This window comes from Vombatus ursinus, unplaced genomic scaffold (genome assembly GCF_900497805.2).
Source record: "Vombatus ursinus unplaced genomic scaffold, bare-nosed wombat genome assembly UNPS02014791.1, whole genome shotgun sequence".
Taxonomy (NCBI): domain Eukaryota; kingdom Metazoa; phylum Chordata; class Mammalia; order Diprotodontia; family Vombatidae; genus Vombatus; species Vombatus ursinus.
Genome location: NW_020954569.1, coordinates 657453 through 789153, shown reverse-complemented (window position 1 = coordinate 789153; position 131701 = coordinate 657453). Strand labels below are relative to the sequence as shown.

Genomic DNA, 131701 nt, shown 5'->3' with positions numbered 1-131701 from the left:
ATCTATCTATCTATCTATCTATCTATCTATCTATCTATCTATCTATCTATCTATCTTTCTATCTATCATCTAACTAAACACATGTATGTATTTGCATGTATATATGTAGCTATGCATATGTATGTAGATACATAAGTGTGTACATGTATATGTGCGTCAACAAGCATTTGGCACCTCTCAGGCACTAACCAAAACAATAGGGATACAAAGAAAGGCAAAAAAAATACTCCATGTCCTCAAAATGCTCACAGTCTAACAGGAGAGGCAAACAATTATGTACAAACAGAATACACACAGGATTAATTGGAAATAACCTAGAGGGAAGACATTAAGGAGTACTAGGAAAGTCTTCTTGCAGAAGGTTGGACTTTAGTTGAGATTTGAAAGAAGCCAGGGAAGTTGGGCAGCAGAGATGAGAAAGAAATGAGTTCTAGGCACAAGGGACAGCCAGTGAACATGCTTAGAGTCTGGAGATGGAATATCTTGTGAGAAGAATAGCAATAAAGTCAGCATTCCTGGATCAAAAAGGATGTAGTGGGGAGTAAGGTGTAAGAAATGTAGGAGGAAGCCAAGTTATAAAGGGCTATAAGAGCTAAACAGAGGATTTTATATTTGATCCTAGAGGTAATAGGGAGCCATTGGAGTTTAGTGAACAGGGGAGTGACATGGTCAGACCTGTGCTTTAGGAAGAGCAGTTTGACTACTGAGTAGAAGATGGACTGAAGTGGGGAAAAGACTTGTGGCAGCAGAAAGACCAATCAGAAGGATATTACAATAGTCCAGCTGTGAGGTGATGATGACCAGCACTGAGGAGGTGACAGTGTCAGAGGAGAGAAAGGAGTGTATATGAGAGCTGCCTTTTTTTTTTTAGGGTAATTGGGGTTGACTTGCCCAAGGCCACACAACTAGTAAGTGTCTGAGGCCAGATTTGAACTGATTCCAGGGCTGGTGCTCCACTACGCCACCTAGCTGCCCCTATGAGAACTTTTACAAAGGTAGAAACAAAAAGACTTGACAACTAGTTGGATATGTTAGGTGAGATATTAGGGAGGCATGGAGGACACCTAGGTTTCCAGCCTGGGTGACTGGGAGGACGGTGGTGCCCTTGACGATAATAGGAAAATTAGGAAGAGGGAAGGGTTTTGGGAGGGAAAAAGTTTTGTTTTGAACATGTTAAGTTCAAGATGTTCATGAGACATGTAGTTCAAGATGTCACATAGGCAGTGAGAGATGCAAGACTGGAGGTTAGGGCTAGATAAATAAGCCTGTTATCTCTGCACAGAGATGGTAATTGAATCCATGGGAGCTGATAAGATCATCAAGTGAAACAGTAGAAGAAAACCCAGGACAGAGCTTTGGGGTGTACCTACAGTTAGCATATAGGACCTGGCAAAGGTGACTGAAAAGGAGGGGTCAGACAGGTAGGAGGTGAACCAGGGGAACACATGTGTATTTTGTGTATGTATGGAGATGGGGATGGGGATGGTTATCATGTTACCTATCTATATATGTGTGTGTACATACATATATATGTGTGTGTGTGTATACATATATATATATATATGCATGTGTATGTGTGTGTGTGTGTGTGTGTGTATGTGGTGTTCCAAAAGTTTTAGTGCCCTTTTTAATCTCTTAAAGTTTAAAATTTCACTAAGACTTTTAGGACACCTTGTAGATAATAACATGATAAAACATATAACTATACCAAAATGTATACATGACATCTAATGTTTCCCATGTGATAGCTGTATCTTTAATACTTAATGTGTATACTTATGCATATATATATGAAATATGTATGTTTAAGGCTGTCACATATTTGATGTTTGATGACTGATAAATGTTGGCAATGAGGGCCATTGCCTGGGCTCAATGTAACAGGCAATCCTCAGTTTGAGGTAAAGAGGGACAAGGTCCTAATCAGGATGAAATCAAGCTGAAGCCTGAGGCCATGCCAGGTTTCAAATCCGTATTTCTCCATAGCACCAAAAACCATGGTATTGAAAGGGAAACCAGGCACAGGAGTGAAGATTCCAAACTTGGGAAGTCAATACAGCATCAGGATATGCCAATCTCCAGGCAGGTGCTCAGAGGATTGTCTGATATAATCTGCTTGCCCAAAGTTTCAACTTTTTATGGTGGCAATGTACATTTCTCATCCCTATGCTGTTGGCATTACTCATGGGCTAGATCACCCCATTGCTGACTCAGCATGATGATGGGGCTCAGATGTCATTCCTCTTACCAAAACAGCACTCCAGACTTGAAAGTCATAGTTTGGTAGAAGAAATTTAATAATTCTAGGGCACAGTACCTGGCACACAATAGGTGCTATATAAATGCTTTTCCCTCCCTCTCTCCCACCAATCTAGACCAGCAAGCTAATGAGAGACTAGTTTCCAAATTTAGATGCCTTATATCTCATAACATTTAATGAACAGTACTTTACTTGGACCATGTACAGTACTTGACTCACTTGATTTTAAGATTTCATCTGTGACTTAAATACACATTGGGTGAATAAAGATAAACAATCTATATTGTTTCAGAATCACTTGTATTTCAGAATATGCTGTTGCATAAAAACTCTTTATTCTTTTTGCAACATTTCTTGCCAGAAACAGAAAACTTTTCTTAAGCCTAAATAAACAAACCTTGATTAGTTCATAGTTCCTACTGAGTTAATTTATAGTAGAAACTGAACTTTACAAAATAGTTAATTTAGTGAAATATACAAATTGAATCACAAACCAAAAATTGAAGAGTTGTTAAGATTTATTTTGCTGTGAGAGTTCACCATTTAGGAGATTCACCTATTAATTTTTGATTTGCTAAAATAGAGAGGAAATCTATAAGAACCTATTTTCTTCTCTCGTTTTTCTCCATAAGTAATAATTTTCCATTGAGAGGATTGTTGTTGTTTGTCCTTCATTCTTGAAGAGGACCATGGCATCAGGAAGATGATGCCATGACTTGCAAGTGAATTGGATTTAACTGAAAGAAGGCTGTGCAAAATCACCAGCCTTTCTCCTCCGCAGTCATCTCGGTCCAGTGGCAAGATATAAATCAGTCTAACTAAATATGATTCAAAGGGGCAAGGTCCATGTCTGAAACTTCTATTGTAACTTTCACAAGCCTAACACAGATCTGGCCACACTATGGGTGCTCAATAAATGCTTAATTTATTGATTGAACTGCAATAAAGGGAGGAAGTGCCTTGTGACGCCATAGTATTAAAATGGTGTAGGTAAAGAATTTATATTCTCTGTGTTGTCAGCTTTGTTCAATCACACAATACATATTGCATGTTGTAGACATTCAAAAATTAATTCTCAGTAAAGGCAATTAGAATGACCATTTCAGGATTTATATGGCATCTTCCAAATTATATGGGGATTCTCAAACTGTTACTCAGAAGCACCGGGGTGCTCACAATTTTGAATAAGAGGCTATTATGCTTTTATTTCTTTTTTTCCTCCCCAATAGGAGGGTAAAGACATACTCAGAAGTCCAGCCAAGGAAGTCAAAGTTTCTTTTTCTGAGAAGACTTTTGTGAGAATGTGACAGGGACTGGGGAAGAAGACAAAGGAAGAAGAAAAAAGAAAAAGTAAAAAAGCAAGGGTAGTTGGGAATAATGAGAATTAATTTTGGCTGTGGCATCTTCAAAGTCCAAGCTCATTATTTTAGACAATATATGACATGTAGGTTCACAAGTGATTATTAAAATGAAACTCCCTTTCTTTGCATAGGTAGGGGAATATGGACATGGAAAATAGTACTGCCATTAGAATTGATGGATGAGTTGGGGCGGGGGGGGGGTTGGCTGAATTTTTTCCTGTCTTCCTTTTTTATTCTTTGTTAGGGATGGATCTCTCATGGGACAACATGGAGGGGCATGTTGGGAAAGGAAGGTAATGTAAAAACAAAAACTATTGACAAAGCTGTTAAAGAGAAATAATTATTAAAATGAAAAGGAGAGGAAGCAGTGCTTATGAAGAAAAATGCTCTTATAGTTTGTGTGTTTTATATTTTTGAAGGTATTCCTCTATTTCTTTTGTTTTCTCAGTTTCTTTAGCATATAACTGTGCAAAATATGTTTTTATTATTTTTATTTCTTCTGGTTTTGTTATGGTTTCACCTTGCTCACTTGCTATTTTACTGATTGATTTTCTGCTCTCTTCTTTTTAATAAAATTAGCTAAAGGCTTATCAATTTTATTAGTCTTTTCAGAAAACCAGTTTTTAGTTTTATTTATCATTTCTATAGGGTTTTTTTGTTTCTAATTTGTTTCCCTTCTAACTTTTATTACCTCCTCTTTTGTACATATTTTAGGTTTATTTGTTGATTTTCTAATTTCTAAATTCATATTCATTTCATTAATCTTCATTTTCTATGCTGTTAAATGTGATTCTAAGGAGATGATTTTTTTCCCTGACAACTGTTTTAGCTCCAGTGCAGAAATTTTGGTATTTTTTTCATCATTATTATTTCTTTTACATAGTTATTGTTTTTATGATTTGTTCTTTGATCCACTCATTGTTTCAGATTTTATTGTTGTCTCCATCTGTGTCTGTACCTTTTGTTTTTAGTCCCTGAACCAATTTCTATTTTTATTGCATTATGGTCTATAAAAGATATATTCATTATTTCTGCCTCTTTACATTTGTCTGTAATATCTCTGCACCCTAGTACATAGTCAAATTTTGTAAAAGTTCCACGTGGTGCAATTAAGTATGCATATTCTTTTGCTGTCACATTTAGAAGATGCCATATATTTTTTTTAACTCATTTCTGCAGAAATTTGTTCAGTTTCATATTTTCTCTACTATTTTTATTTCTGTTAGTTTTATCCAAAACTGATAGAGGAATATTGAAGTCTCCTATCACTATTGTGTTTGTCTATATCTTCTTGAAGCTCAGATGTTTCCTTTAAGAATTTGCATGCTAAGGTATTTTGAGCATGTAAGTTTATTTCTGATATTGGTTTGTGGTTTGTTTCCTTTCAGCATAATATAATATCCTGGTTTATCTCTTTTTAGTTGTTTAATGTTTATTTTTGCTTTATTTGACAGCACCTGCTTTTTTTTTTTTTTAGGTAATTGGGGTTAAGTGGCTTGCCCAGGGTCACACAGCTAGTAAGTGTCATATGTTTGGTCTGAGGCCAGATTTGAACTCAGGTTCTCCTGACTTCAGGTCAGGACTGGTGCTCTATCCACTGCAACCTAGTTGTCCCTAGCACCTGCTTTTTTAACTTCACTTGATACATAGTAAATTTTTTCCGTCCTCTCAGTTTCATTTTGTGTCTTTTATTTTTTTGTAATGTGTTTCTTGTAAGCAACAGATTGTAGAATTTTGTTTTCTTGTACAATTTGTTATTCTTTTTCACTTTATTGGATTATTTAATTCATTTACATTTAAAGTTATAAAAGGTAGGTTTACATTTTCCTCCATCTGTTTCTAAAATTGGCATTTTTCAAGTTGCAATTTTTTCTCTTTCTGCTATAAAAACAGTATTATTTTCCTTCAGTTTCTTTACTATAATCTTTTTTTTTTCTTTAAGGTGGCCTTGTTTTCACTGGGTCTCTTCCCTTTACCCCTGGTCCCCCACCCTTTCCCTTTAGGATTTCATTTACTCATTCCTTTTTCTCTACTGTTTTAATCTGGTTATGTATTTCTTCCCCCTCTTTTTTCCTTTCTGTTAGTCAAATATATACCCTCATAGTTTCTTCCCCTTTAGCTAGTTTTGTTCATAGTTTTTAAATTTTATTTTTGTGCCCCTTTCCAAAAAGGATTTCTCTTACTCTCTTCATTATCCACTTTCTTTTTCTGTTTACTTTAGCCCCTCATTTTCTGATTCATGCCCCCTATAATTATCTGGTCTCCCTCTTTGTCTATATTCTTCATGCAATCAAGGCTGCTAAGGTATCCATTCTAGGCTGTCCCCTCTGTGGCAGGTGAAAGATGAAATGAATGTGGAAACAAAGGTTCAAACTTCTATGCATTTCAATTTATAAAGCAATGCATGCCAATTGCTCAACAAACCAGGACCAGGCCTCCTTGGCTTGGGCTGGACCCCAAATATAGGGGGAGACAGACTTTTATCCATTAAAAAAATTATTCAGATAAGGCTAATTAATTAAAAGGAACCACTACACCATTAGGTAATCTGATTTCTAATTGGAGGAAAGATTAGGGACTTTCCAAGTTGGGAGGTGTGTGGGTACAGAGACCCCTATCAATGAATCGGAGACTCAGAGATATTAGCAAAAAGAAAAATTCATTTATTAGCTTTCTCGAGAAAGGGCTCCCTCAGAACACTAAAAAATTGGCGCTGACTGAAGAGAGCAGAGGTGTGTTCAGATCAACAGGTTATATAGGTCCTAGTGCAATCCCCTTCCCCCCCTTCCTCAGGGCTCATTAATGCAAGCTCTGAGGGTACAATCTATTCGAGGCAATCTACCCCAGCAACAAAGAACAAGGACACTTTTTACAACTTGCCTGGAGACAGGAGGTTTTCTTTTTCTTTTTAGAGTAAATAGTTTTAGAGAGGGAGGAGGAGGTCTGAGAAAGTTGAAAAGCATGTTTCTTTACAAGGTCAACCAGCTGCAAGTGTTTCAACAGAACAGATTCTCAGAGATCATCTCTCACAGAGGGGAAGAGTGAACATCTGCAATTCCCTGAATTCAGAAAAAATGTCCCACTCCCCCATGTCTGTAAACAATGTCTGTAAACAATCAAAGGAATACAGAAACAATACCTGATTGATCAGTAGGAGACCAGTTTTCAGATAAGACACATGGGTTGTTCATCAATCTTTGGATCTGAGTTTCTGGTCAGCATAACCTAGGTCCTTAGTTAAAGGTCTCTAAACAGCAGATAGAGGTGGTCCAGTTTCCCAGACACACAGGGCTAGATGCAAACAATACAACAAGGTTTTCTCCAATTCCCACACTTGAATGATTTTTTCCTCACAAGACATAAATTGGACTAGACCCATAATTGAATAGAAAGGAAACTAACTTGCTCTAGAACTGAGTCACAAGATGGAGTCATTGTGGCTCACTCAGTTCCCACAATTAACCACTTGCTGTCCCAATCCCCTCCATTTCCTCACCTCTAGGCAATTTCTTCCATTACTTGTAGGGTTTACTCCATGGATTCCCTTTTTCCATTGTGCCTTACTCCCAAAACAATGCCAAGTATTGCAGGTATCAAAGAGGACACTGCCCCATGGCAGGGCCCCTTCTTCCCTACTGATCTATACCTCTCTTATTGATCCTTTTTTTTTCTTCTAAATTTGCCTGAAAATTTCCTCCCTGTGTCCATGCTCTTCCACATCTCCAGGTGTCAGTTGTCCCCAAGGGTTCCAACTTCCTCACTCCCAGGACAAGTAAACTTTAAGCCCAAATCCTCCAGGCTTCATTCAGTGTAAGAGACTCATCTCCTTCACCAATTATCTCTCTTCACCCAAAGGAACATTTATCGTGAAGCCCCTTCCCACCTCCAAAGTCAAGCTTCCTTTCTTTCCCCTTCTTTTCAATCTTTGCACCCTACTCCTTACCTACTCCCTTGTAGGCTTTTCTCTGAGAACAGAAAGGTCACCTTCCCCTCATTACTAGCCCTTGATTAGACTGTAGTCCATCACACACTCTTCTCTATCCCCCTGCTCCTCTCCCTCTTTTTTATGTACCCTCCCATGTTGTAATGTAGTCCCACAAAAGAAGTATTCACCTGTAAGCAGAGTGTTGTGAACATCTGTCCACTATGCCCCATCTGCTTCTTCACTGTTGTTACTTCTACCAGATTTCTGCTTTTACAGTCTCCTTGTGTACATCTAAAGAGAAATCTCTTATTTGTCTCCCTGTTATCACTCTGTTGCTGTTAATTAATGTCCTTGCCTGCTACATTTATTCACTTCTTTTGCATTTCTGTTGTTTGGAGTGTTTGAGAAAAAAATAATCTTTTCAGTTCTGATTTTCATTTTTTAAATGCTTCAAAATATTTTTATTATTGAACATCCATCTTCTGTCTTGTATGGTTAAGCTCAAATTTGCAGGATGGGTGACTCTGGACTACTCCTTGAGCTCCCTTGCTCTTCAGAACACATTATTCCATTCCCTCCTACTTTTTCTAGTGGGAGCAGAATAGTTTTGTTATTCAAATGTCCTCTCCTTTTTGAATTTACAGGTCTTTCTCTGGATGGCTCGCAGAATTTGTTGTTTCTAAAATGAATTGTTACATTTAACCACTATGCATTTTGGAGTTTCTGACCTAAAGTTGTTTCTTTTCTAGAGGTGATCTGTGAATTCTTTCAATTGGAATTTCACTTTCTATGTTCAGAAGTTCTAGGCAGTTCTTCTATTATTTCCTTCATTATGGTGTTAAGGGTTTTTTGCCTGTCACATTCTTCTGGAAGACCTATGATCCTTGGGTTGATTCTATACATCCTGTCTTTGAGATCAGCATGTTTTGCTTGCATATGGAGCACATTCTCTCTTAACATTCTTGCTTTTTGCTCCTCTTCTTCTAGGTTGTCTTTCACTTCTGTGTATTTGCATTTCCAATCTTTTTGTTCCTTCTTTTGTTTCTTTGCTGAGGCTTGCCATTGCAGATGCGTTTTCCTATTCTGCTCCTTGTTTTTGTGGAGTAGGGTATAAATTCTGCTCATAACTCTCTTTTAAACCACTCAGGAACAGCATGTTGTACTTCTATGTTCTCCTCACACTCAACAGGGTCCTGTGTCTCTTTAAGTGTTGCATCATTTTCCTTTGTTTTGTAGTATTATCCATTGATGCCTGAACTTGTTTATTATATCTGGAGGCCATGTTTCCTTCTGTTGTTACTGCTTTTTTCTGTTGATTTATTTCCTTATGTTCGGGTCTTTGAGATTCCTTCTTCCTGAAATCTTTGGTAGCTTCAGTTCTTTCCCCCCTCATTTTCATTACTACTCATTTCCTGATGCCCTTCCTTCTAATTGTGGTTTCATAGAGGGCTTGAATTCACTGGCCTAGGTCTCCGCCCCAAATGACTTTTGGCTGGTCAGAAATAGCCCCAGCTTACGGGCAGCTAGGTGGCGCAATGGATAAAGCACTGGCCCTGAAGAGGACTTGAGTTCAAATCTGGCCTCAGACCAAGCACTTGACACTTACTAGCTGTGTGACCCTGGGCAAGTCACTTAACCCCAATTGCCTAAAAAAAATTTAAAAAAAAATAGCCCCAGCTGGATGCTGGGCTCTTCCCTCAAGCTTGGTAGACAGCTGCACAGTTCCCCAAATACATGGTGTCCTATTTTGGTGAACTATCTCACCACCTCAGTTCCCCAGTGCTCTGGCCTGGCACCACCACTCCAGAGCTTTGCAGTGCTAGTGCTTCTAGGCTGTGGGCCTCAGGAAGCTTTTGCTCCAGAAGAGCTGCAGCCAAACTGCCTGTCAAGCCGCAAGCAAACTTCTGCAGCCTGGAGCTGGGGTCTCTCCAGCCTTGGTAAAATGGAGGGGAGCATGGGGTACAGGGATGGGTTTTGATGTAAGCCTCTGTCATGTCTTGGGTCTGCTAGTGTATTCTTAGTGCTGGTACCATGGGAGGTAGGGAAGGGGTGCTGAGTGAACTCAAGAGTCAGTGAATGTGATGTCCCTTAAGCTTTCTGTTGGATTCTGAGTGTCCTAGCCCTTGGATTCAGCTGAAGTTGCTTTATTTTTGGTGCATAATTTCTGTTTTATAGAGACCCGAGAGGTTGTGGGGATTAGACAAAATATCTAATCTGCCATCTTGGTATTCACATGACCCAGAGGGAAAAATGCTCTTAAATGATCAATTCTAACTTTATAAGTGGCCATCACTGAAAAAAAAAAAATCTAAAAATTCTGAGGTAAAGATTGGGGAAGAAAATTAGTTGTTCTTAAAGAGCTGTATTTATATATTGTGTATTTATAACCTGTTGCCATTTGTAGTCAAATAAGGATAGAACAACTTAGCAGTCAGAGGTTGAGTACTGTTTATGTATGGGCAGGATATTTCTTTGCATTTAAACTCCAAATCATTGGATTTTGAATTGAAATTGAAAAATTTCTTTCCTCTTTCTCCCTTGAATTTCCAATGAAAGGGATGTACAACACAGATCAAAAAATAATGCTACTACACATTCACCTCATGCTTTGCAGTTTCTTGTGTATCATTTGATCCTCACAACAATCCTGAGATATAGTTTTAGTAGAAGACTTAGGTTCAAGTCCTGGTTCTCTTCTCTTACCAGTTGTGTGACCCTCAGCAAGTCACTTAACTTCTGATTCTCAACTTCCCCCTCTATAAAATGGGCATAAATATCCTTTCCCTATCTTTCTTAGAGGGTTCCTCTAAGGAAAGCACTTCATAAACTCTAACACATTTTAGAAAAGTGAGCTCAAGTTATTATCCCCATTTCGTAAGAGGAAACAGTTTCTGAGTGATTATGATTTGCCTATGCAGCTAACAGACTTGAACTCAGATCTTCTAGGTTCTAGTCTCACATTCTACTTACTTGGGAGGAAAATGATAAATGTATGAAACATTTACTGCAACCATATTATGTGCTTTTAAAAAATGCTATACTAGGGCAGCTAGGTAGTGCAGTGGATAGAGCACCTGCCCTGAAGTCAGGAGGACCTGAGTTTAAATCCAGCCTCAGACCAAACACTTGACACTTACCTAGTTGTGTGACCCTGGGCAAGTCACTTAACCCCAACTGTCTAAAAAAAAAAATTCCATACTCTCCAAGTACTTGGAATGCAAAGGTTAAATAGCACAAACTCTTTTTTATTGTGCTCAGGTATCTAAAGAAAGCACCATTTGTGTAAAAATAAACCCTCAAATCTGTAAACCTCATTCCCCATTTATTTTTTGTTTCTGAGAAATACAAGATATGAAAATTAGTTTACATTTCTGGCACAAATGCTCACAAAGCAGCAAGCCCAAGCTCTGGTATGTATCAAAATAGACATATACACACATCCTTTTCAGTTTAAAAGTGTGTAGAATTTTCACATCAAGAAAAATATAACTAGCTATTTCCCTCTTTTTAGGCTTAATAAAATATCAAATCTATTGTTACTGCCCCACACCATGGTTATAAGCAGGGAGATTTAGGATAGTTGGAGTTACATCGTGATTAGTGTATACATTAAATGTAATGCCTCCTGGGAATGATAGAGAAACGAGAAAGATACAATGCATTAGACTATCAAAAAAAGTACAAATTTTGAAAGTTGGTCACAAATGGACATCCATTTTTTTATTGAGAACATGATGCAACAAATTGATTAAATCTGTGGTTCAGATAATGGTGGGGGAAAAAAGTTATTTTAGTATCCATTTTGCCTGGTAGAGACACACGATCTACTTTTTCTCTCTTTGTATCTTCACCAAAATAATACTTTTGCCATTTAACCTACTGAAAAATCCTCTTGAAAGGCTTATGCAGAAACTGTCAGTAATATACTAAACATAACCAAAGAAAGAATCTGCAGTAAACATGTAAAACTTAGTGTCATTAGGATGTCAACCTGCGAAGCTCACAATAATATAATATTTTAGCTTTTCTTCTATCAGCTGTGCAAATTATTAACCTGGACAAAAAAATGATCAATAGGGATTTTTCCTTTAAAAACTAGGATAACTGTTTTATAACTCTCTCCAAAATGAATGGTTCTCTAAACTTCTTATAGAACTTTTAAAACTAAATGCAATTAAAAGTTTTAAAAATAAATATACATATAATAAAACAATGCAACCCAAACCATTCAAAGCCAAGGACTCCAGAACTGAAATTCTTGTAATAAACTGTTGCAGATCACATAGAGAAGTAAGACCAACTTTTGAGTATAACTATAATTGAATATCTTTTACCACGGGCACAATTTACCCTGTTTGCAGGCATAAAATGAGATCTCTGAAGGAAGGGGGCCCTAAGAAGGGATGCTATCAAAATAATCTGGCTCAGGAAACTTTTGGAAGAAAAAGGCTAGTGCTATGAGAGTCATTTGCCTACCTGAGCCAGCTGGGAAAAAACTAGAGCTATAGCCTTTAAAACATTCTCGTGCTTTGGTTGAGGTCAGATCCTTTTAATGGTATAGCTGTATATTACAAGGAATACATATATAACAAAAAAGCCTGATATTTCCTTGAAATACCACTTCAGCAGATCTGCTGTCATATGCAACTTTGCTTGGTCTAAAAGTCATTTCTTTAGACTACCCTGGATGCCACAACTAAGAAAGTATTATTGTCACCTTGTCTAATGTTATGAAGTCACTGCAAGCAAATTACATCAAGCTATCATGGATTAAAGGCATACAATACCATTTTATTTTAAAATTAAACCAAGAAGTTCCAAAGATCAAGAGCAATATATTTACTCTCCTCCCCAGTTTTGCTACAAGTATATATGTATACCTATATGTATATATACACATACATATATGATTTTTTTAAACAAAATCCTTTCTGTGTGACCACCAGAAGAGGCCTGTTTCCATAAAAGTGAATCCAAATGGCCTCACTACACAAATGTACCTAGGAGAGGACTCTAGAATGGAAATGCAGACAACAGCCCTCCAACTGAGAAGAGCTAATAATGGCCAGTATGAAACAAGCAGCATTTGCTAAAGCTCATCATAGGCACTTACTATGGAAGTCCATTAAATGAACAATGGTCCTGCTCATTGGAAACAGCATTCCTGGGAGCAAGGGGGCTCTTAGAGATAACAGCTTATAAAAGCATTGCGAGGGTAGGTTATGTAGGCATCATTAACATATGGTGCAAAGGTAAGGCTCTCTCATAGCAAAGTGTGGGTTGTCCTAATAAATTTATAGAAAAGTGTGACATTGGTCTTGTGTGTTGTTTGGTTTGAACAGATGCATCACGGGACTTACCATCTCAATGAATGGTACCCTAGGGAACAAAATTTATCTATTCAATCTTCAGCCTTCATGAAAGTTAAGTATATGCCACTGCAAGAATTTCACAACTTGTGTTTTAATCGACACAAATTCTCTTATTAAATTTAATTTTTTATGTAAATATTACAGTAGTATTTTAGGTAAAAGTGAAGAGGGAAGGAAATGAATAGGATAAAAGGGAATATATGAATTTCAGGTTATGGCTATTTAAGATATTGTAAACAATGAAGTTTCTAAAATTTTATTTTTTCTTCAAAACATCATTTTAGAAGACTGCCTTTTCACCATAGGTTAGTAGAGGGAAATTTCCCCAAGCATTTTAACCTGGAGAGAAATTTTTTAAAACTCTCTTTAGGAAATATTCGTCTTTAAATTATGCCTTGTGTTACCACCCTGCTCTCTACCTCCCCCCACCTCCTCTTACCCCCAATTTGTAGCTGTAGTCATACAGCAGAATTTGTTTCCATTTGGGATTGTTGAGAGATAATGCTGCCATCTAACATTTTTCCACCAGGAGCATATAGAAGCGTGATGGCTATACTGTAAAAGGGTATCAGTTTAAACCTACTGACAATGGGAAAAAATTGTCATGAATCAAGTAAGCTGAGTTTTGAAAACCACCCTAAAAATTGGTTGAGACCTAAATAATTAAAAAAATCTTCATGACTTTATGTGCCACAAAATTCATTTTTGGTCTCTATCACCACCAGGGGTAGGGGGATGGGGAAAGAATAAGAGAAAAGAAATACAAGTCAGTGTTTAGAATTACCAACAAGTAACCCAGTCCAAAGTCATGTTTTCTCCCACTTCTTACAGTCCATCATTTCCCACACCATCTCTCTACCTCAGAACCCAGAGAATCAAAAAGTCTTCATCCTCATATTTGCATAGTATTAATATCTCCTGGAATTCTATTTTTGTCTTCTTGCTTTCATCCAGGTTCCCGAAGAAAAAACAGCTGTTCAAACTCCATGCATCCAAACCCCCTTGCACCAGTCTACAGGTCAGATCCCAGTTAGCAGCAAGCTGTCCAAATTGTTGAATAAACCATTCTTTGCTTTTTGGAATGACGATCAAGCTGTTTTGTCCACAGTTTCAGACTTTGCCTTCTGGATCATACATCGTCGGATGATGCTATCGAAACTTCCAAGGTAGAATAAAGCAATAGTTCGGAAAAGACCCATGGTGACTATCTGAAAGAGAAAGTGGAAGGATGGGGTGGAGATGGGATGCAGGGAAGTGACTGAGAGTCTTCAGCTCATTCAACAGATCATTTCAAAAGTACTTCCCCCATACACTTAACAGTATTTTATTTTTTTCCAATTACATGTAAAGATAGTTTTCAACATCACTTTTATAAAATTTTGGGTTCAAAATTTTCCCTCCCTCCTCTGCCCCTCCCAAGACAGCAAGCAATCTGATATAAGTTATACATGCACAATCATATTAATCATATTTCCACATTAGTCATGCCAGAAGTGCTTTTAAGGGCATCTTGACATTGGACTGGATGATTTTCTCAGACACATTCTAGTCTGCTTTAAATCAAAGAAAGCTCTACTAAGAACTTCAATTGTAAAAACAACATTCACGTAAACCACAAAAAGAAGAAACTCATTTGTGACCTCTGGTCCTCTGAGATTCACTCCATCTCCAGATTTATCACCCAATCCCAATGCTAGAGCCATGAGCCCACAGGTCATTCTACCTCCTTTCTCAAGGAATTCAGCCCCTCAATGTCTCTGTCTCTAGTGAAAGTCCTGCCTTTTCACCAGGAGATATCCACTCACACTCTCTAATTCCCCAAGTCCTTCATCTCTTCAACCTCTTTGCTCCCCTATTCCACTCTATCTCAGCTGTACAGAAGAATGGTCACAGCCTTCAGCCTTGTCATCACCCACTAGTGTTCCACTTGTATGAAGTAGCTAGGCAGCACAGGGCACTGAAACTGGAATCAGGATGACCTGAGTTCAAATCCTATCTCAGATACTAGCTGTGTGGTCCTGGCCAAGTCATTTAACCTCTCAAGCCATTATCTGTTTGTTTGTTGTTTGTCCTTTGCCCTCAAAGAAGACCAATGACATCAGGATATGATGGGTGATATCTTAACTTGTGAGTGAATTAGATTTAAGTGAGGCAAAGCTATGCAAAGTAATTAGCCTCACTCTCTCCTCCACAGTCATTGGAGTCCATTGGCAAGGCATAAGTCAAGATGACTGGCGATGGTCCAGCTCATGTTCAAGCATTAAATGCCTGATACATAAGCACGCGTATTTGACCAAAATTTCTATTTAAGTATTTTTAAAGGGTTGAAGCATTACAAAGGGCATCTAGGTGGTGCAGTGGATAGAGCACTGGCCCTGGAGTCAGGAGAACCTGAGTTCTAACCTGGCCTCAGACACTTACTAGCTGTGTGACCCTGGGCAAGCCACTTAACCCCAATTGCCTCCAAAAAACAAAACCAAAAACTTACAAGGAACCAAGGCCATCTTCTCATCATGTCCACCCTGCTTTGCAGCATCTCCCTTTACTATCTCCCTTCTCCCTGTTCCATTAGAATGTAGGCTACATGAAGGCAGGAACTTTCTTGCTTGATTATATTACGACCAGCAGCACTTAGCACATGGTGCCTGACACATGGTGAGAGCTTAATAAATGCTCTGTCTAGCTATCTACATTTCCAACCTGTACTCTGCAGCCCAGCCAGACCAGCCTGCTTGCTGTTCCTCACACACTATACACCATCTATGATTTCTATGCTTTTATGCTGGCTGGATGTTCTTCATGCCTAAACTGTACTCTTTCCTTATCTCCATCTATTAGAATCCTTTCTTTCGTTAAAAACTCTGTTCAAGGACCACCTTTTACATGAGGCCTTCCCTGACCTCCTCAAGCTGTTAGTGCTTTTCTTCCAAAATTACCTTGCATTTATTTTCTATATACTTATATATACATATGTATACATATATGTGTATATGTGTGTATATATATATATACACACACACACACACACATACATGTTGATGATAGAATATATGTTCCTGTAAGGTATCGCTAGAGCCTGGTACTTAACTTAGTAGGAGCTTAATAAATGCTTGTTGATTGTTAGACAGATTGAATGAAGTATTAGGGTATTAAAGGCTCATTCTTTTATTGCTATGCCCAACCTGTCATGAAGTCCTTCTGATTCCTCTTACAAAATACCACTTGGATTTAGGGGGGCAGCCAGGTGGCACAATGGATAGAGCACTGGGCCTATGTGTCCTAGAAGATCTGTGTTCAAATCTGGCCTCAGATTAGCTGTGTAACTACTGTTAAAATAGCACCTACCTGAAATAATATTTGTAAAGTGCTTAGCACAGTGCCTAACACATAGTAGGTGCTTAGTAAGTCTGTCCATCCATCCTTCCTTCCTTCCCTTCCTCTCCATCTTTAGTAATACCACTGTGGTCTAGCTCTCCTAACTGGTTTTCCTGTCCTGGATACTGTCCCCAACAATACATCATTCACGTTGCTGCCAAATCAACATTCCTAAAAATACTACATTCACCACAAATACATGATTTATAAGAACCTATGGCAACTTGCTGTTGCCTATGAGGATCAAGTCTCATCTCCTTCATCTGATTTTTAACAATAACAATGATAATACATATGGTTTACATATTTACATATGGTTTAGAATTTACAGCAATATATAAATTATAAAATTTATATGTACTCACTGTACATATATGTTATCTCATTTGATCCTCACAATACTCCTGGGAGGAAGGTACTATTATATTATTATCCCCATTTTACAGATGGAGGAAACTGAGGCACAGAGAAGTTAAGTGACTTGTCCAGGGTCACACAGTAAGTGTCTGATGCTGATTTGAACCCAGGTCTTCCTGACTCCTGAGTCCAATGCTCTTATTCACTGTGCCACCTAACTGCCAGATTTTCCAAGCACTTCATTATCAGCTCCCCATCAAAGTATTCAACCTAATTTTTTACTGTTCAAACTTAGCTACAGTTAAGCCAATCTCTTCTGAGCTCTCCCAAAACAAATTAAATTGTATTTTTATGTCTTCCTAATTCTAACCTCTTTGGTGTCCTCCGTCGTCCTCTACCTAGAACCAAATCTAAAAAGAAAACAGTCCCTGCCCTTAAGGAATTGAATCCCCCAGGGTACATAGCATGTAGCTGGATACGTGGAAGGTATTCCATACATTTTGTTGTTGTCCAATTGTTTTCAGGTGTGTCCGCCTCTTCGTGACCCCATTTGGGGTTTTCTTGACAGAGATACTGCAGTTGATTGACATTTCCTTCTCCAGCTCATTTTACAGATGAGGAAACCGAGCCAAACAGGGTGAAGTGACTTGCCCAGGGTCACACAGCTACTAAGTGTCTGAGGCCAGATTTGAACTCAGGAAGAGGAGTCTTCCTGACTCCAGGCCTGCACTGTATCCACTGTGCCACCAACCTGCAGCATTCCATACATACCTAATGAATAATCTAAAATCATCTAGTCTATCTTTTCCCCCACTCCTCCAGTCCCAAAGTAATCCCCTTTTGGACAGGACCACACCTCAGTCACTCCAAGTGTATAGAAACTCCCTTTCCCTTTTTAAGAGACCTTCAGAAAAGGGATTCCATGAGCACCCTCAGATAACTTATTCCACAGTATCTTATAATGTTTATTAGCAGTGAATTTTCCCTACTTAATGCTGTCACACTGTACTTTAAACCTATTTCCTTTTCACATTCCTGACAGAAACAGAAAAGAGCTAATCTTTCCAGTAAGAATCCTTTATATATTGAAAAGCTGCTGTGATTGATGCTTTCCTCACCCCTCGGTCTTCTAGGCTTAAAAATGAGATACTTTCTTTATATACTGACCCATCCCAAACTTACCTGCTGGAGACCTTCTGTAATAGAAGTTACTGGTGACATCCCACAGGTCAGTGAGGACAGCATGTATCCATCTGAGCCAATGGAACTATTAAAATTTCCTTGCTGGAAAATAAGAAAAGGAGAGGTTAATGTCATTAGCAAGAAGATACTCCCTACTCACTCCCTTGCTCAAATTAATGCTGACCTTGGCTAGAGACTGAATTCACAGTTATTGACTCCTACTTTGTTAGGCAAGCTAAGGTATGAACACATGCACCTTTATGCAGATAAGTCTTTGCCTGGCTCTGTGGACACTGGCCAAATGCAGAGAACCATTTAGGGTTACTTTAAAACATTGGGACCATTAACTCTGACCTTGAAATAAAGTAAGATAAACAACCTCTTTCCCTGCTAAGAAATAGTTCTACTTCTCCTTAGAAGTTTTAGCAGCAGTCAACCTTCTTGACCTCTACACAGTGTTGGCAAATCCCTCCTTCTCCTCAATATCCCCTTCCCTTACAGGTGTCACGACACTGCTCTCTCTGGTTCTCTCCTTTCTGACCAATTCTTCCTTTATAGGATTCATCATCCATGGCCTGCCTTCTCTGTGTGGTTGTACCCCAAGGCTCTCCTAGCTGGGCCTTCTCTTCTCTCTATAGCGATACTCTCTGTGACCTCATTAGCTGCCATGGGTTCCACTATCTATATCTACAAAGATGACTTCCAAATCTATATGTATAGTCCTTGCCTCTCTCCTATGCTCCGGTTCCATTTCACCAAGTGACTGTTAGACATATACTTGGATTGTCCCACAGGCATCTTGAACTTGCCATGTTCAAACAGAACTTTTGATCTTTCCTTCTAAACCCATCAATTCTACTGACTTTCCTCTTCAGCCAAGGGCATCTCTACCCTTCCAGGCACCTAAGTTTGCTTCGGCATCCTCCTCAACTCTTCACTTCCCCACCTCACTTGCCCAAACACCCTTCCCCTATTTCCAATCCACAAAATCTTGTTAGTTCTATCTTCCTAATATCTTTTATATCCAGCCCCATTTTTTTCCACTCACACAGCCTTTACCATAGTTCAAGCCCTCATCCACCTCTTACATGAATTATTGCAATAGTTTCCTAGTTTTTCTATTTGCCTCAGGTATTTCTCCCCCCTCTAATCTATTTTCCACACAACTGCCAATTTACTATTACTAGAGCTCATGTTGTACCTAGTCACTCCCTTGCTCAAGAAACATCAATGGTTCCCTATTGCCTCTAGAATAAAATAAAAACTCCTTTGTTTGGTATTTGTGGCCCCTGACAACTTGCTTCTAATGCACCTTTCTAGACTGATTTTTTTTTATTACTTCCCCTACATATTCCATATTCTAGTTAAACCAGCCTGTTTGTTGTCCTTCATTCATGGAATGCCATTTCCCGCCACCATATCTTTGCACAGGCTGGCTCTTATTTCTGAAATGCTATCCTTCCTCACCTCTACCTCTTGGGATTCCTAACATCCTTCAAGGTTCATCTCAAGGGCCACTCCTGCAAAAGGCTTTTCCTAATTATTTCAGTTGTTGGTGCTCTTCTGAAATTACTTTGAATTTTAAAAATTTGTATTTATTTGTGAATGGGCTACTTTCCCAAGTAGAATATAAGCTCCTTAAGGGCAGGGGTTATTTCATTTTTGATTATATATCTATCACCTACTATATTGCCTGGCATAGAGTAGATACTTAATAAATGCATATTGAATGGTACATTACAAAGAATTCTGGATTTGAAGTTAAAGGATGTGGGTTCAAGTCCCAACTGGCTTTGCCTCTTGGACAAATCACTTAGCCTCTTTAGGCCTCAGTTTCCTCTCTTGTGAAATGATGGATTAGATGGCCTCAAAGATTCTTTCAGCCTTAAATCTATGATCCTATGATTCCAAAATGCTGAATAACTCACAAATACTTTCTGATCAATTTCACTGTCTTGATTTTCTGATTAACTCAAGTCCAAGATAATCTGATAGCTATATTATTACAAACCCTCTCTTACAGTGAACTAACACCACTACTTCAGAAAACCCATTTGCCAAGAGGAAATGAGATACCCTGAAAATCAATTACATTTTATAATTACTAGTTAACATTCAGGAAAATAGTAATGGACAATAGGAGGAAGAAAGAGGCAGTAGGCTCCTGGTGAGTTAAATAGGACAGTAAACCTCTGAATAACAAAAAAAAATGGCTTTAAAAAGGAAGAAACAGATCTGTAACACGTGTCATCTATAGTGTGCACGATTTTTAATACCTCATAAGCTCCTCATGTTTGAGATTTCATGAGAGTCTTTTTAATGAACTTGGATTCTCTAAGAACTATACTGGTAAACTTGCTTTTGATGTTAAGAAATACTGTGTTCAGAATTCTGTTATTAGAGTGTTCAAGACAGAAAGAAAGAATGGCATCTGACATTAAGCATTATGAATTCTATTCCTTTAATAAGTTAATTCAGTTCTATTAAAAACTACATACAATTATTTATGTTTTGAAATAAGCTTGGGGCACATATCTTTCTAAGCATGTGGTGCTGCCAATCCAAGCAAAAGAAGAAAAAAATAGAGATTTTACTTACCGTGGCATCTTTGACAATTTGTTTTGCCACTTGTTCTGGTTTACAAAGTGATGAGGTCTCTGAAATAAGCTGAGTCTCTAAAGGCTTAGGAAGCAGAAAGTATATGTGTCAATATCATTACAATGCTAATTAAATTAAAGGCTGAGATTACTTTTTCTAGGGAAATATTTTTCTAGGTTTTTTAATGTTCTCCTTTTGATTAAGTTCTTATATTCAAGAAAAGGTCTGAAATTTATGAGTGCCTCCTCCTTCATAGTGACAGTAAAATTCTCCCAGGGGGAAGGGAGGTAGTAGAAGTAAAGTGATGCCCTGCTTTCTCTAGGACATGTGTTTTGTCACCCCAGTTGGAGAGGAAATACACTTGTGCATACATAGAAACCGTCCTTCTCTGGACACATTCCTCCAGGTTGCCAATTGACAGGCAGTACCTTGGACAGAGGGCAGACTGGACTTTGTGGCTTAGAAAAGTTTTGTCTGAAGATTAGCACTAAGGTTCTGATCATCCTCACTATGAATAGGCTTGGATTACAGCCTACCGAGCATTAACTATTAGCTAAAGACTTCAGCAAAGAGACAGTTCAGTATCAGTCCAAGGAATCTTATTAGGATTCTTAGGAAGTTGGGAAGGGGTCTTCTTATGAATCACTAAGAAACTATTCTTTATCCCTATTCCTATGGTAAATTGATGAATAGATAATAAAATTTCAGCTTTTGGGTCTGTCAACAATGAGACGACATATGTAAAAGCACTTTGCCAAACTTAAATTGCTATGTAAATACTATTTATCTGTAAGGGGTCCATTCTTCTAGTCAAGCACCTTGCTTTCTAGTACATTTAATAATTTAATATATTCAGTGGGTAAAGAGCTGGACTTGAAGTCAGAAAGATCTGAGTTCAGATTCGGCCTTATTGGTGTGTGACCCTGGGCAAGTCACTAGGTGGTGTAGAGTTTTGGACCTGGAGTCCCAAAGACTTTGTATGACTCTGGACAAGTCACTTAGCTGCTCTGTGCCTCAGTTTCCTAGTCTATAAAATGGGAATGATAGTAACACCTCTCTCAAAACTGTGAGGATCGAGTCCATGAGTTCTTTGCAAACCTTAAAATATTTTATAAACGTAAAATAGGGATAACAACAGTATCTACTCTACAGAAATGTTTTGAGGATCAAATGAGATAGCATATGTAAAAAAACTCTGCAAACCCTAAAGTTGTATGTATAGTACCCTCGTGCCTCAGAGCTCCCAGGTTCAGATATCCTTTTCCCAAGGACTATAAGCTCATCAGTATTGAAAAAGATCTCAGAGGTTATCTGGTCTGACCCACACCTGAACAGGTCACCTTGAAAGGCAGTGCTAAGTTGTTACCAAGGTCATTTACTGAGATAAGATGTTTGCATGAAACAAAACAAAACAGAACAGAACAAACCTAAGACTACGTATGCTTCAAATGGCATTATTTCTGGCATCAGAATCAATCTGATGAGAATACGAACAGGAACATTTGGAACAGAAATGCCCAACACAAGCACTATGGCACACATACCATTAAATCATGCTGTGCCAAACTCTCAAAAGCAGCTGCATTTTATAATTGAAGGTAACTGCACTATTTGAACAACAACAATGTCCTTTATGAAGTGTTTTATAAGAGAAAAGTCAAATCATAGGACTGAGGTAACAAGTCCTGAGGTATGGGAATCACACTAAGATTGAGATGCTGGCTCTTTGGAGGGTGTACCAATCCTTCTAGCTCACTGGCACTAGTTAGTTAACTAGCTGTCTAGCACACACTAGTGGTTATGGAGTTAGTTAACTAGTTCTCTAGCACACACTAGTGGTTATAGAGTTAACTAGTTCTCTAGCAAAACTAGTGACTATAGAGCTAGTTAACTAGTTCTCTAGTAGACTAGTAGCTGTGGATTGAGTTAACTAGTTTTCTAGCAAAACAAGTGACTATAGAGCTAGTTAACTAGTTCTCTAGCACACACTAGTGACTATAGAGCTAGTTAACTAGTTCTCTAGTAGACACTAGTGGCTGTGGATTGAGTTAACTAGTTCTCCAGTACACATGAGTGGCGATAACCCCCCAAGCACCCAAAGGACCAATGGAGAATTGTCCTCACCCATAGTAGCCAGTGTAGCATTTTGCTGGGGAAAAGAAACCCCATTTAAAGATTTATTCTGGAGGCTGAGTAAAAATGAAACCATCATGCACTGTTATCCCCACTCCAGGAACAAAAGTCTATTTACTCAATGTTATAAATCTGCTTTGCAGAGCTTCTCTAAAAACAGATTAATCTGTTCTACCCTAAGACAAGACATCTGGCTTAAATTTAAATGGTGGACGAAATGAGAGAAAGAGACAGGGACAAAGAGATCAAAAAGAGAGAGAGAGACATAGAGAAAGAGAAAGAGACAGAGAAAGAGAGAAACACAGGGAAAAAAAGCTTCTAAACTATAAATATATCTTACAAATGCTGAGGCCATGGCCTGTTAAGTGCCAATTTTCTTCTGAAGATCTTAAGACTTATTAAGCAGTCTTACAAAATAGCAAGGAAACTATCATAGATTCCAGAATTTAAGGTGCTAAGGGCTAATCAGTCCAGAAGTAACATGGTACATCAAAATATTTAAAAATAAATAAATAAGGTACAGCAAGGTGGCGCAGTGGATAGAGCACTGGCCCTGGAATCAAGAGGACCTGAGTTCAAATGTGGCCTCAGACACTTGACACTTAATAGCTGTGTGACCCTGGGCAAGTCACTTAACCCCGATTGCCTTGCCAAAAAAATAAATAAATAAATGAAATTATAAAAAAAATCAACAGAGTTGGAGTCTTGGTTCTACGTACTAGTATTTGATTGCAATCAGTTTTAACTCTCTGAACCCCAGTTTCCTCATCTATGAAACTGAAACGACAATACTTTCACTGCCAACTTCAATAGGATGCTGTAAGGACCTTTCTCACAAATTTCACTTTTTTAAACTACAAAACACAAAGTAAATGCAAATTATAATTAAACACTAAAACATTTTTTTCCTGAAAAAAAATAACACTGCAACTTTCTAATCTCCTCAGACACAAACAGACTGGATTTTTATAGTACTTTACAAAACTCTTTCATACAACCACCAGATTAAGTAGATATTAAATGTATTATTGTTTTGGGGTTTTTTTCCTGAGGCTCAGGAAGGCTAAATGGTTTAGTCACCTAATTAGTAAATGTTAAAGTATGAACTGGAGCCTAGGTCTTTTGACTCAAGTGTTGGTTTGTTTGTTTGGTTTTTTTCTTTCATCATAATACATAGGTTGGAAATGGGGGACAATTTAGAACCATCAAAAATAGCCTATTTGATAAGAGAAAAAGAGAATTCCTAAAAGAACAGGATATTTTTATCCTATGCATAAAAGAACTGTGGCATTTGAAGGAAAAATGGACTCTCTAGAATTCCTAATAGAAGTTCCAGGAATTCTAACGGGTTCTAGACTGTAAACTGAAGGGAAAGAATCCATTCAGGAAGTGGCCAGGCATATTAGCTAACCTTAAAGTGATGTATGAAACCTTACACAGTCAACCATGATCCTTTCTAATGATACATTACATTTATACTAGGTAAAAAGGTTATCAGAGATGTGGATGGCTAGCTGGCTTTTCCTCATGCATGACACTATTACACTGTCTCCATGTCCTTGCTCACATGGTCCCCCAGGCCTGGAAAGCAACTCTCATCTGTCCCTTGGGTTCCTTAGCCTTCTTTAAGACATAGTTCAGATTTCTCTTCTTATGTGAACCCTTCCCTGAGTCCCCTAGTCCTTACTGCTCTCTCCCTCTGGAAATCACTTTGTATTATTTTGTATTACTGGTGCTATCCATTCTAGAGAGATGACTGATTGAAGGCACCGAATGAGATATAAATATTTTTGTATACAACCATAGAAAGAATATGTCTTGCTTGATATTTTAAATATGCATGCTTTGCATATCTGTCATAAGAAATTTGTTTTTCTTTTCTTTTTTTTCAATGAGGTGGGGGTAAGAGGAAGAGACAGTATAGTTATTAATTTTTTTAAAAAAGAGATTAGGTGGTGCTACAGATGTGAAATGTTGCATGTACTTTCAGATGAGGTCTCCCCAATATTGGTTTAATTTAACTCTTTTACTTTGTTACAAAAGACCTCTCAGGAAGTGAGAGTAATCTGTACATGGTTGTAATGTAAAAATTAAACATCAATGAAATAGAGCAATAGCCTTTTAAAATTACAAACAAATAAATAAATATGTATTATTTTGATGGCTTTGAGGTCCATGTTAGAAGTTTGGAAATTCCCTGTGCAGTTGAGGCAAAGTGGTGGGGGCAGACTTTTTTTGTGGCCCTTCTTACGAAATACTAAGAATAAGCTGGAGCCGTCAGGTAGCGTGATGTCAGTTCTAGTCAAATGTGCCGTGTGTGTGTGTGTGTGTGTGTGTGTGTGTTGTTGTTGTTGTTGTTGTTATTGTTGAGTCATTTCAGTCATGTCTGATTCCTTGTTACCTCATTTCGGGTTTTCTTGGCAAAGATAACAGAGTGGTTTGCCATTTTCTTCTTCAGCTCATTTTATAGATGAGGAAACTGAGGCAAACAGGGTTAAGTGACCTGCCCAGGGTCATACAGCTAGTATCTGAGACCCAATCAGAACTTGGATGAGTCTTCCTGACTTCAGGCCTAGCACCCTATCCTGATGAATGGTAGTTATGGGTGAATTAATCAAACTTCAGATTCAGGAACACTCTAGGACAGGAGTTCTTAACCTAGGGTCCACCAGGTCCCAAGGGAGAGGGGAATCAATAGAAAGATTTAATGAAGTCTGTAAATTTAAAAAAAGGTTTTTTTATGGTAACTGGATTTCAATATAATTGGTTTCCTTTGTAATATTTTGTATTTTATTTTATGCATTTACAAACATTATTCAGAGAAGGGGTTCATAGGCTCCACCAGATTGCCAAAGGAGTACATGATGCAAAAATAGGTTAAGAATACCTGGCGTAAAGCATAGAGGGCCAATCAGCCTTGGAGTCAGGATGAGTTATGTTTCAAGTCATGCCTCTGATGACACTCCTGGCAATGTGACAGCGGCCAAGTCTCTTCACTTCTCAGCAACCCAGGCAACTCTCCATGATGAAGTTACAAAGCTAGTTCTTAACTGTATATACTATATACTATACAGGTATAGTATATACTACATATAGTATAGCTAGTACTGACCTGTATCTACTATACAGGTATAGTATATACACTCTCCAATATTCAGGGCCATAATGGCAATATATTCATTCATTCAACAAATATGTGAGTATATAATATAGTAATAACATATTTATAAAGAAATTTACAATTTCCAAAGTGCTTCTCTCACAACAAACCTGTGAGGAAGGCAGTGTATTATTATCTCCATTTTACAGATGGGGAAACTGAGGTCCAGAGAAGTTAAGTAACTGGCTTAGGGTCACAAAGCTAGTGAGTGTAGGCCAGATTTAAACTTAGATCCTCCCGATTGCAAGCCTGGTGCTCTGCACCACCCAACTGCCCACGAAAGGACATTCTAGCCTGAAACAACAGCATTAGCAAAAGCACAGAAATAGGAAAATTAGAAGTGCATTCAGAGACAGCAATAATAGTATAGTTGAAGTTTAGATGGCACAAAGAGGAGGAGAAATGATGCTGAAGAGGAAGGATTGGGCCAAATCATGACAATCCTGGGCAGGTTTTATCTCTTTTAGGACTTTATTCTACAGGCAGTGAGGAGTCACTGAAGGCTTATGATTTCAAGAAGGATTTAACAGGATTGGGATGAAAAAGATTAGAATTAAGTTAAAAAGAATAATCTGACTAAAATGTGTAGGATGGGATGTCCTGGGGGAGATAGGTTAGGAAGTTATTACAGTGATCCAGATGAGGTGACAGGAGCCTAAACCTATGTACATGGCAGGAGGGAGAATGAAAAGGCCCATGGTGGAGCACAGGTTCTGATCAGACATTCACTAGCTTTGTGATCCCGGGCAGCTTCCGTACTCTCTCTCAGAGCTTCAGTTTCTTTGTCTACAAGATGGGGATAATAACACTGGAACCACCTCGGCACAGAGCGGTTGTGAGGATAGTGCTTTGCAAACCTCTGAGTGCTACAAAAATGTGAGTCTGGGAGTTGTAATGGGCAGGACTTGGTCACTGATAGGCTAGAGGAGGGGCAAGGGGGAGGGTGGAGCCAATGACATTAGGGAGCCCAGGTGACCAGCACAAACAGGGAAGGCAAAAGGAGGGGCAGGTGAAAGGACAGAACCGAAATACAGGCGTGGGAGCCATCTGTCTGCAGAAGGGCAGCAGAGGAAGCCACAGGAGCAAATAAAATTACCAAACGAGAGACTGGAGAGAGAGAAGAGAATAGGGCAGAGATCTGAAACCTGGGGAGCAAAGACATTTTGAGGGTGGGAAGAGGAAGAGGAGACATTGGAGGGGACAGTGAAGGAGCACCTCAAATGAGAGAAGAAAACCTCGAGAATTCAGTATCACTCAAGCCAAGGGAAGAGCTTCAAGGACCAGACGGGTCAACAGAGTGTCAAAGGTAGCAAAGATGGAAGAATGAGAAGCAGATCCTCCCTTGTGAAGGTTCTCAGCAAATGAATATTTGATTTGATTGAACAAGCATTTGTTGTGTACACACACACACACACACACACACACACACACATTGCAACATAACTCTGTTTGTACAAGGTACTTTGCTAAGTGCAAAAGATAAAAAATCAGAACCAAAACAGTTCCCGCCCTCACAGACCATATATTATAAGAGTAATGTAACATATACCCAGATGACTAAATACAAGGTAATTCAAGAAGGAGAATTGTGTTAAGATTGGAGGAGATCAGGGAAGTAGTCAGGAAGGAGGTGACACCTGAGCTGAGCCTGAAAGACAAGGATGCCAAGAGGCCCAGAAGGAGAGGCTGCATTCCAGGGAGGTAGGAGCTAGGACTGCTTGTACAAATGCATGAAAGCAGGAGAGGAACGGCTGACTTCCTGTCTGGCAGAAAAGGAGGGTGCATGAAGGGGAACAGTGTGAAATAATCTAGAAAAATGTGGGGAGGGCAGCTAGGTGGCACAGTGGACAGAGCCCCGGCCCTGAAGTCAGGAGGACCTGAGTTCAAATCTGGCCTCAGATCAAACACTTGACACTTACTAGCTGTGTGACCCTGGGCAAGTCACTTAACCCCAATTGCCTAAAAAAAAGAAAGAAAAAAAGAAAAATATGGAGGGCCTGAAATATCAGCCTGAGGAGTCTGTAGTTTATCCTGAAAACTTTTAAGTATAGGAATGACAAGGTCAGGCCTGTACCTTAGGAAGATTCTTTTAGCAGCTGTGTGGATGACACATCGCAGAGAGGAAAAACTGGAAGTGGGGAGAATGTTATAGAAGAATTGACAAGATGTGGCAGCTGGCTGGATTTTGGTGGGAGGGGAATGGGAGGGGCCAAAGACAATTCAGAGGTGATTATGAGAATTGTAGTGCCCTTATCAGAAACAGAAACCTTTAGAGAAAGGACAGATTTTTCAACAAACACAAACATTTCAATATATAAAGAACAAAAAAAGAAGAATATATATGAAATTGTGAACTTCTGTTACAGTTTGAGGGTCTTGGGGGTTTTTTTTTGGAAAATAATAATTAAAATTGACAAGGTAGTACCAAATGGCTCTCTGTGTCCCTTCCTGAATTTTTTTTTCTTTTCTGCTGTGTTTTTAATGTGACTGATTTTTTAAAATGATACATGATTTTTTTTGCATCTCTACTACCACCAATTAAAACAAGATGACATCTAATGCAGTAAGGTTTTTATTTTTAAAATCAACCATGTAAATATAGGATTATAGGAAGATAGATCAAAAGCAGTTCATGTGACTTGCCCAGGGTTACACAGCTAGGAAGTATCTGAGGCTGCATTTGAACTCAGGTCTTTCTGACTCTAGACCCAGAACTCTATCCATTGTGCCACCTACCTGTCAGAAAAACATGGAGTCTGCAGCATTATAAAACAACATCAAAAGGCACATACTAAAGCAAATACATTATTACCTTTGTTTTCTTTTCTTCTGCAAAACCTGGGGTGTCTGTATCTGGTGGATAGGCAATTGTTATATAGATGTTATATGGCTTCACCTGCATTTTAAAAGACAACATTCATCAGTAAACAGAATATAGTTTTCCAAATTACATGTCGATTTTCATATGTCATACCTAAATATAATAAATAAATATGATGATTCTCAAATGATATTTAAGGTTTATAATTTAAGAACTTGGCACTGCTGAACCAAGGTGCCATCTTCTCTGTGAGGTTCATTATAGGCAAGACCATAGAGATGGTCATCATTTGGTACCCTCACTCTAACCTTTTTTACAGAAAACAGTAGCCCCAAAGAATAGAACAATCACCTTTTGCCAAAACCTTCCTGAAATCCATTGATTCCTCCCCACTCAAGGAGTAATCCAAAGATGGAGAAAAAGGTGATTCAACCATCAGGGGTTTTGAAAGAAAACACATGCACAAAATATAAGGCTCGCATACAGACATAAAACCATATTCCTTCAAACCTCACCTCTCCCTTCCCTGAGACCAGATAGTAATACTGCCCACTGACCCTTCCCACCCTCAGGCAAAATGCTGGTTTCTGTGACTAGTTTTTCCCTACAAAGCTGCTACTAATTATCATTTTAACTTCATTTTACCTATATAAAAAAAATTGGAGGAGGAAGTAATTATGTTGCAGCCTTCATTGCCCAGGGAATAAGCCCTTGTACAAAAACAAAAGCCAAGCTAGGTGGTACACACTGTAATTTCTACTACTAGGGAGGCCTTGAACTAGTGAATTGCTCCAGCTGGGGGGTTCTGAGCTACAGTGGATTAAACTAATTAGCTGTCCAAACTAAGTCCAGCAGCAATGTGGTGAGCCCCAGAAGCAAGGAGCCACCAGGCTGCTTAAGGAGGGCAAACTACCCCAAGGCATAACTGGAATAGGTTAAAATTTCTTCGACAGTCAGCAGTAGGAGTTTGCCTGTGAGTGGCTTCTGTGCTTCCAGGCTAGGCAAGGCAGGGAGACCTAATCCCCCAAGCACCCCTTCCCCATAAAAAAAGAAAAGAAAGAGAAAATCTGATATAGCTTCTTTTGATCAGCATACTACTGATCAAAGGAAGAGGAAGCAAGGTATAATGAAAAGCACTAAATGTAGAATCAGCAAAAACCTGGGTTTGAATCCCACTAGCTACATTAAGATTTTTTTTTTGAAAAATCAACCACGGAAGTATAATGTTATGGAAACGTAGCTTGAATATGGTTCGTAGACAAGTCCCTGAAGCTTCATTTTTCTCATCTGTAAAATGGGCATACTAATAGCAACTACTTCATAGGGTTGTAGTTAGAATCAAGTGAGATAACATAGCTAAAGCTGTTTTGCAGATCTTAAATCATTATGTAATTGCCATGTATTGTTAATGTTGATGTTTTTATTATTGTTATCATTATAGGCCAGATACACATTTCCCATATGCCCCTTGTTAATGCAGAGACACTCACTGGGACACTTCCATCTCTGAACAAATATTCCCAGGGCCATATAATCATCCTCCAATACCTCTTCCTCAAAGTAAAACCCTAGACCTCAAAGCCACCTTCTTCCACACATTCCTGAGGCAAACCTACAGAACAGAAAAGCATATACTATTGTTTCCTGAGCTATTTCCTGACCATAAGGTCTCCTACTTGTTCTCCTTCCTTCCCTGAATCCTATCAATCCAGGGGAGATTATTCCTTCATGTAGGAAGAATTTTCATACTCTGGATATTCCCTGGATAGGACATTAGACTACCCTTCTCCAGAACACCCACCTAGAAAGTTCTTTTACACACTATGGAATATGTTACTTAAAATACCTCAATTCAATAAGATACTCCTTTTTTTAAGAATTTTCACTACCGACGGTCTCTCGACATTTTGCACATCTGAATGGATGTATGACAAAGCATTTATTAAGTGCTTAAAATATGCCAAGCTAAGGGATGAAAATACAAAGACAAAATTGAGAAGTTCCCTACCTTCAGGAAGCTTACACTCTAATAGGAGAAGGCAAGACGTAAAGGGAACTGGTGGCAAGGAAAGAAGGGGAGGGTATTTGTAAGGGAAGAGGGCAGGGCATGAAGATGTCCAGGGCGAAGATGAGAAGGCATGATCCTAGGGAGTACAGAACTGAGTGGCTTAGGTCCTCTTAGGCAGGCTTTCCAATGGTCCAGCTTGAAGGGTGGAACATGGCCAGAAACAGAAAAGCATTCAAGCTATATTAGTCCTCGAGCTAGTTTCTTTCTTGATTTGTTTAACCTGAACCTAATGAGGAATTTTAAAGAATCAGCCCGGCCCTAAAGAAGAGGGTTTTTAAAAATGTTATTAATTAATTTTGCTGAAATTTTTTTCTCTTCTTTCTTTGTCTTTTTAATTTTATTTCTTTATTATAAAGAATGGTTCTCTAGGAGAGGGAAAGGAAAGAAATACAAGGGGAAATCCAGATGATGTAAGGACGAAAGATATCAATAAAAATCTATTTTTAAAAAGAACCGAGCATAAGCCAGAAAGCAAAAGAAAATTTTGTATATTTCCTAAGAAATGAGCTAAGAATTAAGAAGGCAGGGCTAGAGACTCCAGAAAGAAAAGATAAAGGACCAAGGAGAGGTCAGGCCAAAAAGACACTCCTTACTCTGGGCCTGAGTTAATTTGTTTAAAAAGATGGTGGTAGTTGGGGGAGGGGAGCCAAGTCTGAAAGTATGTAAAGTTCTCTCTAGCTCTAAAATTTTCAAGTTCATTCTGCTTCCCAGAGACAATCTCCTACTTGGGCATTTCCTTCAGAACCTCATGCACCCTGGTATCTTTGCTCTACCGGTGACTTGCTCCCTCAGGTCACAATATGCTAGGTCACCACACTGATCTCTTCATTATGAGCACCAAGACAGATCAAAATCCCTTATTGCTTTTTCAATCTGTGGGATTCTTGCCCATGTCCTTCCATAAAGCCAATGCAGAAGAACTACCCAACATACTAGAGACTTTCCTCTGGTTCTTTTACTGTTTCGAAGTTACCAAATGTGGCGCTTATACTGCCCACTTATTGTCTTTCATTTTCTCTATATGATCAGTCCATTTTCCTCACCATCCTATATGTCCTTGATGATATGTTTTACACCATTCTTTATGACAACATAACAGAAACACAAAAACTCAGAGGGGGAAGGGGCCTCAGAAATCATCTAGTCCAAGATTTACATAGAAAAATACCCTCATTTACAACATACTTAGGGGCAGTTAGGTGGCACAGTGGATGGAGCACTGGCCCTGGAGTCAGGAGGACCTGAGTTCAAATCCAGTCTCAGACCAGACACTTGACACTTACTAGCTGTGTGACCCTGGGCAAGTCACTTAACCCCACTGCCTAGCCAAAAAACAAAAAATAAAACAAAAAATAAAACCAACATAGTTGACAAGTTTCATCACTGGCAATGTTTGTGGCCTATTTATATCCATCATGCATCTTTCCATTCTCTTCTGGGGCACCGGAATATTTTATTTGTTTGAGAGAATGCTATTCCATGATTCACAGCTATATAAAGCCACATCAGTGGAGTGCTTCAGTTCTACTAGAGTCTGTGATTCATCGGTGTGGGTACTCCTTCTACCAGCACAGATTAACACCCCTTTCAGTGAATGATCTTTAAAGAGCAGCTATGGCCAATACAGTCATGCCTTGTAGCCAGCCTGATAGTTAACCTCTTCAAATTAAGGTAGGCTGGTGCCTGGATAACAAGATTTAGAGTTTGATGCTGGGCCCAAATGGTAAGACCTCACAGAGTTTGTAATCCACTGTTGTATCTTTCAAGAATTCAGGGTCAGGGTCACATGAAAACGAAAGCATCAAAGATACACATTAGGGGCAATAGGAATATTGGTGTTAAAGAGAAGGGCTTTTGAAGCAGAGCTGTTGTCTAGATGTCAACTGGCCTGATCTCTTCTTTCTACTCAACTCTGGGCCTAACACATGGTTTAGCTGGAATTCCTGTCCAAGTGATGCATATGGATGGACTCACTAATTCCACTGTCTGATCAGTTGCATCTCATAATCTGAGCAATATGCATTGGTCATCAACTTTGTCTTCCCCTTGTAGATAGTTAAATCAATCTTCTTAAATAATTACAGATTTCATTGATGAGGCATTGGGGTGTTCTGTGGTTTGATGCAATTAGACAACTATCATCTGTGAATAAAAACAAAGGAGGGAGTTCTTCTATTTAGATTCTAAGCACAGATCCATCCATGACATGGATAAACACCTTAGGTGTTTTCCTGTTTTTTGCTTCAAATGATGATCATACTCAGTGGGTCATTAAATAAAGTCACATCCATTGTCATAGGTGATAGAATCTTGCCTTATTTTGTGCATGGGAGACAGCTTTGTTTGAGGGAGATCATTTGAAGGAGATCATTTAAAAGCAGTATTTTCTTCTGCGGAATCAAATCATAATGAGAAATAAAGCAGAGTTGTATATTTCACGGGCCTTTTGGTGAATTATATGATTGTAAAGATGTGGTCTGCTATAAAAAATCATCTGCAAAAGTCTGCTTGTTCCCTTCTAATGTTCTCAACAGAGATAGCCTCGATGTATGCATAGTTCTTTCTCAACCATTTTACAGAGATAAGGAAGCAGGCATATGCAGTGGCAGTTGCTGATACATTCTCAATGACCTTTTATTTATTTAGTGAAAGCATCTTCATGCTGTTTTTTATTCTCTTAGAGTCTCTGAGACATATTTAAATCTATTCCCAAGTGCCTTTAAAAGTGTGTCACTTTCAGCATGCATTATTAAGTCATGTCTGGGCAATCCCCCCGACTTCATCATGAAGCGTCACTGTCATCTGCTTACACAATGTGTTGGGTACTGTGGTGGTTCCACTCCTATCACCAATGAGAAGAGATTACAACAGGAATCCTGGCAGACCCGTTCTCTCACATCAGTCTGTTGCTTTCCCTCAAGTTTCATCTACAAATGTTCTAGAGATATTCTGGCTTACCGGAGGCTCATACCATTCTCTCGGCAGCCTTGCCTCTTCTTCAATTACTTTTCAGTGTTTTGTAAAATGATAACATTTAGCATCTTCCACCATTCTCTTCTGTAATGCTTAGCCTAAGCCACCATAGACGCTCAACTCATCCCTGCCAGTCCTTTTTTTCCTTTTCCTCGGAACGAATACTACTCCAAGAACCTCTTCCACTTTGGGTATAGCTCTCATTCTAGGCCATCCTCCCTCATCTCTATCTTAAAGTATCCAGAGCCCTTGCAAATAGCGATTCCTAACCTGGGACATTTCTCTGAACAGACTCCCAGATATGAACAAGAATAGGGCATGTCATCTTCCATTGTAGCTCCCTTCTTTATTTCTTATCCTGAGGCAAAACCCTTTTTCCTAGTACTATGCCTCTCATATCTGGATACTATCTCCTATCTTGGAAGCCAAACCCTTGCTCTTGCTACCCTCAATCCCTACTTCATATCACCCATTCCAAGGCACTTCTCAGCATTCTACTCTAAAGTCTTAAAAGACAGTGGGAAAACAAGATACTTCCTTCATAAAATAGCAATCAACCAAGGAGCATTTATTCAAGCGCCTGTTATGAGCCAGGCACTGGCGACACAGAGACAAAAATGAAACAGTCCCTGTCCTAAAGTACGATATTCTGTCAAGAGAGGCAGAATGTACTCATACAAATATATGCAAGATAAGTGGGAAGGGAGGTGGAGAGGATTAGTTAGACACTAGAACTCAGTTTAACTCATGAATGCCCTCTCTATCTCCCTGATCCTGAGCTCACTTTTAACGCGCCATGATGAGTTTCACCTAAGTCAATCTGCAAGAATTTTAATTTCCTGGAATTGGCAGGTTTATATTTCAAAAACCTAAGAGGTCAGGAAGCAGTTGAGCTGTCTCTCAATGGGATGATACCCTTTATCTCATGGTAGGCTAAAAACTCAAAGCTAAAAATTAAAATTTACACTCAATAGCCTCAGAGAATATCCCAGGGCTTGCTCTTATCACCCAGGCCTCCTTTCTCCCACAGATCACATGCTAAAAGCCTCTGGAAGAAAATGCAGGAGTCACCTGTGGGTAGAAGGTCCTGTATAACAAGTTTGAATTCTGCAACAGCTAGCTGCCCAGGGGAGGGGAAAGATAAGAAAAAGCAGTCTCTTCAGTTTGGTTCCAGCCGAGGCAGGGCCAATATGACATTAATCATCACAGAAGAAAACACAACACTACCATGAAATCTTAGCGAAAAAAATTCACCCATAAATTTTCCCTTGATGGGGGGAGCTCATGCTCTCAACATCAATAGGACCTGCCATTTTAAGGCCCAGTTTACAGTCATAAGTACTTCTGGATTTGGGCCAAGTAGAGAGAGTGATGAAAAAGTACCCCACTCATTTCTACTTCTTTCCAGGGGGATGATCTATGGTGGTTCTACTTACTGCTCCTTTTCTTTCATACCTGCCCAAATGATCAAGACAAGTCCAACTGAAAGGAGCCTCCATCCTGGAGTAGTCTCCGAGGACATAGATCATTCTGGTCCTTTTGAACTTAGTTCTTCTTTTCAAGCCATAACCTTGAACAATGTATCATAACATCTAAAGCTAAACCATGTCATAACTATGCTCTCATACCAGGGAAGTTAGCAAATGAAATACAAACAAGGTTGAGATTATCATCAAAAGCAACATTTCTCAAAATGGAGGTCATTGAGGAGTTCCAAATGGGTTAGACTATCAAAAGTATCAGAAGTGCAAGAAATACCGTCAGGCTTCATTTATTTGAAACAGAACTCCAGACAAAACAGACAATTTAAATAATTCAATCAGGGTTTGGAGATAATCTGACATTTCAAGTTAGCTGGGAAATGGCAATTGTTTGGAATCACTTGCTATTCTGAATTAACTAATATTGGAAACAGTATTTAAATTGTATTCATAAGGTTTTGTTTTTGTTTTTATTAGTACTTAGGGGTAGAATACTTGAAGAACTGATTTTTTTTAGTATTCCTTAATTTTATTTTTTATATTGTATTTTATTTTTTCCCAATTACATATAAAGACAATTTTTAACAATCATTTTTAAAAATTTTGAGTTCCAAATTTTCTCCTTATCTTTCTCACCTCTCCACTCCCTAAGGTGGTAAGCAATATGATATAGGTTACATATGTGCAATTATGTAAAACAAATTTCCATATTAGTCACGTTGTAAAAGAAAAAAAACAGACCAAAAGGAAAAAAACTATGAAAAAAAAATAAAGTGAAAAATAGTATGCCTAGATTTGCATTCAAACTCCATTAATTCTTCCTCTGAAGGTGGGTAGCATTTTTCATCATGAGACCTTTGGAATTGTCTTGTTTCGTTGACCTGCTAAGAATAGCTATGTCATTTATGGTCAATCATCACACAATGTTGCTGTTACTGTGTACAATGCTCTCCTGGTTCTGCTCACTCCATTTTGCAAGAATTGATTATTTAAAATGTGGTATGGAATCCAAGCATGGGTAGAATAGATCCAGGATGCTCTCTGGGCCTCCTTTAGCTAAATGACTAATGAGTCCTCTGTTACAGAAAGGGTAGGATAAGGTTTTTGATGACATTTCATTGAGTTTTTTTTCTTTGCTTATCAACATACTTTGGGGGCCCACATGAACTAAAATGAAGCTATCAGAGTACATAATTTTCCTTACCCCAGAAGCATTCCTCTCATTGTCATAGTCCCTACTTAATTCAGCTAAGCCCTGCCCCTTCCTGGTCCCTTGTCTTTTTCTATTCTCCTTTTCTACTATATCTTTTGAAACCTTCCCTTTATTTTTAACAAACTCTTTCATCCTAGGTCTATCCACCTCATATTCTTTCTATAATAATCATTATTATAATAATAGCAAGCATTTCATAGTGACTTAAGGTTTGCAAAGTGCTTTACAAATATTATCTCATTTGATCCTTACAAAAACCCTGGCAGGTAGGTGCTATTATTATTATTCCCATTTTACAGATGTGGAAACTGAAGACAGAAGTTAAATAACTTGCCCTGGGAAACATAACTAATAAGTGTCTGAGACTGGATTTGAACTCAATTCTTCTTGATTCTACATCTAGCACTCTATCCACTGCATCATTGCTGCCTCCTTCTATCTTCTGGTTATCGAGGAAATCTGGCCCTCTTAGAGAGCCATCCCTGACCACCTTCTCTACAGTGTGGATGTCTGCTTTTTTCAATGAGGCTGAATCGGGGTTAAGTGACTTGCCCAAGATCACACAGCTAGTACGTGTCAAGTGTTTGGTCTGAGGCCGGATTTGAACTCAGGTCCTTCTGACTTCAGGGCCAGCGCTCTATCCACCTACCTGCCTCGGATGTCTGCTTTTCTCATGCTCCTCGGCCCCATACTGCAACTTCCAGATCTTCCTTCTCTTGCAATCATTCTGCTACCTCTTCTCCTCTTCTCTCTCTCCATTCATCTATCTCACCCAGATCTTTTTCGCTATAATCTACTGGATCCTAGAGTTACTCTTCCTGTTTTCTTAAATTTACAGACTTCCTGGCCCACCTCCAACTTCCTCTTTCCCTAGCTGCTGAATAATAATGAGAGAACGTCACACAATAGAGATGAAATGGGTCTACTGTACTCAAATTATCTAATCTCAAATGAGTCTTCATTCCTACATGTTAATCCTTCTATTCTTTCCGGACTACCTCCACTAGTATTTCAAAAGTTCTCTTTTCTCAAGTTGCCCATATTAGCCTCACCCCACTCTCTCTTAGAAGGTGACTGCCCTTTCTATTTTCCTAAGGAAAAAAAAATCAAGGCCATCCATTCATCTATCATGAGCTCTGTCAGCTCCTCTCTTTCTACATCTCATAGTTCTCTGCAGCACCACCTGCCCTCTATGCTTCTGAGAAAGAGGTAGGCTTTTCCTTTGATAAAACTATATATACCCTGTACAGGTATCCTGGATCCTTGTCTCAGCAATCATTTCTGGTTATCATCAATTTCTCCCTTTCTTTAGGTCCCTTTTCTGATGACTACAAATATGTCTTGCTCTCTTTATCTTTAAAAAATCCAGGGATGATTTAACATAAGGAAAATTATTAAAATGTAATTGATTATATCACAGCAAAATTAACAAAAATCATATGATTATGTCAGTAGATGCAGAAAAATATAATACTCATTCCTTATTGATAAAATACAATACTCATTTCTATTAAAAACACTTGAAAGCAGAAGCATGTACCTAAAACCATCAGCAAGCATTATTTGTAATGGGGATAAGCTGGAGAAGCCTTCCCAATAAGATCAGGGGTGAAGCAAGAACGCCCATTATCACCAATATTATTCAATAGCGTATTAGAAAGGTTAACAATAGCAATAAGAGAAACAAGTAAGTCATTTTAAGTATTATAAATGTTCAAATCAGCTACAAAGGACCTACAAAAGAAGATGCTATCCACATCCAGAGAAAGAACTAATACAAACATATATAGTACGGTTTTATATGTATATGTGTGTGTGTGTGTGTGTGTGTGTGTGTGTGCATATATTAGTGTCTAATGATAGCATTCTCTAGGGTAGGGTGGAGAGGGAGGGAGAAAAAGAATTAAAAGTGCACAACAGAACAAAAGAAAACTTAAAGCACAGAAAAGCAGTGTAGCTTTGAAAACAATGTCTAGTATTTATTACATAGTTTTTTTTAAAAAGTAGGCAGTAAAAAAATGAAATGAAAATTCATGGTTTTATATTGAATCTTTGTTTTATGTTGTGTTGCATACATGGAAATATCCTTTTTCAGTCTTTTTGTATTTAAGTTAAAATGAATAAATGTAAATTTTTAAAAAATCCTTCATTTGAACCCTCCTCTTCTCATACTATTGTCCTAGCTCCTTCTGCCAGCCAAACTCCTAGAAACACTCACTGCATCCACTACCTCACCACTCAGTCATTTCTTTTGTGTGTATTTATGAGTGTTCTTGTTTCTTTTTTAGAAGTTTTTTCATTTAACAATAAATTATTTTCTTTATTTCCCATCTAGCTCTCCCAACCACCAATTGAAAAAAGAAAAAAATTAAACCCTTATAACAAATATTCATAAGCAAACAAGACAAATTTATAAATTGGCCATTTCCAAAATTGTATGTCTGTCACAGAGAGGCTATGATAAGGTTTTTGCATGTTCTTTTTGCCTCCTTCACTTGTTAATATATTCTTTGGCCCACAGGAGCCCAAACATCTTGAGTCCATTATCTCTCTATGACTCATGACTCTAATGGTTCATGCATCAATCATCATAGGCCCTCTGGAATCATGGATACCCACTCATTTTTCAACCCCATAAAATCTAGCTTCTGGCCTTACCACTCTACTGAAACAACTTTCTCAAAGGTAACCATAATATTTCCAGTTGTCATTTCCTTGACTTCTCTTTTGGTTCCATTACCCAACACTCCCCCCACCCAAACCTGTATATTATCTCCTCCCTCAGCCTCTGGGACACTGCTTTCCCCGGTTTTCCTCATACCTCTCTGACTACGCCTTTGACTTCCCTGTAATTTAACCTAACACCAACTAGAAAGAAGCATAAAATAAGGATTTTAGAGTAGGAAGAGCACTTAGAAATCACCTAGTTTCTCCCTCCTCATCTCCACCTCTTGGAATCCCTGCTACCCTTCAAGATGAGGCTCTGGAGCTACCTCCTACAGGAGACCTCTTCTGGTCCCCCCAGCTGCTAATGGCTTCCCCTCTCAAGTTATCTTGTCTCTACTTTGTATGTCTCTTGTACAGACCTAGAGATAGGTGAGTCTATTGCCTCCCCTTGTTAGAACATAAGCACCTTGAGAGCAAGGATTTGTTTCACTACTGCCTCTTATCTCCAGCATCTAGAACAATGTATGGCACTCAGTAAGTATGTGGAAACACTGTCCTATTGCACATCAGTGACTCTTATGTAACTTATAGTTGTAGCCAATATGTGTTGAAAGTAAGGCTTGAACCCAGATTTTCTTGACACCAAAGGCAGTCCCATAGCCACTCTGCCATGGTGCCTCTCAGCCCTACACTATGAACCTTAGAAGTCCCATAAACTGTTGGATTATTCAAGACAATACTAAAGGACTAATGATGAAGCATACTGCCTCCAGAGAAAGAACTGATATTGTTTGAATACAGACTGAAGCATGCTATTTTTTACTTTCTTTCATCCTTTTTTTCTTTCATTAGAGTCTTCTTGTACAAAATGACTAATATGGAAATGTTTTACATGATTGCACGTGCATAACCTATTTACTGTCTCAGGGAGGGAGGAGGGGAGGAAGGAAGAGAGGAATAGAATGTGGAACTCAAAACTTTAAAAAAAAGTAAAAAAATTGTTTTAATAGGTAATTGGGGAAAATTTTATATACATATATATATATATATGTATGTATATATGTATGTTCAGAGTAAAGATTAAAAAAAGTAAAGTAAAAAAAATTTTTTTACCTCCATCTGCAGAGCTTCAGCCAATCCTCTAAGGGCAAACTTGGATGATGAGTATGCAGTAAAGCCAAATAACCCTAATTGTCCTGCCTGGGAGGACACAAAGACAATTCTGCCCATCCTTCTTTCTTTCATGGTAGTTATCACTGCACGGCTGGGGTACACACTGCCCAAATAATTTATATTCATTAATCTCTATGGGGAAAAAAGGTCATAAGGATTATTTGAAAATTTTCAACCCTCAAGCACTTAACACATTCAATTCAATTAGTATTCATTAAACACCTACCATATGCAAGGTACTGCACTAGGTGCTGGGGATCCAATAACAAAAATGAAGGAATCCCTGCCCTCAACTTATATTCTACTGGAAGATATAACACGTAGATAGATAGGTAAATGCAAAACAGCTTTAAGACAGTGGCTTTACTTTAGAGATGAGAAATCTGCCACTCAGAAGTTAAGCAACTCATCCAGGGTCACACAGCTGGTAAATGGCAGAGGCCAGATTTGAACTTGAGTGTCTCTGACCCCAGACACTGTGCTCTAACCACTGCACCATCTAGCTGCCCTAGTAAATGGGATGTTCAGGGAAGGCTCTGCACAGGAACTTGCTGCATCAGAGTTGAGACTTGAAGTAAGCTAAGGATTCAAAGTAGCAGAGGTAAGGAGGAAAACCATTCCATCACTGGGGGACAGTTTGTGTAAAGGCATGGTGATGGAAACTACAGATACTGAGTTCAAGGCCAATTTACCAGGAGGGTAGAGTACTTGAGATAAAGTAATACAGAATCAGTCTAGAAAAGATAGATTAAAGCCAGATTGTAGAAGGCTTTGAAAGCCAAAGAGAGAATTTATACTTTATCCTTGAAGTGGGAGCCATTGAAGCTTCTTGAGTAGGAGAAAGGCATGTGTCAGATCTATGCTTTAGGAAAATCAATTTGGCCACTGAGGATGACTGTGGTAGAAAGGGGAGAAACTTGAAGAAGACAGCACAAGTAGAAGACTACTGCAAGCATAAACATTAGTTGCCTCTCAATAAGAAACTCAAATGTGGAAAAAAAGGACCCTGGAAATTAAACATCATGTCAGTATTCTACCACCTAATACAACGCTACAATCTATTCCACTGGCCTAGAGTCATACACTGGCAACTGAAGCTATTTATGCCCTCAGTAAAAACTGGCCAAACAAGCTTTCTTCGGACAATCTTAGGTGTGTTGCAAACAAAGGTGGGTGGTGATTCTCTTTTTAAAAAGAGAAGTGCTTTGACAAGAAAAAAAAATTCATCGAAAATCCCAACAACACTCGATCTTGCTCAAAGAAAGATAGCTAAGATTCTGCATGTGAATTGGGAATATAGTTTACTTTTAGATAAATCCCATCAACCTAGCTAAACTTAAGAAATAATCTCTAGTCTGAATTTAAAAATCAATCAAGGAATATTATCCCATATATGCAATTTACTATGTAAAAACAGTTGGAATGGAATTCCTTAAATTAAAATAGAAAGAAACCATTTAATTTAGAGAATGAATCTAATATGATATTTGTACCTTCCACATTCATAATAAATCCACATTTGAAGTTCATTATGCCAGAGAATGGCATATTCCCCTACAGGGAATGCCTGGAGGGGAGTGGAAAAGGTTCAAGCTAAGCAAGAAACAGAGGCTCTAGAATATCAGCCTCTTTTCTGCATTATGGCCATGATCTTTTGGGGGAAAAGGCCTGTTTATAAGAAGATGCAAGAGCTAAAAAGCCAATAGGCCCAGAAGAGGAAATTGGGCTCCAAGGGTCAGCTCTAAGTGAGCTTTCTCACTGGACTTGGAAACCAGGATAGAAGTACTACACATCTAGGCCCATCTTCTTCTTAACCTATAAAGAACAAAAAGGAGTTGATGAAAATTAATTTTCAGTGTGAAACTGTTTAATGGGAATTTAATTATTTTGATGGGAATTCATTTTCATCAACTTTACATACTTTACTTCCTCAATCATCTCTCTCAAAATCAAAAACGTACACAAAAACACATGCATAATGCTTATGTCACAAGGCTATTGGGAGGATCAAATTTTTAAAAGTATGTAAAGTGTTCTGTAAAACTTTGAAGTGTTAGCTAAATGCACACTATTATTGTTGTTGTTGTAGATACTTCCACCAGACACACACAAATTAATTTTCTGTAGCCAGCATGTAGACATGCACATATTTCCCCCAGGAATACAGAATCATGGTCATGGAATAATTTTTAAAGTTTCTTTTTTCCCTTTCTCCCAACCAGTACAAAAGCCTACCCCAGGGGTGGGGAACCTGCAGCCTCAAGGCCACATGTGGCCCTCTAGGTCCTCAAATGCAGCCCTTTGATGGAATCCAAACTTCACAGAACAAATCCCTTTAATAAAAGGATTTGTTCTGTAAAACTGGGACTCAGTCAAAAGGCTACACTGAAGACCTAGAAGGCCACGTATGGCCTCAAGGCCTCAGGTTCCCCACACCTGGCCTAGTCAATCTCTTCTGTACTTCTGTTCTTAAATTGGCTGTTTCCAGTCAGCTTCCCTCCCTTCCCTTATCACCTCATGCTTTGACTATTATAGTTTTCTCCTAGATATTTCCTCCCAATCCATTCTAAGTACACAATTACTGGAAAATTTTTATTTCATCAATTGTTTTTTTCATGGGTTAAAAGGAAGATGGATCTTGCCAAGTACCCTTTCTACCTAACTGATAAAGTAGCTTCAAATTACTCTGTTTACTTCCTGATGACTTGACTAAGTGGGAAAGCAGGTGCTTGAGGGGTTAGGAGACTTCACCACTGACCTCAGATCAAGAGAACTGGACTCTAGGTCTCTTGGTTTTCTTAGCTGAAACAAGAATATGTAACTAACATATCTCAAAGGAGGAAGAAGTCACTGTTCAGAATGGGATGGAGACTTCAATAATACATTAAGAAAAAAATGAGTTATCAGGTTAAAAATTGTACTTTAGAGAACATAAAACTAATATAATAATATTATAATATATATAATATAACCTAATAATAATAAAACTAATACAAAAACATTTTATTTTGGGGAAGAAGTGAAACTCTAAACATGCTTCCATGGTGATGGGTCCTATATATAAACTGAGATAAGGGCAGCTAGGTGGCACAGTGGATAGAGCACTGGCCTTGGAGTCAGGAGGATCTGAGTTCAAATCCTACATCAGATATTTACTAGCTGTGCGACGCTGGGCAAGTCACTTAACCCCCAATGCCTTGGGGAAAAAAAAAGTTGAGATGGCTCTAAGAGCAGACATTTATCATTAATCGGTCCATTTTCCTTAATTCTAAAGGACTCAGGATATAGCCTACTGTTCTCAACTAGCCTTATTCCCTCTTAGGCAGGCTTAGAGTGCATTTCATATATTTAATTATTAAAGGGAAAGCATTTGTACTCACTTCAAAATAATTTATTTCAAGATCTTCAAATTTTCCTGAAACCGATGTCCCAGCACAGTTTACGAGCATGTCAACAGGGCCCAGCTTTTCTTGTGCCTAGAAAAAAGGTCATCGCTGCAGGTGTCTTGATTAATGAAAGATGTGAAACTCTTAAAAATGCATGAAAATAGTTGCAAATGCTAACAAATTCTTTCATTTAGCCCAGATAATGAAATAATAAATGTAAAAAGAACATCGATGACCTAGGCCCAGTGGGCCAGAGCTCTTACTTGTTTAATGACGTTCTCCACTTGTCCATAGTCTTGAGATACATCAACAGATATACAAAGCACGACCTGATAAAAAAGAAAGCCATGAAACACATTTAAGCACCTGCTAATCTATTTTTAAATATCTTTACTTTTAAAAGAGATAAGTGCTTAATGTGGAAATATGTTTACAAGACTGCACATGTATAACCTATAACAGACTGCGTGCCTTCTTAAGGAGGGAGGATGGAAAGAAGGGAAGGAGAAAAAATTTGAAAGTCAAAATCTCATAAAAAATGAATATTGGAAACTATCCTTACATGTAATTGGAAAAAATAAAACACTACTTACAAAAAAAAAAAAGAGGCAAGTTTTTTTTTTCAGCAATCAAGTCCAACAAGATTTCTGAATACAAGGATTGGCATGGTATTTGAAACGAGCTAAGAGACCATTTATTTAGTTTCCAGGAAAAACAATCAGAAAAAAATGTGTTAAAAATGTTAAAACTTTAGCAATATTGTATCTGTCAAAGACTGCTCTACCTGTGATCAAGCAGCTATGGCTCCAAATCAGAGGCCAAACATTTAAACTCAGAGAAACCAAGGGCTAGGCAGGTAGCACCTGACCCCACCCCACAGGCAGCTTAGTGCCAAACCAGTTTGAGTTAGGAAAGGAAGGAGCCTGCTCAACAGTGAAGTCCCTGGAGCTTTACTATAAAATAATTTCATGGTCTTGGACAAGACCTCTGAGTCATTTTCATATTCTAGAATCAAATCAAGTTCTCATTCTATGATTCAGCTATTCTAATCAAAACAATGATCTAAGACAATTCTGAAGGAATTATGATGAAAAATGCTATCCACCTCCAGAGAAAGAACTGATGGAGTCTGAATGCAGATTGAAGCATACTATTTTTATTTTTCTTGTGGTTCTTTTTTTTTTGGTCTGTGTTTTCTTTTGCAACATGGTTAATATGGAAATGTTTTGCATGACTCCACATGTATAATCTGTATCAAATTGCTTGCCTTCTCAAGGAGAGGGGATGGGAGAGAGGGAGGGAACGAATTTGGAACTCAATTTTTAAAAAATGAATGTTAATTTGAGAAATTGAGAAATATTTCATGAAATAAAAATATATTGGGGGATAAAAAGTTCTCATTCTATATGTCAGGATCCCTAGTAGGAATCCCACCTCAGACTTACTGATCCAATAAGAAACATTTATTAAGGTTTACTACGTGCAAGGCAAGAAGCAAAGTCAAGGGGGTAGCTAGGTGGTGAAGTAGATAGAGCTCCTGCCTTGGAGTCAGGAGGACCTGAGCTCAAATCTGACCTCAGACACTTGACACTTACTAGCTGTGTGACCCTGGGCAAGTCACTTAACCCCGATTGCCTAGCAAAAAGGAAAAGAAAAAAGAAAAAGAAAGAAGCAAAATCAAAGAGTGAATACAAGAGTGGCCTTTAGGTCAGTAAGACCTGGCTGGCTTAAGTGAATAAGAACTAGCCATTTAACTTCTCAGTGCCCCCAGGCAACCACCTAAGCCTGAAGGTTATAGATAAATTATTGATCTGCATAGGTAGAGGGAGTTTGCACCCCAGAAGGTCCCACTTTTTCCTCCCAAAAATGTACAAAGCACTATGCTAAATTCTAGAGATAAAAAAATAAAAAATAATACAATTTCTGCCTTCGAGGAACTTACAATCTAATGGGGAAGGGGGTAAGAAATGTATACAAATAAGCATACTACAAGGAGAAATATGAAATCTACAAAGATGAAGACCCAACAGAATGATGTGAGAGACCTGAGGAAGAAGGGAACAGCTAGAGAGAAAGCTTCAGAGAGGAGGTGCCACCAGGGATATGTGTGTCTGCAGGAATCACAGTGGATTCCAAACAAGGAGGACAAGGGAATGGTGATGCTGTGGAAAGATTGCTTTTCAGTGTATGAAGTACAGACTAGAGACAGCAGAGACTGAAAGCAGAGAGACTTGTTAGGAAGCTATTTCAGTGAGTCGAGGAGAAAAGGTAATGAGCACCTGAATAACCTTGGTGGCAATGGGAACAAAGGATAGAAGGTGTTGAGAGAAACACAACTGCAATCTGGGGTAGTCTAGAGAAACTGACCAGTTTATCCAAAGGACCTCTGGATCAGAGGTGGCACAGAACAGGCCACTGAGAGTGACAGGAATCCAATCACACCAGCACAGGCCAACTGATTGGCGTCTCCTCAATTTCTAATTCTCTGCCACCACATAGAGAACTGCTATAAATATTTTTGTACAAATGGGTCCTTTCCTTTTTCTTTGATCTCTTTGGGATATAGACCTAGTAGAGGTTTTGCTAGGTCAAAGGGTATGCATAGCTTCATCACCCTTTAGGCACAGTTCTAAATTGTTCTCCAGGATGACTGGACCTGACTGATCTGTTTCAGCCTTGACATTCTACGGTGTAATTGAGGAAAAGTTTTCGGGTAGGGGACCAAATGAAAAGAAAATACTGTCACTGGGTACATCAGATAGGATGCTTTCCCCAGATGAATCAACTACAATAAATTGTTCTCAGTTCCTAAGAAATCAAGACAGAAACAATTCATTTCCATAAAATAAAATAACTTCAAGGATTAGCCTCAGCTCAACATATACAGGTCTGTTTTTTTTTTTTTAATCAACTAGCACAAAACATAAAACATCAAAAGGAAAAGGGATCTGGAAATCACATGATCAGATTTTAAAAATAATTCTTTTTGCTGTAGGTTATTTTAGATTGGCTCTAAACCATTTACCACAGGAAATCCTTTGGCTAAAATCTGCTCATCTACCAGTAGCAAAGAAGTTATGTGAGTGATGTAATAAACAGGCTTTCATATCCAGCAACTGGGCTAGGTACTGTTTTCTCAACCTTGCATCCCTCTATTAATCTCAAGCAGGAGTTGATAATCCTTTTGTGATAATCAATAAGCATTTATTGAACACCCATCTGCCAGGCACTGTGACAGGTGCTGGAAATACAAAGACAAAAAATGAAATGTTCCCTGCCCTCAATGAGCTTACACTCATTAATAAAGAGATACTCTTGTTTCTCATTTGAAGCCTTTCAACTGATAAGGGGGATAAGGGTGCTTAGTAGCCTCTAATGGGGAAGAACACAGGGACAGATGGGGAAGATCTTTGGGAACAGGAGATATGCCTAGGAATATCCTCTCCAAAGCAGCTTCTAACCTAAAACACCCCCATGTCAGTCATAAATGCCATATGACATGGCAGGAGGGGTGGAGAGGACAGGAAGTCTTCTGGCTACTTGCATGCCAAAAGAAGCATGTTCTGCCCAAAACTCACAACTTTTCAAGCGCTTGCACATCAAAGCATAAGAGAATCTGTATAAACCCGATGGTGACCCAAGAAGCAAAGAATCTGTTCTAGGTAGTTCACTCTATTGTAGGGACCTGAGTGGAGGCAGACATATATGAGAGGGGCACTAGACATAGCCTGAGTAGGATGATGAAGTTTAAGGAAGGAAAGAGAAAAAAAAAGAAAGAAGGGAAGATCCCTTGATAGTACATAGAAAAGGAATTCATTAATTACCAAAAAACTTCTATCAACTTTTTTTTTTTTAGTAACTGGACATCATACAATGATTTTATATTTTTTCTTCTGAGTTTCTTTCAAAACAGGGCTGAATATTCTTAGCACTAACCCCCCTCAAAACAAACAAAAAGTCACATCATTAAGAAAAAGCATATACTCCACAATAAAAAAAGAAAAGATACTAATTATGGAGAATCCATAACTCACTAAGAGTATCTGAAAAGTTGAAGTTTTTAACCCCACCCTGGGGTTAAACCTTCAAACAGTTTTTAGAAGCCAGCTCCCAGGGGTCTCACCTACTTAGATACCCTAAATTCTAAAATTCCCCTATACAAGCAAAGATATGACCAAGATATACAGTAAAAGAAGGCATTCCTTGCCACTTGCCCCACAGGAGTTTGTGTGGTCATTCATTCAACAAATAACTGAGCTCAAGCCTTGCCTGGGAAAATGTCTCTCCTGTCTGAAATTCTGTTATCTGAACATCTATATTTCTGTCTATATGTGTCTTCTGTTAATGATTCCAGTTCCAAAGCAACTAAAAAGAATTTCAGTCACTTTAAAACAGTCTAACAGGCACTTTAATCAGGAAAATTCTATAAACTTTCAAGTAAGTGTTAGTAGTTGAAGCCACACTTTTACCTTGGACCAACCACAGGGTGATTAGTACATAAAAAGGGTACAGAGAAGTGATTTACCTGTTTATCATTAATAGAGTGTTTTTCAATTTCTTTCTTTGCCTGGAGCAACTTGTTCTAAAACCAATGGAAAATAATTAGTTTGAGTGATTTCTTTTGTTTCTTAGAAAGAGGGAGGTAACTCATAACATAAACATTTACTAAATACTTAGGGGAAAAAAACCTTAGAAAAGAACAATATGACCCTCACCAAAACTCTTCACAATCCTACAACTAGCACATTATAACCAAGCCTCTCTATAATGTTCTGAAATCTCAATAGAATAGCATTTAACCTATTCCCTCATTTATGATTGTTTGTCTAGAACTGTCATTTCCAAACCCTACCCCACACTCAATTTTTTTGTGTTATATATTCATGGAACCAATTGATATTCTACAGGCTATGCCTACAGGAAGAGCCATTTCTTTTGTCTAAAGGCCCCAGTTTATTAAACTTACTCCTGTAAGAGAGCAGAAACAAGAAAAAAAAAGATTTTTTCAAAGCTTGAATTACAGTTTTAATAGATGAGTGAACATGTTGCATATGAATATTTAAATCAGTCCTATTTCATTATGCAAAGTCACAAAAACAAGCATATTGTGACTTAGCATTGCTCAAATTACTATGGACATGAACTTATAATTCCATATCCAGGACTTTATATCTTTTGGCCTTCTCAAGTTATATACCCTGAGGAAAAATCTCTAAATCAAATGGCATGGATATTTAAGTCATTTTTTAAGCATTATTTGAAACTACTTTCCAGAATGGTTGGACCAATCTTATAATTTCCTATCAAACAAGACAAGTGTATTCTGATAAGTCTGCAATACAAAGAAACCATGTATTTTACCCTTATGCACCCTAAAGGCAAATACTGTGAAATTTACTTATACCTCTTCTATTAACTTTGTAAGTTATTGTTTTGCATATGACTACAGGTCAACTGGTGAAATAGTCATAGCTAGATAATGAGAATACTCTCAAATTCAAATGGATCTGGTATTTAATTGAATCAGAAATTCCTTTCCATGATGCAGATCACAACCTATACATGCCTGGCAATATTGTGTGACCCGTGCCTCTCTCCTCCCATAAGTTCACACTCCAAGACATCAACCAACCCAAAGTGCTGGAGCCTTTCCTCACTGTCTCCTAATGTAGTCAGGGTAACAGCAAAGTACCCTGTGCATCTGTCAACCCTTGATCTCTCACATGATCAGCCCATCTTCTACCATATGATTCCTTGATGATATCTTTTACTTTCAGTCTTCAGGGCTTCACATTGGTTGTATGGTACCACCTGTTTGTGCCTCCCATGGCCTCTCCATTGCCTCCTGTGTAAGATTCATTTTTACTTCTTCACAGACTGTATATTCTATGCCTAAATGCCATACAGCAACATAGTATTAAAAAGGATGGACCATTGCTTTCATGGGAAGTTTTGGGGTCAATAAAAAAGCTTTATAATTTCCTGAAAGGCAATCCGAACCATTCTTTTCTTCCCTGTCATCCAATTGTACTGTACTGTCTGTTATACACACACACACACACACACACACATACAGACAAGCCCTATAGGTTGTCCATTCAAATATATGTTGTAATCTGGGAAATAGACATTCTCCATCTTTCCTGTAAGGATGGGTAGGCCAAACTCTCTCTAGGACTTGATATAATCAGTAAAAAGTCACCTGAAAACCAGCTGTCCTGACTACCTCTTGCCATTGGACTCTGATGACTCTGGAGGAGAGAGAAAAGCTAATGACTTGACACAGCCCTGCCTCATTCTACTCCAATTGACTTGCAAGTCAAGGCATCACCTTCTTGATGTCATTGGTCCACTCCGAGAACAAAGGACGAACAACAACACTTGAAAACAGGAGCTTTGGAAGGATGGCCACATTCATAGAAAATCCCTCTTCAGCCTAGACACTGAACTGGATTTATTCCACCACAGAGATGAACATCACTGGCAAGCACTGATGTCTTGTCTGGTGTTTATTATCACAGGGTTATTTCTGTCACATCTCTCAAGGAATCTTGAATAATTTTGATGGATGGATGGGAGACATTTTGTTGTAAAAGAGCCTATAAAGTGGCATTCTCTTCTACCAATCAATCAACAAGTGTTTATTAAATTCCTTTTGTTTGCCAGATGCTGTGCTAAGCCCAGGGGCTACAGTTACAAAGAATGAAACAATCCCCATTCACATTCTAATGGGGGAAACAAGTGCATATATGAATATGTACAGCATCAATATAAAGTGAAAAAATAGAAATATATTACATATAAGGTAATTAAATATAAGATAGCTTGGAAGGAAGGAAAAAAGGAAGGAGGGAGAGAAGGAAGGAAGGAGGGAGAAAGGGAGGGTAGAAAAGAAGGAAGAAAGAGAGGAAACAAGCATTTTAAAATTGAAAAAATTTTAATTGTTTTTATTACTATTTTCTGTTTCTTACATCATCACAGTTATCCCAAATGTCTCCTCCAATCCCTCCCAGAAAGTCATCCCAAATAACAAATAGTATTTCTAGAGAGGGGGAAAAACAGCACAACTGAGTCATATACTGAAAAAATCTGAAAACATGGTCAATCTGTAACACCTGTGGATTTCTTGGCTTCCTAAAGGGATGGATTAGAAGTGTGTCCTCTCCTATCTCCTCATTTGGGTCCTGCTTGATCTTACATTCACTTTTGATTTTTTGATGTATAGTTGTTCTTTCCATTTACATTGTTGTAGTTACCAAGTATATTGTTTTCTGGGCTCCACTTACTTCACTCTGCATCATTTCATGTAGATCTTTCCATGCTTCTTTGTACTCACCACACACATCTTTTCTTACAACACCAATATTCCATTACATTCATGTACCACAATTTGATTAGCCATTCCCCAATCGATGGGTATATCTACTTTGGGAAACAAGCATTTATTAAGTGCCTACGATGTGCCAGGCACTGTGTTAAGTACTTTAAAAGCAGCATTTTAATTAATTCTCACAACAACGCTGAAAGGTAAGTGCTATTATTATGCCCACTTTATAGTAAAGGAAACCTGAGTCATACAGAAGTCAAGTGACTTGCCCAGGGCCATACAGCTAATATAGGTAGAAAGTTTATTGACATTCTCCCGGTCTTCTTTTTCAGTACAAATAAGGTACAAGATATTTTCTCCCACACCTTCTGTAATTTTCTTGTTCAGATACTTTGTATCAGTCCTTCAATGTGCTCACAAATGTATCATCTCCAGTGTGGAACTCCTCTTGTATGTATTTAGTTCAATCTGGCTGTTTCCCCAACGTTTGTTATTTTTAGTACCATTTCTACCCCACCACATGCACAGCAGGATTGTGACATCAGGGTCCTAGTGTAGAAGATCCCCTGTGATCATGATTTTTACAAATCTTCTCGACTTTTCTTCTTTGTTGTATTCTCTTCATTTTCATCACCAAAAATGCTTTGGATGACTTGCTTGGTTGGATATCCAAGGTGTTGTTGGTGTTGTTTTTAACTAGTTTTATTCTCTATTGTTTCTCTCTGCTTTGGGATATTGCTCATAACTATTATCTTTCTTCACAAGATTTTGTAAATGAGTTTACAAATAACCTTGTAAATAATTTTACAAATGAATGTTGCATTTAGCAGTGATCTTTCTCTGAGAAGTAACTCAAACGTTTGCTAAGATGCCTCCCAGGTACTTTTGGTCTCCCAATTGTAACAATTAATTTATATTGGTTAAATTTCTGAACGAAAACATTATTGTCAGTGTCAGTTCCACGGTCCAGTTCACATTTGATAGGTTAAGTTGTTTCAATTGTACCCTGTTATCTTTTTCTCATTGTTATACTTTATTCTTGTTTTTAACTAATTCTGATCTTAGCTCTGACCAGTCCATGGTCTGACTATACACAACGGATCTAAGGGTGTCAGAAAGAGGCTTGATACATTCTATGCCTCTTGGATACATAAGTTGCATGTATAAGCTGATGAGATCCCAAAAAACAGCAAGCAAAAGATAGACTTGGGCTATTCTACTCCTGGTTCTGCCAATTACAAGCATGAGACCCTATTAAAATTATTAATTCATGCCATAACAAAATGTACTGGCTCTCATCCTATAAACATTCAAAGTATAAGCAAGCCCAGCAACCATGTTAAGAGCCCTCTCAGACCATTGGTAGTCTGAGAGCAAACCACACTTGTGGATATAAAAGCCATTTTTAGCAGAAGTACATGAAGGTTCACCCTGTAAAACTTGTGAGTGAATTGCTTAGTTTAAAATAATAAATGAAAGGGGCCGCTAAGTGGCGTAGTGGATAGAGCACCAGCCCTGGAGTCAGGAGGACCTAAGTTCAAATCTGACCTCAGACACAAAACACTCACTAGCTGTGTGCCTCTGGGCAAGTTACTTAACCCCAATTGCCTCACCAAAAATAATAATAATCAATGAAGAATTTTACCTCATCTCTTGCAACCAAGGTTATGAATGCCCCTTGCTTATAACACTCAATCGCAATACATTTTCCAATGCCACTGGATCCTCCAGTAACCTAAAAACAAACAAACAAAAACAAATAAATGCAATAAGATCTCAATATTTCATTTTCTTTGACAGGATGTTTACTTAAGATAGATATTTATCAAAAGATAAAAACAGAGATACAACAGAAAACACACTGGACTAGGAGTTGATACACCTGGTTCTATAAAAATGTGCATAATAATCCCTGTCTACATCACATCAAACATATGAGAAAGTGGTTTACAGACCGTATAACCCTAAACAGATGTAAGGAAGCAACACTGTAAGGGATAAACATTTGAGCTATCTTGTAGTTTCTAGAAATTCCAAAAGTAAAGATGCACTTGATCCTAAATAAAAATGTTTTCAAGAAACACACGGCCAGTCTCGAATTGTAAGTCAGACACCTACAACTATTTACCCTTAAGCCCTTTCCAGGGGAGATGTTTTGTAACTCTAACAAATAGTAACTTGTTCTGCTTCTGTGCCCAATCTAAATAAATGTGACTCTTCCTCTGCTATGTCAAAGTTGCAAAAGCTCAAGACTAGAAGGGACAGACCCAAGACTGTTCAGTCCAGTTCACTCCTAAAGAGGAATTCCCTCGACAATATCCCTACCTGATTTTATTTGGAGACCTCCAGTGATAAGGTCTTTCCGTTGCCTCCCAAGGCAGCCCCTGCCCCCTTTTGGACAGCACTAGCCAGGACTTCTTTAAGGGGAGCCAAATTCTATTTCTCTATAAGTCACCGTTCCTACGTCTGCCCTCTGGGTCAGGCAGAAGAATCCCTCTTTCACATGACAGCCTTTCAAGTACTTAAAGACACCTGTCCTATTGACAGTAAGTCTTCTCCTGGCTAAACACCCCCTTTTTTCAACAGCTAGGTGGCACAGTGGATAGTGAGATGTACCTTGAGTGAAGAAGTCCTGAGTTTGAATCTGGCCTCAGATGCTCATTAGCAGTGTTGCTTTGGGTAAGTCACTTACCCTCTGTTTGCTTCTGTTTCTTCATCTACAAAATGGGGATTAGAACAGCACCTACCTCACAGGGTTGTTGTGAGGATCAGACAGGATATATTTGTAAAGCACTTTGCAAACCTTAAAGAGCTATAAAAATGCTAGCTATTATTACATTATTGTAAATATTAGATATCATTATTGTTCAACCAACTACCCTCGAATGGCACAGTATCCTGTATAGCATTTCCTTTCCCTTTTATCTCACCTAAAATTCGTACAATTAGAGGCATGCCTGGTTAAATTAGAAAGGCCAGGCACTTTTACAAAAGATCACCATTAGAATTCAGAATTAGTCCAATTCATTTCAATTAATGATGCTAAGTATCAGTGTCCAGAACACTGTGCTAAGACAGTAGGGAGATACAAAGTTTATATAAAGCACCTTCCCCATTCTCAGAGAGCTTACAATCTAGTAGGAGAACAGGAAACATGTGGAAACATATATGAAAAGTGCATTGGAGAGGTCAAAACATAATGTGAGATTTAAAAGGGAAAAAGCCATTACTAACTTGTAGAAACCAGGCAAGTCTTCCTGAAGAAGGTGGCATTTAAGTTGAACTTTAAAGAAAGGGGGAGAGAGGGAGAGACAGAGACAGAGAGATCTTCTTGGGTCAGAAGGCTGCTGGATCATTGTAGAGAAGACAGGGCATGATAGAGAAAGAAGACCACAAGGTCACAGTAGAGCCCAGAGAAGAATGAAGGAGCAAACACTGCTGGCCTGGACACTTTCTTAAAATGGCAGTTCCAGAAGGAACTGATCAATCAGAAATGACTATGAACTTTTCTTGGTAGGCAGTATAGGGGTTTTGAGCAACTGACTAGATCAATGCATAAGAAACATGTCTGAAAGCAGACTGATGACTGAAGAAGACATCTGAGGGAAGAGCAAAGGTGCTATATATACAGCTATTGCAATGGCCCAGGCAGATACTAATGAAGAGCACTATTAGAGTACAGGTAGCATGAATGGAACAAAAGGGATGAACGTGAAAGGCATTGTGTACGATTGACTGGATTCAGTAATGAAGAAAATATGAGGTGAAGGAGAAGAAAGGAAATCAAAGCTATTACTGTAGTCCCCTGTTATACAGCTAATGTTCCAGATATGTGTCTGAGTAAATGAAATTAACTGGGTAAATGATAATGCCTACCCATTGTTTGTGGAAATGATAATACCACTGACAAATAGGGAAGGAAGAGTAGATTTGGGGGGAAAATAAGATCAACTTTGGGTAAGTTGACCTTGAAGTATCAGTTGGATATTCAGTTGGAGATGCTAGTCTGGAGGTCAGGTGAGAGGTCAAGGTCATTCACTTCAGTGAGTATTTATTATGTTTATTATGTGCCAGCCTCTGTCCTGAGTGCTGAAGATACAAGGAAAAAAAAAACCACAGTCCCTACTCTCAAGAAGCTTATCACCTTCTATGGGAATATGCAACATAATACACAGGTAAATACAAGGTAATTCCAGGAGGGAAAGAGGGAACCAGGAGAGGCTTCTACATATAGCCCCAGAGCTGCTCTAGATGAAGGAACTTGGAAATGAAGAGAGAATATCTTCCACATAGGAGATAATAGCCCTTGAAAAAGGCATGGAGATAGGAGACAGCATATTGATTTCAAGAAATAGTTAATAGGTCAATTTGTCAGGAGTATAGAGTATGTGAAGGAGTAGAACCATAGGATAATTAATCTAGAGGAGGAAGAGATCTTAGATAGCACCTAATTTAACCCCTCATTTTACAGATGAGGACCCCCTCTGAGCTGCAGAGGGATGAAGTGATTTGCCTAAAGAAAAGGGAAGAGAACAAGCATTTATAAGGCAGCTATTGATTTTTCAGTTGTGTCTGACTCTCCATGACCCCACTTGGAGTTTTCTTGGCAAAGATACTGGAGTGGTTTGCCATTTTCTTCTCCAGCTCATTTTACAGATGAGGAAACTGAGGCAAAACAGGATTAAGTGACTTGCCCAGGGTCATACAGCTGGAAACATCTGAAGCAGGATTTGAACTCAAGAAGATGAGTCTTCCTGACACCAGGTCTGTCACTCTGTTCACTGCACCACCAGGCTGCCTATAAATCAGCTAAGCACTTTACAAATTTATCTCATCTGATCCTCATAACAACCCTGAGAGGTAGGTGCCATTATTATTCCCATTTACTAGCTGAGGAAAATGAGACAGACAGCAGTTAAGTGATTTGCCCACAGCTCGAAAGGTCTGAAGCAGGATTTGAACCCAGGTCTTCCTGCCTTCAGGCACAAAGCTCTATCCACTGCACCACCTGGCTGCCTCTACAGTAATGGCAGAACCAGCATCTGAACACAGGTCTTCTGACTCCAAATACAAGATGTACTCTATTACCTCATGCATTCTTAACTTTTTCTGTGTCATGAACCTTTATGGCAGACTGGTGAAGCTTATGGAGGCCTTCTTAGAATAATGTTTTGAATGTATAAGACAAAGTACTTAGAATTACAAAGGAAATCAATTACATTGAAATATAGTCACCTAAAACTTTTTTTTTAAGTTAATAGATCTCAGGTTAAGAACTTCAGCACTATACCATGTGGCTCCAATATGAAACAAGCTTGGAAATGTAGGTGGGATCCATGTTATCGATAAATTTTAATGAATATTTAGGAGTCATTGGGCAGCTGGGTGGTGCAGTGGATAGAATGCCAGGCTTGGAGTCAGGAAGACCTGAGTTCAAATCTGATCTCAGATACTTGTTGGATTGTGACACTGGGCAAGTCACTTAAACTGTTTACCTCAGTTTCCTCATCCGTAAAATGAGCTGGAAAAGGAAATTGCAAACCATTCCAGTATCTTTGCCAAGAAAACCACACATGCGGTCATGAAGAGTCAGACATGACTAAACAACAAAGGGTAATCATCACAGAGATGACAGTGTCCACTAAGATTGTCAGAGGAGTGAGTGTAAAGAGAGAAGACGTGGTTGAAGACTGTACACCTTGAGAGACACTCAGGTCAGGGGGCTAGAAAGATGAGAAGCCAGACCAGAAGTGGTGAGAGATGCAGAAGAGAAGTGTAAGAGTGTAGAAACAGATATCCAAAAGCAGTGCTCAACAATGTGAAATGCTGACAGGGTTTCCTGCCTCCATTTTCTCTTCCCTCTAATTATACCATACTCTTTTTCTTAACATATAGATTTATTCATTCTCTTCAATGAACAAAAGCCATGCACAAGTCACTGATCGAGGTCCTTGGAATACAAACACAGACGTGAAAATAGTCCTTCCCTGTCCTCCAATAGCTTGTACTCCACTCCTCTGCTCTAAAACATTGAATAGCCCCTTTTGCATTCTGAGGAAGATGTAAATTTTTGTGCCTGGTATTCAAGGTACTCCATAATCTGGCACCATCCTACCTTTGCGGCCTTATCTCATCTTATTAACCTCCTACCACTGTCCTTCTTTCCACTGAGGTTCACACCTTCCATGTCATCCTACACTCCTCACTCTCAACTCACTTCCTGTCAGTTGCCAGATTACGTGGTTTCTATATCTACAACATACAATAATAGTTATATAGCCCTTACTCTGTGCTAGACACTGTGCTGAGTGCTTTACAATTATTGTCTCATTTGATCCTCATAACCACATTGGGATGTAGGTGCCACAATTATCCTCATTTATGGTAGAGGAAACCGAGGCAAACAAAAGTGAAGTGACTTGCCCAAGATCACAAAGATATTAAGTGTCTGAGGTCAGATTTGAACTCAGGTCTTCTTGATCCCATGCCCAGTGCTACCTCACTGTACCTAGACTTAGCTTCTTTCTATTCACACAGCCACCACTTAAGTTCAGGCCCCTCTTCACCTCTCACCTGGATTATTGCAATAGTCTCCTGATTGGTTTCCCACCTTCAAGTCTTTCCCTAATCCAAACCATCCTCCACAGAGCTGCTAAAAGGAATTTCCTGAAGAGCAGGTCTAAGTGGTATCAATGCCCATCCCCACCCCCACTCCTCAATAAACTTACTGGTTCCCTATTCCCTCTCCTGATGTCATCTCTCGGGTTTAGGCTTTAAAGCTCTTCACAACCAGTCATCTTCAGTCTTCTTACGTTTTACCCCCCTCCCCACACTCTGGGGTCCAGTCACATTGACCAACTTGCTGTCCCTCACCCATAAAGCTCCACTTCCATCAGCCTTTGAGCTGGTTATTCTCCATGCCTAGAATGCTTATTCTCCTACCTCTACCTCTTGCTTCAAGAATCAGCTCAAGGGGCAGCTAGGTGGTGCAGTGAATAGAGCTCCAGGCTTGGAATCAGGAGGACCTGAGTTCAAATCTGGCCTCAGACACTTACTATCTGTGTGACTCTAGGCAAGTCACTTAACCTTGATTGCCTCACCAAAAAGTAAAAAAAAAAAAAAAAAAAAAAGGCCAAACAACAACAGCTCTTAATGCCTAAAGGTATATACTCTGTACGTATCTTTTATATGTAGACATATAATTGGTATATGGAGACATATGTAGACATACATATTTCTGTATATATATGTGTGTGTGTATATATATACATATATATATAAAATATATATACACACATATGTATACAAACACTTGTTGTCTCCCCATTACAATATAAGCCCCTTGAAGAGGCTGTTTTTGCTTTTTCTCTGTATCTCAGCCTTCAGCACAGTGCCTGATTTATGTTTGTCAAAACTCTAAGGTATCACCTCATACCTATCAGACTGACTGAAAAAGGAAGATAATAAATGTTGGAGGGGATGTGGAAAAATTGGAACACTAATGCATTGTTGGTGGAGTTGTGAATTGATCCGACCATTCTAGAGAGCAATTTGGGACTATACCCAAAGGGCTATCAAATTGGGGATACCCTTTGACCTACTACCACTACTAGGTCTATATCTCAAAGAGAGTTTTTAAATGGGGGAGGGGAGAAAGGTTCTATTTATACAAAAACGTTTATAGCAGTTCTTTCTTGTGTGAGCAAAGAATTGGAAATTGAGGGAATGTCCATCAATTAGAGAATGGATGAATAAGTTGTGGTAAATAATTATAATGGAATGTGTGCTACAAGAATCTGTGCTATAAGAAATGCTGAGCAGGTGGAGTTCAGAAAAACCAGGAAAGACTTATATGAATAGATGCAAAGTAAAGTGAACAGAACCAGGAGAACACTGTACATAGTAATAGCAATACTATATGATGATCAATTGTGGATGACTTACTTATTATCAGCAATACAATAATCCAAGACAATTCCAAAGGACTCATGATGAAAAATGTTATCCACCTCCAGAGAAAGAATTGATGTAGTCTGAATGCAGATTGGAGCACACTATTTTTCACTTTCTGTATTTTTTTCCATGGTTTTTTTCCCTTTGGGTCTATGTCTTCTTTTATAACACAACTAATATGGTACTATGTTTTGCATGACTGAACAGGTATAACCTAGAACTAATTGCTTACTGTCTCAAGGAGGGAGAGAGAAATTTTGGAACTCAAAATTAAAAAAAAGGAATGTTAAAGGTATGTTGACTGATCCATGAACTCTCTACTCTAATCAAACTGGTCTACGCAAAAGAAGTATAGGCTTTCCTATCTCCTATCTTTGCTCATGATATTCCTTATATCTGGAATGTTCTCCTGCTCCATCTTCATCTGTCCTAAATCTCCTACTGATCCTTTAAAACAAAGCCAAATGCCATCTCTGTGCAGCCTTCTCTGATTCACCATTGGGTAACACCCTACCCCTCTCCTACCTTACACAGCACCTTGCTTGGTAGGTCTTTAACGTACTTCTATAATGTACATTAAGTTTATGATTGTCTATAAAACTCCATATGGGCAGAGATTGTGAATTACCTGCACTTTTTAGATCTTCAAAAGGCATTTGTGATGCAGTAGGAAAAGCAATGGGCTTGGAGTTGGGAGATTTGGTTCGAATCCTGCTCAGTCATTTACTGATAACCCTGAGCAATTTATTCAATCTCTCTCTCAGTTTCAGTTTCAGTTTCTTCATCAATGAAATGACCACAATAATTCTTATACTACCAGTACCTCAAAGAGCAGATATGGGAAAAGAACTTTGTAAACCTGAATAACAACTCACATTTATATTGCTCACTTATTATTCATTATATCTCCCTGCATGCCAAGCACAGTGCCCTCCCTACACCCAGTTTATGTGGAAAGTTGAAACATGAAATGACCTAGGAGGTAAGAGGTACAGGACAGGTAAACATCTAGAGTTCAACGAGAGAGGAAGAGACCTTTGGAATGACTGGGAAAGACACCAAGTAGAAGATAGGTCAGAGGGAAAGATGAACAAATGGGAATTCAGCACTAGTAAGGTCAAAGGCTACAGAACTACATCACCTCTTCCAGAGATGTTTTCCAACTTACACCCAACTTACAGCAGTAAATCCTTTCTGGAAAGGTAAAAGCACCTTTAGTTACAAGTATTAGGTGCTCATTGGACTGATGTCACCCTCTTGAATACCTCACGTCATCTTTTCCATTACACGACACGTTAGAAATCATAAAAAGGTGGGTGAGGTCATTTCTGAAAGACACATTAATAGCAAAATTTTCCAATACAGTTTTCCCCGCCTTTGACTCATAAGATATCAGAGCTAGAAGAGACATCAGAGACCCCTTATCTGACCCCTCCATTTTACAGCTGAAGATACTGAGATTCAAAGAAGCAATATCTTTGTTGTTCAATCATGTCTGACTCTTCATGACCTCATTTGGGGTTTTCTTGGCAGAGATGCTGGAGTGGTTTGCCATTTCCTTCTCCAGCTCATTTTACAGATGAGGAACTGAGGCAAACAGGGTTAAGTGACTTGCCTGGGTCATGAATTTGAACTCGAGTCCTCCTGCCTCCAGGCCTGGCACTCTATCCATTGTATCACCTAGCTGCCCCAAGAAGCAATCTATTTAACTGAAACTCATATAGCTGATTCGTGAAGAAGAAGTAACTGGAATCCAGGGCTCCTGACTTCCTAACAAGTACAGCTCTCTTCCCACTATGCCACACGATTCAATAAATCAGCAAAAAAGTGGGGCCTGGGAATCCCTTGGGGTCCCTAAGACCCTTTCAGGGGGTCCATGAGGTCAAAACTATTTTCAAAATAATACTAAGATGTTCTCATTTCTAATGTGGCAGATATTGATAGATAAAACTCATATTAACAAAAGCTCTTTGGAGGGTGCACAATAATTTTTTAAAAATGTAAGCTGGTCCTGAGATCCAAAAGTTTGCAAATAGCTGCAATCAATCATAGCACTTCATTGGACTAAGAGCCAGAAGGCTTGAGTCCTCATCCCTGCACTAGCAATTACTAACCCAGTGACTTCAGACAAGTTACTAAAGTTACTTTCTGGGGCTCGAATTCTTTATCTGTTAAAAGTGATCGGGGGGGTAACTAGGTGACACAGTGGATAGAACACCGGCCCTGAAGTCAGGAAGACCTGAGTTCAAATCCGCTCTCGGACCAAACACTTGACGCTTACTAGCTGTGTGACCCTGGGCAAGTCACTTAATCCCAATTGCCTTAAAAAAAAAAAGTAATCAGACGATCAAAGCTAGAAGACACCTAAGGTAGAACAGTGGATAGAAGGTTGGACTTGGAGTCAGGAGGACCTGAGTTCAAATCCTGCCTCAGACACTTACTGTGTGATCCTAGAGAAATCACTTCAGCCCCAATTTCCTCATTTGTAAAAAGAGAGATAATAATAGCACCTACATCATGGAGTTGTTGCAGGGAATCAAAAAAATGCAAAACATTTTGCATATGTTATAGTACTGTAACCATGTCATTTTATAGATGAGAAAAAAGGAGTTCAAAAGGGTGAAGAGAACTGCCCATCATTAAACAGGTAATATGGCAGAGCTAAGATTAGAACACAGGTCCTCTGACTGTAAAAGCCACCTTCTTTCCCCCAAAGTAGGATTACAGCTCCGGTTACTGCCTCCCAAGGACATGGTGAGGATCAAAATGAGAAGGTATGGCAAAGAACTTTGCAAACTGTAAAGCACCATATAAATGTAAAGTTTTGTTTTCGAGCATCTATTGTGTTCTCCATTAAATAGGGTGGAATTGGATCACAAGAGTGGGTGGAGTTCAAAATTCATAGCTAAGGTGAAAGCTCCTTTGGCAACAAGCTTAACAATTCCAAGTAGTCTTGTCAGCATCCAAGTAAAACTCTTCCTTAACACAGATCTGATTCAAGACAGACACTTGAGAGTCAGTCTACAGGTGAAGAGAGAAGCAAGCAGTACCAGGAAAGCAAGCAATATACACAATGACGTTGTTGTTGTTGTTGTAACTGTTGTTATTGTTGTTGTTGTTGAGTCAAAATGTTGTTCACTCTTCAGGACCCCATTTGGAGTTTTCTTGGCAAAGATACTGCAGTAGTTTGCCATTTCCTTCTCCAGCTCATTTTCAGATGAGGAAACTGAGGCAAACAGGGTGAAGTGACTTGCCCAGGGTCACACAGCTTGCAAGTACCTGAGGCCAAATTTGAACTCAGGAAGATGAGTCTTCCAGGCCTGGCACTTTATCCACTGTGCTGACTAGTGCAACAAGGTGGAGAAGAACCAAAAATGGGAAACTAAATGCTGCGTAATGATCATAACCCAGAAGGGCCTTGAAAAGAAATGAGAAAATGCACCTCCCTCCCTTCTCTGTAGAGGTGGGGGTGGGGAGTAATAGGTACACAGCATTGCATGTGCTGTTAGATTTGGTTGATGGTGTTGGTTAGTACGACTGAACTATTTTTCCCTTTGAAAATGATTCAAGAATGTAGTAGTAGTAGTAGTAGTAGTAATAACAATAATTATAATGCATGTGCAAATTTACATGACATTACTATAAATTTAGCCCTTGCTGGAAAGGAAATGGAGAGGGGTACATTCAGAAGTCAATGTTATATACAAGCAAAAGATATCTAAAAACATCATTTTAAAAATCATATTTTTACTATGTTGTTTTAAATTTATAGGTTAAAAAGGGAACTGTTCACGCTGGATTAAAAAATAGCAATTACACTATTTATTGCTTGAGTTGAAAGAAAAAAGATGATGTCAGCTTCAGTTGCACTAAGCACAGGTGACAGACAGTTAAAGGCAATGTTTTAACCTACTTTAAAAAAAAGAAATCTCTCCCTCACCATTATTCTCAACTGTAAGATCTTTTCAAAGGTTACTCATTCCCTTATGCACAGCTTCTGCCTTTTATTAAGGGCAATTAGAAAGGCTGGTTGGCCAAATGGATTCTGTAAAATGAGAGACATAAAAGGCATGGTCTCTAATGTACCTTTGAGCCCTGACATTCAATGCCTAGAAAAAAAAAAATTCTGATGAAAAGCATGGTTAGTGGAGTGTCTTTCAGAGATTGGCATCACACTGCTTATTTTCTAATTCTTTCCGAAAAGCCAGCTATAGAGGTTTCCTAACATTTGCAGACAATGATTAGTGAAGTGTCCTTAAACAAATCCTAGAGTCCTTCCTGTGCCTCAATTTTACCATTTATAAAATGAGGGAAAAAAATAAACAGTAATAAGGACTATTCTGGGAATGGCTAAGTAAATAGTGATGATGAGCACTTCCATGGATGTAAGAACCTATATTAACACCAATTTTCTCCATTCTGGCCCTTCCCAGTAAATCTCACAGGGGCAATTTTGCTTTCAGTTTCTTCCCTAATAGAATCTTACAAATTGATGGTAACCTCAGGTGAATTAGCATGTCTGTTGTTTCTGAGATTCTTGTGTTATTTTCAGGGCACTCTTCAACTCTACAGATTTGTTCATAAGCAACAGTTAAAATAAGACATTTCTCCATTTCTTTCACAGCAAATATTGAGAGTATATTGCCTAACGTGTGGGCTACAGGTCAGACAATTTTAAGGAAAATAGTCAAGTTTATAGCTGAAGTCTCTTGAATCACTTAAAACAAGACACCAAGTGTTGACTTTCCTAACTTAGAGCTAATTGCTCCACTGGTGTCCTCTAGTTTGTTCCAGGTATGCAGTGAATCCTGGGTTTCCGAAGGCTGTGTTAGCAAAGCATAAACTCCAGAAGGCCCCTGTAGTTGAGTCATTTCAGCCTTGTCCAACTCTCCATGACCCCATTTGGGGTTTTCTTGGCAAAGATACTGGAGTGGTTTGTCATTTCCTTCTCCAGCTCATTTTACAGGTAAAGAAACTGAGGCAAACAGGGTGAAGTGACTTGCCCAGGATCATACAGCTAGTAAGTGTCTGAGGCTGGATTTGAACTTAGATCCTCTGACTCCAGGCCTGGCAATCTATCCACTGCTCCACTTAACTGCCCCTAGGAACCCTACCAAGTGGGAAAATCCTTGAGAATAGGACCAGTGACATACTGCATCTGTTTTCTGAGGACAGGCCTAGCTGAGTTTGTGAAGAGCTGATCGGTCACAGCAACTCTCCAGTGACCCCCATCTACAGATATACAGAGACGTCTGAGCAATGAAAAATTCTTGAAATACTAAACTATGATAAACAGTACAAAGAGCTGACATTTACACATCATTTTAAGGTTTGCAAAATATTTTATGTATATTATATTTCATTTGATACAACTCTACAAGGTAAGTACTTTTTGGGGGGCATGAGGGGGAGGAATTGAGGTTGGTGATTTCATTGGTGCCCATGCTTAGAAGATCAGTAATCCCTCTACAATTTAGAACTTTGGAAAGTTGATTGGAGCCCAGAGAGGTTAAGGGTGAATAAGTATGAGAGGTGGGATTTTAACCTAGGTCTCTTCTGATTCCCAAGTCCAGTGCTCTTTGCCTTATAACAGATCATCTCAGGAGGACTTGTAGAAGGAATCAGATGAAAAACTCATTAAGACGAAAAGGCAAGGATAGATTGCAATCTGGAGGAAATATCACCAATGAGCTGATGGATCTATCAAACTATGATTAAAAGTGGAAAAACAGGCATTAAGAGAATACAACTTTTAAAAACTTGCCTCTGAGGCAGGTCTTCTTAAAAAGCTGAATGATCAGAATTTTGAATTTTTTTGAATTATTTTTAACCTTTAATTTTATTTTAACCTGTATCCTTCCTTTTATTTCTCTTTCTAACCAGAGCAGTGGTTGAAAATAAACTAGGAGTTTTATGAAGAAGAAATGTAAAGAAATAAATTTTGCCTCTCATCAACTCTTGTCCTAATTACAAATATAGACAAAAGTAGGAGAGGTAGTTTATTATAAACTGCCAGTACAGGGACTCAGGTTTCAGAGGGCCAAGAGAAGTCACTGCACTCCTCATCTGTATAGTCTGAGAACATCACTACTTTCAGTCTCCCTCCTAAATCCTCCTCCAACATACTGTTTATTCATAACTCAGGTTCGCCTGTCTTTATTCCCATTCTTCCAAACTGTCACAGAGCTGTTGTGTAAGTCAAATGAGAAAACAGATGTCAAGGACCTATAAAATGCTATGAAGATGTGAGGTGATATCATCAGTCATCATAGTAAAGGTAGGAATGTTAAGTCCATCAAATAAAAGTTAAAAACAAAAAAAAACCCAAAAAAACAAAAACTCTCCATATCTAAAGGGCCATTAGGATGGTATTTAACCTTTTGGAGAAAGCCAAAATCCTAATCATATTGCAGACCAGAAGACACTATTGGTAGGTACAACAACAGGAGAATAAGGTGAGAAAGACCTCAGGGACCAGAGCATGGGGGGGGGGTGGAAAAGAAGCAACAACATCCAGCAGCCACCTCACTGGGGCTTCCCCAGGCAAAACCCTGGTGAGTCACCTCCTAGGTTCCTATTGCTTCTGTTACAAGAGAAGGTCCATGGATCCTAGCTACCTCATCCAGTTCTGCCTTCAGTAGCCAGGCTTGGCAAAGATTCTTTTCAATTCAACAGATATTAGCTAAGTGTGCTTTTACCAGGCCCCTTCTTCAGAGCCGGCCTTGTGGAGTGTAAAGGACAATGCCCCGGCCCAAATGTCAGAAGAGATGAGTTACAGGCCCAGCTGTCCACTGCATGGCTTTGGTGAAATTGTTCCACATCTCTCTGTGCCTCAGCTGACTCATCAGTAAAACTGAGGATAAAAATATCTGTCTCCCCTGGTTGCTTCAAGGATGACTGTGTGTCTAAAAGCACTTAAGAGGTGAAAGTACTCTAGAAAAGACAAGGTACTACGGCATGATGTCCATATAGACAATCACCCTAACGTCTCCCTGGCCATCCTGCTTGGGTCTCTATTACCATGACTCCTCATAATGGCCCCTCCTCCTGCTAGGGCATGTTGTATGTGTAAGGTGCAGATACAAGTAGAGGACCCAGTGGATAGTGTATCACGCTCTGGTCTGTTTCAGGTGAGGGAGGGTGCAAACCAAATCTCCCGGTCCTTCCTCAGCCTCGCTGCGCCCAGCAGGGCTGACTGCGTCAGGTGACCTTCGCAATGGCCCTCCTTTCCACCCCTGCCAGGGCCTGACACCAGACACTGGCGCACCCGGAAGGATGAGGATGGTATCCCTCAAACGCGAGCTCGCGCTAGGGCGCCCCTCTCCCCTCTCTCTTCCAGGGCTTTGCTGATGTGGTCAGAAAAGGTCTTCCTGGTATTTGGAGATGCAACAGATGGGGGTGGGGGAGGCTACCTCGGGGCACCTAGAGAACGCTGGATCATCGGGAGGGGTGAGAAAACCCTCAAGAACAGGGGAAGGCGGCAGCAGGGGAAGAAAGAGAAACAAGGAGCCAGGGAAGAGCTGCTGCCCTGCAGAATCCCCAGCCGGAGGGTGGCGGAGCCAGGGGCCAGGAGCGGAGAGGAGCGAGAAGCAGCCAGGTGGGGAGGAGAGAGGGGAAGCAGCAACAGGAGGCGGCGTGGATGCCCCGGCGGGGGGACGCGCCCTCTTCCCCAGCCCCGTCCCGTCCCCCGGGCTCTCGGCGCACTCACCACTACATGGGCCCCGGGCAGGGCGAGGGGCTTGGGGCTGATGAGCGGAGAGACCATGTAGAGCAGCAGCACGAACGCTACGATGAAGGCGGCCGCCAGCAGCAGCATCGCGCTGGCCGCGGCCGCGGGCTCGGGGGGCCGCAGCTGCGCAGGGGACCGGCGGGGCTGGGGGGCCCGGGGGGTGGCCGGCGGGGCTGGGGGGACCCGGGGGTGGGGGCCGAGCGGGGCGCCTACGACAGGAACCGGGAGTGTTTGGGTTAGCCACCGAGGCTGGCAGGGATGGGAGTAGGACGGGAAGAGGAGGAGCCCGGGGAGGAGGCGCGGCCAGGGCCCGGGCGGGGGCTTCCCGGCGTGGAGCGGAGTGGGAGAGCGGCCCCTGGAGGACATCGCAGCCCCGAGGCTCCCGCGCAGCCCCCGCAACCCCCGCTGCCCCTACGCCTTCGGCCCGGGGCTGGCCACGGCCACGGTCACGGCCCAGCCGCGGCCATCCAGAAGCAGGCTTTTGTTTCCTAAGCCTCTACTAGATTGTGGGAGGGTCTCCTTTGTTGGTTGATTTGATACTTGCTTGATGACCGAATAATAATTTAATTATTCAAAATAATTCAGTTATTCCCAAAGTGGCAGGGGTAGGCTTTTTTTTTTTTTTTTTTTTTTTGCACAAGGCAATCAGGGTTAAGTGGCTTGCCCAGGGTCACCCATCTAGTAAGTGTCCGAGGTCACGTTTGAACTCAGGTGTTCCTGACCCAGGTCCAGTGCTCTATCCACTGCGCCACCTAGCTGCCCCTAGTGTGGACATTTTTGCTGCGGCCTCTCTACTTGTTGAGGAGGTCCAAGCCCTCGGGCTCACTCGAGCCTCCCAAGGGCTGGGCCCTGGGCGCCAAGAGCCCCTTCCTGTAGGAGTAAACCCTTTCTCCTTACTATTTACCAGTAGTTCTTTTTGGTGGGGACACCAGGACCATGCATAAATTAAAAAATAAAGTGAATTGGACCAAGTTTCAATCTCTTCCATAAATGTTTATTTTATACTAGAAGTGCTAATAAAATGAATGCGATTAGAGTCTTATCCTTCTTTTAACTTTTTTTTTTTTATCGATTAGAGGTGTAATAGATAAAAGAATGACGTTTAAGTCAAGCAAACCAGGGTTCAAGTCTAGGCCCTGACTCATACACTGGCTGGTTAGGCCAGTCACTTAATCTCTTTTTTGCTCTCTAGGCACTTGTCCTCATCCCAGAGTTCCCTGTTTCAATGAGATCCCTGATCCCTATTTTAATCCACACAGAAATAAATTATTCAATGCCATTTGTTTGAATTTAAATAACAATTGTCAGCAGGGACTCAAAGGAAAAATGGATTTTCCACAAGGGTTACTTAGAAGAAATGAAAGAGACAAAAAATGAAATAAATCTCTGGATGAAAGAATGGAACAGAGAATAAAAAGCTTAGAAGAGAAAGTGGAAAACCTTACAGAAGAAACTGACTCCCTAAAAACATATTAATGGAACCAAACCAGTCTCTAACCAATGGATGGCCTTAGGGGAACAGAGCAGCCTAGAGACAGGAGAGTCAGGAACCAAACAGAAGTTTAATATCAAAATAAGGGAAACAGCTTGTAAGCAAGGACACACATGCCCCAGCCTACCCCTAGTGGGGGACCCGAGGCAGTATGTGGAGATCTCAGTACTTATACCAATGAGTACAAAGTGAGCTGTAGTCCTGACAATGAGGGGTAACAGCAACAATGAGACAAGTTTGATTCATAGCAGGGCTTCATGACTGGAATATGGGTACTTGTCCAAGCTTAGAGAACACCTAGTGCTGGTCAAAGCAATACAATAATTATATGGTTTTGCCAGAGGGTTAGATCATCCAGAGGGTGAGCACAAAGAATTGTTATTATGCCAAGCTTAGGGCACAGCTTGCTTGCTGGGCCTTAGCTCTGCAAGAAGGGTGTCTCCTAATATTTTGACATAGAATGGCCCAAGCAAAAATCAGTGACTCCAAGAGACAGCAAGAAATATTAAAACGAAATCAAAAGAGTGAGGGAAAAAATAGACAAAAAAAAAAAAGCAAGATCTGATATAGAAAACAGGTCAATGTGAGATCGTTTGAGAACACTGGACTCCCTGAAAACCATGATTAAGAAAAAAAATTTAAAAGCTTGGACACTATATGTCAAAAATAGTAAGTGAAACTTTCTAGAGATATTAGAACCAGAGGGTAAAATAAAGCTGGAAAGGAACCCTCTCATCACTCTCTGGAAGGATTTTCAAAAGAATTCTAGGAATGTCAGTCAAAATCCAAAGCTCTCACATCAAAGAAAAAGTATTGCAAGCCTCAAAAAAAAAAAAAGGCAATAAAAGTACCAAAGAATTATACAAGACCTGGCACTAAAACAATAGGTAATCTTAGAATACAATATTCCAAAATACATACGCAAAATGCAAAGCTTTGTATAATCCTACAAGGAAAGGAAATTAAAAACTGATTTTTAATTCTATTTTGTCAAGACTTATTAAGCTACATTTATTATTTCCCCTTGATGTTCTTTACTCTTGAAAGTTTACTCAGGTAACCTCAGGTCACTTGGGTCACAACTCTACTCTTATAACTTGTAACTACATACAGCCTTACATTGTGGCTTATACACTCGTATTTGTAACTCGACTTTCCAGAGAAATTTGATTAACCTAAAGGTCAATCTCATCAATCTAAACAGTTGTATTAAAAGTCAATTGTGTTAAAACTGTTGTAGCAATTCCCATAAGGACAGCTAGGTGGCACAATGGATAGGATGCCAGGCCTGGAGTCAGGAAGACTCATCTTGAGATCAAATCTGGTCTCAGACATTTACTTGCTGTGTGAGTCTGGACAAGTCATTTAACCCTGTTTGCCTCAATTTCCTCCTGTGTAAAATGAGCTAGAGAAGGAAATGGCACACCACTGCAGTATCTTTGTCGAGAAATCCCCAAATGGAGTCATAAAGACCATGACATGACTGAAAATGATTGAAGAACAGCAACTCCCATTACTTGCAGACTAATCACCCGGAGATTATTCCCATCACCTGAGAACTGGTCTCATCTCCCAATGATGTAATGGGGAGGAGCTGAGATGACACTTATCCCACTTCTGCATTGAAATGTCTAGCTGGGTGGGGAACCTTTGTCCTTGAAGCCACATGTGGCCTTCTAGGTCCTTGAGTGCAGCCTTTGGACTAAGTTCAAGTTTTACAGAACAAATCCTTTTATTAGGGGGATTTGATTTGTGAAGTTTGGATTCAAAGGGCTGCACTTGAGGACCTAGAGGGCCACATGTGGTTTCAAAGACAAAGGTTCCCTTGGTCTAGCCAATCAGAGGAAGACACACCTATGTTTGCTGGAGATTTTGCTCTGTCAATATAAAAGAGCCTATCATCCCTAACTGGAGGTCTTTGGTCATTGAGAGAAGCCATTGACCCCATTTATTGGAGATCATTATCCTTATTAATAAATAGATTGTGCTCAGAACTTTGTCTCTCAGAATTTCTATCATGACAGAGGAAAAATAGATCTTTAATGCAATAGAAGACTTTTAAGCATTTCTGAAGAAAAGATTAGAGCTGAGTAGGTACTCTGAAATACAAACACAAGAGTACAGAGAAACCTAGGAAGGTAAATTTATTTGAGCAACTGGAAGGAGCTATGTAATGATGTAGTGCTAACATTCTAATACAGAGGAAAGAAATTTGTCCCTTTAGAACCTTCATGCTGTCAAAGGGTAATGAAGGAGTTAAAAGAAAAACAGACTCCCAGAGGATGGGGTGGATTGAGTCTATTCAGAGGGCTTAAAGAGGAAAAAGAGAAAAGAAGATATAAGGAATATATTACTGAAGAAAAGAGAAAGAAGGGAGTAGAAGCTGCTACTTCTCATAAATGGGGTGCCTGAGGAGAATAAACAAACTTGGAAGAAGGTGTTGGAGGAGTAGACATTAGATGAACCTCATTCTTAAATGAAATGGACAAAGAAGGGTCAAATGCACAAACACATGCACATACATACACACAGTTTGGTGTAAAAATACCTCAAACTCAACAGGCAAACAAATGGGGGAGGGGGTAAGAGGAAGGATAATACTCGGGAGGAAATAGTTATGAACAAAACAAATTTCCAGATCTTGCAGGGGAGTTTAAAAGGGAGGAAAAAGGAAAACAAAGAGCTAGAATCTAAGGGGATGGCTTAAACAATGGGGAAATGGCTGAACAAATTGATCCCACTCCAGGCAGACACCCTCTCCAGCCCACAGTTTTATAGTTTTTGCCTTGCTCTACCCCATCCAACTTCCAGCCACAAACAGTGGCCCGACACCCTGGGACAACTCTACCTAAGGATGAACCCCTGTGGACAATTATAACTTATTTCAACATTTTCCTGAATGATTAACATATTTCTACTCCATCATACTCACCCCAACCCAGTAGTTCTGAACTTCTGGGGATTGCTATTGTTCATGTCCTGGTCTCCATCTCCCACTGACTACTCCTTTATTGCCATCCCCCTCAACACAACTGCCTTCCCCCCATCTCCAACTTGAAAACCACCCAACCCTTCCACTCTACTCACCGGAGTGCTTGCTCCATTGGTAAAAACTAAATTTAATCTCAAACTTTTGCTTCCTCCTTCTGTCTTTTTTAACTCACTGAGATCTGGCTCCATCTTGATGATACAGTTTCTGGCTACCCATTCCAGCACCAGCTGGATTTCACTCGTACTTGGCATTTAATCAAGGTAGGAGAGTTGAATTACTCCTTGCTCCCCACTGCTGCTTTCCTATTCTCCCTTTATCACCATCAATCAGTAATCTATCCTCTTTTGAAATTCATTCAATCCATAGTTATCATCCAATAAAGATTTTGATAGCTCGACTATCAACCTCAAGGACACTCTCCTTTCTTCCTCAAATAGTTCTAAGTCTGGTTCACAGTCCTTCTCTCTTGTCCAACTCCTGCTCTCATGCTAGGGGGTTGCATCATATAAATACTCCCTAAAATACTTTTGAGGCAGCTAGGTGGCTCAGTGGATAGAGAACTGGGCCTGGAGTCAGGAAGATCTGAGTTGAAATCCAACCTCAGACACTTAATAGCTATGTGATCCTGGGCAAGTCACTTAACCTCTGTTTGCCTTAATCCACTGGAGAAGGAAATGGTAAAGCACTCCAGTATCTTTGCAAAGAAAACCGCACGGACAGCTTTGTCATGCTATGGTCCACAGGATCACAAAGAATCAGACACTGCTGAAAAACCACAAAACTCTCTAACTCATATCTCATGAACTACTTTTCCACTCCACATCAGCTCCACACAGAGAAGGTCATTCCTTTGAACTTGCCTTCACTCACAGGTGTTCCATATCTGTTCATGAACTCTGAAATTCCTTTATCTGATTACAATCTGTCTCTGCCTTGCAACTCCAACCCTTGTTCTCGATCCTGACTGGAACCTCCAATCCCTCAACCTTTCAGTTCTTTCCCAGGCCATCACCCCTGAACTGGCTACATTCTCTTTCCTTTCCCATCTTGACCCCAGAGTAAACAAGTTCAACTCTATGCTGTCTTCATCTCTCAAGTTTCTTGCTCCTTTATCCTGTTGAAGATATTGCCCTTCCAAATCCTAGTCTTGAATTACTCCCACAATCTGTTTCCTTTTGTCCAACTCACATGATATTGAACAAAACTAGAGAAAATCAAGAAACTGTGCTGAGTACACTACAATTTTGTGTTGTCTCATCTGGGCCCTCACTGCATCAAGACAATTCAACATCCTCCTAACTGATTCACTATCCCACTCACCACATTAGCTTTTCTAAACCTTTTCATCCTTCCTCAAAAATTCCCACAGCTCCCCTTTTCCCCACCCTTTTGGTAGAGAACTTTACCTCATAATTCACTAAAAAGAAATTGAGGTGCCCTAGCCCTTCTTTGGTGAACTTGACTTTCTATCCTCCTGCTCCCCTCACATCCCTCAGAAGCCTTTTGCCACTATCCCTTCTTTGCCCATTTCACATGAAGAAGTGGCCTTTCTCCTAGTCAAGGTAAACCTTTCTATATGCACAAGTGACCTGATTTCACCCAATTTCACTTTTTAAACAGATTACCCCCTCTATCATCTCTATTCTCTTATCAGTCTTCAGTTACTTCCTGTCTACTGGCTGCTTCCTACTGCCTACAAACATGCTGTCTCCTCCATCCTCAAAAACTCACTTGATCCATCCATCCCCATTAACTATCATCCTATATCTCTCCTCCCTGTTGTGCCTAAACTCCCTGAGAAAGCCCCTACTCAACCTTTCAAGTCTTCTTACACTTTATTCTGTGATCCAGTGACACTGGCCTCCTTGCTGTACCTGGCACATGACATTCCATATCCCAACATTTTCTTTTTTTTTTTTCCCTTTTGCTCGGTAATGGGGTCAAGTGACTTGCCTAGGGTAACAGAACTATTAAGTGTTATGTATCTGAGGCCAGATTTGAACTCAGGTCCTCCTGACTCCAGGTCCAGTGCTCTATCCACTGTGCCACCTAGCTGCCCCCTATCTCCGAACATTTTCATTGACTGTCCCCCATATCTAGAACACTTCCCCACTCATCTCAGCTTCAAGTTCCCTTTGAGTCCCTCAATTCTCGGCTGAAGTCATACCTTCTATAAGAAGCTTTTCCCATTCCACTTTATCTTCCCTCTGAGATTAACCAGAATTTATCCTGTATATATCTTGTTGGTACATAGTTGTTTGTTTCCATTTTCTCTCCCCAATTAGACTGTGAGCTCCTTGAGAGCAGGGACTTTGTCTTTCTTGGTATCTTTAGCACTTAGCACAGTGCCTGACTCATAGAAGTTACTTAATAAATTCTAGTTTACTAACTGACTGACTGTCAAATGTGGCATATGAATTTTAATGAATATTATTGTACTGTAATAAAAGACAAAAGAGACAATTCCAGAGAATCCTGGGTAGAGTGAACTGAGGAAGAACTAAGTGAGCAGAACCAGGAGAACAGTTTGTAGGGAGTCTTTGTTGTTCAGTCTTATCCAGCTCTTCATGAACCCATTTGGGGTTTTCTTGGCAAAGATACTGGAGTGGTTTGTCATTTCCTTTTCCAGCTCACTTTATGGATGAGGAAACTGAGGAACACAGGAAATCTGAGGCCAGATTTGAACTCAGGAAGATGAGTCTTCCTGATGCCAGGTCTGGCACTGTATCCACTGTGCCACCTGGCTACCCCAATAAGGAATCTACTTAAAAGAATTAGGAAGTAATGAAAGTATCTTGGGGAGACTTTGGAACATGCATAGACATTCCATAACTGGTTTGACCTACTGTTGTTTGTCCATTTTCAAAGAGGATCAATGACTTCACAGGGTGATGTCTTGACTCCTATGTGAATTGGATGTAAGTGAGGCAGAGTAAAACAAAGTCATCACCCTCACTTTCTCTTCCTGAGTCATGGAAGTCCAGTGGCAGGACAAAAGTCAAGATGACTGGGGATGGGTTAGGATGCAGTGCATGACCTTGGCATCCTTGATACCTCACCAAACTTTACAGCACCTGCTTCAGCTGCCTTCATGGTGGTTGGAACAAATTGTTCTTATCCACCCATTCCACTGGGGGAAGTCTTCACTTGCCTGGGTAGCCCCCAACCCACCAACTCAGGTTTGAAACCTTTTGGTTATCTTCAATCTTCAACCTATATATCAAGATGGTCTACTTGGGTGTCGCTGCTTTGCATGCTACAGCTTCTTGGAGCCACAGATTAAGTTAAGTTAAGTCAAGTTAAATTAAGTTAAGTCACAGGTAGACATCAAAAGTGGATAAGCAGCCCTGAAAAGGGCTCAGCAAACCCTTATGCCAGAGGTACTAGTCCTCCCTGAACACCCCATACACCCCTGCTAGTCATATGATGAAAAGGGGCATTTCTGATTGGTTGCTGAGAGTACCTTCAAAAGCCACCAGTCAACCAAAACCTGTCCTTTTTGGCTTATTTCTTCCTGCTAGGTGTCAATCCTATGAGAGAAGAGAAACAGTGCAATAAGGGAAAAGGACTTAGGCCTTTGATGTGTGGCCACAAATATTGACCTTGGTTCTTTGCCTCAGGATTTGTTCTTTCACTTTAGGTTAAGATTAGAGGCTGTGATCAGCAATGGGAGCCACCAGGAAGCACAGAAGTGAAGTCCGAACCAGACATTGCAGCCAACCGGTCCAACTTTGAGTTCCTGGCGATCCCTGACATATATTCTAGTTTCAATCTACCAGACTGAGTACTCCTCATCAGAGTTGTAGGGGTATCCCTTAGGGATTGAGATGCCTCTTCTCATGCTATCAGCTGAAGCCTCCATTCCGGGGTGTTCTCCCTACTGTTAGTTTCCACTGATTTGCACCTTAGTTCCATTTAACTAGACAGCAACATTAAATCTCACAAAGGGATATTTATTTTGAAGATCTAGGGAGGCTGCTTCTACATATCATGGGCCCCAACATCCAAATACAGCACTGCTGCTAGATGAGTTGCTAGGTTGGTTTCCAAAGGCTTCTCATCAGAATCTCAAAGTTGGACTGACTGGCTGTAAACCCCAGCATAGACTTTTCTCTTATACCTCCTAGTGACTTGGAATTAGGGTTAATACATTTCTTGAATTGATTTCCTTAATTTTATTCAGCACTATTCAAAAAATGTTCAAGACTTAAGGTTGGCTGAGATAAGAGAGATGGAATCCCCATCTTGATGGTCATACCTTGTGCAAATATGGTATCTACAAAACAATGAAGCTATAATTGAAATGATTTAGGCAAAAAAAGTAATTTTGTACAAAATAGCAAGATGTCAATGAGAAAATATTTTACAACCTCCGTTACTTAGCTAATGACTCAAATCTGTAGTTTACATGGTATACGGAGACATAGCATTAGAATTCTAATCTGAGTCAGGACAAGGTTAGCCACTTAAATATGTAACGTTTCTTCATTAATGAGGCTACTGTGGAGTGAACCCAAACTTGTCCACCTAGTTAGGCTACTGGTAGGGGTTTAGATGAAAAGAAAAGAGAGAAGTCAGGTTGGGAGTCAGAGAACATGGGTTTAAATCCCAGCTCTGTCATTTACTACCTAAGTAACCTTGGGCCAATCACTTAACCACTTTGTGCCTCTATTTAATGTAAAATCCTACACGTGGGATCTAGATTCAAATCCCCCTTTTAATACATTCTACATGTATAATCCTGGGCAAATCACTTCCTCTGAACTTCTGAAGAACAAGATGAAAGAGGGATGGTTAGACAATAGTTTGTGTGAGAAAAGATCTGGAGGTTTTTGTGTAAGCTCAACATTAGTCAATAGTGTGATGTGATAGACAAAATAGCCTATTGTAATCTTCGATTGCCTTCAGAAAGGCAATCTAGGGTCCAGGATAAAGGTGGTGATAACTCTGTTACACTCTGACCCATGTTATCCACTAATGGAGTATTAGATTCATTTCTGGATGTCACATTTTAGAAAGAATATTGGCAAGTTACAGAGTGGCTAAAGGGAAGAGATAAGAATGGTCTGGAAAGTCAGACCAGTGGTATCAAATTCAAGTGGGAATGGGTGCCACTAACCTGTGCATAACAATCCCTGTGAACTGTATATTGACTTGGAAAATCACATATTAATCTAATCTGTGATTTCTTGTATTTTTATTTATTTTGTTATATATTTCCCAACTATATTTTAATCTAGTTTGAGTCATATTGCAAAGTGTTGTGGGCCACACATGGCCCTAGGGCCATATGTTTGATAACTCTGCCTTTTTGTTTTCATTCACTTCTTTCAGTCATATCTGACTCTTCTTGATCCCATTTGGGGTTTTCTTGGCAAGGATACTGGAGTGGTTTTCCATTTCCTTCTTTGGCTCACTTTACTGATGAGGAAACTGAGGCAAACAGGGATGAGTGACTTGCCCAGAGTTAAATAGATACGAAGTATCTGAGGTTGGATTTGAACTCAGGTCTTCCTAACAGGCCTGACACTATCTACTATATCACCTAGCTGCTTTAGACTATGGCATGCAAGGAATGATCAAAGAAACTTGTTATGTTCACCTGGGACAAAACAAAACCTGGGACTACAGGATGAGAGCTATCTACTCCTGTTTCCGAAGCAGTGTCCCCTGCCATAATCATCAGTGTTATATTTGCCTTGCTTATGAATTTTATTCCTTGGTCATGGACAGATAGGTGGTGCAGTGGATAAAACATGGGGCTGGAGTCAGAAAGACTCCTCTTCCCGAGTTCAAATCTGGCTCAGACACTTACAAGCTGTGTAACCCTAGGCAAGTCACTTCATCCTGTTTGCCTCGGTTTCCTCATCTGCAAAATGAGCTGGAGAAGGAAATGGCAAACCACTCCAATATTTTTGCCAAGAAAACCCCAACTGAGGTCACGAAGAGTCAGACATGACGGAAGTGATTGAACAACAACAACAAACCTGATCATGGCATAGACTTGTAAAATAGCGACAGGGGATGGAACAACCAACGTAGCCCAAGAGAGTGGTCTCAGACTTTGCCGAGGACCATGTTTGTAATCAAGTGATGGTGTAAAAATGACTGTGATCCTTTGGAGGATTGATGATTTCTTTGGAAGAGCCTTCTCTTTACTGATTCTGACAACTCCTCTGCACCAGAACAGACTGCTTTTTGTGGGTAGCTGTGCTCCCCATCAGTCAATAAACGTTTATTAAGCACCTACTACATGCCAGTACTAAGTGCCAAGGCTTCAAAGAAAGACAAAAGGCAGTTCCTGTTCTCATTGAACTCACACAGTCTTGTGGAGAGACAACATGAAAACAACTGTGCTCCAACAAGTTACGGATAGGATAAATAGGAAATAGTCAGAAAAGCAAAGGCATTAGCATTAACAGGGATGTGGAAGGGCTTCCTGTAGAAGATGGGATTTTAGCTGGGCCTTATTGGAAGCCTGGGAAGTCATGAAGTGAAAATGAGGAAGGAGAGCATTCCAGGCACAGGAATCAGCCAGTGAAAATGCTCTAGAGATGGAGCATCTTACCACCAGGTGGTTGGTCTTCTGGTGATGAGTCTCTGACATATTAGAAGCCTTTCTTTCTGACTTGGCAGGACTTTCTTCAGGGGTGGGGAACCTACAGCTTCAAGGCCACACATGGTCCTCTAGATTCTCAAGTATGGCCCTTTGACTGAATCTAAACTTCACAGAACAATTGCCCTTAACAAAAGAATTTATTCTGTGAAACTTGGACTCAGTCAAAAGGTCACACCCAAGGACCTCAAAGGCCACATGTGGCCTCAAGGTTGCAGATTCCCCACCCCTGTATCTAGACTGTTTTTTACTGGCAAGACCTTTAAGAACCCAGAGTTCTGCAGGCCATGATGAGGCCTGCATGATAAGACTAAATCATAAGACTTCAGGAAAGGGTATGTTGATGATTTACAAGATTATCTCCACCACTTCTTTACCTAGCTATAACTAAAATCAGGAGTGGACTGAACTTAGAGACTGCAGCTCTAAGCAATCAGATGGGGTGAAAGGTACAATAATGTTGGTCAAATCTCACTGCTTACTGGGGCACCCTTCCTTCTCATCTAAATCTGTTTTTTGTTTGTTTGCTTTTGTTTTTCCCAAACCTCTACAACTGGACAGTTCTTACTGCTAAGTTTATTTCCTCATGTGAGAGAAAAGCTAATATGTTAGATGAGAGAGTCAAGATGTAAAAAGATCTTAATTATAAGAAGGGAGAAGAAATATTGCTAAGAATCCATAGAGAGAGAAATCCGCTCAATATGAGTCTGTCTGAGGTACAAAGTATACTGAAAACTTACGTTGCATTGAGAAGTATTGGGCAGCTAGATGGTGCAGTGAAAGGAAATGGCAAACCACTCCAGTATCTTTGCCAAGAAAATCCCAAATGGGGCCATGAAGAGTCAAATACAACTGAATGCAACATTTGAGAAGTATGATGTGCAGTGGTCAAGCAACATCTGCAGTATTTTGTTTAGTTCTAGGTGCCATATTCTAGAAAATACACTAGAAAACAGAATTATGTGCAGAAGAAGGTAACTAAAAAAAGTGAAGAGAACATAGACTGTGCCACATAAGGAATGGTAGATGAGAATGTTTAGCCTGAGAAAGAGCAATACTTCTTTATGTCCTTTGTTCCTTTGTAGCATAGGTGTCAAACATGGCATTGTAGCCTTTGAACCTTACAGTGGGGCCAAAACCATATTAAAATGTAATTGTGAAACATTTAGCAAGATAAATAAAAATACTAGTGAACTCTTATTGTCCAATTATTTCAGTCATGTCCAACTTTCATGTCCCCATCTGGGATCTTCTTGGCAAAGATACTGGAGTGGTTTACCATTTCTTTTTCCAGTTCATTTTACAAATGAGGAAACTGAGGCAAACAGGGTTAAGTGACTTGCCCAGGGTCACACAACTGGTAAGTATCTGAGGCTAGATTTGAACTCATGAAGATGAGTCTTCTTTACCAGACCAGTTACTTTATATATCCATTGCACCACCTTGCTGCCTTGTAGAACTATAGAACATAGATAATGTTAATATGTGGTTTTCTAAATCACTGTGCAGCCTACAGAGATCTTTATGTATGACTCAGTGGCACCTATTTGAGTTTGGCACTGCTTTAGATGATAATTTTTTTTATCATTCCATTTTTCATATGCTTTGTGACCCCTACCTCTGTATTTCATTCCTAGCACAACCTCCATTCTGTCCACACACCCTTCAATTGTTTCCCAGGCTTTCCCCTTATTCTGGCTATAGTCCCCTATCTTCCCTATTTTGACCACTTTGTAAATCAGTTTCACTCTGCACTATCCTTTACATTCAAATCTCTTGCCAACTTGCCAGTCTCTGATACTTTGCCAGGTACAAATCTTGAATTACTCCCTCCTTTTACACTCCTATTCATGAATTACTCATCAGAGCTAGAGATAGATTTATGAAACTGGGTCCACTAGAAATTTACATTACTGATCTCAGCTGGGGCTTCATTGAAATGAAGCAATGTTTTTACACTTCCCTAAATGATTTGCTATCTAAATCACCAAAGTGGCTATTCCAAACCCTTTCATCATGCCTCAAAGCCCCTACAGCACTCTCTCTCCTAAACATCTCAGCTAAGGAGCTCACTTCATACTTCACGAAAAAAAAAAAATGGACACCATTTACTGAAAGCGCCCTCTTCTTCCTTGCTCCTTGACTCCCATCACTCAGACATCTTGCCCTACTGTCCCATCCAAAGAGATGGCCCTTTTCCTTGTCGAGACAAACTTCTCCATATGCACCCTTAACTCCATGCCCTTTCATCTTCTTCAGCAGATTGCCTCTACTATCATTCCCACTCTTTGTCTAACTTTAATTTCTCCCTATCTTTTGGCTCCTTGCCTGCTGCTTACAAATATGTTTATGTTTTCCCCAGACTTAAGAAACCTTCACTTGATTCAGCCATCATTGGTATCTCTCTTTCCCCTTTGAGTTAAAACTTTTAAGAGATGTCTACACCAGGTGCCTCTATTTCCTGTGCTCTAAACTGTGTGACCTGGCTTCCAATCTCATCAGTCAACTGAAACTACTCCAGGCTCCAATCTAAAGACCTTTTCTTAATCCTCATCCTTCTTGTTCTCTCTGTAGCCATTTTGTCACTTTTGATCACCTTTACCTTCTCCTCCTGAATAATCTTTCTTCTTTAGGTATTCAGGACACTGCTTTCTCCTAACTCTTCTCCTATCTGTCTGAATGTTCCTTCTCAGTCTTCTTTGATGAATACATCCCTCTGTCTCCCTCCTTCCCTTCCTTCCTTCCTCCCTTGTATTTATTGTGTATACACTTATATAAACACAGTATTTTCCTTGAGACAATTGTAAGCTCCTTGAGAGTAGAGATTGTTTAATTTTTTTGTCTTTGTACCCCCAGCACCCAGCACATAGCTTTCTTCTTTTTCATTAATTTTTATTTATGACTTTTGTTTCTTTCATCATCATAGTTATCCTAAGTATCTCACCCCCACTGACTCCCAGAGAGCCATCCCATATAACAAATAGAATTTTTTGAAGAGGAAAAAAAAATCAACAAAACTGATTGATACCTTGGAAAAGTCTGAAAACATGTACAATGTGTAACATCTGTGGACCTCCTGCTTCCACAAAGGGTTGGTTTCAGGGTATCTTCTCATATCTCCTCATATAAGTCCTGCTTGATCTCTGTAATTTTGTGACACTCACTCTTTACAAATTTTATTTATTTATTTTATTTGTTACATTTTGAGTTCCAAGCTGTTTCCCACCTCTCTCCCAAACCCACATGAAAGAAGGCCAACACTTGACACAGATATAGATATGTATATATATACATATATACATATATACATACACACCCTCAAATACATACACACACAGATATATATATATATACACATATATATGTACACATACACAAATATATGAAAAACCATACAATACATATTTCCATATATCAGTCTTTCTCTAAAGGTTAATAGCATCTTCCTTCATAGGTCCTTTGTAGATGAGTTGAATATTCTTATTACTTAGAATAGCTTCATCATTCACAGTTAGTCTTTGAACTACATTGCTGTTACTATATACAATGTTCTCTTGGTTCTGCTTGTTTCACTCTGCATTATTTTATGCAAGTTTTTCCATGTTTTTCTAAAGTCAATCTACTCACCATTTCTTACACACAGAGTATTCCATCACAATCATATGCTGCAACTTACTCAGCCATTTCCCGATTGATGGGCATCCCTCAATTTCTAGTTCTTTGCCACCACAAAATAGAAATATAAAATATAAATATTTATATTTATAAATAAATATTTTAGAACATATAGGTTATTTTCTTTTTTTCCTGATCATCTTAGGAAATAGACCTAATAGTGGTATTACTGGGCCAATGGGTATACACAGTTTTATAAGTCTTTGGGCATAATTTCAGATTGCTCTCCAAAATGGTTGTATTAATTCATAGTTACACCAATAGTATATTAGCGTCCCAATTTTTCCACATTCCCTCCAATATTTGTCATTTCCTTCTATCATTTTAGCCAATCTGGTAGGTTTGAGGTGGTATCTCAAAATTGTTTCAATTTGCATTTCTCTAGTCAACAATAATTTAGAACATTTTTTCATATGACTATAGCTTTGATTCCTTCTTCCAAAAACTGCCTATTCATACCCTTTAATCATTTATCATTTGGGGAATGACTTATATTCTTATAAACCTGAAAAAGTTCTCTATATATTTGAGATATGAGACCTTTATCCAAGAAAGTGTCTACAAAATTTCCTCCAATTTTCTGCTTTCCTTCTAATCTTGGCTACATTGGTTTTATTTGTACAAAAAGTTTTTAACTTAATGTAATTTAAATTATCAATTTTACATCTCACAATGCTCTCTCACTTATTCATGAATTTTCCTCTTATGCATAAATCTGATAGGTAATATGTTCTATATTCTTTTAATTTACTTATATCTCCCTTTATGTCTACGTCATGTGTCCATTTTGACCGTATCTTGATAAATGGTGTAAAATATTGGTCTAAAACAAGTTTCTCCCAGACTTTTCCAGTTTTCCCAACAATTTTTGCCAAATAGTGAATTCTTATCCCCAAAGATTAAATCTTTACATTTATCAAATACAAGGTTACTATAGTCATTTACTATGTATATCTGTTCTATTTCACCGATCCACTATTCTATTTCTTAGCCAGTACCAGATAGTTTTGAAAATTACCACCTTATAATACATTTTAAGATCAGGTACTACTAAACCTCCTTCCTTTACGTAATTTTCCATTAGTTCCTTTGATATTCTTGACTTTTTGGTCTTCCAAATTAATTTTATTATTTTTTTGAGCTCGATAAAATTTTTTTTTGATAATTTAATTGGGATGGCTCTGAATAAGTAGAATAGATAGAACTGTCATTTTTATTACATTGGCTTGGCCCACCCATGAACAATGAATATTTCTCCAATTATTTAAATCTGATTTTATTTGTACAAAAAGTGTTTTATAATTATGTTTATATAGTTTCTGTGTTTGTCTTGTCAGGTATATTCCCAGGTATTTTATATTGTCTATGGTTATTTTAAATAAAATATCTTTTACTATCTCTTCTTATGGGGCTTTGTTGGAGAAATGCTGATTAAGTAAATGCTTCTTATTGTTTTAAGGAAAATTCATTTATACCTATGCTTTCAAGTGTTTTAATAGGAATGAGTGTGGTATTTTGTCAGAAGTTTTGATTTTTGTCACTTTTATTATTGATATAATTAGTTGTTACTAGTTTTCCTTACACTGAACCAGCTCTGCACTCCTGGTATAAGTCCCACTTGGTCACATGTATAATCTTTGTGATATATTGTTGTAGTCTCCTAGCTAATATTTTATTTAGGATTTTTGCATTAGTGAATTTGTGAATTTCATTAGTGAAATTGGTCTATAATTTTTTTTTCTCTATTTTTGCTCTTCCTGGTTTAGGTATTAGCACCATATCTGTTTTATAAAAGGAGTTTGGTAGGACTCCTTTGCCTACTATTCCAAAAAATTTATTCAATATTGGAATTAGTTATCTTTAAATGTTTGGTAGAATTCACTTATAAATCTATCTGGTCATGATTTTTTTTTTAGGAAGTTTATTTAAGGACTGCTCGATTTCTTTTTCTAAAATAGGTTTATTTAGATAATCTATTTCCTTTTCTGTTAATCTGAGCAGTTTATATTTTTGTAAGTATTCTATTTCACCTAAATTGTTAAATTTGTTGGCATATAACTGGGCAAAATAACTCCTAACAATTGCTTTCATTTCATCTTCATCAATGGTATATTCACCCTTTTCATTTTTGATACTAGTGATTTGGTTTTCTTCTCTCTTTTAAAAAAATCATATTAACCAATGGTTTATCTATTTTATTGTTTTTTTTCATATAATCAACTCTTCTTTTGTTTATTAATTCAATGGTTTTCTTTCTGTTTTATTAATCTCACCTTTAATTTTCAGGACTTCCAATTTGGTGTTTAATTATGGATTTTTAATTTATTTTTCCTCATATTTTTTAAATTGCATATCCCATTCATAAATCTACTCTTTCTCTATTTCACTGATGTTAGCATTTAGAGATATAAATTTTCCTCTGCATACTGCTTTTGTTGCATCCCGTAAGTTTTGATATGTTGTCTCATTATTCTCATTCTCTTTAATAAAATTATTTATTGTTTCTATGGCTTGTTCTTTAACCCACTCATTCTTTAAGATTAGGTTATTTAGTCTCCAATTAATTTTTTTTAAGGCAATTGGGGTTAAATGACTTGCCAGGGTCACATAGCTAGTAAGTGTCAAGTGTTTGGTCTGATTTGAACTCAGGCAGTGTGCTCTATCCACTGTGCCACCTAGCTCCAATTAATTTTTAATCTGTTTCCATGGTCCTTGGATTTTTGCGCTAGTGAATTTGTGATTTTCATTAGTGAAATTGGTCTATACTTTTTTTCTCTATTTTAACTCTTCCTGGTTTAGATAGTACTGTTATTTTCATTATATCAACAAACCTAGTCAAAAACACTGATTTCTCCAGCTATATAAGTTCTTAATTTCTTGAGCAACTTGTAATTGAATCTATACAAGTCTTTGTGTGATTTGGTAATTTGATCCCTAAATAGTTTATACATTTTGTAATTATTTGGGATGGAGTTTACCTTTTTATTATTACTTCTTGTGTTTTGTTATTATTATATAGAAATGTTATTGATTTTTGCAGATTTATTTTGTAGCCTACACTTTGCTAAAGCTGTTACTTGTCTCATTTAGTATATTTGCTGATTCTCTAGTTTTTTTCCCCAAGTATACTATCATAGCATCAGCAAATAGGGATGGTTTCTCTTCTTTTTACCTGTCTTGATGCCTTTGACTTCTTTCCCTTGTTTTGCTGTTGCTAGCATTTCTTTTTTATTATTATTTTTATTTTTTAGGCAATTGGGGTTAAGTGACTTGCCCAAGGTCACACAGATAGTAAGTGTCATGTGTTTGGTCTGCAGTCAGATTTGAACTCAGCTCTTTCTGACTTTAGGGCCGGTGCTCTATCCACTGCACCACCTAGCTGCCCCTGTTGCTAGCATTTCTAGCCCTATATAAAATAATAGCGGGGAGTGGGCTTCCTTACCTCACTCCCACATTTATTGGGAAAGGTTCTAGTGTATCCCTGTTGCACGATTTTTAGTTTGAGATAGAGGCTGTTAATGATATTTTTTAAAAGTCCCTCTATGCCTACACTTTGTAAACTTTTTAGAATAGAGTATTGTACTTTGTCAAAGGCTTTTTCTGCATCTATTGAGGTGATCGTGTGGTTTTAGATTTTTTTAAAAATAAGATTATGTTGATTGTTTTCCTAATGTTGAAATAGATTTGCAACCCTGGTATAAATTCCACTTGGTCATAATGAATGATTTCTTGGGGAAATTGTGGTAATCTGACAGGATTTTGTTTAAAATTTGTGAGTCAATATTCATTAATGATACTGGCCTATAGTTTTCCTTCTGTGTTTTCTCTCTCCCTGGTTTAGGTATTTGGACTATATTTGTCTCAGAAAAGGATTCTGGTAGGGTATTTTCTAATTTTTTGAGAATATTTTGTGAAATATGGAAATTAATTATTCTCTTACAGTTTGATAGAATTCTCCTGTGAATCCATCAGGACCAGGAGGTTTTTTTTTTTTATTTTGTAGTTCATTTACAACTAGATCTCTTTCTTTTTCTGAGACTGGGTTTTTAAAAAATATCTAGTCTTCTGATACTTTCAGTATTTTATATATATATGTATATATATGTGTGTGTGTGTACATATATATATAGATCTCTAGATATCTATATATAGATATATAGATCTCTCTATATATATATGTTTTAGGCAATTGGGGTTAAGTGACTTGCCCAGGCTCATACAGCTAGTAAATGTTAGGTCTGAGTTGAACTCAGGTCCTCCTGACTTCAGGGCCAATGCTCTATCCACTGTGCCACCTAGCTGCTCCCAGTATTTTATACTTTAAAGGTACTCCTCTATTATTTTTGTGTTTTCAGCTTTGTAAGCATATATAACTGCATATATTCTGATTCTTCTTTTATTTCTTGTTTTTGCTATGATTTCATTTTGCTCATTTGCTCTTACATTCATTTGATTTTCTATTCTCCTTTTTAACCAGATTAGATAAGGGTTTATCAATTTTATTGTTTTAAAAAATCAGCTTTTAGTTTTATTTCTATAGTCCCCCCCCAATTTATCTATTTTCTCTCTAATTTTTGTTATCTTCTCTTTTGTGCTTATTTTAGGTTTGTTTACTTGTTGGTTTTCTCATTTTAAAAATGAATATTCATTAATCCTTTTTCTGTTTCATTAATGTACATTTGTAGGACTGAGGACTACTTTAGCTGTATCCCAGAAATTTTGGTATATTGTTTCATCATTATAATTTTCTTCTATATAGTTATTGTTGCTACAATTTGTCCTTTGATCCACTCATTATGTGAGATTTAATTGTTATGTCTCCATTTGTTTTTGTTGTGTTATGGTCTGTAAAGGGTGGATTACATCTTTCTGTCTTTATACGTTTGCTGTATCTCCGTGCTCTAGCATGGCCAATTTTTGTAAAACTTCCACGTGGTGCTAAGAAATACTTGTACATTCTTTTGCCATCCCATTTAGAGGATGCCTTAAGTCTTTTCACTTGTTTCCAGCAATTTGTTCAGTTCCATAGTTTCCCTTTTGTTTATCTTTCTGTTTCGGAGAAGTACGAGGTCACGTGGATTGAAGAAAATGTCTAGACCTCCATCTTGTCGCTCCCATGAGCACATGTAGGTTCTTAATTAATGTGTATAGGACTCTATGAAACCACCATATTCTGGCTTTCTTCCTGCTTCTCTATTCCTTTTCCTTTAGCCCTAACTAGGAATTTTTATACCTAGGACAAACACAAACCTTTCCTGAGGCAGGCTAGAATGTAAGGCACCCAAAGCTTGATGTGGGATAAGGCAGACACAACCAAATGGTAGGAGGAGACAAAGATTCCAGGCCACTGATGTGAAACTCCTCCTCTTCCCCCAACTTGAGTCATTTGGTAGTGTCCTATGTAATCGTTCTTGTTCAGTTGTTTCAGTTGTGTCTGACTCTTTGTGACCCCATTCGGGGTTTTCTTGACAAAGATACTAGAGTGTTTGCTATTTCCTTCACCAGCTCAATTTTAGAGAGGAAACAGGCAAACAGGGTTAAGTGACTTGCCCAGGACCACCCAGCTAGTGTTTGAGGTCAGATTTGAATTCAGAGAGACGAGTCTTCCTGACTTCACGCCTAGCACTCTATCCATTGCATGCATTGCCCAATCATTCTTGCCAAGTGCCAAAGACAGCTCTTTTGTTTCTTCACAATTGCCATTTGAGAAGTCCGATTACTGAGGGCTAGGATGAAGCGATAACCCTTAAAGAAAATAGAGGATTTTGAGAACACTGTTAAAAGCAGGAATAAAAACCTAGTCTCTCCTTTATTTTGTGGAGAAGAAAAGCGGATCACTGAAGAGAGTTAAATGGAAATCAGATCTCAGATTCAAAGACTCAGAGCTAGATAGGACCTTAGCAACCTCTTTATCTGTCCCCTCCATTTTACAGAGGTGAGAAAAGGCTCAGATTAGTGTCAGAGCGTAGATTATAACCCAGGCCCGTCTGGCCGGTGTGGCTTATTACTGAGACGCGGCCTTTCCCCTTGGTTCGTGCCCGCAGCAACTCAGGGTTTAAATTCCAATCTGCAGGCACTCACTGAGGCTGTCCATGAAGCCACATTCCCTTTTTAAATTATGTCATGGAAATATGCTTATGGGTTTGGTCTATCATATTTGCTGGTCTATTATTCCAAGATAGGCATGATGCTGTCATACAATTCTAGGAAAATTTTTAGGCTCATAAATCTTTGTAATGAATTAGGATCAGGCTTGAAGGCAAGGATCTTGGAAGTCTAATACTAAGATCCAATACTTATTTTAGCCAGTAAACCTCTCATTTTTGGACAGTGGTATTCACTCATGTCCAAAGTAAATGTGGCTTTATCACAAATTCTAAAATTGAACATCACAGTATAAATTTGTAAATTTTCTGTTAACTATATAATTGCAGTAATATGCTATAGTTTGAGACTATGAGCATTAAAAGCATATAATATCTTATGCAAAACAATCCCTCCGCATCCAGTTTTAGGCTGTCTGCTAAGGGAACTCCCAAGTGCAGTACAAAAGCAAGAATTTGAAAAATAAGAAGGTTTACATGTACATAATTTTAATGAAAATTTTACAGATTTCCTCACGTAAAGGACTTGGGTTCATTTTCTTGGAAGCTCCAAAAGAGACTAAGAATACAGCTGATGATGTATCATCATTTGACTTCATGTAAGAACAGCATGTTTCATGAAACCTAGGATTTCTAAAAAGTACATAAAAACCTGTACATAAAAGAAAAACCCAAAGACAACCATAATGCATAATATTTGAAATGTGCAAATATTTTAAAGTTGTTCTAAAGAATTTCTAAAGTAGAGAACTTTATAATAATCATGGAATGTACTGCATTCTATATAATTCAATGATCTTTTTAAAAATTACAGCCAAAGAAACTTACAAGGCACACGCAATGCTGATACTAGTGTTGTATCTTATGGTCTTTAAAATCCATACTTAGATGTTTATTGGAAATAACCAAATGTTGCTTTTATAGTTAATAATTTGATGACATCAGCCTACTTGCAAAATCTTGATTAAATATCACACTGATATGTATAAAATGGGGGTATGGCCTAAATGACCAGAGCTCTACCATTCTAATATCACTGGAAAGAAAATTATACACATAAATGTATAATTTCTGTATATGTGCATATACATATATACATAACACATATGTATGTATGTATGTAATCTATATGTATATTTACTGATGTCATCACTTACAAATGAAAGGCTGACCATTCTATTACTTTAAAGCTTCCCATAACAGTATTTCATGACACGGTATTCCAAAATTACAAATATATTTAAAATCTGTTTTGGTCAATTCTTTCCATAAAAAAGATACTGGGATAGAGAAGATTCTTCTCTAGGGTAAGATGATGTCAAGTCTACAAGTTTTCCAAGATTGCACAGTGAAAGGTTCCTATCAACTAGTAAAGTTAAAAACAAAAGCTTAATGCTTTTTTAAGGCAATATTTAAATACACACAGAGAAAAAACCCAGTACGAAACCTATCAGTGTTCAATATGAGTACTGGTCATCACATAATTAAAAATCTTCTAAATCCAATCACAGTGTTCCTTGCTTTTTAAAGTGATCTCTCCACCAAATTTTAATTTTTTTAAAAGTAATTTTTGTAGGGTAATCAATTGACTTAGACAACAAAATTATGTTTAACAAGATCTCTTCTCCAAAGCACATACCACAGTTCATTTTACTTCAATTCTACATGACTGTATTTTATGCCAGGTACAAAAAAAAAATGTAATATTCATTACTGCTTTTCATGTAAGAACTCTAATATTTACCACTCAGTATTTTTTTTTTTGTTAAACAGGAGATACTTAATACAAATTGGAAGAAAAATAACATAAAGCAAAAGGAACTTTCAAAAGAGATCTTCATTTTCCTGTGGAGAAGGAAAAAATTTTTTTTGAAAAATCCACAAATATCTGAATGCCATCCCCAAAGAGGCAAGAGTGCCTAAGAAAGAAAAAGTATAGCCAATAGTCTCCCGGTTGTCTTTGGTTTAGCCTTCTTGACCAAAATCTTCTGTAAACTTCTTTAATTTCAGCAAGTCATGTTCATTAACAGTTGGTTTTGTGCTAGCTAATGACCGTAACATATCAGGCTGTTGAGAGAAAAAAGGAAAAGCATCATTGAGCTGAATAAGATGAACCACAGTATTTTTATTAACTAAGTAATTTACTAAAACTTTAGGAGTCAAAATTAGTTTATCTACCAATGTTATATACTTGAATGAAAAAACCAATATGCTCAAATGATCAAGATATTTTTCAATGCACTTCTCTTCGGGAAGAAAATACCAAATAGTAAGAGAATAAACATCGCAGATTTTGTTTAAAAAAAAAAATCTCCTAGGATATTATCTGCAGTTGTTATTAACTCTACATTCTAGATCTAGACGAATTTCCTGCATTTCCTAATTCTACAATACTAAGATCTGAACTTCATAATGACAACCCTAAGTAACCATCACTCAAAGAGAGAGATATTCTAATTTCCTTGAGATCAAGAACTATGTCTTACTGACCTTCTTATCCTATACAATACCTTGTATAACATAGCAAGCGCTTTAAAAATATTTGTTGAATGAAGGAAATTGTGTTTAGAACATTCTACTTAAGGCTGCAAAGGGCATTAATATATTTTGTAAAGATTTTCAATTAACAAGGGTTGTAACAAAAAGGAATTATTTTTTACCCTAAGCTAACCAGAATACTCCATTACTAGGCATTCTATTTAATTGAGAGTTTTTGGCATAGACTTTTTATATATTCCTAAGCAAATTAAACAAAGGAACTCTTTTCCTTGAACAAAGGTATCACAAATATAGTTATATCCACATGTGTGGATAGTTCCATAAACATTGTCTTCTTTGGATAGGACCTGTAATTTTATCAGAATATGATACTCCCAGTGATAAAATTCCTTTGCCAAAGCAGATCAATACTTGCTTTTCAACTTAAAGGGCACAATGCCTCTCTTCCATGAATGTAGCAAGTAACTAATGTCAAATCAGCTAATATCCATTACTAGACTGAGGTCCTTGAGAGAAGAGACTGTGGCATATTCTTTAAAAAAAAGAAAATCCACCACATTTCCAAATACACAGTAGCTACTCAATGAATAATTTGTTTACTGTTAAACAGTTATTATGATCAAGTTCATTAACATAAGTCCTGCTCATATTTCAACTATAAACGATTATCCTTTATAATTTATTAAAGTAAAATCCTGAGAGGTAGCATAACATAGTGGTCAGAAGAAGGTTGTTGCTGGAGTCAGGAAGGCTCTGGGGCATCCTGGCCAAGGCCCTGGACAAGTCATTGAACCTCTTAGCAGTGTCCCCAACAATACCCCAAAACTAAAACTTTCAGAGATGGTGCCCATTTGTATTAATAGAGGAAATTCCTCACCATGAGCTGCCTGTACCAATAAAATCATGGATCTGTTTAAGAAAAATGCCCCACTCCTCCCCCAAAATAAAGGTTCACTGAGAAATATGAAGCAAATGATAATGAAGAGAGATTCTGGGGATCTAGATCTGTGATTTCATCCATGCAGAGAACATGATCTACAGCCACCCTAAATTTCTGCTGATCTGAAACGCAACTCATCAGTAACTCGCAATGACTTGCCCATGGTCAATTATTTATGTGTCAGAGACAGAACTTGAATCCAAGTCTTCACTCCAACGCCAGCCTATATCCACTATGCTTCCTGCCCCCACATTTATTGTCTTTAAAAATTATTTAAATTCAACAAATATCAAGCATCTACTGTGTTCAAAGCACTGTGATGGGCACTAAAGAGAGAAACAGTGTTTAATTAAGAACTAGCAAATGCTCCTGTGGAGCTTACAATCTAGTAGAGAACTGTGGATTAAAAGATACTGTAGGCAACGATGTTCAAAAACAAATATCCCTTAAATCACATAAAAGGTAACAAACATATGGTCCACAGGCCATATGCAGCCCAAAACACTCCCAAGCGAGCCAAACGAGTTTAAAATTTAATTTAACTGGGGAATGTTGACCAAAATAAATAAAAGTACAATAAAACATAGATAATATTAATAAGCAGTTTTATAAGTCAGTATGTGAACCACAGGGATCCTTATATATGGTTTAGTGGCCCCTGTTTCTATTTGAGTTTGACACCATTGCCTTACATTGTAATGTTCAAGAAGCGGCTGCAAATAAGAGTAACATAGTTGAAAGACCATATTTAATTATACAAACATTCAGCCATAACCAACAGAATAAAATTCCATTATGCCAAAGGTTCAATTACACTTTAAAGCACGTCTTTCTTTAGGGCATTTTCTCACATACTGTACTGAAATCACCATAATAATAACTTTTACTATAGCTTTCATGGTCCTGTTGACCAGAACATTCTTAGTTTTATAAAAAACTGTGTCTTAATTTCAAGAAAGTTACCAATTCATTTCATGAAGATTGTTCTCTGAGAGAATTCTGACTATAGATAGGTAGGTGCAGTTTGCAGTTTCTGCAATTCTGCTTCTGACTTTGGCTTTGGTTAAAATAAAAAAAAAAGCCATCTCATTTCCAAGTATTTATGTATCAGTCATTTTAAAGAAGTGTTCTAAAATTAAACTATGGAATTTAATCTCATTTTCTCCCATGATGGCTTAAAAGGCAGTCTTACCTTATGATCGTTATATACTATGAAAATTTAAGTTTGAAAATCTGAGGTGAAATGGTAAAAATACATAGATTACTTTATTCTAATTAACAGCTACCTCTAACAACAACAGAATCCATCTGGAAGAACAAAAGGTCAAGAATATCAAGGGAATCCATGGAAAAAATTGTGAAGGAAGGTAGCTTAGCAGTACCAGATATCAAAATTTATTACAAAGTGGTAATCATCAAAACAATCTGGTACTGGCTAAGAAAAAAGATGGGAGGTGGAAATAAGGTGGATTAGTGGTATAAATTAGGTAAACAATAGTAAATGACCATAGAATACTACTGTTCGACAAACCCAAAGATTCAAGATTTTGAGACAAAAACTCACTATCTGACAAAAATTGCTGGGAAGACTGGAAAGCAGTTTGATAGAAACTAGGTATAAACCAACATCTCACATCATATACTGAGATAAGGTCAAAATGAGTACATTATTTAGACATAAAGAGTGATATCAGCAAGTTAGAGAAGCATAAAATATTTTACCTGTCAGATTTATGGATAAGGTAAGAATTTATGACCAAGAGGTAGAGAGCATTACAGGATATAAAATGGATAATTCTGATTACATCAAATTAAAAAGCTTTTGCACAAACAAAATCAACGCAGCCAAGATTAGAAGGAAAGAAGAAAAAACTGGGAAAAATTTTTTACATCAAGTTTCTCTGATAAAGGCCTCATTTATCAAATATAGAGAGTACTGAGTCAAATTTATGAGAATATGAGTCAGTTCAATTGATAAATGGTTGAAGGATATGAACAGGTAGTTTTCAGTACTCAAAGCTATCTAGTCATATGAAAAAATGATCTAAATCACTATTGATTGGAGAAATGCAAATTAAAACAACTCCAAGATACCACTTCACACTATCAGATTGGCTAAGATGACAGAAAAGAAAAATAATAAATGCTGAAGGGGATGTGGGAAAATACACTACTGCTGGAGTTATGAACTGATCCAACTGTTCTTAGAGCAATTTGGAACTATGCCTAAAGGGCTATAAAACTGTGCATACCTTTTGACTCAGCAATACCACTACTAGGTCTATCCCAAAGAGATTTTAAAAAGGGCAGGGGGAGAGGGCAGGGAGGACTGATTTATACAAAAATATTTATAGCAGCTCTTTTTGTGGTGGCAAAAACCTTGAAATTGAGGGGATGCCCATCAATTAGGGAATAGCTGAACAAGTTGTGGCGTGGGATTGTGATGGAATACTATAATGCTATAAGAAATAACGAGCAGGATGCTTTCAGAAAAACCTGGGAAGACAAATGAAGTGAGCAAAACCAGGAGAATAATATACACTGTAATAGCAATATTGTACAATGATCAACTGTGAATGACTTAGCTATTCTGAGCAATATAATGAGCTAAGACAATTCCAAAGGACTCCTGATGAAAAATGCTATCCATATCCAGAGAAAGAACTGATGGAGTCTGAATGCAGATCGAAGCATACTCTTAAAACTTTATTATTCTTTTTTTTTTGGGTCTGTGTTTTCTTTTGCAACACAGCTAATGTGAAAATGTTTTGCATGACTGCATATGTATACTATATCAAATTGCTCAAGGAGGGAGGGAGAAAAGGAAGGGAGCGAGAGAATTTGGAACTCAAAATTTTAAAAAACAAATGTTAAAAAAATAACTCTTACCCTAATACAAATTTCTTTTAATGCTTTATCTAAACACATGCAGATGGAAATAGTTGTACATCTCCATAAACATATGAATAAACTATGATGTGTAGATTAAATTCTGAATATTAATTCTCAACAAATATTAGTGTTTTACTTCAGCAAATTAAGAAATATAATCTCCAAGAACTACATACAGGACTTCTGTTAATTTAATAACTATTCCCTGTTTTATCAATCATAGGATCATCACAGAATCATAGATTTAGAGCTGGAAGACACTTGAGATGTCATTCACTCTAACTAATCCTCCTTTATTTAACAGATGAGCAAACAGTAGCTCAGAAACATGAAGTGCCTTCGTCAACACAGGTAGTAAGTAGTAGAGTCTGGTTTCAAATTCAGATTCCTTGACTCCAAATGGAGGACTCTCAATCAATATAACTAGTAGTGTCAGAAGTGGGATGTGAACTCAGCTGTCTTTCTGACTCCCACTCCAGCACTCCATTACACCATGTTGCCTCTAATTCTGAAATATAACTTGCAAAATACTTAAAACAGTTCTCAAATTTATGAACATGTAATAACTAAACTTTTTTCTAAAAATACAAAATAAAAATTCAAACCATGGAAACAGCTGGCTCCAAAAGTTTATCCCCAGAGACATCCATCCATGTCATTTCAATGGCACCAGGATCACCTGGAGAGCACGGAGTAAGTAAATCTTCTACTATGACATTAGGATTAGTGGGTGAAGGCCCTCTAACCTAGAAAAGATAACAATATGGATTCTTTCAGTTAAATGAAAAATAAATGAAACTTCATATTAGAGCTATAAAAGTTAAGAATACGAAGAAAATGTTTTGTCTGTGAAAAATAAGTAAAATTCATCATTACGAATCATTACACTATTTGCCTCTTAGATGGCTAATGGCTATGGAGCCTGGTTTCACTGATGCAACTGTCCTTCAATGCTGCAGATGACAACACATCTACAGCTTCTCATCCTCAGTGATTCTTGCCCATGTTACACAATAAATCCTCCACAGAAACCCTATCCAATGTTTTGTAATTCTTTCTCTTGGCCCTTTAGCATTGAGAGGATCAGGGCGGCACTCAGAATGTTCACCTGTTATTCTTGCTCATGACCAGCTGATTTTTTTTATGATCATTTCCTGAATGACCTCTTTTAATACCATTTTTTACATGCAAGTCATCAATGGTAATATACCATAATCTATTCATACCCACCATGAGTTTTTCTGGGGTTTTTTAGGCTGTCCAGGAGAAACTCATGGTGGGTATGAATAGATTGTACTTTCCAAAGAATGTTGGTGTAAAAATATAGGGTTTTTTTGGTCAAGAAGAAAGTGGGAACTGCTGAAAGCATCTCACAATTTCCTAAGAGCACGCTTTCTTGCTATTCAGTCCTGTTCCACCTACAGCGTTGGTCGAAGATTCATCCATTTAACGACTCACTCAATGGACTGCACAGTACACCATATATCAGTTTGGACACAGGTAGTTTTAATCCATTTGGGTTTCCCTGTATGAACTGTTAGAATAACTTCTCGCGCATGGTTGTGGTTTTTACTGAGGAGGAGGCCCTGTAGTATTCTGAAATTAGATACAATCAACCCAGTCATTCCCTAACAAGGGCATCTGTGGGATCCCTTATCCATGTGGACACTGTGTAACATGTCTTCTATAGTTGCTGAACCTCCTTGGAAAACAAAAAGCTGTATCCCATCATATCCTCCACAGGACAACTATTCTGATGTTTGGTGGCTCTACTTTACATAAAGTACTGATGTACTGCCTTGTCACTTTCAACAGAAACTGCTCAAATTAAAATATAAAACTAAGTGCTATAAAAGTTGTTATTTCAAAACAATTCTAGAATCATTCATAACTGCTTTAAAATATACCATATTAAAATGTTTCTATGTGTATATAGCATATATTTGCAAATATTCACAATTTGAGAAAAAACTTAAAATGTTAGGGCTGCCAGCTATTTTTATCTTAATTATGTTTACATTTTATAAGTCTATTTGTTCTATTATAAGGGATGAAATACAAAGGAAAAGAGCAACTTTAAGTTTACTGTACTTAAAGACATACCCTCTTGTTCTTACACAATGAATAAAGGAATGATCAAATCAAATCAATACTTAATAAGGGGCTCTACATGCAGTAGGTATTCAATAAACATTGGTATTGACAGTTGTTCATTTCTGTCCCCCTAACAAGGGTATTGAGTGATTGATATATATATATGCATAGACTGTCTCATATACTCGAGAACAAGACTATAAATTCTCTTCTAGATTTGCCCCATTACAAATTTTGAGCAGGATCAAACTGGTAATACATCCCACCAGTTCCAACCCTAATGTGAAGGTTGGTTCAAGGCAAGTGGTAGCACTGAACTTGAAATTGGATTGAATCATACGACATAGGGCTAGAAGAGGTCTACAAGATCATCTCATTCAACACCTTCATTTTATAGGTGAAGAAAGTGAGATCTGGAGAGGGCAAGTGGCTTGTCCAAAGTCAGACAGACTCTAAGGAGCAGGGTCAGCATTTAATATAAAGTGCCAGTACATAGGATGACCTTGATAATCTAGAAAGTTCTCTAAATCCCAAAATTTGTCTATAGTGCCAGTGAAGGCAAGATCCAATTCCAATGGCCCATGTGCCCAAACAGGTATTGGGTTTTGATCTTGTTATTGTTTCAAATATAGAAGCTAAACAAAAATTTAAAAAAAAATAATCTTATGACGTCAATTTAAAAGAAGTTATCAGATCCTAAAAATAGCTGATAATTCAAACTAGAAACATTTTAGGTTTTTTTGTACTTCATTTATGCAGATGAAATTTTACTAATTTTACCTGAGGCCTTCACACTGGAACAAATGTATCAATGTTAACTATAAACAACATTGTAATTATTTAAAAAGTAATTTCATAGAGAATAAAATTAATTTTTAGAAATATGTAGCCATTAAAAAAATTCCTAAATAATACTGTTATCAAAAATGGTCTTAAATAAATTACAGGTCTGACCATGCCATGTCCCCTACTCAGTAAACTCCAGTGACTCCTTATCATCTTCAGGATCAAATATAATAATCAAATTAATTGATTTATAACTTATAATAGATAATTCATATATATGATAAACGTACATAAATTGTGATATATAATTTATAACATAATAATAAATAAAAAATACCAGGGAGTATACCTGTCAAGACAAACCCTGTGTTTGGCATTCAAAGTCCTTCAAAATCTGGCTCTCTTTATCCCTACTCCTTTCCTGTCTTTCTTATACCTTACATACTTTCACATATTCTACTATCCAATGACACTGGCCTCCTTGGTTGTTCCTTAAACAAGACCCTAAATCTCCTGACTCCAGGTATTTTCAATAGCTATTCCTAATGCCAGGAATGCTCTTCTTCCTCATTTCCATTTGCTGGCTTCCCTCCAGTCCCAGCTAAAATCAACTTCTCGAGGAAGTTTTTCCCAATCTCCACTACTTCTAGTATCTGTTATTTCCAATTTATCCTGTATATGACTTGTTTGTACTATTTTTTTGCATGCTGTTTCCCCCATTAGACTGAAAGTTCCTTGAGAGCAGACTGTCTTTAACCTTTCTTTTATCCCCAAGTGTGTAGCACAGTGCCTGGCACATTGTAGGTGTGCTAGTAACAAACGTTTACCAGCGATTTGGAAAACTTATTTTCTATGAGTGTGAAAGTTACTTGCATTAAGGAAATTGCATTTTAAAGTGGTTTAACCCAAAGTGGGGAAAAAAAAAACAAACAAAACCCAGGACAGCAAAAAGTTCATGATACTATCATATAAACCATGAGACACAGATGCCTATCTATGAAATATATTCAAACCATGTTCCAGACACTGTAAAGTACCTGGGAATAATACCTGTCAAGACAAACCCAGGAACTATATGAAACGTAATTATAAAATACTTTTTATACAAATAAAGTCAGAGTTAAATAATTGGAGAAATATTAATTGCTCATGGGTAGGCCAAGCCAATATGATAAAAATGACAATTCTCCCTAAACTAATCTACTTATTCATTGTCATCCCAATTAAATTACTCAAAAATATTTTGAGGTACAAAAAATAATAGCAAAATTAATTTGGAAGAACAAAAGGTCAAGAATATTAAAAGAATCAATGAAAAAAAAAGTAAAGAAAGGAGGTTTAGCAGTACCAGACCTTAAATTGTATTATAAGGTAATAATTATCAAAACTATCTGATACTAGCTAAGAAACAGAATGGTGGATCAATGGAATAGGGCAGATGTACATAGTAAATGACTATAGTAACTTTGTGTTTGATAAATTTAAGCTTTTGGGATAATTCACTATCTGATAAAAATTGTCAGAAAAACTGGAAAGCAGTCTGGCAGAAACTAGGTACAGACCAATATTTTATACCATTTATCCAGATAAGGTCAAAATGGATACATGACCTAGATATAAAGAGATCTAAGTAAATTAAAAGAATATGGAATATGTTACCTATCAGACTCATGGATAGGAGAAGAATTTATGAATAAACAAGAGACAGAGAACACTGAAAGATATAAAATGGATATTTTGACTATATTAAATTAAAAAAATTTTGTACAAATAAAACCAATGTAGCCAAGATTAGAAGGAAAGTAGAAAACTGGGAAAAAATTTTAGAAAGTTTCTCACATAAAGGTCTCATATGTCAACTATATAGAGAACTTTGTCAAATTTATAAGAATGAGTCATTCCCTAATTGATAAATGGTCAAAGGATATGAATAGTCAGTTTTTGGAAGAAAAAAATCAAAGCTATATAGTCATACAAAAAAATGGTCTCAATCATTATTGATTAAAGAAATGCAAATTAAAACAACTTTGAGATACCATCTCAAATCTATCAGATTGGCTAAAATGACAGAAGGTGAAAATGACAAATGTTGGAGGGTATGTGGAAAAATTGAGACATTAAGATATTGTTAGTGGAACTGCGAACCATTCCAACCATTTTGGAAAACAATCTGAAATTATGTCCAAAGCGTTGTAAAACTGTGTATAAACTTTGGCCCAGCAACACCACTATTAGGTCTGTTTCCCAAGATGATGAGGAAAATAAGAAAAGAACCTATAGGTTCTAAAATATTTATAGCAGCATTCTTTGAGGTGGCAAAGAACTGGAAAATGAGGGGATGCCCATCAATTGGGGAATGGCTGAATAAGTTGTAGTATATGATTGTAATGGGATACTACTGTGTTGTAAGAAATGATTTAGAAAAACATAGAAAGATTTGCACAAAACAACAAAGAGTAAAATGAGTAGAACCAAGAGAATGTTGTATAAAGTAACAGCAATATTATTTGAAGAATAACTGTGAATGACTAAGTTATTCTGAGTATTATAAATATAGAATCAAGTACAAAGGACCTACAAAGGAAGATATTATCTACCTCCCGAGAAAGAACTGAGGGTGTGTGTGTGTGTGTGTGTGTGTGTGTGTGTGTGCATGAAATGCTGACCTCTTCTAGTGCAGGGTAGGGAGGGAGACAGTTTGGAACTTAAAACATACCATGAAAAAAAAAGAAAAAAGAAACCATGTTCTAACAGCTACAGTACTCTAATTGACTTACTCTTTTGAAATGAGTAGCTGACTGAACTTTCCTCACAGGCTGCATCAGTGCATCTCGTACAATGATACTGATGTCAGCCCCTGAATAGCCATCTGTCTTCTTCCCCAGTTCTCGGAAGTCTGCTTCTGATAGGCTGTTGTGCGTGGCCCCCAAATGTAATTTAAACATTGCTGCCCTGGCATGATCTTCAGGTAAAGGAATATAAATACGTTTCTCAAATCTGAAAAATATGAGAAGGAACATAAAATATACTTATAAAAAAACCCAGAAAATAAAGAGCGAGGCAGGTGATAATCTTAATTACATATGAAAAGTTTGGCTAAATAAATTTTTTAATATGTTGAATCTGGCAGTTAGGTCTTACATTTGGTTGTTTCATTTTTCTTTGCAGAAAATGTCCATGAAACAACTTTTTAAAAGGATAGTCAAGTTAATTATCTGATGTTCAAAAAGTCCCCAGTTTTTTTGTTTTTGTTTTTGGTGAGGCAATAATGACTTGCTTAGGGTCACACAGCTAGTAAGTATCATGTGTCTGAGGCCAAATTTGAACTCAGGTCCTCCTGACTCCAGGGCCGGTACTCTATTCACTGTACCACCCAGCTGTGCCAAAAGTCCCCAGTTTTTACCATGATATGTCATAAAACAGTTCACCTGTTCTCCTATAAATGATACTATCATTAGTGGTTGCCTTCCTGACCACATATATATCAACAAATGAATCATGCTATATGTCATAAGAGCAAAGTCAAACTACCATTCAAAACAGTAAAAACAAATTCCAAATATGAACAGATAGATATGAAGATACTGTACAGACAGAATATGCAAGGTGCTTCAAAAAGAAACCAGCTATGGTTCCCCCAGACCTATGATTTCATCAGTGTAGGGACCTTTAAGAAATATTAACTAATTTTACTAATGTAAATTTGACAACTTCTCTGCAACTTAAAGTTTAGGGAGTTGCCTGGGGTAGGAAGACGGTAGGTAATTTGACCAGGGTCACACAAGAAGAACCTGGGAGATCTGGGACTTGCAGGCATACAACACAAATTAAAGCCACTACACGTTTATGAATTTAATTTAACACTAGTGCCAGCTGCAAAAAAATCTGTAAACCTTAAAGTACCATGTAAAGTTGAGCTTTATTTGCCTATTTATAAATGAGAAGGTTTTGGGGGATGACTTGGTGGTTCAGGATTATTTTTTGAAAGTTAGGAAGTTCAAAATCATTCCACTGATCTTAAGTGTTCATTCAGAATTAGACTGTGCTTTTCAAATACATCCTATATTTATCCACTCTTGCCAGGTTCCCTGCTGAATGAATTAGATGAATGCAAAGAAAATGTAGGTTTACATTAGGCAATGTAGAATGAACAGACAGGAATATTATCAAGTGAAAAAGAAAGTGGCAGACCATATATTTTCCTCCCACACCTGAAGACTCATGGTTCAATTTGAAAGTTAGAGAAATAACCTTTTTTTCCTATTTGGAAACTAACTCAGTTTGCCTTTTACTGTCCTTGTAAAAAAAAAAAAAAAAAAAAAGCTAAAAAAAATTTTTAGAAAAGCCCATGACAGAAAACAAAATGCCAATTAAGGTGCATTTATAAAACTCTAGTCTATGGCATATGTACCTGGTCAGTCAGTCAACGAACATTCATTAAGCACTTACTATAAGACAGACACTATGCTAACTAAGTATTAGGAATTCAAAGAAAGGTCAAACTATTTCACTAAACCTAATTAATAATACTATTTGTTGAACATTAAGCAATGAAAACTTCCAGGACATGAAAACTCAGATGAGCATGCAAGAATGCAGCCCTGCAAAACATAATTATTTAATATTCTGTCCCTCATTACAAAAAAAAAGGATATTATTATGTAGTGGCTGAATCTTTAGGGAAAAGCAGAACGGTTACCTTCGCCTGATAGCAGAATCCAGAACCCAGGGGATATTTGTAGCTCCCAGTACCAAAATTCCATCATTGTCCACACCAACCCCTGCATCGAAATAAAGATTATATTCAATAACTTCTTATCTTGCTGTTCCTCTAAATCATACCTACATGTATGCAAATGTTATGCCTAGAAAATAGTACTTGGCAGATGATTTATGTTGTTACGTCAACTTTCTTTTCTTGAAAACTATTCCCTGATTGGTTTAATTGCTGAAAATGAAATTGTTTTTAATAGAAAATATCTCTATTACTAAAATGGTTGTACAAATACCCTCTTAACTTGAATCTTCCAGCAAGCTGTGGACAATTTAACATTTATAATATATATTTTATAACAAAATAAATACATATTGTGAAAGATTTTATCTCTTACTCACTATGCTCACAGTATGTCACAAGCTGATTAACCATCTTGCTACTGAGTTATTTAAACAAGTAATCCTACCTTGCATTTGGACTAGAAATTCTGTTTTAATTCTCCGGGCAGCTTCACTTTCATTTTCACTTCTAGAGCCACAAAGAGAATCAATTTCATCAATGAAGATAATAGAAGGCTTGTTCTCTCTGGCAAGCTGAAATAAATTCTTAACTAGCCTGAAAATAAACAAATATTTTCAACTCAATTTTATAATGTTAGCTAAAAGATATTAGTGGAAATAATGCTAAAAACATATAATAATGGGAAATAGAACTCCTTATTTTAAAGAGAAATTATTTTTAAGTTTATAAAACTTTTTCAAGAAAAGGCAAAAGAAACATAAACATCTCCAGGAAAGGATGAGTCTTTAACATGACAGACATTTCACTTTCTAATTCAGTAAGACAGGCACTAATTTTGATATTTGATATTTGTTCTTTGGGGGAAAGTAAGGAGGGGCAAGAAAAAAACAACATAATGTTTTATACGCAAGAAAAATAAAGAACATAGGTTGATAGATTAAAGAGACAGAAGGGACAACCCTAAAAAATAAGCAAGACTTCGGAGGTAGCTGGTGGCTAACAGTGCTGGGCATGGAGTCAGGAAGACTTGAGTTCAAAGTCTCAAACACTTAATGAGCTGTGTGACCCCAGGAAAGTCACTGTTTGTTTCAGGTTCCTCAACTATAAAATAGGAATAATAATAGCACCCACCTCCCAGGGTTGTTTTGAGGATCAAATAAGATAATATTTATGGAAAAAAAACTTTAGCACCTGACACACTGTAGGCACCATATAAATGCTCATTCCTTTCCCTTCCCTTCAACGATTTGTTAAGATGTTCTAAAAAGTGGTTTATTTGACAATAAAAATATCTCCATTACTTTATTTCTCTGAATATCTATTACTGATCAAAGATCAAATACTTCTCTCCTCATATCTGACTTTGTTTTCTGAGGTGAGGGTAGATGAGTCTTAAACTGTGAATTCACTGGGCATAGGGAATTTGAGGGGGGAGACTCCCTACAACAATGTAGACTGGCAACTTATCTCTAATTCATAGTCTTAGAAAGTTGCTTAGAGTACTAAGATGTTAAGTGACTTGCTCAGGGTCACAGAGCTAAGATGTTCCAGAAATAAGACTTGAATCTATGTCTTCCTGACTTCAAGGCAAGTCCTCTGCCCATCATACCATGCTGCCTCTCTGATGTTCATTCATTCAACATGAATTTATAAGTGCCCAAGTGCCTAGCACTAGGCATACAAAAGACAAAAATGAAAGAGTACCTGACTTTAAAATAATTATAGGAGCTATATGAATACTAATCACAAAACTTTCATTTTTATTCTATTTTTTTTCCTATGGTGACAAAGGAACAACTATGGATAATGGTATAAGCAATAATATTAAACTTTTACAAAACTGACAAGGGAAGATATTCTTGTCCCCAGTAGCATTTTGTCCAAATAAGATCTGCTAGTTAATTTGACCTAGTGCTATAATAGTAAGTATTATGCAAACAAAGCCAATATAATAGAAAAATACTGGGTTTTTGTCTGTTTCATACAAAGTAAGTCTTGATACTTGTAGTTAAGGACAAAGTGTAACAACATGCTACAAAGAGTTTTTATTAACGTTTTGCCTTTTGAAGGACAAAAAGGATTATTCAAATTCTCATAATGTTCATAACATTATAGATTTTTGGAAGGTATATCATGTAGGCCAATCTCTTGTCTTTACAAATGAAAAAACTGTAACCCAAAGAAGTTAAATGATTTGCCCCAGGTCACAGAGGTCACAGGTGGTAGAGCTGGCATTTGAAATCAGGCCATCTGATTCCAAATCATGTACTATTTTTGATGAAGATGTGTCACATAATAAAATGAGACAAAAACAGTATTTGGTGTTACTATAAATACACTATTTAGAAAAATCCTAATCTCTACAATTCTCCTCCCCAACCCCTGCCAAGATCTCTGAAGTACAAGCTAAAGATCTTCATAATTTTGAGGAATATTTTTCTTTATAAAATCTGCTGATCCTTAAGAGATTTGGCTAGGCAACTCTACTAAAAAAGAAAAGCCTTTTTCATCCTATCTCTGTTTAGATCTACTCTTCCTACAATTATACTTTGTATACAAATACTTTAGTTTCTCTTGTTCTGTCATTTTCAAGAAAGAATTGTGCTATAACATGTAAGTTGTGACTCTAATGTAACAGTATTATTTTTAAACAAACTTTTTACATGAAAAAAGTGCCATGTAGATGAGCAAACATCTGTTAAAGTAGCGGGATATAACTGGCACTGCTGCCATTTCTCCAGTTATTTTTGGAGTTGTCTTCAGAACCAGTCATAAGTTAATAGGAGAAATCAGTCTAATCATTACTTCATAGTGGTACCTTGGTTTTGTCTCCCCAAACTGCTTTACTATCCTGATCACCCATCTTTATTCTCCACACTTGGATATGAATGACTTCTATTTGTTTCTGGACATCAAATCACCCTCAAAGATAGAGCTTTTGCCACCCCCGAGGACATTCAAAAGGACGTGCCACAGAATCTTAAGAAAATTCCAAAAGGAGTTCCAAAAATATTTTGATTCATAGTAGCATTTTCAGATTAAGTATATATTCTCCTCAAATGAATACTGTGATGAAGACAATATTCATTTACTTGTACGTATAAGTTTTGGCATATTTGTTAAATGATTGGACTCAGTTATACTTGACATTTTAAAACCTAAAATAAGTCAGAGTAATTTGCTAGTCGATCTTTGTCAATATCTTTTGATTTTACATAACTTTCTTTTCTGAATATATTCCTTTTCCAGCAAACCATTTCTTAAATATATAAAGAAAAAAGTAGTTCAGTAAACTAACACATCAGCCAAGTCTGACAATGCTCTCTAACCTCTGCAAAGAAGGGACTATTTCCACCTTTATTTTTAATAACTGGTTACTATGGAGATGATGGCTGGACTTTTCCTAAGCTTCAGAAAGATCCCGAAAGAGAAAGATTAAGCTAATTATCTACAAATAAAAGTTACTCAGTTTTTATGGCAGGTTAAAGTCCAACTTAGGTTCTCATTTACTATAAATTGTTTTTAAAAAACCGCAAAGAATAAATTGTTTGCAAATGTTATGAAAATTATCTTAAGCAAGATCTCTATGCTGAAGGTTTGCTGTTTTTTTAATGAGTGGAGTTAAGATCTAGGGAAAAAGGGAAGGATAGGAATAGTCTTTTTCTTATACCAAATTAAGTAATCTTCTTGGCTATAACAAAGAAAACACTGGTGGTTTATAGTATTTGAATATGCAGACATGCACATACTCACACAGAAATATAATGCACCTTACTTTACACAGTAAATATTTTCTTAGAAAATTTTGTGTAAATCAAATCACATTTCTCCATTGGTTTAGAAGGTAAAGAAATTTTACTGTTTTACAAAGAAACTTTACTGTTCATTTTGAATTTTGAGTTGATAGTAGCTTAACTTAGTGTTAAGTTCTTGTACCCTACTGCCTCTAATAAGCAGCATATGATTTATAAGAAATTCTGAGTAGATTATCTTGTAAAGAGAATTAGCCCCTAATTTGTGTTTTACAATTTTAGATTTTTTTGAATAGAGTATTTTATTATAGAGATATCTCCATTGCCCAATCTAAGTTCTTCTCCCACTGTGACCTCTTAAGGTCTGAAGCATTAAATTCCTGATACATAAATTTCCATGTTTGAATCTGTCTAAGTATTTTAAAAGGGTTGTAGCATTACAAATATTTTTTATCTTCATTCCTCTCCAGGTTTTGCTGCTGACTCATCTCTACAGGACTTTCTGCACTATGCCCGCATCCCTACTTTCCAGATTCGTTTTATGTGTTGGCTTCCTCCACATCAGCTCCCCCACATAAGCCACATAAGGGCAGGGACTGTTTCTGTGCATATTTGTATTCTCCAATGCTCAGCACAGAGCCTAGCACATAGTAAACATTTAATAAATACTTGTTGATTTTACTAAACAAATCTAAAGTCACCCTCACATTGGAGATTTTTAGTACCAGATAGGAAATACGTTGTACACTTATTTTATTTATTAGTTGTTTTTTTTTTTAAAGTCTATCTGAAACTAAGTCCATGCACAAATATAAAAATGTCATGGGTTTTATTTGTTTTTGTTTTGGAGGAGACTAGATCTCTACCTCATCAAAGTTCCAAGTATAGCTGGCACTCATGAATCAGATCCCACTGCCAATGGGTCCCAGGAGGGGGACTACTTCATTAGTACCAGATTTAGTGGGATGCCCAATCTGCTCTAGCCCAATTGCAGCACAGAACTCCTGAACACAGCCTCAGCCTCTCTAATAGCAGTGACTACAGGTATCCACCCACCATGCCTGGCAAAATGTTCTGCTCTTAAAAAAAGTCACATCAACCTTCTACACTGTTCCCAACGGCATTCATTTTAGCCACGTGAAAAAAGTTTGGGTGCCCCTTTTGTGCAGACAGGCAGAGTGCTGTGGTGGATAGAAAGCCAGTCTCAAGTAAGGAAGACACATGCTGGCTATGTAACCATGGGCAAGTCAATGAACCTCTCAGTGTGCTAAGATACTTTCTTAGGACTAAAAATTACACAGAAGTTGCCAAACTGAATTGGATGAAAGATGGTCCTCACCCAAGAGGTCCGGAAATGAATGAAATCATGGGCCAGGCCCTATTGCAATGTCTACATGTGAGGACTGTCTATAGGTTTGAAGAAACAAAAGGCAAAATACTGATATAACAAAGAGTACTGTTTCTTAAAAAAATAAAAGGGGGGATGCCTTCTTGTAGATGGCCTAAGCTTCTACACTTACTAAACACAGGCAACAAGGCTCACAATTTCCACACAGTTTCTTTCTGTTCTATCTTATGAAACATTAAAGATTTGAGGAAATAAATAACTAATAGCAGTAAGAAAAATGACCTATTATAGTTAAGTACTAGTAATAATAACAAATGCTATAGCTTCTATTAAGTCTTATAATCTGTAAATACAGTTTCATTTGAACTCTACAGATTTTACCTAACAAGTTTGGTCTTAAGCTACCCGGGAAAATATTCCTTGGTATTAAATTAGAATCAATTAAAATTTCATAATTCTCTGGTTAAATAGAGTTAAAAAAGAGTAGAAAAACCACAGTAATGAGGATGGGACATGTCTCTAAACCTGCTGCTTAAGATTGCAACCAAAAGCAGCCAATCCCCATCAATACAGAATGTCTGGGGAACAGTACGTTCCATTTAGCTCACCGACACCATACTGGCTTGAGAGAAAAAAGTCTTCTAACAACTAGAGATACTTAACACTGGAATAGGTTACCTTAGGAGGTAGTAATTTCTCCATTACTAAAGGTGTTCACTGTTCAAGCACTTGTTAGGCATGTGATAAGAGAATTTCTTTTCAGACATAGGTTCAACTTCTCAAAACCTCGCTAATTACGGATTCTAGAAAACTTTTGAGTCCTCTCTCACTGGGATTCTGTGACACATACAACATACATGAACTGCTAATTTAAAAAACTAGAATAGAATACTTTTAATATTAAGAACTATAATTTAATCTTAGATTATTCAGAAGGTACTTGAGATATACAGTGCCTCAAAGATGTCATTATAAATATTAAGAACACTGTATTTGGAATACTAAAGGGCTATTATACTAATACATCCGTCTTGAGTAGATTTGGATTCAGAGACTCAGAACTGATTTAATGACTTTACCCCCAAATAGTTATTAATGAATCAATTTCAGCCTAGAAAGAGTACTCTAGTGGAGAGTGACCCAAGGATCTCTTCTTGGCCCTATGCTGTTTAACATTTTTATCCATGACTTGGACAAAAGTATAGATGACAGGTTTATCAAATCTGCAGATGACACCAAGCTGGATAGGACAGATTACAAAATCCAAAAATATTTTCACAGAGTAGAACCTTGGATTGGATTTAGCAGGATGAAATTCAAAAGGATTAACTTAAAGTTCTACACATGGGAACAAAAGTTCAATTTCACAAAGAAAAGAACAGGGAGGTGGGCTAGACAACATACAACAATTATCTGGGGGTTTTAGTGACTGCAAGTTAAACTAGTAAATAGTATGACATGGCAGTCAAATGAATTACTGCAATTTTAGCTTTCTTTAATAGAGAAGTAAAGGGTCTAGAACAATGCAAGATTGTCCTTCTGCATTTTGCCCTGATCAGATCTGGAACATGTGGTTTGGTTCTAGGCACTCCATTTTATTTAGACCAATAGTCTGGAAAAGTACCTAGAGGATAGCAACAAAAATGAAGAAGGGTCTCATGATAGTACAATAAGAAGACTGTTGAAAGAACTAGAGAAGTTTAGCCTGAAGAAAAGACTTAAGAAGCATGTGATAACTATCAAGTGTTTGAAGAACTTTCTGTCACGTGGAGGAAAGGGTCTCCTTGAGCCTAGAGTAGACCTAGGTCGACTGAATAAAAGTTTCAAAGAAGCAGATTTAGGCCTTATTATAGTACGTGTTTCAGGGGTGGGGATGGCATGAGGTCCTCCCTCATAAAGGCCTAAAAACACATCTAGCGTCTACCTTACTCCTTATAGAATGCTCAAGAAAGTGACGGTTTTACTTTGGGCAAAGGTGAATAGTATCAAGGAGAAAAACCAAGGATCATACTGGCATCAGGTAACTATCTTCCCTCCTTTACTTCTTCTAGTTCCTTTGCTCTTTTGCTGCTGCGAGTTTTCACTGCTTTTCCTTCACTGTGTTTTGGCTCTGCTTCAATTTCTGTTCTGCTTTTCTTCTCTTGTTGCTTCTGCTGCCCATTTCAACATGGGTGGTTCAGTAGCTACTTCAATTCAGGGGTCTTGCTTTGAAGGACTGTCATATGGAAGAGGCAGCATGATGGAGAACAGATATGGAGTATGATATAAAGAGCAGTGGTTTTGGACATAGCATAAAACCAACTCCTTCCATTAACTTTCCAAGAAGGAACTGTTTAGTTGCAACTTCCTTTTATCTTCTGATTTCATTGCCAATTTCACTCCTAACTTCCACTTTCCAGTCCTCTTTTCCTCTTACTTGCTGGCCACTTTGTCACCCTGGAAAAAAATCTATGTCCTGAGGCTCCACTTTCTAGTGACCATCTCACTGTACTATATATCAGGGTGGGCCCCAGCAATGCTCCCCTGTAATCCTGATTCCACTCTCCTGACTTCCTTTCCTACTCATTGACATTGGCCTTACTGCCTCACCCCCATTACAAAGTAAGCTCCTTCAGGGCAGGGACTATCACAATTCCTTGTAGCACTTGGCACCAAGCTTGCCATATTGTAAGCACTGAATAAATGCTCCACTGCAAAAATGTCAAGTTCTGATTCAGTTCCTCTAGTAGTGTATCCACCTAATTCGAGAATTGGAAGGGACCTTATTGAACACCTCGTTCAATCCACACAGAAAAGGAATCCCTCCTATAACATACCCACGTATTTGTCCAGCTCTGATACCAGGTCTACATTGCAATCTTAGATATTTCCATCCATTGTTCCTGGTTCTTCCTGCTGGGGCCAAACAGAACACATTCTATTCTTCCTCCACATGACAGTCCCTTGAATACTTGAAGACAGCCACCACATTAAATAAACAAGCATTAACTGGGTAATGTGCCTAATATGTGCCAGGCACTTTACTGAGCACTGATTTCCTTGAGTCTTCTTTTCTCCAGGCTAAACACGCCCGGCTCCTTCAACTAGCTCTCATATGATTTCAACTCCAGGCCCTTCAAAACTGCGATCAGATATTGCTCCTAGATGCCAGTGGAAGAAGGCAACAGGTTGGAAAGTCTTCACAAAATGGTAAACGTAATCCACAGGCTGGAGAAGACTGAAACGCTGCTCAATCCGTGTCCCTCTAAAGCCCAGTTGATACCGTTAACTGGCTTCATTAAAATATGATGTTGGGGGAAGCATTATAGGAGGCATATTTATAAGAACAAAGTTATAAATGGCTGATCAAATAAATAATTTTACAGTCGGTTTTGTGCTATTACAGTGGCATTTTACCTATAATGGATTAATGGCATCACTTTAAACAACATTAATCAAGGTAATGTTATGCAGGGTATGCCTGTATGCAGCTTTTTCTAAACACTACATTTCCAAGTACTTTCATTAATAAACATGAATAATTATCATAGTTCCAATAACACGTAGCTAGCTTTTATATTAAATATAACACTATTCTGCTCCTAGCTTGTTTCCTTCCAGGAAGCTGGAGTTTAGCAGAACTTCAGTGAGACACAGACATCCTGAGGTATCTGAGACCAGAGACTGAGTCCTATTAAAGAAGTTCTACTTTTCTGCATATAGATCCTTATTAGTGAGCTCATGGAATTAAAACAAAAGAAATAAATTTATTACTTAAATGTTCTCCCCTCCAAAGGTATCATGTTTCAACAACACCTTACTACTAATAATCTAACTTAATAACCAAAACACAAGTAAATACTCCAAAAAGCAATTAGCAAAAGCATGACTAATTTCTGAACTCTTGTAGGAATGGCATTTTATAACAGTGATTATTACCAGATAATCCTTGAGAATTATGAAGGAATACATCTTAATAAACTCTAGTTGATGACTTACTTTTCACTTTCACCTAGCCACTTGGAGACAAGGTCAGAGGAAGATATTGAAAAAAATGTTGAGTTGTTGGCTTCTGTAGCAACTGCTTTGGCCAAGTAGGATTTCCCCGTTCCAGGTGGCCCAAAAAGAAGGATGCCCCTCCATGGGGTTCTTTTACCTAAAGTTTAGAGCAGAAAAGAAGTTTAAAATATGAATTTCAAGATGGCTAATTTTGATACAGGATTATAACCAGATTCATTATCCAAAATTTAAACTCTGGCAGTAAACAATGCTATGGGATACATTTTCACACAAAAAAACAAACAAAAAACCCACTTTTGACCTGTGGGACACAGAGACCCTGGGGTGCCACAGGGTAAAAACACTGAGTCAAACCAGCTTATTCAGACACAACTTTGGACTATTTCACTTTTTATTTTTCAATATAGGAGATCTTTTTTATTCCTTTCATCACTATTTTATAGATAGATATCATTCTTACTTACTTTAAGTCATTTAGTGAATCACTTTCTGACTAAATATCAAGTACAATGCATTTTACTAAGGTGTCATACGGAAATATCCCTTCTTAGGGGAAAAATATTTGGGTAATAAGTATATTTCTATGATTTCAATCACATGTGGTTCTGGTCAACTCTGGTTTCTAGGAAGGGTATGTGTATAGAGAGTTAGGCTTATTATTTAATACATAATTGTATTAGATACCACTTTGAGGGAAAGTGGAAATTAGGAATTTAGGCTTTAAATCAAGCTTTACTGTTTAATGTAAAAACTATCAAATTAATATTTGTTCATGTTTGCTTCACTATTTAAATGAAAATTACCAATTTGCTTTTCTGGGTTAAATGAGTACTTAAAACATAAATAATCAAAACTTCATTAAAGATTATTATTTATGTAAAGAATTTGCAAAACTGAGGAAAACTGTAAAGCTATATAGCAAAAAATGGGTCACACATGACATAATATGCTGCAGTAACTTGATCAATTATCTAAATATACTAAAAATCATTAAGATTAAAAGAACTTATCTTAATTGTGGAAAAGGGGAAATTCTCAAACAAATCAGGAATAAATTATAAATACAAATAATAAACATAAAACATACAAATATATATAAATACAAAAAATACAAATAAAATAAATATTAAATAACATGTATGACTGTATAAAGATTAAAAAGATCTTACATGAAAAAGATAATTTTAAAATATAAGGAAAATAAAAAATTGGGGAAAATATTTGTTGTTAATAAATCTGATAAAGAGTATGACAACCAGGATTAATTTTTAAAATAAATATAATTAAATGTTTATATGTGTATATATGCACAAATGTAGGTATATGAAATACATGAGAGAAATAAATACTCTTCACTTCCCAAATGGAGAACTGATCAAAAGACATGAATGCTTTTTGAAGGAGAAAATAAAATTAACAACCACATGACAACTGTTTATTTTCAGTAATAATTAAAGAAATGAACATAAAAAATCTCAAAGATAGTACTTTATATCTATCAAGAAGCAAAAACAGAAAAAAATGATAAATAATTTTTAGCAAGGAAGGATGAGTACTTTTGCACAATTGGTGGGATTGGCAAACTTTCAGAAAATAATTTGGAAATATGCAATGAATCATAATACTGAACATACCTTTTGACAAAGCAATCTCTTTTCTGAGACTATATGTTAAAGATGTCAATAATAGGAAAAGAAGAACTATCGGCACAAATAATATTTATTATTGCTTAATTTTTAATGTTAAAAAACTGGAAAACATTCCTAATGACCAAGGAATGGTTAAATTATAACACATTAAGATAGAATATCATGCTGTAAAAAATGACAAATACAAAGATATTTAAAGTCCTGTACAAGCTGATGCAAAGCAATTATGAGCAATTTTTTTTTAAACTGGCCAACACAAATGAACTTTATAAACGTCCAGAAGGCAGAAATGAATTGGTGAGCTCACCTGTAAAGAGATGTGGAAACTTAATGGGCAATATCACAGCTTCTTTAAGAGCTTCTTTAGCTCCTTCAAGACCAGCAACATCACTCCATTTTACATTTGGTCGTTCTATAACAATGGCACCTAAAATAGCAATTATGTTACAAATCAAATTAAGAAAGACTATGATCTCATTTAATTTAAAAGCTGATGACCCTGAAACCCTCCACCAAAGTACTACTCCACTTCCTCACTGTGGGTGTGGACATAACAGGCTCTTGGAACATAAACTGTCTACATGCAAACTCTAGTAATTTTATCAAGGAGGGAAGGGTTGGCATGTGGGCTCTTTGATGGAATGCCAGCTGAGGACTATCCTAGCTAAATCCTGAGAGGCTCATAACAGGTTATCTGCAAGGTGATTGTATTTTTTGGCCACAGAAAATCTTAAAAGCTGTTTAAGTCATAGGGATTACAACCTGCATCAGTGAAGGGAATATACACAATTACAAAGTCACAGATCCCTGAGATAATAAAGTGTGAAATGGAAATACCAAAGTTATGTGTTATAAAACTACCTAGAAAGGCTAGAAATGTTATTCGATAAATAATGTGATAAAGTGGAAAGAAGATTGGACTTATGAGTCAGGAGACCTGAGTTTTGTCCTGACTTGATAACAATTAGCTGTGTAAATGAGAAAGTCACTTAATCTCCCTGTGTCTCAGTTTCTTCAAAGGTATGAGAGTATAATATTATAATAATAGCTTGTAATTCTACAGTGCTTTAAAGACTACAAGGCATGGCAGAGAAACAGTGTAACCTACTGGCAGAGAAACAGTGTAACCTACAAGTTTTTTTTTTTTGTTTTGGTTTAGTTTTCCGGCCCAGACCAGTCATTAGTGTAAGGCAGAGGTGTCAAAGACTCCAATGGAAAATGTCTAGTCAAATAAATAAAAATACAATAAAAGACAGATAATGTTAATGTGTGGTTTTCTAAATCATATTAGGCCTGAGAAGATCCTTTCTATTTGAGCTGGACACCATAGGTGAAAGAAATTCTCTGTACCAGAGCAGATCAGCAACTGTTCTCAAATCAATTTATAATCTTAAACAATTGTCCAGGACACTAAGAGGTTAGGTTTTGGGGACATCCTTACACACAGAAAATGACTAGATCCTCTCCAGTGCAAGGGGATTTAAAGTGCTGCTTTGTTGAGGGAAGAGAAATAGAAAGAAAACATTCTCTATAAAGGGAGGCATTGTTATAAAAGTTAGACTTACATATAGACTGTAAATAAAAAATGGAAAACAACTGTTATCAGTAATATTTTTACCTATTTTTCAAATTTAATTTTCACCCAAATACCAACTTTATGTCCTTATTAAATCAGTAGTTTAAAGTATTTTTCTTCAGAACAGCAAAAATTAGACTAGAATATATTAATTAGTAAAGCATGAAAAAAAAATGTAGTTTCCATTTCTTCCAAAAGTGAAAACATCAGTTTCTGTAAGTGTCTACTTCACGAGAAATAATACCGTAAAATAAAGAAATGGAAAATGTTTTATCACTGAAATAGAGCCACAGTACAGCACTGGACTTGGGAGTCAGGAGACCCAAGTTTGAGTCCTGGTTCACCAGCTGTGTGACCCTCAGAGAACTACTTAAATCTTTCTGAGAAGTTTCACCAAATGTAAAATGAAAGGGTTTGGAATAGATGAGTTTTCAGGTCCTTTCATTCTCTAACATTATGGGATAATTAAGTTCTAGTCAGATGGTACCGACTGTTCATATTTAGTAAATGCATAATCATTACAGGAGTGACTTGCTTCTAAGTGCTATTTTGTTGCTGTCATTTTTAGCTGTGTCTGACTCTTCGTGACCCCATTTGAGATTGACTTGGCAAAGATACTAAAGTGCTTTGCTATTTCCTTTTCTAGCTCATTTTATAGATAAGGAAACTGAGGCAAACAGGATTAAGCGACTTGCCCAGGGTCACACAGCTACTAAGTGTCTGAAGCCAGATTTGAACTCTGGAAGATGACTTCAGGCCTGGCACTCTATCCATTGAGCCACCTAGTTGCCCAAGTAGCATTTACATTACCCACAACATCTTTGGGATATAGAAAACAAACACTACCCTCATTTTTAAAAATAAGCCATGAAGGTTACAATGTCTTGCAAATCCTACAGATAGTAACAGTCAAGACTGAATCACTAATTTAAGAAGATAATTAAAAGATTTTCATAGGATTAGAGGGTAAGATGAAGAAGGGTTAAGAAGAAAAATATTTGTGGGTATTTTATAAAGTGATAAACTACTTGCAAATTATTTATGAAGGTAAGTAGGGATTAAGAACAATAAGGCTGCAACTAAAGAAGCTATGGCAATAATCAGAATAAAGTTATTTTTAATTTGTTCTGCCACTAGGCATTCACACCTGACTAATGGCTGAAACCTCCTTTACATGTTGCCTATTCCTATTAGAATGTAAGGTTCTTGACAGCAAAAATTGTGTTGATTTTTCATTTGTATCCCCAGAGCTTAGTACAACACTTTGCACATAAAAGGCACTTTTTTTGTTCATTCTGCCAAAATAATGGTTTATCTAATCCTTTTAATTGTCTGCTAAAATAGTAAGACTCACAATCTTTTATTTATAATCACTAGGTACACTGTGGCACAGCAGTAATATGTTTGAAGTATATATCTCTAATCCACCTGATTGAATCTTGCATCATTAATGTCCACATAAGAGTTACAGATCTCTGGCAGATTTTCAGTTTAGCTAATACGGAGTCAAGGCAGAAAATAAAGAAGAAAATAACTGGAATCCTATCATTTAATGGGGAAACAAAAAAGCAATTGCTGTTATGTGAAAAGCCCCATCAATAGTTATCAGAGGGGGAGATTCCTTTTTAATGTTCTAAATCAAAACAACTGCAGATCATTTTAATATCAATCTCATTAATACTCAAGGAACTTTGGCTCTTGAATCTCATTCAAATATATCATTTAAATCTGCCAGTTAATTATGGATTTATTTTTAAAAGGCAATGAATTTAAGGGGGAATTCTAAAGAAACCTTGAAGTTGATTCTGTAGTTTCTTTTTTTCTGGATCATCTGATTCTCCATCCCCATCACTGTCATTCCTAATACAAAGAATTAAATAAAATGATCATTCATTGATAGAATATAAAATAAGACAGATATGAGTAATAAGTGGAAAACTCAAACTTTAGATGCTTACAATTTTGAGGGGGAAATTTCAAATATGTATATTATTCATTAAATGCTGGTAGTAGTTTGTCATTTTGTGTTAATAGATTAAAATAAAAAGTACTAAACTATCAAATCCATTATATATATCAAATGATGAGCCTTGAATATAAAAAAAAAAAATTTAAGAAACCCTGAACTAGAGCTCCAAATTCTAGTTAATTGTCTTCCACATATGGCTTATTAGACAACAAACTTTGTTTTGCTTAATTTACCTTAACAGACCACTAGTTTACTACTGATTCATAAAATAATTTTATTTTTTATAAAGTTACCAAAATATATTAAAACAAACATACAATTTGTTTTTCAGTTAGAAAATATTAGAAACGCATTTAATCTTTTCTCTGAAAATGTTTCAAGGATTTTTTTTAAATACTCTGTTGTTTGTTCTATCTTTATGGTTTAAATATAAAGAATAATTGTTAATTCTTATTTCACAAAAAATGCTTCTTTTTTTTTTAATTTAAGAGGGCAAAAGAACCAGAATATGTATTGTTTCTTGTGTTTTTCTGTAGTTGTACACTAACTCCAATTTACTCAAAAATAAACTTTAAGACTTTAAAACTTTTAAAGACTTTTAACTTTTAAAAGAAGAAATTTATATATGCCATAAAGCATTTTATAAAAAATAAAAACAATGATCTGAGGCCTTTTACATTTATATAATACAAAATCTTAAACTAAAGGGGAAAATCAATTATTTTTAAAAATTCAATTAAAATATTTATTAAGCTCCAACTGTACATGGCATAATGATGTATTCAGGAGACAAAATAATGATGAAAAAATTATAGTTTCTATCTGCATCCAGAGAAAGAACTAATAAAAAGATGTATAGAATGATTTTATATATGTGTATGTGTGTATATATATATGCATACACACATATTTGTGTCTAATGGTACCATCTTTAGGTGAGTGGAGGGAAGAAGTGGAAAAAAGAAAGGTACATAATAACTTTATTAATTATTTAAAAATAGCAAGTTGTACATGACAGACTTGCAGTTTCATGTGCAATCATCTTTTTTTTTCTATTCCACTACATTATGGAAATGCTTGTTTTATTTCTTAAGAATAAATAAATAAAATTTTTAATAAGAAAGAAAAAGGATAGTCTCTATCATCCTCAAGGAGCTTATAATCTGGAGCTTAAAATCTAATAAGCATGTACATAAATAACTATAAAACAAGTCAAAAAATTAGTAAATACATAGGAGATAATTTTCTATGAATTTTTTTCCCTCCTGTAAACTGTGAAGATGGATAAAGTAACAATTTATTTATTTGCAGTTTAAGAGCTCAAATATGAGTAATTTAATATATACCACTCAGCACAGTAATGTCAAGGTCTATATTTTTGTTGCAAGTGATATAATACTGATCTTTTAAACTAGAACTTAACAACTAAAAGATAAAGACCAGAGATTATTTTCTCACAGTGAACTTAATGATTCTTTTTAAAGTCCACTAGTGATGACAGCAGAGGAAAATGGTCCCATGCAACTACTAGAAAACATGGTAAGCTCGAAAATTAATGGTCCCATTTGTGCACGCTACCACTTCTTTTCTCCAGTTTATTTAGGGAAGATTTTTGTTTTATCACTACCTAAGATTTTAATGGTTTTAAACAAATAATTTTTATCTTGTGTACTTGATCAAGAAAATAAAGGTTTCAATAGCTGCATACAAGACATACATACCCTTTCTCATCAGTTGGGCTGGATTGTCCCTCTTTCACTGGCTTCTGTGGGGCTTTCTCTTTCTTTTTCAGGTATTCTTTTAGTTTCTCGGCTCTATCAAGATATTCTGTACACTTTGCCCTGATACTTTGCTTTGCTTTGTCACCTTGTGCTTCATCTAATTAAAAAGAGAGAGAGAGATTCTTTGTTAACGACTTGAGTAGAAGATTAAGTGAGCATTTATCTGTGTTTTCTGCTCTGACATTTTGAAGACTTCAGGATTTCAATGGTGTGGATACACTCTCCATAGCTTAGATCTTAATCCTTATAAATATTTTTCTTTTTACTTTGTGACTGTTGTTCATGTTTTTCCAAAAGAATCTGTCCAATGTGATGCAGAGCTTTTATTTAGTACCCTGGAGATAACAATGTTGTATCCAAGCTGCCTATTCAAACATGCTTTTTAAATTATGAAAATAGCATTTTGGAATCTGAAAGATTTGTCTCTACCTCAGCCAGTGAATAAATCAGACTAAATTAAAGTCTCTTCCCTTAAAAAAATAAAGATGGGTACAAGACACCAATGGAGTACTTAAATCATTGTGACTGAGCTTATGTATAAATATATAAAAATATGTATATAAAAATCAAGTGTATAAGTTTACTTATCTAGTGTCTATATAATATATACCTTTTCTCCATTCAGAGAAGATAATCAACAGCTCCCTGTTCCAAATAAAACCACTTATGAATAAAAAAATGAAAAACACGACATATTAACCATTTGTCTTATATCCAAAATCTTCACTGATAGCAATTACTGCATTAGTGTTAAAGATAAATCTTATACCTATCACCTTTACAACAAAAAAGTATCAGTATAATTTTGAAATGTGAATGACAGAAATACATACTGTATACATTAAACTGGCCAGACAAAAAACCTCCTGAAAAAATAGTACATGTTAAAATTAATCTTTCATCTATCAGCTTTGTAACAAACTGAAAACTGGAGTTTAAAAGCTTACTTAATACAAATACTCATTTCTTGGATTTACAAATAACTGGCATTTACCAACAACTCTTAATTCACAAAGTTCTTATTTCACTCATTTTTGAAGGAAATTCCTTCTAAATATATAGGTATTGCATTTCCAAATTTTCATGTTTCCATTTTTCCATATTCCCAAATATTCTTAGAAAAAATTGAAAAGTTCATACAATAAAACTCATCCGAGTTAGCAGCTTAATTTTCAAAAATTATATACACCAATTCCATTAAATTTAAATGCACTACCATTCACACATTAAATACTATATTGTAGATGTGTTTGTTACCTAAGCTTGAGCACTCAATATTGGCTCAGATGATACAAATTTTCAATTCATTTAAAAAACATGCAGAGCACTAAACTGGGCTCTGAGGATATACAAAGTTTAGATAAAATACAATCCCTGCTTTCATGGAAGAGGTATATGACAACATACTCATACTTCAAAACAGAAATAACTGTAATACATGATTATATATATTAGAAAGATAAAAGTGATACATGTAATCTCTAAGAGGTAGAAGAGTATTACTGATTGGAGAATAAAGTGTGATTTCATGAGAGAGACAGTATTTGAATTGAGCTTTCAAACATGGATAGGAATAAAACGGGGAATGGAGACAGAATAGGGGAGACCTCCGGCATGAAAAACAGTACAAACAAGAGCATGGAGACAAAGTACAGGGAAAGTTGAGGGTAGTGAGGTATAACCAAGAGTGTTATAAGTTGGAGCCAGGGAAGGACCTGGGGTCCAAAGATCAATTCTCACAATTAGGAGCCACATGATGATGGGCAAGTTACTTTATTTCTATAAGTCTCAGTTTCCTTATTTGTAAAATAAAGAAAATACTACCCCCAGACCTATTTACAAGACTGCTGTTAGAATATGTTAGGTAAAATCAATCTTATATAGGGGAAAGCCAATGGGTAGTCATTTTGGCTACAGAGGAGAATAGTTAAGTCTGGAAAAGTAGGGTGATGGAATGGAAGCCTGCTGATGCCAGGCAGAGAAGTTTAAACTTTACTTAATAGGCAAGAACTAGTGAAGATTTCTGAGTAAAAGGAATTACAAAATATGTATAAATCTGGTAATAGCAACTCCTGAAGACTATCTGCAAAAGCACAGAGGGATTGTGATATGCATTAATGGAGAGAGTATCCACAATGATGAAATCAAAGACCCCTGAAGTATTATAGTATCTTTCTTTTGTTTTTAAGAAAAGTTAAAGAAGAAAAATGATTAACTGGTGAAATCTTACACTTAACTACATGGAGAAAATACTGCACAGCATTTTGATATAGATGGAAGGCTTCTTCATAGTTCCCTGCTTTATCTTCTTGTGCTGCTTTGTTAGCAAGATCTATTGCTTTCTGCAAGAAGACACATATAACAAAGTAATGGAAAACAAAGCAGGATGATTATAATGTAAATAACATAAAGTCTAATCAACTTGGAAAATCCTCCATACAATGGTCAAATTATCTTAAAACAAACCAAATTCCATTCATGTTTTCTAAAATCTGTTTTAATTCAGTGAAACAAAACTTGAAACAAATTACAATTCCCACAAATATCATCTAAATATAATACTTATCTCATAGGTATCATGAATATTTCTACACATATTTAATTCAAAAAACAAATCTTGGGTTCTTTCAAAATCACCCAATATCAAAGAACAAATCTAAAAAAATACAAAAAGCAAATACTGTTCAATTTAAAGTATTGCAGCCAAGAATTAAGTTTTCAATTTGAAGTAAAAAAACCAAACTCCATAAAAACAACAAGAATTCAAATATTGCAAGAGAAAGGAAAAAGACAAGTTAGACAAATAGGGGAAAAAACCATGTTTATACCTACTGTAAAAAAACTAAATGTATCCACTGCAAGAATCACCATCCATTATTAGGTAATATTCTCCTGTTTTATTTTCTTCACTGTTAACTAAACTGGAACCCATTCCATCAATAACTGTAAATGTTCAGAGTGACTGACTAATTAGCAGTCATAAGTGACATCACCTCTCTGGGTCTAAGTTTGGGTATCTATGAAATGAGGGGGTCAGACCAGATTTTTTTTGAGGTCTGAAATATCATTAATTTTCATGATTTCTTATCCAGTAAAACCCAAATATTTTCTGCAATATGTTACAGCAGAATCAGAGAATTTCAGAGGCAGACAGAACCTTATAGATCATCATTTGGTCCAATCATTTCTTTTCACAGATACCCAGTCTCAGACCCACAGAGGTGAACTGATTTTTCCAGGTTTACATAGGAAATTAGTTGCATCAGGAGGCCTCATAGTAGGTCTCCATAAATCTCACTTCAAGGTTTGAAATGTCTACTGTGTTGGCAAAGTTAATACAAGAATTTGTTTCCTTCATTTCAAATAATGAAAATCCAGTAAAAAAGAAAACAACAGGGAAAACAGACTGAACAAGTACCCCTTAACACTTTTATCAAAAAAGCAAGGATTTGTGATTATCAGGTTGGGAATTCCCTTTACCAGTCCAGAAATTTTCTCTAAAGAGGCTCAGAGAAAGGAGACGTGCCTCATCAAATAGTGTCAGAGATGAGATGTAAACCCACACCTTCCTGACTCCAGCACTCTATACAATACTGTCTCTAGCTGTTAATAGAGAAGGAAAAACTGATGCCAAGTCAGTTAACTTTATATAGATTCATATTTTCATGGAATCAATTGAAGGAATTTTTCAGGCCAATTATTAGGCAACAATTGTTAGACAATTGTTATGCTGTTAAAGCTGGTTTTAAAAGAACCATTTAAAATCAGCAGATAGAGTTGTACAGTCTAAAGAAAAAAAATGCATGTGTTCCTTTAGTCACTTATGCAAACTTCCTTGCGCTTATAATGAAAATTGTATTTCTATTTTTCTCATTTGGGAATACCACAAATAAAGGCAAGATAGAGTTCTGTACTACTAATATCAATAAAACAAGAAAAAAAGTTAAAAAAAAAAAAAGAAACCAAAAGCCAGTTCTGATGCAAAAGGTCCAGGAAACTGGATCTTAAGAACTAACCTGAGGGGTGCTGGTCTAATTTAAAGGGAGGGGCCAAAAGCCAGTGAAATCTACCTCCCCAAATTGACACTTAACTTTATGAGTACCACTACTTTTCAATACCCGGATACACTACTATAAGAATCAAACTTGAAAAGTTTCTCTCTTTCTCTCCCCTCTTTCTTCTCTCCCCATCCCTCCCCCCCATCTCTCTCCCTTCCTGTCTGTCTTTCTTTCCCTCCTCACCCCAACATCTGGGGCAGTTTTGATTAACAGCTGCCCCCCCCCAATCTGTTCCGTGGGATGGTGGGAGGAGTCCTCACGGGTCTGGGGAGCTGGGAGACCGAAGCTGTGTCTGTTTTTGTTTTGGATAGGCAATTGGGATTAAGTGAGTTGCCCAGAGTCACACAGCTAGTGAGTGTTATGTGTCTGAGGCCTGAGGACGATTTTGAACTCGGGTCCTCCTGACTCCAAGGCCGGTACTCTATCCACTGCGCCACCCAGCTGCCCCGAGACCTGAGTTTCTGTCCTGACTTTTGCAGCCCCGGCTGTTGGGCTTTGAGTAAGTCACTCCTCTGGGCCTCAGTTTCCTCATCTGTAAAACAAAGTCCCTAGTGGCTAACGGCCAGGACACCCTCCCCCTTACGAAACGGGGGTTGGGCTTCCGGAAGCACACAATTAGATTAGCAGCTTCCTGAGGGCAGGGGCCGGTTTTATTTATTATTGTTATTTCGCCTTTCTGCGTATCCCCGGCGCTCAGCTCAGAGCCCTCCCTGGCACCACAGGGGGGCTTCTGGTCCCCAGGGCCTGACACAGTGACGGGAGGCTGGGATGAGCCTCTCCACCCCCCTCCCCCCCAGCACCGACTACAGCCCCGAACAACCCCTCCCCCTCCCCTTCCCTTCCCCCCGCCCCAGGCTCGCGCCCCTCCCCTCCCCCAATCCTGCCTCGTGACCTCGTGACCTCGCGCCCCCTGCAGGGCCGGGGCAGGGGTCTGGGTACCTGGAGACTGATAGATGTCATGGCGGCGGGAGGAGCCCACAGCCAGGGAAGAAGGGTGGAAGGCGAGAAGCCACAACGGCGTCGGGTCCGCCGCGGGTGCAGAGGCCGGACAGTGCCTCTCGGCTCCCGCGAAGACGGTATCTCTTCCGGTCCTTCTCCGGCAGCTTCCAAGGGTCCCACGGGACCCCTCCCCCTCAACCTTCCTCACTACTTCCTCAAACCCAACCCCCCAATCGAGTTACTGTCCCGCCCCCACTCGGTAGGCACTTCCTGCTACGTCACCCGCAGCGCGCCGTGACGTCACAGCCCATTCCTGCTCGGGAATGCCCGGCCCAGTTCAGGGGACGGGGCTGTCAGGTCCTTTGCAGGGCCAGGTGGGGAGAGTCCGAGGGGAGGGAGCAAGAGCGCAGGCACACTCAGATGACTGGCGGGAAGGGCGGGGCAAGGCCGGGGCGGAGTGGAAGCTGCTCCTTCCTTCCCCCCTCCCTCCTGAATACCTTGCGCAGTAGTCAGTAGGTATTTAATGAATGCACACTTGTTGGAGCTTAGTAGGTTTTAAAAAGATAGAACTGTGGGGCTTTGCCTAGGGTTTCCATTAGTCAGTGCCTCCTGGGCGCAGAAGCAACCCTAGTTATTTTAATCCGCCTGCTTATCATACCGAGTCATTTAAGCTGCTTATTAGGGAGTCACAGACCTGGATGGAAGGGCGTGACCCGTGGAGAACTGCAGGAATGCGGATGTGTCACAGCACCAGCAGAGAAGTAAAGTTTCAGGGTTTTGTTACCACTTGGACTTGTGACATCATTCATACACAGATCGATAACTGGGCAGTACTTTATTGCGGGCATTGCTAGTATGTTGTCAGCGGTAGGACTTGAACCCAGTGCTTTCTGTCTACTCACCACTATACCATATCGCCCCTCAAGATTCACATACTGAGGTCCAAATAGTATTTTGGGTAGAATTAAATTTCTTATATTCCTATAATTTATAGTGATTCCAAGAATCAAGATGATTACAGACCATCTTGGCTTGAACTTCAATGTTTGTGAATCTTGAAGTCACTTTTACGTCATTGCCCATGTGATAAAACTGACAGGAGTAAAGCATGAGTTGTCGTAGGGGTGAGGAAGATTATAATACATTGCACGTGTCTAATGTCAACTTAGCATAATGAAAAGAATGCTCAACTTGGAGTCATAAGGAACTTTGATTCAAAGTCTGCTTATTGTTAGTTGCAGTACTATGAGCAAATAACTTAATATCCCCAAGTTTCATCTTTAAAATGGGGATAATAATTATAGTACTTTACAGGGTTGTTGTGAGGATCAAATGATATAGTTTAAAATCTTTATTGAACTTTAGAGCATTATATAAATGTCAGTTATTCAGTTCAATTATTTGATTTCCCAATCATTTGAGCCCTTCTCAGTAGAATGTAAATTCCATGAGTTAATGAATGAATGAATGAATGAAAAAACATTGAGCTTACTACGTGCAATGAACTGCTAAGTGCTGGGGATACAAATAGAAAAGTAAGAGTCTCTGATCTCAAGGAGCTTACATGCTAAGGGGAGAAAGCATATAGAAAAGTTCTATCAAAAATCAAATGGAAAGGCCCAGTGGTTCTGCAGTCACAAAGCAGAGTAAAATACATCCTCCCTTTTTGTGATTGAATTTGACAGGCCAGGGACTTGTGTAGTGAGAATTTTCTTTTCTGGGTCCTTTGCAATGGGTACTTCATCAGTCTCATAGTCTTTGAGAGACTCATCTCCACAAGATTTGATTACCTGGATGATGGCTCTGAAAGCCAAGCTGTAATCAGGGCTGGTTGTCTAGGGGAGGCCACAGCGTCTGTCAGGGTTCCTAGGTTTAGGTACTCATTAAAGGTAATTAACTAGTTGGGAGTTGTTGGTAGTGGGAAGGATAGCAGGTCCCTTTGCCACAGCAGTCACTCCTTGAGGGCAGAAACTGTTCCTTTTTTTCCTCCCCTCTTTGTTGTCCTTAGTACCTAGGAGAGCACCAGTATCTGAAACATGATTGGTTCTTAATAAATGCTTGTTGCATTGCGTTATTTCGAATCCCTGTTTTATAGATGAGAAAACTCAGGTTCAAAGACATTAACTGCCTTTTCCAAGGCAATGCAAGAGGTCAGTGGTAAGGCTATTTAAATAATTTCCTAATATCTCCCTATCTCCAGTCATTTCCCTATTTGATCTATTCTATATATGGCCACCAAATTAGTCAGTCAATCAGCAAGCACTTAATTATTTGCTATGTGAGGAGGTGAAAAGATAGAAACAAACCATTAACCTTCCCCAAAAAATTTACAGTTTAACAGAGGAGGCAACATGCTCATATAGGTGTATTCTAAACACAGACCAAAAAATTGTAGTATAACCTTAGGAGAAGCATTAGCAGCTGGGAAAATGAGGAAAGGCTTCATGTAGGAAAGGGGTGCTTGATCTGAGTCTTTATGGAAACTAGAAAACCCCAGCTAAATTAGAATATCTGCTGTTCCTTGACCATAACTCTCACTTCCCTAGCTGTTTGCCTTTGTTCGTTCTGTACCTTTTGCTTAGAATACCCTTCCCCTTGGAATTCCTATAGTATTTTGTTTTTTTACCTCTGATTGCAATGTCATATCCTACTTTGCATTCTAGTTATGCTTGGAAATATAAAACTATCAGCTTTTCAATGCCATATCCTTTTTTTTTCTTCAATTGAATAAAAACCAACATTAAGTGCTTTCTATATGCAAAGCAGGGGATTTAAAGATGAAAACAAAGATGCCCTTGAGGAGTTTGCCTTCTGCCAGAAAGATACACTTGCAAGTAGTTAAATATGAGACAATTTGAGGGGAAAGCCCTCAAAGCTGGGGGGAACCAGCGCCATAGAATTATTTTGAAACTGGAGGGGACCCCGGCAGCCATCTGATCCAACTCCTTCCCGAAAGGAATAACATCCCTAACAAGTAGTCTATCTGAAGACTTCCAGTGAGGGGCAGCTAGGTGGCAAAATGGATAGAAAACTGGCCCTGGAGTTAGGAGGACCTGAGTTCAAATCCAGTCTCAGACACTTGATGCTAGCTGTGTGACCTTAGGCAAGTCACGTAACCCCAATTGCCTCACCAAAATAAATAAATAGATAAAAAGACCAAAAAAAAAAAAGACTTCCAATGATGGGAAACCTACCATCTCCCAAGATGGCCCATTTAACTTCTGGACAATTGTTAGGAAGTTTTGTTTTTTTTGTTTTTTTTTTCCTGATAAGCCTAAATTTGCCTCTTTACAACTTCCACCCATTGCTCTTGGTTCTTCCTACCCTTTAGGATCAAACACGAGTCTGATACCTTTTCTGCATGACGGTGCTTCAAGTTCTTGAAGACAGCTATCATCTTCCCTCCGAGTATTCTCCAAGCTAAACAACCCTATTTCCTTTATTATATTCTCAATGCCATTGCCTGTAGGCCCTTCACTATCTTCATTGCCTTCCTCTAGACACTCTAGCTTATCAGTGTCTTTTACTGACTGGCACCCAGAACGAAACACGATAGTACAGATGTGATCTGACCAAGACAGAGTACAGAGGAACTACCGATTCTTTGAAGTTATGCCTTTTAATACAAGTCAAGTCAACAAGCATCTATTAAGCATCTTTTATGTGCCAGGCACTGTGCTAAACACTGGGTATACAGAGAAAGCTCCCCAAAATAGTCCCTGGTCTCAAGGAGTTCACAGTCTAGTGGAGGAGACAACAACACAAATAAGATACATACAGGATAAATTGGAAGTATCTTAGAAGGAAGGCAGTAACATTAAAGTGTGTTGGGGAAGGCTTATTGCAGAAGGTGGGATTTTAGCTGGGACCTGAAGGAAGCTGGGAGTCAAAGATGAGAAGAAAGAGCCTTCAAAGCTTGGGGTACAGCTGGAGAAAAATCACAGAGCTGGAGAGAGAGAATTTCAGGCATGGAGGACAGCCAATGAAATGCAGAGTAGGGAGATGCAATGCCCTGTGTGAGGAAGAACGAACCTCACAAATGCAGGAAAGCAGATGTGTGTGTGTGTGTGTGTGTGTGTATATATATATATAAAATATATACACACACACACACATACATATATACATATATATATATATAAAGTGGTGAGTCAAAGAACAAATCACAGAAACAATAGATAATTTCATTAAAGATAATGTCACCAATGAGACAATGTAGCAAAAAATTTTCGGTGTTGCCAAAGCAGTCCTTAGGGGAAAATTTACATCTCCAAACACTTGTAGTAACAAAAAGAGAAAACAGATCAGTGAATTGGAAATGGAACAAAAATACTAGAAAACCAGTGAATTTAAAAATCCCCCAAAAATAGAAATCCTGAAAATAAAAAGAAGGGATTAACAAAATTGAAAATAATAAAAATTGAATTAATAAAAGTAGGAATTTTTTTGAATAAACCAATAATGTAGATCATTAATTTGATTTTAAAAAGAAGAAAACCAAATTATAAGTTTAAAAAATTAAAAAGAATTTTCAACAAATGAAAAAATAAAAGATATTTATTAGGAAATATCATTTTGCCCAACTAAATGCCAATAAAACAAATGAAATAAATTAATGTTTGCAAAAATATAACATACTCGGAGCAAAAAATAGAAAATTTAAACAGCCCAGTTTAAGGGAAAGAAACTGAACAAGCAATAAATGGGGGAAAAAAAAACACTCCAGGATTAGATAGATTCACAAGTGAATTCTATCAAACATTCATGGAACAATTAATTCCAATGTTACATAAATTGTTTGCAAATATAGCAAAAGAAGGTATCCTGCTAAATTCAAATATTCTAAAACAACATATCATAAATTTATATGTTATACATTATGACCAGACTGGGTATATATCACAAATTCAGGGCTGGTTGAAAATTAGGAAGGCCATAAACTCACTTAACCATGTTAATAACAAAAACAAAAATCATGATTATATAAAAAGATACGGAAAAAGGTTATGACAAAATACAGTACCCATTTCTGTTGTAGAATAAAAAAACCACATGCTAGAAAACAGGAATAAATGGACGTTTCTTTAAATAACAAATAATATTTATCTAAAATCAAGAGCTACTATTGTGTGTAATAACTGGAATCTTCAGTTAAATCAGGAATGAAACAAGGATGCCCAGTGACATCACTTCTCTTTGATATGTAATAGCAATAGGACAAGAGAAAGAAATTAAGGAAATAAGTATACATAAAGGAGAAATAAAATTACCTTTTTTTTTGCAGATGATATGTAATATGCTTCAAGAATCCTAGAGAGTAAACTAAAAAGCTAATTGAAACAATATCTTTAGCAAACTTAGAGGATATAAAACAAATCTGCATAAATCAGCAATTTTTTTTTACAATGAGAAAAAAAACCCCAGCAGGAAGAGATAGAAAGAGAAAGTCCATTTAAAATTACAACTACAAAATAAATACAAGAATAAAGCAAGGATGTCTACTTCCCCCATTATTATTTGAAATAATTCTGAAAATGATAGCAATAACAGTAAGGCATAAAATTAAATAAAGAAGAGGTAAAACTATCCCTATTTGCTGATAATATGGTGGTTTACTTAGAAAATCCTAGGGATCAGCAAAAATAATAATTGAGGCAATATTTTTAGCAAAGTTTCAGACTATAAAATAAGCCCTCAAAAATCAACATTTCTACATAACAACAAAATCCAAGAGAAAATAATAGAAAAGGAAATCCCCTTCCAAATAATCACAACATGTATAGGGTATCTGGGGATCCAAGTACCAAAGCACACAAAAGACTGATTCAATTACAAAGTGCTCCTTAAAAACAGCAATGAACTTCAGAGTATATAATGTACTGAAGGAGACGGGGATGTTGTTTTGGGATTTGTTGGTCATTGGATGAGTGGAGACTTTTCCTTCTGTCCTTGGGAGGGACATTATCTAACCCCAACATTATCACAGTGAGCTATGGAGCCTGGACCAAACTGGGAAGAGAGAAGTAAGCAGATTTGGCAATCTTTAGAGGGGCCCACTGGAGCTCAGGGAAGGGAGTATTAACACCACCCACCCCCAATTAATTCAATGAGTCCATGATACTTGGGCAAGAGATGGGAGTTTTTGTTTAGTTTTTTATTTTTAAGTGAGTGACAAAAAATTGACCACCTTTGCTGTTCCCAGAAGGTAAAGAGGCACACAAGGTGTCAGGAAGAATGAAGTATATCGATTGATAACGAAAACTTAAGTAGCTGGAAGAAAATTCAGTATTCATGGTTGGAATGTGCCAATATAATAAAAATGAATATATTACCAAAGTTAACTTATACTTTTAATGCTATGCATATCAATTTGTCAAAGGGAAATTTTATAGAACTTGATAAAATAATAACAAAATTAATTTGGAATAATAAAAAATTAGGCTAGCAAGGGGAATATTTAAAAGAGGTAAAGATGAATTGGGAATTAGCCCTTCCATACCTCAAACAATATTATAAAGGAGCAGTAATCAAAACCATCTGGTATTGGTTAAAAAATGGTGAGGTAGATCAATGGAACAGAGTAGGCAAGGAGAATCAGAAACAATGCAACTCAATAACCCAGTGTTCTATAAATTGGGAAACATAGTAAAGAATTCCCTATTTGTTCAAAATAAAACAACTCCTCTCACCCCCCACCAAAAAAAAAAAAAACAAAACACCAACAAACCTGGGAAAACTGAAAGGTAGTCTAGCAGAAATTAGACTTGGACCAATACCTTACATCATCTTCTATGATACATCCTAAATAGATACTTGATTGTATTAAAGATCATACTACCAAAAAATAAGGAGAGAAGCAGATCATATAACTAACAGCTATGGGTTAGTTATGTATTCTTAGTCAAACAAGAGATAGATACAATAACAAAATATAAAATAGGTAGCTTTGATTACATGAAACTGAAAAGCTTTTGCGCAGAAAAAAAAAATGCACCTAAGATAAGAAGGGAAGCAGTTGATAGGGAAAAAAATCTTTGTATCAAATTCATATATACATATGTACATATATATGTATGTATCTTTATATAGACACTCACATATGTATATGCATACACATACACATACACACGCAACCATTCCCCAATAAAAAAGTGGTTAAAAGATAGAACACTTGTCAAAAGAATTGCATACTATTAAACACCACATAAAATAATGCTCCAAATCACTAATAATAATAATATAAATGCACAGTAAAACAACTCTAAAGTTTCACTTCACACCCTGCAAATTGGCAAAGATAACTAAAGATGGGAATAGTTAATGTTGGAGGAGTTGTAGGAAGATAGACACTTTAACACATTGTTGGTGGAGCTGTGGATCAGTGCAACCATTTTGGAAATTGGAAGGACAAGTCAATATTTGAAAAATGACCATACTACATAAATTAATTTACTTATTCAGTGCCATACTGATCAAACTACCAAAGGCTTACTTTATAGAAGTGGACAAAAATAATGAAATTCACATGGAGATTAAAAAAAAAAAAGGTCAAGTATCTCAGGGAAAATAATGAAAAGAAGTGGGAATTGAGGGGACTTACCAGTACCATATCTCAAACTATCCTACAAAGCAATAATTCTCAAAATAATTTGGTTCTAGTTAAAAAATAAAGAGATCATTTAGTAGAACAGATTAGCTACACAATATACAGAAGCAAATGTATCTACTACCCTAGTTTAGATAAACAGAAAGATCTCAACTACTAAATAAATGGCTAAAAGATATGAACAGTTGTCAAAAGAATTGCAAACTATTGAATACCAGATAAAAGAATGCTCCAAAACAGTAATAGTTAGAAAAATGAACATCAAAACAACCTTGAAGTTTTTGGAAAAAGTATTTGAAAAAACTGCTGGGAAAATTATAAAGTAGTATGTAATAAATTAGATTTTGAACACCTCATATCTTATACCAAAATAAGTTCCAAATGGGTTAGTGAACTAGATGTAAAAGGGCACATCATAAACAAATTAGAGAAATTTGGAAAACATTAACTATCAGATCTATGGATAGGAGAAAAGTTCATGGCAATAAAAGGGATAGAGAGGATCACAGAAAATAAAATAGATAACATAAAGTGAAAAAGTCTTTGCATAAATAAATCCAATAAAGCTAAGATTAAAATATTTTAAATGGGACAAAATCTCTGCAGTAAATATCTCTTATAAAGGTCTTGTTTCCAAGATATGTAAGCAATAGATGAAAATCTATAAGAAAAAGAGCCATTCCCCAATTGACAAATGATCTAAGGCCATTTGAGCAGGCCATTCTCAAGGACAGAAACCTAGGCTATTTATTAATAGCTCTATGAAAATAAATGCTCCAAATTGTAATAGAGAAATGCAAATTAAAGTAATTCCGAGGTTTCTCATCATATCCATTAGATTACAAAGACAATACAAAATGAAAATTATAAATGTTGGAAGAACTGTGAGGAAAATGAGGACACTGATGTATTGTTGGTGGACTTGTGGATGGGTACAATCATTCAGGAAAGCAAAACACATCAAAAGTTAATAAATAGTATATGCCCTTTGACCCAGATATAAGTACTGTTGGTAAGCCTATACCCAAAACAGATCAAAGAAATAAGAAAAAGGTCCTGTATGTACAGAAATATTTCTATCAGCAATTCTTGTCATGGCAAAAAAACAAAACAAAACAAAAAAACCCTGAAAACTAAAGGAATGCCCATCAATTGAGGAGTGGTTAAATACATTGTGGCATATGAGTATGATAAAATATTTTTAAACAAGCATTTATTAAATACCTACTATGTTCTAAGTGCTTTACAAATATTTCATCCTCACAGCAATTCTGGGAGGTACTGCTATTATCATTATCCCCATTTTATAGATGTGGAAGCTGAGGCAGAGAAAGGTTAAGTGACTTCCCTGGGTTCATTTGCTCTCAGTGTCTGAAGCCAAATTTGAACTCAGATGTTCCTGATAGAGTCCATGACTCTATCTACTATGCTACCTAGCTGCCCACTATTGTGCTGCAAGAAATGAAGAAGTAAATAATTTCAAAAAGACATGGAAATACTTACATGAACTGCAGAATGAAATAAGCAGAACCAGGACAATTCATGCTATAACTTCAGTATAAAAATGAACACTCTTGAGGACTTTTATATACTAATGAAGAATGAAATGTGTAGAACTCAGAGAAAAAATATCGATAAAAACAAAATGATAAAGACAAATGACTTTGAAAGCTATAAGAACA

General features: G+C 37.5%; 2 protein-coding genes across 3 annotated transcripts; both read right to left on the bottom strand.

Moving 5' to 3' along the window:
* Nucleotides 1-10849: 10849 nt before the first annotated feature.
* Nucleotides 10850-66605, bottom strand: KDSR (3-ketodihydrosphingosine reductase). The gene is made up of 10 exons (XM_027869098.1): nt 66494-66605; nt 52478-52567; nt 48031-48087; nt 43769-43834; nt 43500-43595; nt 40060-40251; nt 28536-28619; nt 20431-20514; nt 17833-17934; nt 10850-14126 (listed from the first exon to the last, which is right to left on the bottom strand). The coding sequence occupies exons 1-10, from the start codon at nt 66599-66601 to the stop codon at nt 14007-14009; spliced, it is 999 nt and encodes a 332-aa protein (XP_027724899.1). The 5' UTR covers nt 66602-66605; the 3' UTR covers nt 10850-14006.
* Nucleotides 66606-87861: 21256 nt separating this feature from the next.
* VPS4B (vacuolar protein sorting 4 homolog B) lies at nt 87862-122645 on the bottom strand. 2 transcript variants are annotated; one of them, XM_027869019.1, is made up of 11 exons: nt 122414-122645; nt 119647-119758; nt 117357-117513; nt 115459-115526; nt 112398-112517; nt 110421-110577; nt 101788-101849; nt 101304-101385; nt 99382-99601; nt 94330-94470; nt 87862-89460 (listed from the first exon to the last, which is right to left on the bottom strand). In XM_027869019.1, exons 1-11 carry the CDS (start codon nt 122432-122434, stop codon nt 89359-89361), a joined length of 1242 nt encoding a protein of 413 aa, XP_027724820.1. In that variant the 5' UTR covers nt 122435-122645; the 3' UTR covers nt 87862-89358. The 2 variants fall into 2 exon arrangements, with proteins under 2 accessions (XP_027724820.1, XP_027724819.1); XM_027869018.1 differs by having other exon boundaries at nt 101788-101936; nt 122414-122644.
* Nucleotides 122646-131701: the final 9056 nt, after the last annotated feature.

Coding starts and splice junctions, on each gene's coding strand:
- KDSR (XM_027869098.1), bottom strand. CDS start 66,601: ATGCTGCTGCTGGCGGCCGCCTTCATCGTAGCGTTCGTGCTGCTGCTC. Junction 28,620..40,059: donor CTGAAGCTCTGCAGATGGAG/GTAAAAAAATTT, acceptor TTTAAAATGCAG/GTGAAGCCATATAACATCTA. Junction 14,127..17,832: donor TTACAGAAGGTCTCCAGCAG/GTAAGTTTGGGA, acceptor TTTCTCTTTCAG/ATAGTCACCATGGGTCTTTT.
- VPS4B (XM_027869018.1), bottom strand. CDS start 122,434: ATGACATCTATCAGTCTCCAG. Junction 99,602..101,303: donor GATTCTGCTATCAGGCGAAG/GTAACCGTTCTG, acceptor CATATTTTTCAG/ATTTGAGAAACGTATTTATA. Junction 94,471..99,381: donor CAGCTACTCATTTCAAAAGA/GTAAGTCAATTA, acceptor TATCTTTTCTAG/GTTAGAGGGCCTTCACCCAC.